The 144,179-nt window shown below is 39.0% G+C and overlaps 1 pseudogene; it reads right to left on the bottom strand.

The window, feature by feature from the left end:
* Positions 1–83,810: 83,810 nt before the first annotated feature.
* On the bottom strand, positions 83,811–83,991 carry LOC122240598 (annotated as a pseudogene).
* Positions 83,992–144,179: the final 60,188 nt, after the last annotated feature.

Genomic DNA, 144,179 nt, shown 5'->3' on the forward strand with positions numbered 1-144,179 from the left:
AAATAGAGGGTTTTTTTGGGTCTTATCTAAGAGATCTTTGCTTCTTAACATAAGTCACAAACATTTTCTCCTAGAGGTTTTTAGTTTTTGGTTTTAAATTGAGATCTATGATCCATTTTGAGTTAATTTTCATAGATGGTTCAAGATACGGATTCAAGTGTTTTTGTTTATTTTATTTTGCACAAGGATATTCAATCATTCCAAAACATTTATTAAGAGACTATTCTTTCTTCACTGAATTGCTTTTTCCGTCGTTGTCAAAAATCACTTTCTCCTCTACGTATGGGTCTATTTCTGGGCTCTCTGCCATACTTCATACTCTGTTCCCTGATCTAGCAGTCTGTCTTAACACCAGCAGCACAGTATCTTGATTTCAGTAGCTTTTAAATAAGTTTTAAAATTAAGTAATGCTATTCCTCCAACTTTGTTCATCTACAAACTTGTTGTTTTGGCTATTCTAAGTTACTAAAATCATCTTATAAATTTTAAAATTTGCTTGTCAGTTTCTTTTACAAGAAACCCTTCTGGTTTTTTTTTTTTTTAATTAGAATTGCATTGGATTTCTGGATCCATTTGTTGAGAAGTGAAATCTAAACAACATTGCATCTTCTGGCATATGAATATGATGTATCTCTTCTAATATTTCAATGTTCTTTAATTTTATATAGCAACATTTTATTGTTTTTAGTATATAGTTTGTCAATACTTGTCAAATTTACCCCAATTATTTCATATTTTTTATTTTATAAATTTTATTAACTTATTTTTATATTTTAGTTTCTAAATGTTTAATGGGATTATTTATTTTTGAGAGACAGAGAGCACAAGTGCGGGAGGGGCAGAGACAGAGAGGGAGACACACAATCAGAAGCAGGCTCCGGGCTCTGAGCTGTCATCACAGAGCCCAACACAGGGCTCAAATTCACTAACCATGAGATCATGACAGGAGCCGAAGTGGAAATCGGACACCCAACCGACTGAGCCACCCAGGTGCCCCTATACATTTTATTTTCAATGTTTATTTCTGACTTAATGTTTTTAGCTCCGATAATTAGAAAGTTTGGGAGCGTCACTCCCATACTTAACACAAGAAAAAGCTGAGTAAACTGCAAATCAAGGACTTTTCTTAGAGCCATCAGAGAATTGAGCCATCAGATTTCCAAACTGCCACTTGGAAATCTGGAGTGTCAGGCGAACCCAGGGCATCACAGTGGGGATCTGTGTACTGGTAGCAGAAGCCACTGCAGCCATATAATGGTAGGAACAATTGAATGACAATTTTGACAAATTCCTCGATGGCAAATGATAATTTGCCATATAACGTAGCCACATAATGGTAGGAACAATAAAATGATAATTTTGACAAACTTCTAGATGGCAAATGAAAATCTGACAAACTACTAGCTTGAGAGTGAGAAAGATTTTCAGGATGTGATCTTATAAGGTGCAGGGGACCCTCACTTTTGTGAGTTTCACCTCTAGAAACCCAGGAACCACACTAGGCTTTCATGATGATAATCTATGCCTGTGGCTCTAGCAAGAGGAAGGGAAAAGTAATTGTTGTGAAATATGCCCTAAACATTCTCTGTAACTCAAGGAGACAACCAGGCTACTCCTGGGTTTCTGCTCATCTAGGGAACTATCAAGGCAGTGAGCTGGAGCAGCCATTATGATTACTTTGCTTGTTTCTAGTCACTCGGACTGCCTGAGTTCCAGTGCTTTGAAAACTATTATTCATATACCCCTTCCATTTTTAAGCTGTTTTCTATTGAGGGTAAATCCAGTCTTAATTATTTCATCTTGACCATGTGCAGAAGCCCTAAGTTTATATTTAAAGGAAGGAATTCAGGAATTTCCTTCATTTGCTATTTCATACCTAAATGCGCCTAGCAATTTAAAACAGACTTTGTACTAACACAAGAGAAAACAATTTGTGAAGTTTGTTGTCTATTCCTAGTTAAAATATCTCTGTACTTAGCCTTTGGATGCATTTCATTGATCGCTTTTTGTTATTTACTCATAACTCTTGTCAACAATCTTTGTTTCATAAAGCCTGGAAGTAAGGGAACCCTTGAAATGTTAAGGAGGTATATTTGATCCAGGTGAGCCAATCTAACATTTAGAATCACTGTTGCCCCACCTTTGGTATGTCCTCTGAACTCTGACATCACTTAGTGTATGTAATATAACTGATATTTATAATAACATATTGGGGTTATCTGATTATCTTTCAGATTTCCTAACTAGACTCTAAAATTCTTAAGGGAAATGATCATATTTGATTAATCTTTAACCCCTGGTGTCTAGCCCAAAGCGTGGCACGCAATAATCCTTAATGCATGTTGACTGAACTACACTGAATTATTCTGGACCCTGAGTGAGTACATTAGGTTAGTGTACTCCTTCCAAATGTGAAGGTTTTACCTTTTACATAAAGAATAAAAACCTGTTTCAAAGATCGTCGGCTCTGTTATGTAAAAAAAGAAAAAAAGTGGAATTTTTCCAAATTATAAATCTTTAGTTACATCCTTTGACATTAAAACCCTACTTTGCTGTGGGTTTTCTCTTCTATTTGGGCTTCTAATTGGTATTCACTTGATTTATAAATCCCGTTGGCATTATTCTTCTTAAATAAAGGCATTTTGTCTATCTAAATTAAATCTCATTCATTTGATTTTCTTTTACATCTTAAACTCTCAAGATCCATCTGCATTTTTCTGTTTTTAACTTTCCAGTCTTGAGTATGTAATCTCCTCATTTGCAATCATCTCTTGGGTTTACTCGAGATTTTTTTTTCTCCTTCTAGTTAACATATTAGAAAGATATTGACCATAGGATTAGTTACCTTTTGAAATCTCCTTTTAATTTTTGGGTTATTCTTGACTGTTATCACCAGTGTTCACTGTTTTCAATACTAAAGCATCATTAATATGCTTCATGGCTATAACAAAGTAAAAATCTCCTTGCTTGTTTGTATTTCAGAAAGATGATGAATTCAGCCTAAGTTTGGCTGGATCTAGGATACCACCAGAGATGACTGTCATCCAAAGAAGCACAATCTTCAACCTTCCAGAAACTTTGAACTTACAATGACACCTAATTTACTAGATTAAAAACAACAACAACAACAACAACAACAACAAATCATGGTGTCTTTTAGTACCAATTGCACATTTTGAAGAAGACAGAATTTTCTTGAGGAACTTAAAAGGTAATTATTATCTCTAGGTCACGGTCATTATTTAGAAATTGCTACAAAATATATTTTAATACTAGCTTTGTAGGCACTTATTTATATCATGGATTATTAAATTTGTTCATGGATGAGGCTTTTTACTCCGCAGAGAACCAAGAGACGGGTAAGCCCTGCAAGGGAATATCAAATCCCATGCAACATTCTCATGCAACAGATAACAATTTTTTAATCAAAAATTTTGTAATTCAATTATAAATTTTAATTTAAATATTTTAAAATGATAGCAGTAATTATCCATATCATTTCTAATGTTTGGAGGGAGAATTTATGTGGGGCTAATTCCCCGCCCCCCCCATTATAACAAGAATTCCCTAGTTCCCTGAAATCAGGAGACTTCTGCATTTTTTTTCCCATGTGGCAATAAAGGCTGAAACTTATAGAGGAAAAGAAGTAGATCATCTAATAAAAAATACAAATGAGAGAGAGAAAAAGCAAATGGCTTCTATGGGACCTTAATGGGATAATGTGTGTGAAACCATTCACAAAATTACAAATAATAGGCAAATGTCAAGAATTACTACTAGTCATGCTTACTCTTAGTTTCCAGTCCAACCCTCCAACTGGACAAATACCACAAGCTCTTCTTTTCCATGAGGGCCATTCAGCAAGTTAAAATGATACTAATGATCTATTAATGCAATAATTATGATGCACAAAGTGATAATTAAAAGTATATGCTATTAAGAAGCTTGTTTGTATATATAAATTTATTAATATTCCTATGCAGGAATAATTCAGTTCAACTGATATTTACTGAGTTGTGTCAGACATTGTGCTTGACACTGTGATTTAGATACACAAATTATGGTCTTACTTTGTGGAAATTAGAGTCTGTTGGAGGTGGAGAGATAATAATTGTAACTAGATAACAACATCATGTGGTGACACATTTTTCTCACTTAAGTTCTTTAGGCAAAGTTCTTTAGGCAAAAGGAAATAATTTGGGTAAGAAACTTAGATCCGTGTAAGTAAAAGAAGAGCATAGAGAAAGGATAAAGAAAGGCAAAATAAAGCATCATCCTTTTTTATTCTTAACTGAACTAAATGACAATTCCTTAAAGTTACACTAGGGACAACGTATTGTGTGATTGATTATAGCACGTGGATAAGTGAAATGGCCATTGAAAGGGATGGGAATGGCCAACTTGGAAGAGTCTGTGGTAAGTTATTGACTCTACACATGAAACGGTGTAGTGCTCGGGGCGCCTGGGTGGCTCAGTCGGTTAAGCGTCCGACTTTGGCTCAGGTCACGATCTCGCGGTCTGTGAGTTTGAGCCCCACGTCGGGCTCTGGGCTGATGGCTCAGAGCCTGGAGCCTGTTTCCGATTCTGTGTCTCCCTCTCTCTCTGCCCCTCCCCCGTTCATGCTCTGTCTCTCTCTGTCTCAAAAATAAATAAACGTTAAAAAAAAAAATTAAAAAAAAAAAAAAAAGAAACGGTGTAGTGCTATCCGAAGGTGGACTTTGATTTCAATAAAATGCTGAATTGTAAACTCTAGAGCAATCACTAAATTCATTCAAAAATATATTTGATTCCATAAGAAAGGAGGTAAGATAGAGTCATATAAATGCTCAATTAAACCAAGGAAGACTGAGAAAGAGGGGGAAAAAAAAACAAAGAACAAATACAACATGTAGAAAACAGACACAAACATGACAGGTTATTAATCCAACTGTAATAATAATGACTTTAAATATGGATGGTCTAAATATACCAATTGCAAGACAAAGATTATTCGAGTGAGTTAAAAAATTAAGACCCACTGACTTGAGATTAAAAAAGACTTAGGTTACACGTAAAGAGAAGGAGAAAGATAAATCAGGCCAACACCGGTGTAACCAAAAGGAAGCTGGAGTGGCTATGTCACTTGCCAACAAAGCTGACTTCATACGATGAGGGATAGAGGAGGAGATTACTTAGTTAACTGAGGTGTCAATTTTTCAAGCCAACATACCATCTTAAGTCTGCACACACCTAACAAGAACTACCAGAAGAAACAGGCAAAGCCATTCTTACAGTTGGAGACTTCAACTCATCTCTTTCAAAAACTGACGGATCAAAAAGGCAGAAAATCAGGAAGGTTGTAGATGATCCATCCCTTGATCTAATTGACATGGGTATGACTCCATCCCCAAACATCAGAAACACGTTCTTCTCAAGCTCACATGGCACATTCACCCAGAGAGACCATATTCTGGGACACAGCGCTCCTTAATAACATTAATAAAATACAAGATTACATAAAGTATGTTCTCATACTACAATGGAGTTAAGCTAGTCATCAATAACAGAAAGATAGACAGGCACTCCTAAATATCTAAAAATTTTAAAAGCACACTTCTGAATAACCCATGGATCAAAGAAATAGTCTCAAGAGAGGTTTTAAAATATTTTGAACTAAATAAAAATGAACACAAAACAGCAAACTTTGTGAATGCAGTGACAGCACTGCTTAAGGGGAGATTATGGTATTAAATATTCATAGAAGAAAAGAAGGAAGATTTAAAAAATCAATAGCCCTATCTCTCACCTGGGGAAACTAGAGGAAGAAGGCCTAAAGTGAGGAGAAGAAAAGATATAATAAAATTAGAGCACAAATAAATGAAATTGAAAACAGAAAAAAAAATAAAGAAAACCGAAGAACCCAGAAATTGATTCTTTGAAAAGATCTTTAAAACATGACTTTTAAAAAATTGCTGTTAAACCCGATATACCTTCAGCCAAACTAACCAAGAAAATAGACTAATATCTCTCATGAATATAGATGCAAATCCTTAATAAAATATTAGCAAGTTAAATCCAGTAATGTAAAAATATATATGTATATGTATACATATACGTATACATGTATGTATATATATGTATATATGCGATCAAATAGAATTTATTCCAGATGTACAAGATTGGTTAAATATTTGAACATCAATCAATGTAATCTAGCATATCAACAGGTTACGGAACAAAAATCATATGATTACATCAATTGCTGTTAAAAAGACCATTTGACGAAATCCAACACATATTAATGATTAAAAAGTCTCAGAAAACTAAAAATAAAGTGAAACTTTGTTTCTCAGCTTGAAAAAGACATCTACAAAAATCCTGTAGCTAACGTCCTACTTCATAGTGAGATGATTTCCCTTTATGATAAAGAAAAAGGCAAGGATGTTCTCTCTCACCATTCCTGAACAACATTATACTAGAAGCCCAAGCTAGTGCAATAAAAATAAAGCAAAAGAAATGTATACAAAACGTAAAGGAAGAAATAAAATGTCTTCATTCAGAGATGACGGGATTGTCTATGCGAAAGAAATCCCCAAGAATCTACAAAAGATTGTTGGACTTAAGTGAATACAGAAAGGCTGCAGGGTAAAGTTATGATACATAAGCAATTGATTTCCTATATACCAGCAGTAAACAATTATAATTTTAAATTATACTATTTAGCACTAAAAAAAAAAAATGGAGTACCGTGGTATAAATCTAACAAAATACACACAAGATCTGTATGAAGAAATTGCAAAACACTCATGACAGAAGTAAAAAAGTCCAGATACGTGGAAAGATGCCATGTTCAAGAATTGGAAGATTCAATATTGTTAAGACATTAATTCTTCCCAATGTGATCTGTGTATTTAATGTAATTCTAATAAAAATACTAGCAACCTATTGAGATATCAGCAAGTTGACTCTAAAGTTTACATTAAAAGGCAAAAATGCCAGAATAGCCAAAACAATATGAAGACAATTAAAGTGGGAGGACTCACACTATCCAACTTCAAGACTTACTATTAACCCACATTAATCAAGATAGTGTAGTATTGGGGAAAGAATAGACACACGGATCAATGGAGAGCCCATGAACATGCTTACACAAACATTGTCAAATGATCTTTGACAAAGGAGTAAATGCAATTCACTAGAGAAAGGATAATATTTTCAGGAAATGGTGCTAGAACACTTAGGTATCCATATATAAATAAAGGAACCTAGATATAGACCTTGTACTTTTGAAAGTTTAAATAAAAATATATCAAAGGCTTAAATGTAAAATGCCAAACTATAAAACCTCTAGAAGAAATCGTAGAAGAAAATCTATGTGATCTTGGGCTGGGAAATGCGTTTTTTAACATATGATACAAGAGGCACAACCCGTGAAAGGAAAAAAAAAAACAACGGTAAATTGGACTTTTAAAATTAGAAACTTCAGTAAAACTCCTATCTGATGAAGGACTTGTATCCAAAATAAACAAAGAACTTATAAAATTCAACAATTAGAAAACAAACCAAAAAGATCGAAACAGATAATACCTCGCCAAAGACTGTATCATCTGTACCGATGGCAAATCAGCATATGAAATGATACTTAACATCATTTGCCATTTGAGAAATGCATGTTACAAGAACGACATGCCATTACACCTCTATTAGAAGAGCCAACTCTTAACCCCTCCGGCCACAATGTCCATACCAACTGCCGGCAGGGACGCAGGGGGACAGGAAGTTTCATTCACTGCTTACAGGAATGCAAAGGGGTAAAACCACATTGAAAGAGAGTTTGACAACTTTTGACAAAGCTAAACATGGTCTTATCATAGGATCCAGCAATCCTGCTCCTAAGTATTTAACCAACTGATTTGAAAACTTACGTCCACGCAAAAACATGCCTGCAAATGTTTATAGCGGCTTCATTCACAACTGCCCCAAACTGGAAGCAACCAAAACAGCTCTTAATATACGGTTGTATAAACAAACTGAGGCATACTGGATGCATTGCAAATGCATGCTGCTAAATGAAAGAAACCAGTCTGCAAAGGCTATGTGTTTCTCTTGATATGATATTCTGGAAAAGGCAAAACTATAAAGATGATACAGATGAACAGTTTTCAGGGGTTCTTGGGTAGGTGGATTGAGAGGTGAGGCCCAGGAGATATTTGAAAGTGGTGAAACCATTTTGCGTGATATTGTAATGGCCAATACATGACCATATATTTGTCGAAACTCCTAGAACTTTACCACAAAAAGAGAGAGCCTTAATGCACACTAATTTAAAAAACTGTTCAAAAGGTCAGGAGATGGCAGGATAACATGCAGAACGTTACAAATGACTCTAGCCATGTTGGAAATGTATGGAACAGATAGAGCACTGGTCTTGTAGAAATGTATGAAACAAACAAAGAAATGCACGAAACAATGTCGCTGAAGAGGTAGAGGGGAAGGTAGTGACCTAAGTAACTGTGGGAATGAGTGGAGTCTGTACAGTAAGGTCAAAGGAACTGTAGGTAACTACTGCACTCTAGTTGATAAATTTCCTTCCCAATGGATCAACGCTTCTGAAACAGTATACTGTATGTGTATACTACAGTTGAATAATCAAGTAAAGGGAGGGTAATGTGGTAGAAGCTAAGTTTCTTACTGTTGGAGTGAGAGATTACAGATTAGCAAGGGGAGAAGTCTAGAATAATCCATGCGGTGATGGATCAGTAGGCACATGCATTTAGCTTAGTGTAGATACAGACGACCACATATAGAAAAAAAATTGTGTGTGTTAATGAGATATATGTGTATACACAGATTACCATAGATGCATATATTTCCTTGCTCTGAGAGCTCAGAGGGCCTAAAGGCAATGACACTGTAGTCGCAACAAGCAGACCTACCGCCTGGATGGGGGTTTCTAATTCCATTCTCCAGTAAAAAGAACGAGGGCTTGCTGGAGAAATGACGGAAGCCAGGACTGGGGCATGAAATACACAAGGTGAGCCTGGAACATCCCATAGTCTCAGAATATAAAAAAGGCTGAAAATAAAACTCCCACAACGAGGAGAAAGCTAGAGAGAGTGCCACAACCAGATGAGGTTATGGAGAAATAATAACCAAATGGTATCTTGGATGGGACTGTGGAACACAAAAACAATATTAGTAAAAAAACAACACCTAAGGAAACCTGAATCAACTATGGATTTCAATTAATGACAGTGTATCAGTATTGCTTCATTATGTGTGACAAATGTACTGTACTAAAATAAGATATTCATGGGGTGCCTGGGTGGCTCAGTCAGTTAAGCATCCGACTTCGGCTCACGTCTTGATCTCTTGGTCCGTGGGTTCGAGCCCCGCGTCGGTCTCTGTGCTGACAGCTCGGAGCCTGGAGCCTGCCTCGGGTTCTGTGTCTCCCTCTGTCTCTGCCCCTCCTCCACTCATGCTCTGTCTCTGTCTCAGAAATAAATAAACATAAAAAAAAAAAGATCTGTGTTTTTAAAAACAAAACAAAAACAAAAACACCCAGAAGTAAAAAGGTAGCAGCCATTGCCTGACTCTGCTACTCGTTGTTTTTTCATTCCTTGTCTGGGTGCAGTTTTTTCCCCCTCTGTTTCAGATTTCAGATAGATAAAATACCACTGGTTTTAGGGATATTGGGAGAATCAGTCCTATGATTTGTGTAATGCATTTTTAACTCCATGTTCCTGGGATACCCCTTCCTTGAAGCATCATCCTATGGCACTTGCCTCATTCTGGGTCTCCTCCTCACTGATTTGGTGCCCTTTGAACGAAATCAGTGCTGCTCTAAGCCTGTTTTCTTATCGTTAAAGCAAGGATAATAGTAACACCTTCTTCACTGGATTGGGTTGAGGATTGCATGAGACAATGCTACAAAGTCTTGGCTCTTTGCCTGGCACATGGAAAGCACTGAAGAATATGAGCTGTGCTGACAATGGCAGTGGTGGTGATGATCAAGATGATAGTTTTGTTGCTACAGCCTTCAAATTTCCTGCCTTCAAAGAGATTTATAACCAGTGGGAAGGAGCTTTCTATCCTAACAGTCTATGTGCATTCACTTCCTCTTTAAATAAAGTCTAAAATCTTCATCCCAGGCAAGGATTAATGTTTATTTTTGAGAGCGAGAGTGAGAGAGAGAGAGAGAGAGCGCGCAAACAGGGGAGGGGCAGAAAGAGAGGGAGACACAGAATCCGAAGCAGGCTCCACGCTCCGAGCTGTCAGCACAGAGCCCCATGCGGGGCTCAAACTCCCAAACCACGATATCATGAACTGAGCCGAAGTTGGACACCTAAACGACTGAGCCACCCAGGCCCCCACCAGGATTTCTCTAATGGTTCATCTTTCTCCTCTGCTTACCCAGTCGGCTCCCCATGTCCCAGGCAACTTTTTAATTCTTGTCTGCTTTTAGACTGCTGCCTGAGACCTGTTTACGTTAATAATTTGTATTCGTTCACCTTCTTCGGGGCCCTGCTTTTCCTAGGAATTATGTTATGGGCTTAATTTTTCCAGAGCCCATGCACAGCTAGCATTTATGGGTCTATTTTGTAAACGGGAAGGCTGAAGCTCTCAAAACAATGTGTCAAAGTAACACAGATGGCTAGTATGCAAAGAGCTAAGATTTGAAATCAAACCCTGTGCTTTACCTACAAGGTTATGTTGTCACTCCCATAGATGATGAGAAATGCTTTTCCCTACTAACATACTAATGCTGGTTACGTTAATTAATGTCTCTCCGTTTTAAAATTCTTCAAATAGCTTTAAATTAAATCTTGTCTCCCCAGAAGATTTAATCTCTTTCTGGAAAGATTTGTTTTCCTCCAATGATTCTACTATTCCATTAGTTTTTTTGCCAACATCGTCGACATCCTCGTTGTTGCTGAGACCAATGAACGGTCTTCAGCGTTTATCAAGCTGTAGTTCTCAAATGACATTTCTTCTTGAAATACGTTTCTTTCTTATTTTGCTTTACACCACAGTCTCCTAATCCCACTGTTACTGCCTGGCTTCTTTGATGAAACAGCTTCGTTCCCTGTTTCTATGTTCGTATTTTATGCGTAAATATTTCCCGATTATATCCCAGGCCGTTTTTTCCCCTCGCACTCCCCCAGGAGATCACGTTCACCTTTATGGCTTCAATTGTTTTCCTTAAGTAGGTGACTACCAACTATAACCCTTTTACACCCATATAGCCAGCTGCACGTTGAATGTCTCCACACAGATGTTCCACAGGTATGGAGGTTAACATATGCAAAACTGAACTCATCAACTCTCCTCCCTGCTAACTGCACTTCTCATTTTTTTCCCATTTCAATGACCACTAGTGCTATGGTTTCCTCAATTAGAAATGTAGGTGTCATCTTGCACTTTTATTCCCTTACTTAGATCCTTATTGAAGCCTGTTTATTCTACCTTCTGAATGTAAAGAGAAGCCAGTCATTCCTATCACGCTCAAATAGCTCTGTGATTAGTTTTCTTGCCTCATTCTTGCCCAAATTCCCCTCAGTGATAGACCACTGGTTAGACATTAGAAGTAGAGCGATTCCATAGTTTGGGTAAACATTTTCACTTCTCTTTATAGCTCTCGGCTGTATTTGGAAGGTGTAATCATTTTTCTTTACGATCTTTTGACATATAAACTCCATGATGAAACACACTGTGTGTCTTATTTACAATTTTAGTTCTATGCAGCTTAGTGCTGAACGGTCGACAGACAATGGGTTAGATAAATACATGAATGTATTCGACAACTGCACAGAAATTAACATGAGGCAACCCTTCCTAATTCTACTTCTTAAGGATGATGAAGCATTTCTCCTTCAAGAAGCTTTCAATGAGGGTAGCAGGTCAAAAATCAAAGCCACTCCCTGCTATAAGATTTGTAGATGTGTATTTACCAAAGGGGACATGGAATGCCATCTGAGAAGAACGGATGTATGAATGTACTAGACACAGGGGTAGGGTGGGGTGCAGGGAGAATGGGCTCATCTTCTCTATCACTGCTGGTAATACTAGTGATGCTACATCTAATGAAATATGTGATTACATTTCATTCATTGAACGTTTTGGCATTCTACATTCTGGGTGCTGGGCTAGGTGGGTGTCCTTCGAGGGTTCCACAATGTGGAAGAGGCATATTTCAGTCCAACAATTTCATTTCCATTTATCACGGAGTTTACGATGCTACTTTAGACTAATTTAAAATTTGGCTTTCTGCCATCATTCATTAATTCACTCAAAAAGATTTAAATGAGCCCCATCGGTACCTTAGGAGTTCACAGTGAAACCAATAAGTAATTACCACATGTTGCGATTGGTGCTGTGACAGAATTATGGCAGGTGATAAACTTCTATGCTGTCTGCTCAAAGGTTTCCCCGAGAAGACGTTCTGGGGAAATTTTCAAGGACTAATAGGAATTAGCAAAATGAAGGAAAAGAAAGGGTGCTCTAGGTAAGCAGAGGTAATAGCAGGAACAAAGGCACAGAAGAGAAAGCAGAGAAAGCAAGGCCTATCCGGAAAGCACAATATGACACCTGGAGAATGGGGGCTACAGAAGGGATCTCAGGAGGAAGGAAAAGACACAGCTGGAGAAGCAGGCAGGGATCCAATCAGGCTGATGTTTGAATGGAATAGCAGCTCTCAGACCTTACAGACGGTATTTAATCATGGAAATTCAAGGCGTTTGGTGCCATTTGGTAGCAGAGAGCTAATTATCGACCTTCATCGTGACATATTAGAGTCAGAGCTGGTCACAAGTTCCGGGGAGAAGCATAGAAGTCATCAAAAGCGGTCAGCTGAATCTGGTAAAAATGAAAGCGATTGTTGTAACGTTTTTGGATTCAGCTCAGTGTTTGAATCTTGTACATCTGTGCTTCCAACCGATTCATTTTAGAATTGGTTCTGAGAACAAACTGACCAGCTTATAGAATTTCCTTGGCTCAAGGACTTGTTGCTAATGTGGAAACGAGTCAATTTTGAAGAGTGACCTATTGCATTTAGTGTGTGGAGAACTTGCTCTAACTGGAAAGGATGCAGGGAAAAAAGCAACTGTATGTTTCCAATCCATAAATAAGTATCTGGAAGCAAAGCATTCATCATTTTCTTTGAATATCAATACTTTTGCATTTGTACCATTGTTCTTCCAAGTAAACTGAAAACCTGATATTGATAAGTTCATCAATCCCACATTATCATTTGTTGGAGTGTTCTCCATTCATTTTCTAGAATGGGGAAGGAAATAAATTTAAATTCTAAAGCCCTGGATTTAGAATGTAAGATCAAAGAATTCTAACACACATTCCTAAGGAAATTCGTTTATCATTTTTTTGCTTTCAATACAAATTATGTGCAATATTGTTAACAGCATTAATTGATACATTAGAGTCTCAATTCAGTACTGTGCTATCCAAATGCGGGGCTTATTTGATCTGGTTTATTTTCATATGTTTACCACTGCCAGCACTGTGCTTGTAGGACCATTTGGAGGTAATTTTTAAAAGAGGAATTCACCTTCACTCTTAGCAACTCTCTCTTCTGTCAGCGCGTTCCTTGAGCATCCTTCCTTCTGAGATCTTATCTTCTTTGTACCATGAAGGGGAACAGAATACGCCACTCCAGAATATAAGGTATAAGGATTCTTTTAGACTGATTATTTTTAGGAGACGACAGACATAAGAAAAACTCTGAACACTGAGTCGAAGTTACATTTTTATGAGACACTTACATTCATAAAGGAAATATTCATTTGGAAGGGTATCTACCTCTCTGTACCAGGAAGTGAAAAATGACTAAATCTCTAAGAAACTCTTATCAATGGGGAAGGCAAAGACCGAAACCTGCACGCCAACCTTACTCTTGTTTACCGTGCTTTGCCTGATAGCCTCCCATAACTGGCTGTCCCACGCCCTGTCTTCTTTGGTCTTTAGCTGGAGATGGTATTTAAGGTTGGTGGTTTGGGCCATTTCAGGCAGTTACTGTTTTCCTGGTATCTCCCATGCACACAGGAGGTACAAATGTTATTACATTTCTGTTTGTCTCTTGCTAATCTGTTTTTTATTAAAGGGGGTCCAGCCAACAACCTAGAAGGGTAAAGGGAAAATTATTTTTCCTCCCCTACAACCTGATGCCTCTTGGATAGAGAGAACCATCGGCACTGCCCATTAAACTCTGCCACACCCGGAATGTCCCGTGGTGTTAATCCCCCACCACGGAAGCTTTATTATCCCTGGAGGTCACAGATGTCAGCAGCTCAGTATTAATTTGTGAATAAAAATAGTGTTGTTTTCTATTTCAGGGGGTACACATTGAGGCAGCTTTGGGAGAGTCCTCCTTAGTCATCTCTTTAACTCAAGAAGTATATATTCGGTGCCTCCAAAGTACGGGGAAGAAAATGCAAGAACGGTTTTGTTGAGATATTTATCTCCTTCTCTTACAGTCTCAACATGGGAAGTTAAAGGTCTGCTGGGTAGGAATTGAGGTGGTATTTACAGACTGGAAGTACTTCCGGCATCTTCAGATCATTGTGTTGTTGCTGCCCGTTGCCTGTCCTGTCCATGTGAACACTGGTGAGAGACAACCTAAGGCAGTGCTCCTTCGTCTCCCTTCTCAAATTCATCAAAGGAGCCAGGTCTTGTTTGCTCAAATAGCTGGTTCACCACATGCCTCTGAGGAATGACCAAGGGAAATAGTTCCCTTCTAAGTTTGTGGAGGGTCACAGCTAGCTGTCACTTCTTGTTCATGTCTAGACTATTGAACAGCTAGCTCTTTATTCAGTATTTCAGGATCCAGGCTCCTTCTCCTCGTGGTTTTCAAAGTGGCCATATTCATGTGCATCAGTTGGCCGAAGGAAAAACAACATGGAGACTCAGGAAAGCTTCTGTGGGGCTAGAGGGCCCCAACTACTTCATGAGTTAAAAATAGGTCAGCACACATTTGTGTAGCCACATTTAGCTGTGAGAGAGGCTGGGCAATATAGTGTAGCTAGTGCCTAGGAAAAGCGACAAACAGCATGGATGAACAGTTAGCCCATCTCTGCCCAACTCCACTGATTTGCTATCAGCAGCTGGGTGGCAACGGGCGGAAAAGCAGGTCCCCAGTAATCTGGTGAGAAGGCACCAGTTGGCAACATTTCAGGCTGTGCTTGGCATCACCTCCATTCAGGCAGTGCAAGTGTACCTCATACAGGATGAATTTTCTCTGCCCTTCACGGCCCTTCTAGCTGGACTAAGAATCAAATTGACGTGACACAGATAAACAGGAGAAAATAAAATTTTTATTGTTACTTAATTATTTTCTGAGAGAGAGAGTGCATACAAGTAGGGGAGAAGGGTAGAAGGAGAGGGAGAGAGAGAAAGAGAGAGAGAGAGAGAGAATGAATCTCATACAGGCTTCAAGTTCAGTGCAGAGTCCAACACAGGGCTTGATCCCACAACCCTGGGATCCTGACTTGAGCCAAAATCAACAGTCAGATGCTCAACTGACTGAACCACCCAGGCACCCCATGAAAATCAAATTTAATAGCATTTGTAAGGGGAATCCACAAGGAGATGGAAATTCCAAAGACAGTCCACTGACATGATGCTCACATGAGCTAAGGAGAGGGGAATGGGTCTGAAAATACAAAAGACAGAAAGAAAGACCATTAGCAAGAAGGTGAAAGGAGATGTTTGGAAAACAAAGGACACCCTATTATGTAAATAAGTTTCTGACCTAAAGAGGAATCTCTGTTAATAGCTCTCTTCCTGGTAAAATCAGGCAGGTGAGGGGGAGGTAAAGAGATTTTTTCTGAATCTGCTGGGTTTTGATTGCTTTTAACTCAAAATGATGTTCATACAAAGTAACCCCCCTTGGGGGCAGCCTGCCCTTGGCCCCTACACCTCCATACTGTTTTCCACAGTGGTTGTTCCTACCTACATTCCCATCAAAAGTGCAGGAGAGTTCACTTTTCTCCACATCCTCACCAACAAACACTTCTCTGTTGTCTTTTTTTAAAAAAGCCATCACACTAACAGGTGTGAGGTGGTATCTCATTGTGGTTTTGATTTGCATCTTCCTGATGATGAGTGAGGCTGAGTATCTTGTCATATGTGTGTTGGCCATTTGCATGTCTTCTCTGGAAAAATATCTGTTCAGGTCCTTTGCCCATTTTTATTAATGTTGTTTTATGTTGTTGTCGCTGCTATCACTTAAATTTAATTATCGTCCAGGTAACTTCAGACGAGGAAAATGACGGAAGGGGAGTAGTAAATACTCACCACACATGAGGCATTTTTCTAGCTGCTTCCTGTGCTTTATTCCGTTTAGCTCCCGCAACAATCTTACACTTAAGTACCATCCTCAGTTTTTAGATGTTAAACTGATCTGTAGAAGCTTTAAATAAGTAGCTTAAGGTTATGTAGATAGTAAACAGAAAGGGCAAGATTTTAATCCAGATTGTTCTGATTTCTGTGTTTGTGGTTTATCAAACCATCTTATTACTGCTTCTATCATCCCACCTCATTCATTGAGGCTTCACAAAGGATGTCATTTGACATCTGTCTCTCACAAAGTAGACACTTGAGGCATATTTATCGAGAAATGTCTAAGGTGGGTGACTTCTTTTGGTATACATTTGCGCTGAGTAATTCTGGGACAGATTTTATCCACAAATAACCTTCTTTTTTATTTCTCTTGTTGTCTTCTTTTTTCCTCTCATCAGTCTTCATCATTTGCAGAAATTTTCATTTTTTCAAATAATTATCTGTGTTGAATTACTCTTGGCCATGTGACCACTTCCTTAGGTATTTAACAAGTTGTTTTTTTTTTTTTTAAAGAATCTACTGTACGTAGGCATTCTGGGACAAATAAGACAGGGCTAGAGTATATAAAGATGATTGTGACCTGATTAATTATTCATGAAAAAAATCTGTTTTCTTGGGAAAAAGATGCTCTAGTACTTAAAAGATAAAGGATTATATGCCCTTAAAATAGAACTAGAGTTCACACAAAGTGCTGATTTTGCATCTTCTGTACACAGCAAAAGAGCCACCTGCTTAGAAATGCATATTAACAGTCTGAAGATTTTTGGTGTTTGCATGAAACTCTGATTTATTTCATGCCCAAGGCATGTTGAGTGCTTTTCTGGTTGTTTTGTTGTTGTTGTTGTTATTGTTGTTGTTGTTTGGTTGGTTGGTTGGTTGGTTTTTTCACCGCCCGCTTTTTTGGGGATTTACTATGGGTTCACATTCAACAACTATAACTGCATAGCTGGAATCTGAACAAGACTCTTTCGCTATTTTAGGGAACATGTCTGCTCATGGCTACCCACCCACTCACAAGAGTTCCCTACCTGTGAACCGCAGCCATGGTTTCCTATGACTGGAACCTGGTGCCACCAATCCCCCATCTCTATATAAACACATTGTTCTCTGCCTATTTTGCATCTAAAGAGGCCACATGGCTGAGGTGATTAAGCAGAAGTTTACGGTGCCAGTTTCAACTTTTCCATTGACTGACTAGCTGTATGAAATTGACCTCTTCGGACCCTCATTTCCTGAGCAATTAATACAAATTGGAAATTCCATTCTTCGCTCTGGATTGTTCTACCTAGGAATCTTCACTAGTTTCTGTCTGAGTTTCATAAAAGTTTAAGTACGTGGATGTTTCGAAAATCACCAAAGCCTAAAAAATCTTAAGTATATTTACCATTTTCAATAGGGCAGAATGCTGTGAAGAAATGCTTGCTGGGTAGGGAATTAGGAAACCACATCAAGAGTTGCTCCAGTGGAAGTCTTTGGGTGCATCGCTCAACCTCCCTGGCTCAGTTTTCATCTGTTTAAGTAAAGAGAATAAACTGGAGGCTCTCCAAATCTTCAGAATTCAGATGCTTTGAGATACAACATCAATTTAAGTTGTTGAAATTGGTATGACAGGATATCAACTCCCACCTGAACTGGTCACTTCTTTCTGTGTAAAAGAAATACCAGTAAACTATCATAATTTTTTAAAATTAGAGACGATTCGGTGAGAATTTGGCTATCATATGGAATAAAAAGTAAACATATTTGCTGTTCTTTTCTCAATTCTCATGATTTGCCTGAACTGAATCTAAATAGATAAGGTACACTGATATTAGTAAATATAAGCAAATCTGAACTTTGTAAGTCTAAATGGAAAAAAAACAGATGATTATGAAAATATTTGTCCTCAATAAAAAGAATATCCTTTAATTCAGTTACACGTAAAGGGGTTTCTTGTTTTGTCAGAGAGTTTTGGGAGAAACCAACTTTTAAATTAAGGATGGAAACATAATTTTCTTTCAAAACCATGCTAAGCCCTCTTCAGGGCCTTGTAGATGTTCTATCATTGATTTCAACCTAAGCAAGTCTAAATTTCTTTCAAAAGAAAGCATTTTTTACAAACTCAAAGGTGGCCAAAGGGTGTGCTCGTAACTACTTTTGCATGAACAATCTATGCAGTTTACATAAGAGCTGTCTTCAACGGTTTAGTGATATGATGTGAATGACCAGCTCCACCTGGAGGGAAGGAGTGATGCTGTTTTAGAGGGTGGTTAAGGGAAACCTGGGACATTTCTGTGTATAATACACCTGATGAGAAATGTATAATATTTACCAAGAAAAGTTCTAGATCCGCATAGCTATGTTTAAAAGAGAAACACTGGAAATCAGTAACATAAGGGGGCGGGTTGGGTCAGGGTGATTTCCATGTGCTACAACCCAAACTGGTGAAGAGATAGCACAATCCATCATCCTTATGAGGTTAGAAGAGTGTCCCCCCCTACCCTAGCTGCACATTTGCTACCGATACGGAGTTCTCCAACACCTGGATACAGAGGCTATAAAATAGTAAAGTGCGTTCTCCAGTAGCAACATCAACTCTCAGCTCCAGAAAAGGTAGTAAGGTCTTTTTATGTGCTCCCTGTTGCATTTTGCATTCTTCTCCTCTTTGCATTCCCTTTTCTCACCCCTCCCCGGCCCCTATCCATTAAGGTTTTACTGTTCCACCTGTTTCCAGGGTCCAGTGGCCTCATACTCTCTCCTTGTCCAAATCTGTTTTAAAGAAAGTCTCTGAAAATCATTTTTCCCCCTGGGATACAGCAGCAACTTACAATACTGCCATGCCCAGGAGATTTGCATTTTAACAGGAATCAAATGCTTGGGGCTAAGAAATGAAACTCTTACTGTGTAATTTCAGGCATCAGTAAGCAGATGGGACATTTATTTGGGTGGCCTGAGGGATTTTCCTGAGCTTCTGGAATAACGCACGTCTCCTCTAATTTAACCCACGTAGAAAGTTATTCCAGACATTGCTAATCTCATCAGCATCTGAATCATGGTTTTGATTGTAACATGTCACTAAATTCTGCAAACTCACTTTCCATTATCATCTATGAAGACCTGGGGAGTATCAGTCAAGTTCCCATATTCCTTATTCTTACATTTCTCCTCCCCAGAGCTATTCAGATGTTTCAGTGCTGACTGACTGATCTCATCTACCTCCTCTACCCTCGGAAGAATCAAGTTTGGGCAGAGACAAACATAAACCTGAGAGGGAGATGAGGAGGAACAGCACTGTAGAGAATGGAGAACATTATCTCGACCCCTCAGGCTGATTCACAGGTACCATTTGGTGAGTTTAGGCTACCTCACTACGCTAGTGGATTCTTTGAATCGGATAATGGTTTCAATATGCCCTCTTCCTGTTCCTTGTATAGATAATAACTGTAAGAGTCATAGCCCCTAGAGCAGAGTTAAACTGATAACACTGAGGTTGCTTTTAGGAGATCTTCTATGGCAGACCAAGATACAGAGCACCTCAGGCCACACCGCTGAAATACAAAAAAAAGAAAAGAAAAGAAAGCAAACAAGCAAGCCAGCCAGCATGGTAACATCAAGGCAGCCAACTCAGAAGCAAATCTGATGGCACGACTCTGCTGTTGCTAATCTGATCACCGGGGCTACCTTCATGATTTGGTAACCGTCATCAGTTCTACTGGGTATGGATCAGAATCAACGCCACCATAATTGCTGAAATAACGTATCCTTAATCCACTTAATTTTACACACACTCTTTGCGTGACCATAGTTTATTCACTGTTACCACTGCCTAAGTTAAACATCTTAATTGTGGGTTTTATTTTACATCACCCCTCATGTCTTCTGAGTCCCCCACTGTGATAGGTTCTACACAACAGTTGCCGGTTTAATTGAAGAGCTACATGCCTTGTGTTATCTTGTTCCCCCAAATCTCGTATTACTCCTGAAAGGTAGAGACAAAATTCTTCAGTCTATCCCTGAGCACAATGCAGTCTACCTCCATCTTTCTCATTCCCAGCCTCCTTTCTCATGAATCTTGTGTATTCATCCTCCACTCTGCCCTAGGTTTTTGCCCATCCTTCTCCAAATTACCCTAGAATTTTCTCACTTCACTCTCTTTGTTCACTCAATCACTATTCCAGAGATTTCTTCCTACCCATGTCTTTTAATGATTCAGTATGTAACTCAAGCCACGGCTCTCCTGAGAAAACTTCTCAGACCGACTCTCAAATATTTCTTCTTTGGAAACTCATATCTATTGTTTTCTTCATCACTCAAATGGTAATTAATCGAGTGCTATCTTGTGATAGCATATTTATTTTTGCCTAACACCATTTGCCTTTCCTTAAAAATACGTCTTATAATTTATGCATCTTATCCCCGTAGGTCACGGAGCAGGGATTCACATACAGGATCTCCTATATGTTCAATAAATATTTTTTGATAAAGAGACGATTCATTAAATACCACCAGATTAAATCCATTTATTGTTGAAGAGTAGAGATACATTATTGATTAGAATGTGCTGAGTGTCTTATGCTATGTTCTTTTCCCATTTAATGCAAGGGATCTCTACTGACCACACAGCTGTGTTTTCAAAATTTTTTAGTTATAGAGAAAATTGGTAGGAAACTTTGCACCTGCATACAAGCATGACTTGAACTTTTTACTTAGTCCCGTTAGCATATACACATTTGATTGGTGTTATGAAATAATTGAGTACCAATGTTGTTAAGTTGAATTTTTTAGGTTTTTAAAAATTTTTTTTTAATTTATTTTTGAGAGAGAGAGAGAGAGAGAGAGAGAGAGAGAGAGAACGAACCAGCAGGAGAGGAACAGAGAAAGAGGGACACACAGAGTCCGAAGCAGGCTCCAGGTTCTGAGCTGTCCGCACAGAGCCCGATGCTGGGTTTGAACCCACAGACCATGAGATCATGACCTGAGCCAAAGTCGGATGTTCAACTCACTGAGCCACCCAGGTGCCCCTCTAGTTTTTTTGTTTTTAAATCTATAAAATGGAAGGTAATTAGAGTATCTTCCTTAGAAGCTTATGCAATTTAACACAGATCAGTGGCCCTCAAACAGGATGAGAGTTTTACCCCTGATGAGATATTTGGCAATGTCTGGAGACATTTTTATCGGTCACAACTGGAAGAAGAGAGATGGCTACTTGGCATCTAGTGGGTAGAAGACATGCACGGCCCTACACATCTCACAAACCACAGGGCAGTCCCACCCCAAACAGACAATTATCCCCCTGAAAACGTCAACAGTGCTGAGGATGAGAAAGTCCTACATAGATAATGGATTTGGAGTGCTTTTACAATGTTTATCACACATTTAGGTGCTCGATAAATGTTAAAATAGTCTTATCACTTCATATTATTTCAGGATGGTGTATTGATCTCTCCAATAAAACTATAAGATACTGAAGATAAGAAATTGCATTTTTAATTATTATTATATTCAAGTCTCTGTCTATCCCCAGTACAGACATTCTGTACATTACCAACCACGTGAAATTTGCTATTGAATGGCAAATAAATGTATTTGATCAAGGAAAAAATACATAAGGGTGACTAGCATTTACTTAAACCCTAAAAACATTTTTGTTAATTTTATTAAAATTTTTTAAATGTTTATTTATTTTTGAGAGAGAGAGAGAGAGAGAGAGAGAGAGAGCGAGCGTGAGTGGGAGAGGGGCAGAGAGAGAAGGAGACACAGAATCCGAAGCAGAATCCAGGCTCTGAGCTGTCCGCACAGAGCCCTATGTGGGGCTGGAACTCATGAACCCGTGAGATCACGACCCAAGCCAAAGTCAGACGCTTAACTGACTGAGCCACCCGGGCGCTCCAAACCCTAAAAACATTTTAATCAGCAGAAAAATTTAGAGGAGTATTAAAGGAACAATATTAAGTGGTTACACATACTATATGTCAGGTTTACTCAGGCATATTTTGAAATCCAGCCTCTGGTCTACTATCCAAGTTTCTGCCGGGTGCCTGCAGGTTCTACTTGATAATACAGCTACTTACAACGTCTCTACTGATTCACGCTCTTATTTCTCCCATTAAAAGAAAAATGCTCTTTGGTCCCTCCTTTGCCCTACCAGTCACTACCTTATTTCTTTGCTTCCTGTCGCAGCGAAAATGTCTAGAAATGCAGTTTACGCTGGTGGTCTGCAACTCTTATCTCTTGAAGTTGGCTTTCCCCTATACCTCTCCACGGAACTGTTCAAGTCAAGGTCACCAGTCACTGCCAGGTTTCTAAGCGAAGCATCATCTTCAGCTCCCACCTTTCCTGTCAATTCAGTAGCATGTTACCCAGCTGATCATTCCTTCTTCCTCAATGAACTTTTTATTTTATTAAAAAAATTTTTTTTACTGTTTATTTTTTATTTCTGAGGCAGAGACAGAGCATGAACAGGGGAGGGGCACAGAGAAAGGGAGACACAGAATCTGAAGCAGGCTCCAGGCTCTGAGCTGTCAGCACAGAGCCCGACGTGGGGCTCGAACCCACAAACTCTGAGATCATGACCTGAGCCAAAGTCGGACGCTTAACTGACTGAGCCACCACGCACCTCCGTATCCCCTTTTTCTAACCTGGCACCCCATTCACTATTATTCCTCTCTATTTTCTTCCACAGAACTTACTGGTTTCCAACATACTACACAATTTTATTGTTTATTTCTTTTGCCAGCTAACTTTCCACTCACTCATTAGAATAGAAGGTAAAAGAAGGTAGGGTTGAATAAAGCATGTAGTGCTTGTGCATAAAGTATGCTTTGTACTTGTACTCTCTTGAGATTTAAAATTTCCTGCCATCCAGTTGTGGTTGCTCTCCTTGGTCTACCTCTCATTCCTGTGGTAAGAAACAGAGTTCACGGGGCCAAGCTGGAGAGATTTGACTTGATAAACAATTCATTGTTTTGTATATGATAGATAAGATGATTACTTAACCATTAACAAACAATGTATGAGGCGCATAACCCACTATTATGGTGGTAGGAATTTCACTGGATGTACACCCTAATAATCTACAAGTATTTACGATATATTTTTTTTTCCTTAAGGTAGTTGGTCTGATTGTTATGAGAGTGTCAAAAGTAGATTGAGAGCCAACTGAGATAACAGAGAGGTGGCATCATTGAGGCAGAAAGAATACACTGTCGGCGCGCCTGGGTGGCTCAGTTGGTTAAGCGTCCGACTTCACTTCAGGTCATGATCTCACAGTTCGTGACTTTGTGCCCTGCGCTGGGCTCTGTGCTTACAGCTCAGAGCCTGGAATGCGCTTCTGATTCTCTCTCTCTCTCTGCCCCTCCCCTGCTTGTGCTCTGTCTCTCTCTCTCTCCCTGCCCCCCAAAAGAATAAATCGTCAATATTATTTACTCAACTAATATTACCGATAGTACGTATTCAACAAATACTATTCAAAAATAAGCATTCCACAAATATTAACTTACATATACAGTATGAATGGAATTTTGAATTAATTTGTTGAGTAACTAGAAGCCAAGCTGCATCTCCCCACCCTTGATCTTGGCGAACTCCTACTCATTTTCAAATCTTCACACAGAATTTACCCCTGTGTAAAGTCTTCCCAGATCTCTCTCTCCCCTTCCTCGTTTTTGCCATAATTAAGAACTTTCTCCCCTAATTCAACAGACCCTTGGGATGCCCCCGGGCTTTTCACTCATAATTTGTGGTCCGGTAACTTGTTTCTTCTCCTGTGTCTTCCTGCTCTCTAATTCCTCCATCTCTGCCCCCAGCAAACCCATAACCCTTGTCCAGGCAGGGTCTCAGACTTCTTTATAATTCTAGCTTTAGCATCGTTCAAAAGTAAGTGCAATATTGATTACAAGACTGAATAAATAAATACATACATATGATGTACCGAATTCCTATTTCTAGGATACAGCACTGAATTCCAAAACAGATTAGCTTCAGCCAGTATGTTGAAGAGATATATTTATTCTTCCAGAACTCAGTAAAGGTTTGGCATCGAGATATTACTCAAATGTCTTTTGTGCACTAGACTTTCCTGATTTATCTCTAAAATAAAGCCTGTCACAGACCCTAATTTTTCTGGAAAATTCCCCTCATTGCTTTCCTCATTCACTTCACCGGCAGTGAAGAGCCAGTTGAAAGAGCTAGGTCTGTCTAGAATACCTCAGTGATTCCCGCGTGATGACAGCTAGAGGCAAAGGGGGATGGTTTAAGTTAAGTGGACTTCTGGCATCTTCTTTTTGATCAAACTTGATTAAAACAGACTTGTTGAAATCTAAGTTAGAATGAAAATTGCCATCGGGCACCTGGGAGGCTCAGTCAGTTAAGTTGTCTGACTTCGGCTCAGGTCACGATCTCACGTTCGTGGGTTCGAGCCCCGCGACGGGCTCTGTGCTGACAGCTCAGAGCCTGGAGCCTGCTTCAGATTCTGCGTCTCCCCCTCTCTCTGCCCCTCCCCTGCTCTTGCTCTGTCTCTCAAAAATAAATAAACAGTAAAAAAAGAATAAAAAAGAATAAAAAAGAATAAATCATCAATATTATTTACTCAACTAATATTACCGATAGTATGTATTCAACAAATACTATTCCAAAATAAGCATTCCACAAATATTAACTTACATATACAGTAAAATAAATTATAAGACTGAAAAATTAATAAATAATTAATAAATAAACAAACAAAAATAAATAAACAGTAAAAAGTTTTTTTTTTTTAAAAAAGAATGAGAACTTTTTAAAAAAAGAATGAAAATGGGAACAAAAGCAGTGAAGCCCCGTGACGCACTCAGTGAGTAGTCATCATGGCATACGATGTGTGATTATGACGCATGCAGTTGGGAATGTGTGTTTAGGAAGGTGCACGCTCACAGATTTCAGAATCAGACCGCTAGGATTCCAGTTTCTAATCTCCCACGTACTAGCTGTACCTTGGGCACATCATTTCATCTCTCTGCCTCAGGTTTCTCTTTTGTAAGAGGAGAGTAATACGGTACCTACCCCATACCGTTAGGTGACGATTCAATGCGATAGTAAGACATAAAGTGCTGCTTCACAATCATCATTACCAAATTGAGGCAAATGTTTTCTTGTTATTGTCACAGTCTAGCCCAAAGTACCAACAGCTTTGCAGAGTCAAACAACTCAACTTATTTTCTCAACACTGACACATATCGGTATCCCATCTTACCTGAATGGTTACCATTTCTTTATTTTTTTTCCTGAATAATATCTCTGTGTAGAGAAAATTTAGTTGTTTATGTGTCTTCCCTCTCTTACCTATGGAAATAGAGAACCTGATGGTGCAATTATTAGAAATTTGTTCTCGACCTTCCATTTAATTCCCTTGGGTCATTCATGTTCTCTTCAGCTTTTCCTAAGTGTTTTGATGTCTGCGTAATGTTTTGGAAATAGAAAACCAAATGATGGACCTCACGAATTAGGGGAGAGCCTGAGAGATGAAGATAAGAAAAGGAAGGAAGGGATGCTTTCTCCAAACTACACTATCTACTTCTTTGATAAACTTACTGTCTTTGTAGCACATTTTTCTCCTCCTTTTCCCACTGTCGGGCTAACATAACGGACTTGTGGCCAAGTTGTCACACCTTTTACTTTTGCTCTACTCTTTAGATTTTGTCCCCTGAAACACTCCTTCCCCCCTTTGGAATTCACAGCTGGATCAAATTCTTTCTGGAATTCAGGATTAAAGGCCATTGCTTTTATAAAACCTGTCTGATGATCAATTCTGCAGGTTTTTCTCAGTCTGTTAAAAAAACAGGGAGAAAGACAAGCAAAATGTAAAAGGTGCAAGGAGGGATAGAGGAAAGGAAGGAGGGAGAGGGAGAGGGAGAGAGAGAGAGAACTATCTGTGATGAGAATCTGAAACAGGAATCAAGTAAGATTGATTGCCTGACTCAGTGGTGAGTCAAGGTGAGTAAAATTCTACTGGTAGCTCAGTGTTTCTTCACAGAAGGCAGTTAACTCTTTCAGGTTAGCAGGAAGATGGTTATATTACCACTTTCTGGGAACAATTCAAAAATTAAGGATTCAAGAATGAAGAATCTTTTATGATCCAGAACCCAGAGTTCCATCAGTCCGCAAGTATTTGTGCAATGTAGACTAAACTCGGCATGAATTCTAATGCTATGCTAAGCATTTAGGAGGTAAAAAGATGCATAAGACAACCAATCCAGTTAAGGCAAACTGGTCACGTAACATTGCCATCGAAGTATTTAAAGAATAAGATGCTCTAATAAAGGATGCTGTATGATGCGGCATATACAGTAAGTCCTTTAGAAGGTCAGAACGAGAAGAGTGAGGTTAACGTGTGCCAGCATCGCTCTGAAATTTTCAAACGCCGTTTGTATCCATCCATGAAGCAACTGTTTTTCAGCCTCTACTTTGTGCAAGGCACTGAGTCACGTGCTTCATTCACACCACGGCTCATTCCCTTGAACCACTGTCTCTGGTGGTTTGTTTAAAACAATGAAAAAGACTGACCAAGGTTCCAGCTCCAGATCTGCTATGTACTGTGGGTTCCAGTTCCAGGAACTCTGGGTTCCTGGATTCATTACTTAGGCTTTCAGCGATAACAGTCTTCACATTTGTAAACCTGCTTCATAAACGTCCTGGGAGTGTTAATGAGCTAAAGGTGTATGAAGTGCTCAGCACAGTGCGTAGAAACTGGCTTTTAGTAAACGCTAATGATGACAATGACGGGGTGATCGTCAGCATCACCTTCATCGTCATCAAAGGCAGCATCGTGTGGTGATTCGAGAATGAAATCTGGACTTGGGCTGCCTGGTTCGAATTCCGATTCTGCTATTTTCTAGCCTATATGACCTTGGAGAAGTTATTAGTCTCCCTTTACCTCACTCTATTCATCTGTAAAATGAAAGTGGCATGCCTCCTAGAATTTTTTTGAAGATGACAAATTTGAACGCGATAAAGATTTAGAATAGTACCTTGTTCATATTAATCGCTTTAAGAATATTTGTTGTATAAAAAAAATACACAGCAAATGGTTTCACTGAATTCTGCCCGTGAGAGTGGTAGACCTTAAATGTCTTGTGGTATGCCCTGCCTCTAGGAAAGTCTATGTCATTTACGGGACACTCGATGAGTATTTGCTGAATGATGACACTAATTATTATGCATATCATTGCTGACACTAATTATAAACCTTTTGACAGAGGGATATGCCAATGGTGCAAGTATGGCCGGAACGCTCCTCTACCTACATCGTCTACATTTACAGTCATTGCTTGGAATGTCTTGTATGAGAGATCAGTTTAGAAATCACATGGTTTCTCATATTATACACTGAACGCAACTTGCTACTTTACTGGCGTTTGGTAAAAACCATGACACATATACATACACACCTGTATGTGTTTAGACAATTTGAAAATAATTACAGAATACTGGGGCGCCTGGGTGGCTCAGTCAGTTGAGCAGCCGACTTTGGCTCAGGTCATGATCTCGTGGTCCGTGAGTTCAAGCCCCGCGTTGGGCTCTGTGCTGACCGCTCAGAGCCTGGAGCCTGTTTCAGATTCTGTGTCTTCCTCTCTCTCTCTGACCCTCCCCCATTCATGCTCTGTCTCTCTCTGTCTCAAAAATAAATAAACGTTAAAAAAAATAAAAAAAAAGAAAATAATTACAGAATACTAAACAGTATTTTAGTTATAAAATGATGATATCAAGTTCACATACTTGATATATCAAGTTCACTTGAACATATCAAGTTCACTCATTATCTAAACTTTTATCTTCTTGTCTTATAACAAATGATCATTGATCTCACGAGGCAGTTTCAAAGTTAGATCTTAAATAAAGGCCATTTATGACCGGTGAGTGTATGAACTTGACAGAAAATCATGTCTACAATCTTTTATTTGTGGTAAGAAATTATTTTTTCAATTCTTTTTTGAACGATCCAGAAATCACCACTTCTCTAAATTACTTCAGGTTATATATAAATTTATACGGTCCTTCCCTCTGCTTGAGTACAACATAGCCTCAAGATTGAGGACATGATAGGAGCCATGGCCAAACAGCACTTACAAACTTTAACAATCAAACTAATCCTTCTTAGTGAGGGGAGAAAATATAAAACACGAACTGTTACTTGACACAGAGAACCTGGGCCAAGAGATGAACGGCCATAAAGTAAAGACATCCGTGTGTTCTATTGATTCGGCTACTTGCTTACTTTTGGCATTTGAGAAATAAGGGCACTGCCTTCAAGAAAAAGAGCTCTGCTCTCTGCCCTACGTTATAGTTCACTTTAAATGGAGACCTCCATATTAAGAATCTCCTTTGGAAAACAGGTAAGTAAACATTTTCAAACCCTGAGTGGCTCTTTTGTTTGTTCAATGATATGTCTCCTGTGCCCGGAAGTTTCTGACATACAATAGGGAGTGGGGAATTACTGGACAGTGTTTCAAGTCTTTCTCATACAGATTTCCTCAACTTGAGACATTCACCAAATAAATACCTAGACTGACTGATTATTTACACTTAGTGCCCATTGGCCTCCGCATCCCCTCACCATCTCTTCTTTATTTTTATGAACCATTTAAGAGAAAGAGGAAGGTGACATCATGCCCTTTTATCCCCAACTACTTTAGCACGTATTTCCTAAAAACTAGAATGCTCTCTAATATAACCACTGTATGATTATTCAAATCAAGAAATTTCATATTAATACAATTTATTATCTAACCCACAGTCTGCATTCAAATTCTTCAATCGTCCCAGTGAAACCTGATATAGGATTCATTCCAGGATCAAATATTGCACTTAGGTTCATGAGACTTCACAATCTCATGAATCAGCCCTATGTCTTTCACAGCTCTGATATTTCTGAAGAATGAAAATCAGTTATTTTGTAGAATTTTCCTCGACTTGGGTTTATGTGATGTTTCCTCATCACTGGGTTTATCTAAGTTTCAAAGCACGCTTTTGTGTTTTGGTTTGTTTCGGCAGGAACACCACCGATGTGCTATGATGTCCCTCTCAGCGCACCGTACCAAGAACTTGATGTTGCTTTATACCATTACTGATGCTTTTATTTTTCGTCATTTAATTAAGATGGTATCCACAAGGTTCCTCAACTTTATCATCACTAGTTCCCCCTTTGTAGCTAATAAGTAATTGTGAGAAGATACCTTGAGGTTATGTAAACATCTTCTCTCTCACCAAATTTTAACCTACTGGTTTTGGCATCCATTGATGAGTTTCTAGCGCCATCGTGTTTTAAATCAAAGCACTGGTTGATTACAAGTGGATTTTAAAAAGATATTTTCAAGTGGAGAGCTAGAGCTACGCATAATGTTTTAATAGGAAATGACATTAAAGACAAATGGATGCACAGATTACAGCCACAAAGGTTAGGAAGTGGGGCACCATTTTGCCTCTGGGACACTTGTTCTTTTTCAGACTTGGGGTCCTTCCTCCTGATCCATAGCACCAAACTATCAACCAGCAAGTCCCGATCCCTTGTGCCAGTGTGAGTAAATTATTAAATGACTTGGGTTTTTATTTCTCTCTCTTTTTTAAACCAGTGTAATTTTAGTGGACCTTCCTGTACTTCAAAAGGATGTTGTGAGTAAAAAAGAAAAGATCATTATTATGATAGATATTCGAGCTCTTTGCTGAAAGGTAATATAAAACCCAGATCAAATTATGAATCCTTATTAAGTCTATAAATATTCTTCCTGTTTCTAAGGGCGCTGTATCCCCCAAACCCCATTCCATATTAGACACTACCACCAACTCCCATGACCTGATTTCGGAACATGTAACAGTTCTTGCCAAAAGGGTTGGACACAAATGAGGCATCCTCCAGCCTCAAGTGTTCCTTATTCACACTTTCTCTAAAAACATTTCTGATTGATGCTCAAGGCATCTCTTTCACAATCTAAATTTCAATTTGCCTCACCCGTAGGTGGGACTCCCTCCTGCTGATTTTGCAAAAGTCCAACTTTTCCTATTTGCAACTAGATTGGAAAGGGTATTGAGACCGCCACAGTAAAACTGGCTAAGTGACTTCCCACTGCGGCTAACTCTGCTCAGCCTCTAACTACTGTCGAGGAAAAGCTCACTATCAACTCAGGCAGCAGAAGCACGGTCTGTGGTCTGCACACGGGGATTTTCTCAGCTGATTTCTCTCCAGAGAAGATACACAGAGCATAGGTGCGGAATACTATAGATAGAGCTGTTCTGGAGTGCCATTTGGATTCAATGGGAGAAGTAACCACACCGCAACATCTTTTGGAAAACCGTTCCTTAGCCCTGCAGAGCTAACTTGTGAAATCAGCTTGTTTCCGATCATCCTTCGTAGAGCATGCAAAGGGAATGAGAGATTGTAGTTTTCTCACCTAAATTTAGACTCACAACCCTTAGTCAAACTTGATTAATCCTCTTAACACCTCCACGAGGGGGATGCCTGGCACTCAATTGCGGGACAGTTCCTGCAATTGGTTTTTGTCTCAGCGGGAAGCATATAAGAAGCTTCATGGCTAGGCCAGAAATTTTGATATGCTCTAGCAGCCCATCTGGCACGTAACTGAATCATCCAGTTTTATTACTCTTTGCCTGTGTTTACCTGGACTCCCTGATGCCCTCCTGGCTCTTCACCTAATGAGCTCTGCCGTAACTGTTTCAATGAACTTTTTCAGTCTCACCTTTCCCTTAATAATCTGTGCTCTGGTTTCTCATATCTATTGTGACCCATAGTCCCAATGCAGCAGAAGTAGGAAGCTGTGTGTGAAAAGAAACGGAAGCATTTACAAATACTCTGATCGGTCTTGGCTGATTGCTTTCAGCTCCTTCCACCAAAGAGTCCTTTGGGCATCTCCGGGATACGTAGCCACTTCTGAAAAGTAGGCATGCCTCTCTTGGTTGGGCATTTTGTCAGCATTATGCACATAATGAACAAATTCTACATATTTTCTATTTTGGCACAGCTAATACTATTGGTCTGCAGAAGAGCCAATGACTTAAATGATCAAGTCCCTTCAGTTTCTAAGTAAATTGTGGGGAAAACCCAAACTGACGTGATGATACCATATCTGAGCCTGAGGAGTGATTTTTCTCCATTAGGAAAAAAAGGGTTGGATGATTCAAACACAAATGAGACAGACCATCCCGATGTACACTTTATTCTCATCCCAACTCCCCAGTTTTATTTTTCCAATGACCTCAAATACTGAGGAAGAAGAAAAAAAGTTCTTGAAAAAAACGTAGTTGGCTTTCGTGTCGTTACTTTCAGCATTTCCACTGCAACTTACTAGTGGCGCTGTGCTGAGTGATATGGGTGAGTGTATCACTCAACCTGGTCTGCGCTTAAATAAGTTGGAGAGCAGAGCGAAATGCCTTTATTTTTTTTTCAAAATGAATTTACATTTTTAAAAAAAAATTGGGGGGTATTTAAGTTTTTCTGTTGCATTGTTGAATTTCACCATGCGCATGGAGATGACTTGAGTGCATGTAAGCTTTCAGTGCATACAGGCTATTTATGGATCATAAAATTAGGAGTGGCAAAATAACACTTTAAGTTATTGGCCCAAGGGCTTCAGCCAGAAAAGGACACCAATACCGACTAAGGATAAATGTCTCCTTAGTGCATTTAATATACTTAATATACTTTCTTAAATTACAATCACTGCGTAAATTCGGATACTCTCGGCGGAGAAAGACAGATACCATATGTTTTCACTCATATCTGGATTCTGAGAAACTCAACAGAAGACCAGGCGGGAGGAGAAGGGGAGAGAAAAGTTACAGAGAGGGAATGAGGCAAACCACAAAAGACTCTTAAATACTGAGAATAAACTGAGGGTTGATGGGGGGTTAGAGGGAAGGGAAAGTGGGTGATGGGCATTGAGGAGGGTACCTGTTGGGATGAGCCCTGGGTGTTGTATGGAAACCAATCTGACAATAAATTTCATATTAAAAATAATAAATAAATAAATAAATAAATAAGTTCTGTGATACTCTCAATTAGTTGTTTTTAATTACAAGAAGACCCATTTGGAGCAGCTAGGTGGCTCAGGAGGTTGAGCATCTGACTCTTGATTTGGGTTCAGGTCATGATCTCATGGTCGTGGGATTGAGTCCCGCATTGGGCTCTGCACTGAAAGAGTGGAGCCTGCTTGGGATTCTCTCCCCCTCTCTCTGCTCTTTCCCCATCTGTGTGCTCACATGTACACTCTCTCTCTCTCAAAATAAATAAACATTAAAAGAAGAAGCCATATTTAATCCTTTTTTTTATTAGATGAAAAGTCTCAGAGTATTCCTCATCACTACTATAGCTTTTAAAAAGATTTCTAAAAGTAAAGGTCAATGGCATTTTTCATGTCAATAAATGCCCTTTTACCACCAAAACTGAAGTTCAAGAGTATGATATAAAGTTTTTCCCAATTTCAGGAAGATTCAAGACATTCTTATGAGTTGACGACAAACTGCCCAATTTGAATGACATTTTATTCTAAATGGTTTTGCAATGTGAGCCACTTGAGGAAGAGATAAATTTTGGACCTTTACTAAAAATCTCCTTCCTGCTTTCCCATTCATCAGACAACACACACACATACACACGTACACGCACACACACGTAAACACACACCCTAACAAGAATCCAAGAAGAGACTGTTTTTCTAAAATGTGATCATTATTTTTACATTTGGAAAAATTTCCAAACCAAACAATGCTGTCGAAAGCTTGTTCAGAGAGGTCTGAAGAAATATAGTCCGGTTATTCCCACACAGGTTAATGAGTGAGGTGAGAGATCACCTAACGATTATTTCCAAGCCAAGAACAGAAGAGATAAAAAAGAAAAGCAAAAATCAAACAAAAACCTTAGGCCTTTTAAAGGCTAGATCTTTTGCATAGCAATGATTTAGCAGAGTGCATGGTTGCTTATAAAAGAAAGGGTAGGATATTTACTTGGGTCTATGTATCTACGTACACGCACACACGTATACATGTGTTTGTTCTTTTTCCATTCACAAAACACCTTGAATAGGCTTTTCCAGGAATAATATGCTTTGCTTTTCTCTAGTCAATATTTAAGATATATACATTTTGTATTTTGCTACAAGCCCTGTGTTGAGGTATGAAGGGAAAGGGGCGTAAACAAATAAGCCTGACTGCTGAATAAAGATGATTTGCCCGTTCTAGCTGAAAATGCAATCATTTCATACTAATTGGGGATCTCGTTGCACAATCTCTCCACATTTAATTTGCTTTGAAAAATATATACTGTGTTCACTTTCCAGAAGGCAATTGCTTCTCCCCAAAACATGTTCTACTTCTTTTAAAGCCTCTGGTAAAATTTTTATCTAAGCCATCAGATTTAGCAATTTGTAACCGATCTAATCTCTCCACAAAATCCTTGCTTGCTGAAATTGCATCCAGAAACTCCTTACTACAAACCTTTCCGTTCACGTAAAACTGGATGACAACCTATGTCTCTCCTTTCTCTGTCCCTCTCTTGCTGCTTTAATTTTACCCCAAAAGAAACAAACATTAGGTCCACTTAATCAGAATCATTTCCTGAATCAGGATCACGAATCATTTCATCAATTTCCAGTTATTACATTATGAAGGACAGAATCATGAAGAGTTAACAGCAGAAATCAATAAAGAACTACAGTATCAGCCATCATCCGATCGGATTTAAGTAAGGACAGTGTTCTGTTTTACATATTCCCAGCATATTCTTACAGTTTTGAAAGGTTTATAGGGAGAGGCCATTGTCTGAAGGAGACTACTTTTATTCTTTCGTTTCTTTAATTCATTCACTCTTTTTCCAAATATGTATTGAGTGTTTTCTATGCATTGAAGAGTATTATAGGTGTGGAGGATGAAGCAATGAACAAAAATTGGCACCTACTGCATAATTATTTCATTTCAATGACATTGGGTCTACAATTAACTCTCAAGTAGAGTGAAGCAAACACGAGTTACATAAGTCTCTTCTGAATAGGCAGTTCTGGCGGGGAAAATACTCTTTCTTGTCTTCTGTCATAATTACTGGTTGTCTAGCACTGTATCTGAAAGAGATTAGATGCTCAACCAATACATGTTTAATGATGAAATCTCTGCCGGTGTCAAGATGAAATCCTTGATCTCTTAGATTTCTAAATTGCACTTGTTCTGGTTTCTTGAGTCCTGTGTTGAGCTTATGCCAAAGTCTTTGTTCAGTTATAAGCCCCAATTCTGCCCAGTACCTAAACGACTTCCTGACAATACATGTGTTTGGGAGGTTTGCCATTTCTTGGGGGACTTGAATTCTGTGAAATTTATGGCTGTGTCTAGATTCTCCATCAGCCCCCACAAATATCTAACCTAATGTATAGAAACCATGGTAGTTGTGAGATCGGGGCCCCTATTATTAAGTAAGGTGGATCTCACTCAACTGAGAAAGCTGCAATACCTCTCGGTAGTAAGGGGAGGAGATCTGTATGTACTCGATCTATAAGTTGTAAGTCTTGCCATTTCTTGAACAATTGGGCTTAAATGCTGGAAAGTCAGCAGTCATCTGGAGAGTAAGAAGAGGGACTTCCTTGCTTTGTGTACTACAGGTATATCATAGCCATCTGTAGAGCAAGTGGTTGACTGATTGATTGAAGGGTTGAAGACACTATTTTTCCTAGAACAGTAAGTAGGTGTACTGAAAGGTGTGAACTTGGAGACTTCCAAACATGATTCACCATGAGTAACGTTAGTGCACATGATGCTAAACGGTGAGTCTCCTTTATACAGAATAGGTGGCTGTTCCCCTCACCACCTTCACCTTTTTCTCCTACTCTGCTCAGCTCAAGAAAACCTGTAGGTGTCCGACTATGAACAGCGTGGCATACTTCTGCCCGATATTTTTTTTTTTCGTGACATCGCAGCTTTTTTCAAGATCCAGTGTAATGAAGGGGTGGATGCCTTCTATTAAACTATGAATACTGTGTACTGTGTGGTTGTAGAGATTTCCTTCTCTTCCTCTTGCCTTCCTCTTGCCTTCAAGGTCCAGCTTTCTCAAATGAACACATACCTCAGTACTCTACTTACCCCTCTGGGTTACTGATTGTTCTCAAATTCGAGGCCTGGTGAGTTGTTAGTGTTCTGATCACTTTCTAATACTTCTAAAGAAAAACTTTAAAAATATATTTTATCCAGCATCCTGTCTGTTTTCAGTAGGAGGACGGCTATGAATATCCTAACCTGCCTAATCTCAGACACAGAGGTTGGAACCATCAATAGCTTTGTCTTGGGGCACCTGGGTGGCACAGTTGGTTGGGCGTCTGACTTCAGCTCAGGTCATGATCTCACAGCTCGTGAGTTCGAGCCCCACGTCGGGCTCTGTGCTGACGGCTCAAAGCCTGGAGCCTGTTTCAGATTCTAAGTCTCCCTCTCTCTCTGCCCCTCCCCTGCCTGTGCCCTCTCTCTCTCAAGAATAAACATTAAAAAAATGAAAAAAATAGCTTTGTCTTAATGGTTTACTTCTGGGTTCCTCTTCCCATCACAGCCAGTGTGATAATAACTGCAGGATGTTCTAACAGGAGAAACTCCACCCCAGCGTGGGCTTATGCCTGTATCCTGGCCTCTTGAAAAGTATATGAAAAGCACAAGTATGCTCATATTTATATATGCTACACTTTCTTGTTAATACGCTAATATTTATAGTTAATAGTAAAATTAGCTAACACAGTTATTAGCATATACAGAATATACTAAAATATTCTGCTGTAACACTAACACAGTTTTGATTCCTGTATTAATAGTATCTTCCTTCTCTGCAACATCTCAAAGAGCTTTTGAACAAATTAATCCCCCAAACATGAACCAAAATTTCAGTGTTTAGAGTAAACTCTTCTTTAAATGGCTCTTTCCTCATTCTTCCCATAACACTTTACTGCACTATCTTCCATCCTGAATTAGCAGCATTGAGTTATTTGTATTTTCCCAGTGTCACTGTGTTACGATGAGACCATTTTCCAGATAAAGTACAACGTCACTTAATGAATTCCTCTCCTCCTGGGTAAGTGTCATTTGGGTGCATTCATTTATTTAGCATACATGTGTTCAATGCTTAACATACGCTTTGTGCAATGGCAGGCATTGAGAAATAGACTAGATACAGAAAAAAATTTGTGGCACAGCTATCCTCCTTCAACAGTCTCCATAAGAGAGTCTCTATGTTTTCGAGGACACTCTCCAGTGGAATAGCTCATGTGTTACCTGCAATGTGATTTTCCTCTAATATGACAACCCTACTCATTTCTCAATAATAATAAAATGAGGACAGATGAGCCAATTGTCTTTGAACTCATGCAACTACAATAAATAAATAATCATGGAAATAATTATCTAGATAGGAAAATATAAAATAGTTTGTATTATCATTTCTTCATATTAAAGGTTTTTTGAGAATAACTCTATCTAAATGGAAAGCCACTGATGTTAAGGTTTTTTGAAATGGATTTAACCCAGCACTAGTTGAGTTGACTTATGTCTCCCTTCCACAAACCTTAATGTTCTTCTATGTTCTTTAGCCTGAAAATTATTGTGATGTAATGTGTTTCAGGTATCCACTGAGATGCAAGTAAAGATATTATACACAATATGTAGAACGTGAAGATTAAAAGCCATTTTTTCTGCATATTGAAGAGCCTGAGTTGGAACCCAAGAGGTCGGGTTGAATAAACCAGGATGTAGCAGAGACTCGACTACGATTGCACTACTCTATCTCATCCTATCCTACAGCTGAACTCACATATCACTGAAGTGTGTCAGAACACTATATTATGCACTGAGCGTTTATATGCATGTTCCTTAATCAAGTGCGTTCTTCCAAATCTACTCTGGAATTTCTTTCTACGTGGACATTTCACACTAAACGAGTGCATACAAAGCGCTTGAAACATTATGCTTGCGTCTACCAGCAGGTTCTCTTCACATTTTTCAAATAATGAATAAATTATTTTATACTATTATAGAAATGAGCTGAACAAAATTTCGTATGTGATCATCATTCTTGAGACTTTCTACATAAACCCAAATTTAGAACTAAGAATTTGTAAACTTTTATAAATTATCCCCCCAGGAAATCCCTCCGCACATTACAGCTTGGATCTCGTTTGATCGTAATATTAACTTCGAAACTTAACCATTCTACATCATTTCTCATATTTGAAACACCTTGCAAAAAAAAGTGTTTACTAATTCATCAAATTAGATAACAATTCTCTTATGAACCAACATTATATTGAATCATTTACTGCATAATATCAAGATGGTATATGTATATATGTCATTTTTGAGGTAATAATTATAGCTACGTGCAGTAAAGTATTTATTACCTTATCTAATTAATACACATTTTGGCATGTCAGGGTTTGTGGGTAATTATAGTTTTCTATTGCGGTAATAATTTGTATGATTTATGAAGCCTATGAAACAACACTGGGAGCCAAAAAGCTGTCTGGAATAATTGCAGTTAAGCAGTGTGATCAACAGGTACGTCCAGCCAAGAGAACGCAGCCCTGAGGATAAAAGCCTCAAACAAACAGAAGCAATGTGAGGTGTTCATTTCTCAGCCTGCTTTTTCTCACCTGAAAAAAAAAAAAGGGCCCACCCACTGTTTTCAGCTGTATTAACAAAGAACTGATTGCTTAAGTAGAGGCGGTTATTTTCCAGAAATTCAAGTGCTGATGTGTACAACTTCATAAAACATAAATATAACTATCATAGGCCATATAAATTTGTAACTATTTCAGGAAAAAAAAAACACTAAATGTAGACACATTTAATGCGTCTTAAGAATGCCAGTGTCTTCTGTGGCTATTGAACTTTTAACTGGAGTGTGAACTCCGGGTCCAGTCAGAACACTTCACCGCTCCACTCCTGTCAATCCACTGGCTCTGTGTCTCATTGCCTTCGAGAACCAGGAGACCTGGATCGACTGTCCCAGTAGGAAGAGAGCGAGTGGCTGATTTCCTAAGTCACTTCGCTCATTTTCAGAAGTTGACTATCACAGAAACTCGAGAGCTGGATAAGAGCTCAGCTAACAGCATCCCTATTTATACGGTAATTTTCTCCAAGTTGGTGGGTTGTTGCAGAAGATAATGCAGGTTATTCTTTATCAGGCACTACTTTTCTTTCTCTGAGTTTGTTTCGACCTTCCCATCAGTCATTCTCTTTTGCTCCATATTAATGCCCTCAAGGTACGCAGTGTTTTAATTGGCATTCTGCACATACGCTGAACCCCTAGATCCTATCTTACATAAAGAAGCAGCTGGTAAGTTTCTGTGAACTGTTCTCAATATGTGGGAAGTTCTTAAATTAGTTTCATCTTTCTCAGGGAGATTAATACATGTATATCGTGTAGGAGTATATGGAATTTTTAGTTATTAACTCCAGGTAGAGCCAAGTTCTTCCTATATGTTTTAAATCTCAAAGACCAAACTAAACTTCGAATAATACAGACTTCTGAAAGCCATGTCAAGGGGTATGTCAATTTAAAATTATTGCTAATCATAGAGCCAGTAACCCAGAGCACAAGAGACACTTCTGCATAAGTCGGAAGGTTATATTGCAAGAGAAATAAATAGCGAGAGCTCTAGGAATGGTCTGGAATGGAAATCGGAGATTTCCAACACAATCCACCAAGCAGCCACTTTCGCTGACTTCAGCTTTATCAAACACTTGTCTTATGGTGAGCCAATGCAAAGAGAGGAAACAGATGAGACAGATCAAGGTTGCAAACTGGATCCTGAGAAATGCCTCCGCATAGCACTCGAACCCTTAGTCCTGAACTGTTTCTGAGCTGGCCAGCCTCCTCTCCCGGTGGGATAAAGGTCATCTGGAAGGAACGCTCCTCCTTTTGACTTTCCAAATATATATTTAGGGGGATAAAATGGAATCAACAGAAGAAAAAGCACAACAAAGAAAATGTCTTCATGCCACACGGGCTCTTTTTAGTAGAAAATGTATAGTAGTTGAGTTCTGAAGCCACAGTTAGGCTCCTGTGATTGCAACAGACGAAACAGAGAGTTCGGGTCAAAAGAGAAAACTTGCGTCCTTTCACGCATTTTTAAGCAGCATTCCCTAGGCCGATGGTGTCCAATGTATCACAGGGGCTGGCACGCAGGTAGCGTCTAAAATTATTAGCTCCCCCTCCCTTCCGCCCCGGCACCCCTGCGCTCCCCCCACCTCCCACCTCCACACACACCTCTACGCACACTTCAGGTAGAAGCCAAGAAGGTAAAACAAAGTTCAGAGACCCAGAGATTTATCAGGTGGAAGATCACAGTGAAACCAAGACTCATGTGAGGGTATAAGGGGAGGGAAATACCGAATAAAAGCACATCCTTAATCTCCACGATTATGACACTACCTGTAGGCTCCTCGTGGATTAGGACAAATAGTGTGACAAAACTGGAGTAGAAATTAAATAAGCGTAGCCCAGACAGATATAGGCATGCATAAAAACAAACACAGTGATATATATTTAATGTATGGGAGCTATTATAAATGGTTCTTATCAAAATATATACCTTGAAAATAGTTTCATGCAGGGGCGCCTGGGTGGCTTGGTCGATTAGGTGTTCGACTCCTGATTTCGGCTCGGGTCATGATCTCACAGTCGTGAGGTGGGGCCCCGCATCAGGCTCCGTGCTGGGCGTTGAGCCTGCTTAGGATTCTCTCTCCCTCTCTCTCTGCCCCTCCCCTGAACACACTCTCTCTTTCAAAAAAAAAAAATTATGTATTCAAAGGCTTTTTGTTGTCATTTCCTGATATCTCTCATCCCCCCCCCCTTTTTTTTTGCAACCATTTCTTATTCTATAAATGATTTCTTATTCTATAAATACTTCAACTAAGAGTATGGACCATGTTTTCTTTTTAAAGTTCTGGGTGTGTTGGGAAAATTGACTTATCAGCCATAGCACTGAAAACATAAAAATGACTACTATTGAAAACATTGACGCTGTTGACGTTATCTTCCAGAATATTTTAAATGTGGACAAGTCTCATTCGCCTTGTCCACATTTCCCGCCATTAGTTCCTTTCCAATTGCATTGGCCCGTAATGTCATTATTATCTGCATTTGTTTTTGTCAAGTGGGAAAAAACAGAGCTGAGTACGAGCACAGTCTACATCTCGTATCTAGCTAACGAGGTTCTGTTGTTCTGCCTGAAGTGGTGGTCCACACCGAGTGCTGCTGGGAATTTGACTTTCTGTTCTTTCCAGGAGCTGTCTTCTTTCACTTCAAGAATCTAAAGCTCTATTTCATTTTGCTTTGCCCTCATTTATTTAACTTCTTTCACAGGGAGGTGAAACCCATACAAAATTCGTGGTATATATTTTGGTGTTTTTCTTCGCTTTGCTAGGGAAGTACTCTTTCAGGTGTAGCTTCTTTGCTTTGAAGATGCAACATCTTTTGACATTAATTGTTATCACTGCTCACTTTCTTGCAGTGACCCCCAACCCCCCCCCCCAAAAAAAAAACAGAAAAAGATGAAGATGAACAACTTGAGCTGGACTCCTGCCCAGTCAACAAGCCTGTTTTGCAAGTGAAATGAATCATCACCAGTGTTCAAGGCCAAGTCACCTTGGAGCTTCTTAATTTTATATTTTCTATCAGTTGACTGGAGGTTGGGGCCTCGGATGGGGTCTGAGTTGGGTCTTTCTAAATTTTAGTGCGACTATTATGAACTACGACTATTATCACAGTGTGTGTTAGGGGTTTGCTTTGAAACTCTTCCTGAGATATGTTCTCTACCCCCTGATGATAGAGGTGAAGCATCTACATTACAAGACTAAATATCACCGATAACTGTAGTTCTTTCAAACGCTTAGTTCACCTCAGCGTGCTGCACCTTAAACTCATCTGATAGTCTTCATGTATTATCAGTTTACCACATTAAATCATTCAATTCTTATGTGCTGCCTTTCTGTGTTGCCAAAATTTATTCAGAGTCCTTCTACGTCATTTCATAATGGAGGGAGCCTACGATACACAGAATAGAGCGGATTATCATGGTGATTGGACAACTCAAAGAAGTTCAAACACCCATTTCCCAACAATGTGAATGTGCTCCATGAAACTTTTGTTTGGGAATTTAATAAAAAAATTAATTATATGGTTCATTAAAATGCATTTTTGTCTTCCTCTTGTGCCTGACAGATAGACTAAGTAACATTAGAAATTGAACACAGAAAACCTTGGGAAAAGAGTTTTTAAAGTAATATATTATGTGATTTTAAATGTGCAATTAAAATTCTATGTATTTATTTTAGTTTTATGATCTGAAAACACTTTTATATTCCGGTGCTTCTGAAAGAACCCAGTAGTATCTAAGAAATGGTACAATACCCTTGGAAAAACACTTTGGTGGTTTCTTAAAATATAAACATGGACTTATGATGTAGCCCAGTCCTTAGTATTTACCCAAAGGAAATGAAAGTCTGTGTCCAACCAGGCTCATACATGAATACGTTCACAGCAGCTTTACTTGCAATGGCCCAAATCAGAATACACTCAAATGTTCACCAACAGATAAATGTACATATTGTTGTATGTCTATACAGTTAAATTCTACTTAGTAGTAAAAAGGAATGAAATGAACACTTGATGCATAAAATAACATGGAAGCAGCTCAAAAAAAATACAACTGCATGAAAGAAAATTCAAAATAATTGATAATGACAGAAAGCAAGCCAGTGGTTGCCTGGGGATGATGGGAGGGGGCAGGAGGAAACTTTTCGAGTAATGGCTATATTCGTTATCTTGATTTTGATGACAGTTTCATGGGTGTGTACCTACATCAGGACTTCGGATTGTATGCTTTAAACATGGGCGGTTTAGTGTATGTTAATTTATATTTCAATAACACTTTTTAAGGTAAGCAGAAAAGAGAATACATACCATGTACACTATTTCATCAATAAGTAATTTTTTTTTTTAAGTTGAGGTTAGAAGAACCATCATTCCTAGACCTGGGAGTTTTATGCCTTCCTCAATGCCAGAATTATTTGGAGATCTTCCACTCTTGCCTCTTTCTCCGTTGCTTCGTGCTCCTAAGATTAGCAGTTCAAGTCGATAATATAATTGTTCAACAATATTGTCATCTTACCCATGGAAAGAGGTATTTCTTAGGGGACATTTATAAGAGCAATCTGATATCCAGGCTAGCATGAATGACCTAGAATATGTCCTTAGCCCATACATTTATGAATAAAAGGAACTAATTATAGTATGGGTACAATGGCAGAAGATAAGAAATTTACTTAAAAAAATTGTCTTTAACGTTTATTCATTTTTGAGAGACAGAACAGAGCATGAGCAGGGCAGGGGCAGAGACAGAGGCAGACACAGAATCCAAGCAGGCTCCAGGCTCTGAGCTGTCAGCCCAGAGTCTGACAGGGGGCTCCAATTTGCAAATGACGAGATCATGACCTGAGCTGAAGTCGGACACTCAACCGACTGAGCCACCCAGGGGCCCCAAGAAATTTACCTTTTATCTCAGGTATGATGCATTATTTCTTACTCATAGCCTGGGATTAAATTTTCTAATATTGACAGTATTTTCATATGTCTCATGCTCATTCATTTATTCACTCGTTCACCAAGTATTGTAACTACCTACTATGCACAGGTCCTATTCTAGAAGCTGAGATACATGGAGATACATGGAGCTCATCTTCTAGTGAGATGCTGCATAATTAGTAGCCACACCTATGTTCCCAGGAAGGCTTTGGAAACTGGTCAATCATTCAATGTCAATTTTTACATTAAAATTTATTCAACCCCTACTCTCATCCATGAATTACAGTCAGGATGCAGACACGAACTAGACAGTATTTTCCCCAGCTTCACAGTGATGCTTCAGCAAGAAAGATCTATGTTAGATGAGTAATTACAAGTGTGATGAATGTCACAGAATTGCAAGTACAAGACGCTGGGGGAACACACCGCAAATTCACTAATTAACAGAATTTACTCCGAGAGATGGCCTGAAGGAAGAAGCCAATACTGGAGCGATGGTTAGTTCTATAACTGACCTACATTTAACTCTTAACCAATTTTGTTCACCTTGCTTCAGTTGCTTGTCGTACTTGTGAACACTTCTACAGAAAAGGGATCCCATGTTCCTTTTAATTGTGAGCGCAACATGGTTTTTTCTTTTCTTTACAGTGTCTAGTTCCATATAAATTTGCTCCTGTTATTGTTCAGTGATGATGATAATAGTAACATATGGAATAACTGGCACACGGGACTCTCGATCAAGATCCTCAACTAACGAGGGAGAAAGGCTGTATTCAATTGGAACTGTTCCTTCAGGTAATTTTGAGTGTATTAAACTATCTTTGACACAGAGCTTATTGTATACATTTAAAAAAATATGTTAATATAGTATGATCTATGCCAATTCTACATTCACAAGAGCGGTCAATCAGAATATTCTATCAGCTGACCATGATAAATAATATTTGTTTAATTACTATTCTTGTTTCCTTGGTGCCTGTGAGAATATAGTGTTTTTGCAGAACTAAAACACTTGCAAATCAAGCAAGAGTGGTACTTATCCCAGAAATACCTTGGAATCACATCACTCCTCTTTACTGGAGAAGATTTCACTTTGAAATCTTTAATAGTCATTTATTTGGCATGAGATGACTTTTTTTTTTGCTTTGTGTAGCTTATAGCAGGAATTAATATTTCTCTAAAGAAAAGACAGCTCAGACCTTTTAACAGAAAATGATTTTTAACCAATTCTTCGTGTATTATAGTTCTAGAGGGAACATGTAAGACCAAGTACTATAGGAAATCCAAAATCGAGTTTACATACAGATTAAAATATATTAATATAAAATATTAATAAAAGTAACTTGCATTTATGAAGTCTTTCCTATCTTCTAGGTACCATTCCAGACTTTCCATTTATTAATGCATGTAATTCTCACAGCAATCTTGTAAGTGGTTACTCATTTTACAGATGAGGAATCGGAGGCGCTGACTGATTAAGAAACTTACCCCCGGTAATACAGCTAGTAAGAAGGAGCCAAGATTTGAACCTGTTCCACCTGGCTCCAGAGCCCATGCTCCTAACCTGCGTGCAAAAAGATTACCTTACAGCTTTCTTGTCTACAAATGGTAGGAGCTACTTCTGTGGTGGGTGAAATTCAGGGAATTTACTTGTAAGCAGGGCAACAGGAATAGGGGGCCTCCTTCACCAACAGGAGATGACAGCTCCTTTAAACATGATCTACTAATATCTCAGAAGTATTTTCAGATGGCACCCAGTGGGTTCACACCGATGGGTTAGATTTTTTAAATTACAATGCATTTTGTTTAGAAGAGGGATTAAAGTATTTGCCAAAATGATTTGTGTTGACAAAATGGCTTAGTACATTTGGCAGATTTATTTTGGAGAATGGAATAAATTAAGGTGTCTAGCAAAAGATGTGCTATAGCCACTGAAACAATTTCAAGTATTTCAGAAACTCTATTTTTATTCACTTTGCAAAATGTGCTTAGTTGAACTGCCAGTCCCTGTTACATTTCCATTTCTAAGCAATTAATTAAAATCCCAAATCAGTTTTTTCTTGATCATGCCAGCAGGAGTCGGTTACCATGGAAATAGGAAGATCAGTAGTATTTGGAAGAGAGAGAGAAAAAATGGCTTGCATCGGTCTTTTATTTTGGAAGCTAAGTGATGGTCTCCAGTAGCTTGTTGGCTCAGCAGTGGGAAGCCCTGCGCGGCCCCCCCCCCCCATTCCCCCAGTAGCGGGAGTGTGGCAGCAACAACTGGAAATTACTGACAGTCTGAGGATTACATTTCGCCCCCAGGGATATCATTTGGCCAGTTGAAAAAGTCATTAACTCGGGTTTTTCATGTCTTCTATCTATAGGTTAGACCCCCCAATGTAATTGATGACAGAGTATTCTGTTGTGGCTAAGCAGGATTTCAGATCAATAATTGGTTATGGTTTTGCAAAGACCCATCAAAACCTATTTATGATTTTTTTTTTTGGTATGTCAAGCCTGTGTACTTTATTTATTTATTTATTTTTTAATGTTTATTTATTTTTGAGAGAGACAGAGACAGAATGAGAGTGGGTTAGGGGCAGAGAGAGAGGGAGACACAGAAGCAGAAGCAGGCTCCAGGCCCTGAGCTGTCAGTGCAGAGCCCGACACGGGGCTCGAACTCACTAGCTATGAGATCATGACCTGAGCCAAAGTCAGATGCTCAACCGACTGAACGACCCAGGTGCCCCAAGCCCGAGTACTTTAGATAGAAAGCTTATTTCCAGGCAATAGTGCAAACTAAGAATGACCATGATGGAAATGCTCCTTCTTTACATTTTGGAGAATGGAAACTTAGGATAGATATCTGCAGGTATGTAATTAAAATGTAATTCACCAGCGCTAACTTAAAGACAGTCCTTAAGGAAGAAAATATAATGAATAATACTAATATGTCTATATTAAAACAAACAGTTGTACAGAAAATCATCTAAGCCTCTTTAAAGACATGACTTTAATGATGTAGATGGTAATAATCACAATAATTTCCAACATTTATTAAGAATTAATCATGTGCCACACACTGTTCTTAGTGTTTTAGAAGTGAAAATGCAGTGATCTCAGTCATGCCATAAGAGAGATGTAATATTCATAGATAAGGTGATTACCTTAAATCGTTGGAATTTATCTGTGTGAAGAGATTCCATACTCCCCAGTAAAACTAGATGAGTAACAACACTGCACCATACGAGGTCCTGCACAAAAATGTATCTTGGTCTGTTAGCTAATCTTTTTCTCAAAATCATTATGAAAAGTTCCGATTGTCTTAAAAAGAAAGACATGTCTTTCTCCATGTCTTGCTCCAGCATTACACACCAGTGTGGAAATGTGTCTAACAAGATCTGGGAGAAGCCCCAGTCAGTACAGAGTGATAATAATTAGGGAAACGGGAATTTTTCAGTCAAGTTTTTCCTTATTGCTGTAGGCAATCGATACAAAGTTGCCATTTGTGTCTATTAAACACTATTGTGTTTTCTTCATAATGAAGTCTTCAAAGGATCTACATGTCTTCTGCCTATAAATATTTTATAGTGATAATGATTTAACATGGGTGTAGTTTTTGTTAAACACTGGAAGAAGATAACATAGCCCCAATTCCCTCTAGTTCACTGTCAGATGAATAGAAGGTTTCTGGCCAACTGTAGCACCTTTGGCAGGACAAATTGTACGGGTGTTTAGAATTCAAGTGCCAAAGCACATGCCACATACCATGTATGCTTTACATCTCAAGCTGCTGGCTGGGTAGCCAGAATATATTTCAAAACATATTTGCACAGTAGGACAGGTAACTTAGTATGTTGATATCTGTTGCTATTAAACACCATCGACATCAAGCTAAACTCTGCCACCACAATAGCCTGGAAGTCTGTACCCATACTTCCCAGGCTTCCTTGACTGTAGGATTCTGTTAGACTTCTTTTATATCTTTCAAAATTCTACATATTTATCAAGCACACACTAAATACATACTCCTCTACTCAGTAAAGAGCAATCCAAGAAGACTAAGACCCGAGTATTGATTTCAAGCAGCATAAAAACTTAACAATGTTAGGGATGCCTGGGTGGCTCAGTCAGTTAAGCATCCAGCTCTCGACTTGGGCTCAGGCCATGATCGCATGGTTCGTGAGTTCGAGCCCTGCATCAGGCTCTGTGCTTGCAGCATGGAACCTGCTTGGGATTCTCTCTCTCCTTCTCTCCTTTTCCCCTGCACTCTCTCTCTCTCTCTCAAAATAAATAAATAAACTTAAAAAAAAGCTTATAATGTTCCCTGAAGTACACTATTATGTGATTTGAAGGTCTTGAGGACTTAGGTATTTTTGTTGCACTGTTCTCACAATGAAAATCTCATACACTGTAGACAAAGATAAACAGATTGTACAAACCAGCATCTAGTCCTTTAGTTTGCAAGCATCATGGAGCACATGTTATGTTCTAGGCACAATATTAGGTATTGTGGTCTATCCATGCAATTGGCTATTTTTCAGGAAAAAAAGAAAACTTTTTAAAAACACTAGGTGTTGGGGAATGCAAAAATATGTAAGATATTAGGATGAAAAGCAACATACCACAGTTATTAAGTATATGGTTTATTTTTAAAAAAATTTAATGTTTATCATTATTTTTTTTTTTGAGATACAGATAGACAGAGCATGAGCAGGGGAGGGGAAGAGAGAGAGGGAGACACAGAACCTGAAGCAGGCTCCAGGCTCAGAGCCCGACGCGGGGCTCGAACTCACAAATAGGAAGGTCATGACCTGAGCCCAAGTCAGATGCTTAACCGACTGAGCCACCCAGGCGCCCCTTAAATAGATGGTTTCTGACACTGGTTTAAATTCTTACTCTACTACTTACTATAGAAATGCATCTCCAAAGACAGATTGTCCATAAACCATTCTACCAGGCTCCCAGGGTACATGTCCCCTCCCGCTGAATCTGCGCTAGCCCGGAGACTCAACTTTTTGAGCAACAAAATGTGACAGAAGTGACTTCTGAGACTAAATCCTAAGAAATCTTGCAGCCTCCACGCAGAACCCTTGGGATATTTTCTCTGGGGAAACCAGGCACTCTCTAACAACTCAGTCACCATGAGACTTCCATGCTATATGGAAGCCTAAACAAGCCCAACAGAAAGCCACATGGAGGGAGAGAGAGCGAAATCTGTCAAGAACCCAGCTTTTGTAGCCATCCCAGCCGAGGCACCGCACATGTGACTGAAGCAGCTAACATCCTTCTCCATCCAGCTGGGCCCTTACATGACTCCAGCCCCAGCTGTAATTTTACAGGCACGGCAAGGGACCTCTCAGCTGAGCCAGGTCAACCCATAAGACAGGATGAAATAATAAATCATTGTCTTAAGCAACCAAGTTTTGGGGTGGTTTGCTGTGTAGAAATAGACCACTGAAGCACTTGAATGCTGTGTGACCTTAGACAAGTTAAATTCTTGTTGCTCAACTACCTTATTGATAAAATGGGGATCGTCACAGTACTATATCTTGTAAGGCTGTTGATTCTGGCCCTCAATAAAACATTATCTCTTTTTGGTCTACAGAACTCATATGCCTAGTATGATAGCCATCAGCCATTTGTGGCTGGTGGGCATTTGAAATATGGCTAGTCTAAATCGAAGGTACCCCAAGTATAAATTACATGATGGGTTTTAAGTAGTTAGTGTGAAAAGATATAAAGTATCTCACTAATATTTTAAAATTTTATTTACATGTTGAAATGATAATATTTTAAATAAACTGCATTAAAGGAAATCTTTTGTTAAAATTAATTTCTTACAACTTTTTAAAATCTCTTTCTAAAAAAATCTACCAGTACAGATGTAGCTTGAGTTTGTGGCTCTCACTGTATTTCTATGGGACCGTGATACCCTAAATATCAGTAGCAAGGGGGTTTAGCCCTGTAATTTCAGTGCCTCAGTGTCTGGCATATAGAAGGTATGGAAAAAATATTTACTAAATAAATGAATGATGTCTGCCTGCAACAGATATATCCTACTTTACTTACTTACTAATATTTTTACTTTAAATAATTTTAAATAATTACTTACTTTAAATAATTTTGTGGTAGTGAACCCATCTACTCATAGGTAATATGTAAGTGTTTGAGAATTCCCAAGGTATGAATCTATTTTCTTTTTTTTGTTCGTTCAAATTTATTTTTTTATTCTGAGAGAGAGCATTCATGAGTGGGGGAGGGGCAGAGAAAGAGGGAGAGAGAATCCCAAGCAGGTTCCCCACTGTTAGCACTGAGAGCCCGACATGGGGCTCGATCCCACGAACCATGAGATCAAGACCCGAGCTGAAACCAAGAGTCAGACGCTTAACTGACTGAGCCACCCAGATGCCCCTGCCGGATATTAATCTATTTTCAAATGCTAGACAGTTGTGTTGTTGTTGCAAATCTTAGGGTCACCCAATAACCCTTTCACCGGAATATGTTCAGATAAACTCTGTTTTCTCATGTGAACGGACACGCAAACATCATAAGAATTCATCAAAAGTCTTGGTCTGATCTGCTTAAACTTAGGAAAACTGCTGAATAAAGACATTATATTTACATTCTTTTAGAAGGCCTTTGATGTTAACTCAAATAGGGCTAGAAGGGGTGACTGTTCTGTGAAATAAAATTGAGTGGTGGTTTTCCATGAAATTCTGCAGCACAATGATCATACAGCTTCTCTCTTGAGCCAGCATGCCGTTTATGTTGAAAAATAGAAGTGAATTTATTGTTACCTATTTATATAGCTCCTGTGTGCTTTGTAGGTGACACAGACCTTTTTACTGCAACTGACAACATGCATGAACTTAAACAGAGACAGGGTGTGTGAGTGTGTAGAGCTACTGGGGACAGTTAGCAGGATTATGGGAATAACTAAACCACCAAATCTGGGAAGGTAGAAATGAATTCTGGAGACTCTAGGGACTGGGATCCCACCTTCAATTCCCATCCTGGCTGTCTCCCGGGATGTTTTCTCAGCTCATCCTTTGTGTCTGCATCATCCTCTGAGACCGACTGCTGCATGAACCTCGAATATGTACCAGCAGGTACCTGGGGCCACAGCTTCCCAAATTCCCTATCAGAGAATAAAAGGTCACTCTCCTGATACACGCATTTTGAAATATCCTGGTAAATAACCTAGTGTGGATTCTACATCCACTGCTGGATTGTCACTGTGGGCAGGGACACAGTTTCCACCAGAATCACGATATTGGAAGGACCAGGCGGGAGGCAGTTCCTTCAAAAGTGGGATGCAACTTGGAGAAGAAGGGAAGGGGACAGGTGCTCAGTAGATGAAACATGACAAGTGCACTGTAGTATTAGCAGTAGTCATTATATTACTTGGTTTCCTATTTTAGTGCTGATACACGAATTCATCCCCATGGCGAACAGCTTACCAGTGGGAAAGTAGCTACACCTCTCTTACAGAGAAACATTTTTCATTTGAAATGTGTGCATTTTAATATCCTATTTAGTTTTGGATATTTACCAATGAGGAAGGGAAGCAAGGATGTTTTCTGTTCCTGACATCGGGTTTAGCAGGGCAGGAATAATGTTATCTATTAATGAGCAGAGATGTTAGCTGAAGAGGTTCTGGCCATGTTCCAGTTTGGTTAATTAAATCCTACCTGCTTAAATTCTGTCTTTATTTTCAAATGAATATTCACTGTTATTCCTCATTTGAAAAATTATTTGATGTTAGGAGTCTTGGACCACTAGCTTATTTGTGAGGTAAAGAATTTCCGTTTACTCTGAGTTCAAAATGTCCTAGCTCCTGTTCAATATTACCTTCCTTTTGTGGTGACTTTGAGACATTTCTCTCAGGGCTATAAAGGCGGAACTATGTATTTTCCCAACGATAGCACACCTTTTCAAATCATTTCTCTACTTCTCATACTGATGGCAAACACTGAAACACCATGCTTTTGCAAACCAAACTTGATCTGCCCCATTAGATGCAGTAAATGTATACGGTAATACTTAGAGTAACCGGCGATGTCTGAAATAAGCATGTCGCCAGGTGACAAAGCATCAGATCAAAATGACATTGCCTCTAATTAGTATTACTGTGTGAGGACCTGTTTCACGGAATCTATCGTACAGCGTGCCAAGCCAATACAAATTGCAGTGTAAATAAAAGATACGAGTCGTGAGTTATTTTTCTCTTTTGTCGTTGTGATAAGAACGTTCAACGTGAGATCCGCTGTGCCAAAATTTTAAGTGTGCCATGTTGTCAACCATAGGTTCAGTGTTGTACAGGAGATCTCGAGAACTTACTTAGCTTGCTTAACTGACATTTACGCCTGTTGATTTAGCAAACCATCCCCTCCGCCCCAGCTTTTGGCATCCACCATTCTACGCTGTTTCTCTGAGGGTGGCTATTCACATTCTTCATGTAAGTGGAATCGTACACTATTTGTCTTTCTGTGACTGGCTCGTTGCACTCAGCGTAATGTCCTCCAGGGTCATCCATATTGTCATGTATGGCAGAATTTGTTTTTTAAAGCTGAATAATATCCCATGGTATGGCTCTATAAATATATGTATGTGTTGTATATATACTCATATCTATATATACACACTGTATAGGTAAACACATGTATACACATATATACATTATATGCTCATACTTATAAATGTCTTAATTTGGATGAGCCACATTTCAAGAGCTTAATAGCAGAGTATCAGACAGCAGAACTATAGATATTTACCTTTAACAGCTAGGAATATGGCAGTGTTACTGAAAGGAAAAAAAACTAGAAGAACAGAATTGTAGGGGCTTGAGTGAAAAATTCTCTTTTAATCCTGTAGGTTTATGATGCGTATTAGATATCCTTGAAGAGCTGGAAATTTACAGTTCAGTAGTCTTAACAGTTGGTCGGTATTCATTTATACAGATATAATATAATTCATGTAAATAGTTCCTTACCAACAGAAAGTTTAGAAAATTATGCGGATGTAAACTACAGCATGATGAAAACTCATGGACGTGTTAGCTTTGCTAACTTTCCAAAATATTCCTTGAGATATTATTCCTAGATGTGGAATTCATGGGTCTTAGCATTTCCTAACTAATTGCTTTTGACAGGTTTACCAAGTTTCCTCCACAAATGGTAAACACATTTATTTTCCCATTTGCAGTATAGAGCAAAGCTATATTCTACACTTTCTCCTTACCCGTATTATCAGATTTTAAGCCTGCATAATATCTTGCAAAGCCCGATTACTCTGATAAAGAATCTTTGGGCCGGTGTTAGCAACACATAATGAGTAGGAAAGTGTCATTCCATAAGAGGCTCTGGTTCTAGCAGGGCAAGTCCCATAAGAGGTATTTTCAGTGAAACATACGAAGTTTTGCTTGTTTTAATCCTTTAATCTTTTCTTGAAAGCCCACGTTAGCTATCAATGATACAAAAATTTCACAGGAAATTAGCTCTTTTTGTGTAGATAGACGTGGGTCTATAAAAAATACTTTTTAAATAGTTATTTATGTGATATTTGCCTCTGAAAATGATTTTTCTTCATATACAGGGCACTGAGTTAAAACAAAAACAGATCTAGAAATTACTGTTTCCAACAAACTATATGACCAACTTTTGTAAACCCAGAGGTCTACTTTTATTATACTTGTGTATATCCCTGAGTTTTCACCTTTTGAATCCTTTGCAATTACACTTTCCCTCAATTCATTAAGGGCTTTCTGTTGAATACTCAGAAATCAAATAAGCTAGGATTATCAAAAGCACCAAATTTTGATATTTGGGAATATAAGAAAGACCAAAAATATTCTATCTACTTGGAGAGACTGCTGAAGCCAGCCAACACAAAAACAAAAACAAACAAACAAACAAACAAAAAAACAACCACCACCAAAGATTGAATTAGTGAATAAATGAAACTTAGGCTATAACAAATCAAGAAAAGCTTTTCTATGCTCGGACTATCATGGATAAAACTCACAATAATCTAAACATTGCAAGTATTTTGACGGAAAGAATCTATGACACTTCTAAATATTCCCATAGTAAAGGGAACTTGGAGATCCAGCTACCTTTGCTGGTCAAGTATCTCAGCTAAAACAAAACAAAACAAATAACGCTATTGAAACACAAATGGTCGTTGTAGTGTCAATGATGCAGACAGAGACAGGATATACATAACTGTTGTACTAGGATTACTAAGGCACCAGTCCCCCATTCAGTAACACAACAGACACATGTAATTCCAAAGTCCAAGGGGATTTTAATCTACGTACTGGGGGCGTATAGGGGCTGACAGATGCCAAACGGGCTATATTCTAACCACAGAGATTATTCTTACCCCATGATTGTTGATTCATCTCTTCTCTTTTACCTGAGTATATTTTAAAAACAATGACATTGAGAACTTTATTTTGTAATTATGTCAAATATACGTCAGCAGACTGCAGCAAAATAAAGTCCTACTTCCATTATTCGTAAAATAGCCAGCACATCTTACTGGTCTTGGATAAGAATCATGTTAGGATAGTGAGTATTAGACATGTTGTTTATTTTTAAAACTTAGAAATATTATTTGAATATTATTGAAACTTTCCATCAATGTCTACATATCAATCGCTTCTTCGCTCCTGGGTTACATTTGATGCTTACTGCTAAAGAAGAAACATGCAGAACGAAACTAATTTCTGCAGAAGTGTAGTCATGTATTTTGACAAGTTGTAATAAAGAAAGTTTCCAAAAGTTGGTGTAAGCCATCTGAGGACAGATTCAAATTCACCCATGATATGAAAGTAGGCACTCTAGAAACTAAAACTATTTTTGCACCCTGTCATATCCAGATACACATGCTATGGGGAAAGGGGGAGCATGAGTACATCTCCAAGCTGAGAAAAGAACCAACTCTCCTAGAGTTAGCTGAGTTAGAAATGTCCTGTTCTAGTGGCATCAACACGACGGAGGTGAAGGGACCAAGAAAACAGTGGAAAATGCACAGTGTGGAGCGATCACGGTGACATCTGGTGCCAGGAGTCACAGGAGTGACGAAACAGAGCCTCAGAGGAGAAAGGTCACTTGCTCGAATCCATTTACCGGACTGAACTGAGCTGGCGTAGGGACCCAGTTCCCTTGATACACAGAATATACTCTCCACTATTTCCTGATGAAGTTCAAATGGCTTTGATTTGTAGGAGTAACTTGATCATTTTCTTGGACCAAAGCACAGAAAATTGTGGCATACAACACTACCATTATATGCAAAGTAATTGGCCATATTTACACATACAGTGTTCAGCTTAACCGAATAGTCGTTCCAAGACTAGAAAGATCAGGTGCTGATGCCCAATATGAATGAGGAGGTGTAGATAGTTAGTGTGATCTACATCTTAGGATATATTTTAATAATGAGAAGCATATCTTCAGGGAACCGAAGGGTCTGAATATGTATACATGCCGAAGAAGGAAATTTAAGCTTAGTCTAGGAAAGAATAGGCAGGGGATGGCTCATAATAATGATTTCCAACTATTTGCTGGGCTGAAATGAAAGAAAAAAAAAGTGAATTAAACATTTCCTGTGTATCTGCAGAGAACAGAAGTAGGGAAAATAGGTGAGGCAGAATTTAACTCATTAAAATTTTTTGGCAATTAATAGCTGTTCAGAAACGAAATCAACCATGGTGCCTGGACTCATTTAAATTCATGATTTTGAACCCCAAGAGAGTCATTTATACTGTCTTGATAATTTTCTTCTGAGTCTCTAGTTAATTATTCTCTCATTCTCCAAATGTCTTTTTCATTCTTCTCTCCAAACACCTAACACCTCTTCTCCCCTCTTTACTCTCGGCCAGTGTCCCTGCTTTTCACTTTTCTGAGATAATTAAAACATAAGAAGACAGCTTCCAGACACCCCCATTAACACATATATCTACCTACCACCGTCTATACTCAAACACTTTGCATTTTTTGTCTGTTATCATAGCTAGCTGTACTTTTGGTCAAATCCAATAGCTCTCTTTCGGCACTACAAAACATCTCCTTTTTCCTAGTGAGGGACATCACTCAGCAACTTCCCCTTTATCTCCTACATGTCATTTTGCCTCTGCTCTATCATTTACATAACAGTACAAAAATACTGTCTCATCTCTTTTATCAAACACACACACACACACACACGATTATCTTTCCTGTAGTAGCAACTACTTATTTCTTCTCCTCTCCTTTGCTCCCCTAGAAAGCACTGCCTATACTTATTGAATCCAATTCATCTTTGCCCTTTCCCTCATAAACATATTTAAATCACTCTCCTACCCCGGCACCGGTGCAACCAAACTGCTATTGTCAAGGTTGGATGATCTCCATGATGCTAAATTCAATGACCGATTCTTCCTTCTCACTTTCCTGGAGCCACCAGCAGCACTGACCACAGTGTATCACTTCCTCCTCACGGTTGTGCCTTCTTTACCTGGCTTCTGGTTGGCTTCCACTCCTTTACTTGGCTTGCCACACTGACGTGGGCTTTCCTCCTACCTCTCTAGTCTCATCTTTTCCATTTCTTCCCTTACTTTGTAGATTCAGCACACCCCAGGGCCCAGCCCACAGACCCTCAAATTCCAGTCTCCCTTCTCCGGCAGCCTGGCAGTGTCTTCATTTGCATGTCTCGTGGTCACCTGAAATGCAACACATTTGAAATGGAACCCCTGATTTCCAGACACAAACCCCTTGCCGCCAGCTTGTCAATTGACAGCATCTCCATTCTTCTAGATGGTTCCAACCCAAACTCTTGGAGTCATCCTTGATAACTCTCTTTCCCTCACATTGCATATATAATTGGTCTGAAAGTCCTGTTTGGTCTAATTTCAAGATATATCCCAAACCTAATGACCACTGCTCATCACTTTCATTGATACTACTCTGGTTTCAGTTACCATAATATCTCACCTGGATTTCTGCAACAGCCTCCCTAACTGGTCTGTCAGAATAGTCTATTCTCAACAGTCTAGCCAGAACGAGCCTGTGGAAAACATAGAGAGGGGGCTCTCAGTCTTGTGTTCAAGACACTGTCCTGGCTTCCATTTTCAGTGTAGAGGGCAAAGCTGTTTCTTCTGCTATAATGTTCTTTCTTCAATCTCCCTTTGCTAACTCTCATTCCTTCCTCCAGCTCTTAGTCAAATCTTACATTCTCAACAAATCCCAATGTGACTCCACTATTTAAAATTGCAATCTATCCAGGCACCTGGGTGGCTCAGTCGGTTGAGGCACCGACTCAGGTAGACTCAGGTCACAATCTCACGGTTCATGAATTCAAGCCCCACATCAGACTCACTGCTGTCAGCATAGAGCCCACTTTGGATCCTCTGTACCCCCCTCTTTCTGCCCCTCTCCTACTCACGTGCTTTCTCTCTCTCAAAAATAAACAAACATTTAAAAATAAAATAAAATCAGGGTGCCTGGGTGGCTCAGTTCGTTGGGCATCCGACTTCAGCTCAGGTCATGACCTCACCACTCATGAGTTCAAGCCCCACGTTGGGCTCTGGGCTGACAGCTCAGAGCCTGGAGCCTGCTTTTGATTCTGGGTCTCCCTCTCTCTCTGCCCCTCTCCCACTCATGCTCTGTTTCTCTCAAAAATAAATAAATGTTAAAAAAATTTTGTTTAAATAAAATAAAATAGGGACACCTAGGTGGATCAGTAAGTGCCCGAGTCTTGATTTTGGCTCAGGTCATGATCTTGCAATTTAGGAGCTGGAGCCCCAGGCAGGCTCTGTGCTGGCAGTGTGGAGCCTGCTTGGGAATCTGTCTCTCCTTCCCCCTCTGTCCCTCCCCCACTTGTGTATGCATTCTCTCTTAAAATAAATTAACATAAAATAAAATAAAATTAAAATAAAATAAAATTGCAATCTATCCCTGTACTTCAGATTCTCCCTACGTTGCATACTCTTTTTAACAAATTCCATAGTATATTACCTACAAAAATAGGTGAAACACATCTCTTTATTGGCTTTACTTTTTATTGTCTGTCCTATCCAACCCCTCCACACACATAAGCTCCTCAGTGTAGGAATTATTATTTCATTGATATATTCCAGGTACCAATAATAGTAATAACTAAATAAATTGAACAAATAAATGAATAAATGAATGTAGAAAATGATATCGCTGCTATTAGAGAAGCAAAAAAAAATTCAAAGTGATAAAATTAGACTACATAAATCCGCAAGTTTTCTCAGTTGAAGTATTCTATGATGAGGTTTAGAATCATTATGAAATAGGAATCAACAAAATATACCTTATTTAAAAAAATACTTACTATCATAATACTGTCACCAGGTAAATGTATTCATAGTTTTAAAGACATATGCCCTTCAAGAAATGTATGCTCTCCTAGCTCCAGAAATATGGACTGAATATACTTTTTTCTATTCCTGCCACTAAGTATAACTGAAAACTCTGGACACAATACATGAAACAAACGGAAGAATATTCTGAAGGGCAGAGGAATGAAGGAAGCTTAAAATCTTGAGACACAAGGAAGAACACAGTAACGAGTTCCCTGGGTTTTCTTTTCCCTCAAAACAGCTGCAGCCAGAAACCCAGAAACACCAACAGATACAGGTGCAAAGCTCCAACAAAAATTACTCCTTATCCAAAGGGCCAGGAAAGAGGCAGCCTAGCAAGTGAGATAATTGCTGAGAGCAACTGTCCTACTCAAGGCAAACGCCATAGAGAGCACCTGTGGCCCCTCCCCACCTCACTAGGAAAGGCTGAATGGGAAGCCCAGAAGTTCACCCTATCCACGTAGTTGCCTCAAGTCCCCTGCTGGGGTACAGTCAGAGAAGGGTAAGTAGGGAGCTGAATCTTTGATTCCTACCGGGTAGTAACGACCCTCCTACCTTGAGTCAGGGGAGACTATGCAGGAAGCAGTAACAAGACACTTCTACCGGACAGAGAGTGGAGGCTTACTGGGGAGCTGGGACCTCTGTTGTGCCCAGCAGTGACGTAGCATTAACTCAGGAGGAGTGAGGACCTGTACTTACACCCACAGCTGGCAGGAACGAGGCAGTACCCCTCCCTTGCACAAATGGAGCGATGTCAAAGGAAGCCAGCAGAAACAGAAGGCTTAAATGAAATACAGCTTCTCAACACGTAATACGTAAAATTCTCAGATATCAAAAAGCAATCACTCATTGTACCAAGAACCAAAAAGGTTTCAAATGGAGACAAAGAAGACAACCAATGGATGTCAACGTCAGGATGACAGGGATGTTAGAATTATCTGCAAAAGATGCTAGGGCAGCAATCATAAGATTGCTTCAATGAGTCACTACAAACACATTTGAAACAAAGAAAAAGAGAGATCGTCTCAGCAAAGAAATAGAAAATCTGAGCAATGAATTGGAAGTGTTAAGAACTAAAGATAATTTCTGTAAAATAAAATAACTAGAATAAAAACTGGAAGGGCTCAGCAGCAGACTGGAAGAGACAGAGGAAAGAAGGATTGAACTAGAAGATAGAATGAGAGAACTTAATAGGAATAACAAAGAGAAAATAGACTGGAAAAAAACAAAACTGAGAAAGCCTTAGGGACCCGGGGACCTATAACAAAATATCTACCACCCATTTCAATGGACTCCTGGAAGGAGATAAAGGGCAAATATAGAAATGTACGTGAAGAAAAATGGTTGAAAATGTCTTGATTTTTGGCAAGATATATAAGATCACAGATTCAAGAAAAACTCACACAAACCCCAAACAAGATAAACCTAAAGAAATCCACCACAAGAAACATCAGAGTTGAAAAATTTTAAACTACAAAGAAGAAATCTTGAAAGCAACCAGAGAGAAACAAAACCTTATCTATACAGGAAAAACAATTCAAATGACAGAGGATTTCTGATAAGGAAATCATAAAGACCAGAGAAAAGTGACAGCATTTTTCAAATATTGAAAGAAAAGAAGAGTCAAGTCAGAATCCTATATCCAGTAATGAAACCAGTAATTCCTTCAGGAATAAATGGAAAAATCAAGACTTCCTCACATAAAGGAAAAGAAGAGACTATGTCACCAGAAACTTACCCTAGAATGGCTGAAGGAAGTTCTCCAAAAAAATAATATAAATAAGTAAGTAAGTAAGTAAGTAAAAGAAGGTAATTTGGGACATCAGAAAGGAAGAAAGAACACAGTAAGCAAAAATACAGGTAAATATACCATCTTTTCTTCTTCTCTTGAGTTTTACAAATATATTTGGCAACTGAAGCAAAAATTATCACACTGATATGGTTCTAAATTAATGTGGAGAAGATATTTAAGACACTTATATAAAAATAGTGTAAGGTAAAGAGACATGAAGGGAGATGAATTTTGTACACTTCACTCAAATTAGGTAAAATTATGCCACTATAAATAAAAACACTATAAATAAGTCAAATGGAATCTTCCCTTCCTTCCTTTTTATCTTCTTTGTTTTCTTTCTCTTTTTCTTTCTTTCTGGCTTGCTTGCTTCCTTGCTTGCTTTCTGCCTTCCTGCCTCCTCTCCTTTCCTCTCCTCTCCTCTCCTCTTCTCTTCTATATACTGGTATTACTTCTCTTTTAAAAAATTGCAACTCTAATATTCTCATTAACTTCTAAATTTATTATTGTACTCAAATTAGATACGGTTGATACAAATGTTCTTATTAGAATTACAAGTGACTTTCTCTCTTAGTATGCAGCTAATTTTTACATATGCTCTATGGATCAGTTATTGCTATAATGATTTAAAAATGGTGATTTTTCTCATTTTATTCCTTCTACACTTATTAACTGGCATTCTACTGTAGAAAAGAGCTTTCCTGTCTCCCTTATCTGGTCTATGTACCAATACATGTATAGGTTTACGTTTGTTTACTCATTGTCAGCTTAGGATCATGTGTTCTTATTTTAATTAACAGGTTACAACTCCTTATTGTCATTGTTATACTCAAACTTCCTACATTTGGCCAACAGCAGCCCTTTCAGACAGACGTTTTTGTCCCTTTCCTAGGTCTTCATTGTTTGAGCCATTCATTAGGTTTTGGCACAAAAAAAAAAATACTTTAGAATCATCTTGTAATTTTCTTCTCACGGTCGTAGAATTTCCATTTCTTCAAGTTTCTGTTTGTGAGAAATGGTACATGATGATTCCATAGTGTCAAATGAAGTCTTTCAATGAAAGATGAATATATTAGTTCTCTCTCATTTCTTTTCCATCTGTAGAAATATTATTCCAGTGTCTCCATCACAACTCTACTCATGTCTATATCTATCTACCATATGCACATCTAGCTTATCAAGATGATAGCACTGATACTCTGTTCTCTGAAACAATTTCAATGGACATCTAGATAGATTTAGTGGTAATCACCAAAGTTTTAACACAGTGTCTGTATTTTCCTCTTTATCGGCTGCATTTGTTAACAAGTAGGCCTCTTGTTCTTTCATTTTAACACGGGGGCAATATGATTTTTCTATGTATCAAGAAGTGTGCCTTTGCTGACAGGTGAAGAATACACGGTAAGAAAAGGACAGGAACATTAGGCAGACCGGCCAGGAGGCTATTGTACCAGTCCAAGAGAGAAGTAAGAGACAAAAGAAGAAATCACAACTATCTCCCAGGTTTTGCTTGGGCAACCAGATGGACAGTGTTCCTCTGTGAATGATACGGAAACTCCCACTTCAGCATGTGAGATCTGTGAAGTTCAGTAGGCATGAAGGTAGTAAGAAACAAACACTGTTGGTCAGGGTAGAATTCAGGGCACTCTAACTCCAGGCGTCAACAATAGGGTGATGTGATTTAAAGCCACGAGACTTGGTGAGCTTCCCTAGACAGAAGTGTTGACAACGAAGAGGATCCAGAGGCTAGATATATTTCACATAAGCAAACTAGAGTTATAAACAGTACATAAGACCAATTAAGTAAGGGGTGAGTATTTGTTTTCCAAGCATATTCACTTGATGAGCCTTTAAAGCACTGATTTTGCTGAGAAGATTAAGTCATTTTTCTAAAAATCCAATTTACAGATCATTTTTCACGAGCACATCCAGATTAAAAAGAGGTTCAATGTCACTTAGGACTTAATGTGGGATGATAAAGACATCTTTCAGAATCCTCCCATTTCATTACCTGTTTTCTGAAATGCACAGCCATAATTTTGCATTTCCCCCCTCCTTTTCAAGCACAGGTACCTACCTAGGATTTCAAATAGAGGAACCTGACGAGTTCGCGTATTCTTGATTTCAGGCAATGTGCAAATCACTAAATTACATGGAATACAACAAAAGTTTTAAGGGATTTTGTATTTTGCTTAAAAAACAGTGATGGTGAGAAAAAGCGATTTTCCATTAAAGGCCACGTCTGGACACGTGAAACCATGAATGTCTTCAAAAGTCCACTAAAACCTGTGCAGACAGAAAATAAAGCAAGGGGAGTGGCTGTCTCATTCTAAAGATGGAGATGATGTGCAGCACCCTGAGGATATGTTCTACTATTCCACAAACTGCAGTTGACCTTGATCTGAATGGTGCCAACCAGTTCAGTCGAAAATTGGGATGGAGGGAAACATGATGTGATTACTGTATTTTAAGTGCTATTTTGATTTTCTAATAATTAACATAAGCCTGAAAATTGAATTCAGAACAATAACTGGGGAAAAACGACCTCACATTCACCCCAATCTATGAGAGCGAAAAGCCAACAGCAGTCAGGGGCACATATCATACCTGACCAGAAGAAAACAAATTGTTCCACCTACTCTATCGTGCTTCATTCAGATTTTCCAAATCCAGCACATCAACTGGGATAGATTTATGTCTAGTGCAAACACATGACCATTCATACATTCTGCCTCTCTCGGGTTCCTTTATTTAGGCATATAACTTTGCGGTTTTTATCTCTGCCAAAGATCCATCTGATCTGATGTATCAGAACTTCGTATTTCACAACTGTAGCGGGGTGTGGGGGAAAGCTTTCATGGAGAGAGAGAAAATTTGAAACAAAGGTTTTTGTTATCAGAAAGATGCATACAAGAGGATTAAAGTTTTTCCTTCTAGATCCAATCTAGATGCAATATGCATCATGCAGCCTCAGGCAAACCACATTTCCATTGGAACAACCAGCAGGAATGGTGATGAGCTTATGATGGATGGAGGCCTGCTTGGGAAGCAAATGAAAGACCATGTTTTTACCAGTCAAATAAAGTATCTGAGAGTAGACTGCCTTATTTCCTTTACGTGGGTAACAGCAGTAAAATTCAAAAGGTTGGTAACGCTCTCAGCTTATGGTAAACTTGGTTCTCAGCCACTTATTCCCCAGTTATGAGGAAACACGCTACTATTAATTCAGATTAAGCCAGTCTTTGGCATCTGTCAAAGACATGAGTCAAGTTACAGGTAGCAATAGACTGCCGGAGTCCCCCAGAACTCAGTAGGTCTACTATTAGATCTCGCTTCAGATCTTGAGAAACGTGTGCATTCTATTCTATTCTATTCTATTCTATTCTATTCTATTCTATTCTATTCTATTCTATTCTAATTTTATTCTATTCTATTCTATGCATCCCAGTACAAGTGCTTCGACCTGTCTTTCAACTGGAGACCTCCATGAGTTGACAAAAACAAAGTATGAGTAAGGAGGTACATCAGGAAGATGAGTTAGGGTCAGATGGACAGTAAGGCAAATACTTGGGATACTCATATAAACCCAATCTGTTCCTACTTAAATTTTCTCTGAGCTCCCCACGTATCTTTATTTAGGATGTGAATTTATACTGAGTGCCACAGCCCTTGTTCGCTGACTAGGACTTTGTGACTCTGGTATTTACTACCTGTGTATTAAAGTAGGCTGATGATAAGTCCCAAGGTGCCTGACAGAGTCCTGGCTTTGTCCAGGTATAAGCATCACTAACATCCCATTCATTCTCCAAAGTCCTCCCATTTGGATAATACATTTTATGGTCACCTTATTTACGGGGAAGTCTGTGGTAGGGGTGTTCTGCAGGGAACCGGATCATAAGATATCAAGGGAAATATTGAAACAACTTCCTCTTATCGTCGTAGTACAAGTGATGAAGAAGTTAAGCTTTCCTGAAGAGTAACGTTAGCTTGAAATTTTTTTTCTTTTTCTACAACAAACCAATATGCTCAGGGCAAATGCAACAGGTTGGGAGGGCACTGGTCAGAACTGAAGGCCTGCCTTCCTGGAGCCTGATGCTAACGAGTGGAGCAGCAGTGACGGGAGCAAAAGCAAAGCCAGGGCACAGCAATCTGAAATCACAGTGGGTGGTAACTGAAGGGCCAGGTAATGACATCATTTCTTCTTGCCTGGGTGTACATTTTTTAATGAGGCTTAAAACGGTCTCAGAAATTGCAGGGTAAATGCCAGGAAATAATCTAAATCTAGAATAAGGGTATTTGTAACATAAGCTGAAAGATCGTTAGAAACAAGTTCTGGGAAACACTCGGTCTCTTCTTAGAATGGCCCACCCAACGGCATCATTTAAAATTCAGCTTAGAAGAGCTTATTTAAAAAAACAAAATAAAATTACATTTGAGGTGGCTGGCTGGCTCAGTCGGTAGAGCATGCAACTCCTGATCTCAAGGTCGTGAGTTTAAGCCCCACGTTGCGTGTAGCGCTTACTTAAAAATAAATAAATAAATAATTAAATGAGAAATTTAATTTCTATCTACGGCCAGCGTCCATTAGAATTGAAGCTTTAAAAGTGTCGGAAGCAGCGGAGGAGAATATTTTGCACGACCTATGCCAAGCCAGGCTGTATTTATCTTAAGAGATAGCATTTCCTTTTAAAATATATTGGATTCTATAACTCTTTAATGAAAAAATCAGTTTCCCAGTAACAATGGCTTTAGAAAAGCTCCAATCTCATTTTAGCTTCATTAGAGAGAAGGGATTGACCACATCTTCCAAAATGGCTGTATGTGTCCATAGTAGGTCCTGGCTGGGGTAGTTTGCTAAGGAATGCTGGGTAGCGCCTGACCTGAATCCTCAGCAAAGAAATATGCATCCTGGTCAGGTGAGCAGTAACGTGAATAACGAAACTCAGAGGAGGCCATCCAAGATTCCATTACATGTAAACCTTATTACAGAAAATTCTGACTCCACTGAAATAAGCAAACAAGGAAACAAATCAACAGAAGGCTCTTTTCTCTTTCTGTGAAGACCTAAATATGATCATCAAAACAGGTCAGGAGAATCCGTGAACTGAACCACCAGTATGAGAAATTAGAAGGCGCCTATTGAGCAGATGCAGACAGAGGGCGCTGCTTATGAAAGACTCGGACATCTTTAGGTCTCGCCTGTATGATCGATCGGTACTCAAAACACATCGTGCTTACAGCTTGGGCATCCTGAGTGGAAAGCTTTACATAAATTAGGAATTCATTTTGTGGCATGTTTTTGTTTTTGAAGATTTTATTTTTAAGTAATCTCTACATCCAGCGTGGGGCTCAAACCTACAATCCTGAGATCAGCAGTTGTATGCTTTACCGACTGAGCCAGCCAGGCACCCCGTTATTTTTTGTCATTATATTCTACGTTAGTTCACACGAATAAAATAAAATAACAGACTTGGGGAAGAGTCACACTTCCTCTTAGCCTGTTGACTAAGCCTATTGACTCCAACGAGTCCTGATTGAAAAGCATACTAATTTTAAGGAAACTGTCAACGTTTGACTATGTAAAACTTTTCAAATAAAATCTTACTAATAAAAAAATACTCCTATGTAGAAAGAAAAAGTATAAGAAAAAAGATCCTTCCAGAAACACTGACCTAAGATATGGTAGACGACAGAATAAACAAACTCAGATCACAAAAAGTAACCAAAGAAAACAATGATGAACTACGTTTGGGTCATTTCAACAAGTACATATTTGTGTTTTCATTTTAGAAATCAAGGGTATGTCTCCTATAACATAGGCAGCACATTATAATTTGTACATTAATTTCCTCTGAAATTGAATTAGAAATTAGAAATTTATGCATTAACTACTACTCAAACATTTTTGTAATTTATAAAATGTCTTTTTCTTCCCCAAATTGATTATTTTAAGAGAATCAAATTGAGTCTTTTTGAAAAGAAGGGGTCAATTGTAAGGTCGATGGATGGTAAGTAGACTTTTGGGGGGTAATCATTTGGTAGTATATAAACTACACTTCACATGTCAAATTATAATGCTGTATGCTTACAACATATATAAAACAAAATAGTCTTTTTTATATATTTAGGTATTACGTATTACCCATGTACTCAGAGGCCCTATAGTTTTACTGTCTTATTGATTATTGGCTATTCTTTCTGGCAAAAGAATATTGCATCTGGACTTGTTCCATGAATTCAAAAGACCTAACATTGAATTTGATATTTAGACCGCATTTGGTGACATTATAAAATACATCTGGCTATTGGATTTTTATAATATTTAATCTCCAAGGGAAGCATGAGAACGAAAATGTCAATCTGTAAGACATTTTGAAAGAGCTGTTCATTTTCTTTAAGCTTCATCATGATACAAAAGGCAGTAATCCTTAGAGAACCTATTTTTCTTCCACAATAAAAAGAATAACAATGATGTTACACTTATTTCTTTAACTCAAGTTGAAGCTGTCTAAAGAGAATTGCAGTGTGGAGAAGATACTATTAACTCTTTGATCTAGAGAATGGTTAGCCATAAATGTAATGGCATCATAAACTTGACCCAATTATCATTTTGTAGGCTGCGCAATTCTAGCACTGATAAATCCTAATTGTTGTTCTCAGCTTCACTGTCAACAGTTTCCTCTGTACGTCCAGCTTGGTCTTTGCCACATCAATATCTTCACCTTTGAAAATATACATATACACTATGTCATTCTCACCCCACGCTGAACTAGATCAATTCTCTCAATATCTTCCGGGTACTTCCTCATTTAGCTTTTTACTCAAGGTATGTCACCCACAGGTTACTACATTTTTCGTCCCCAACATAACAGGATGTTTCAGAATTTCCATATTGCTAAGTAAGCCTTCTCTGTGTCACGGAACAGTTAGGGTTTCCACTGATACGTGGGTCTAGAAATTGTTTCTCTGCTCTTCAAAAGCATTTGGTCTTTTGTTAAATGCGACGGCAATATTTAATTTCTTGACTATTTACTTTGATATGTTAATAAGTCAATCTGAATCAATGTTTTCACGGAGTTTACGTGGTCAGAAGATGAAGGCTATTTTAGTTTAACTGATTTTATAAAAAGACTGATGTAATACCATATCTTATTAGGTGTTTTATAAAAACATTTTAGGATTATATGTACTTACCATCAGATATCGGTGAGATGCTTCAAATAGTGGTAACTACTGTTATATATGCAAATAATGCAAGATTGGAAAAACACCAACATATTCAAGTTCGGATTCCACCAATTAAGATTTTTTGATTGTATAATATTTATAGACTCCTAGCTTAAGATGTTATCTTTATAGTCAGAAAGGTTGCATAGTAACATGGAAACTATTTCTGATATAATAGAAATAGCCACTCTTTTCTGAGCACCTACTATGTAACAGGAACTTTATACCCACCATTTCTTAGTTTTACCACAAAGCCTTCACGTATGTACTTCTGTCAGCCTCACATTACAGATGAGGAAATAGACAACCACACAACTTGGAGAACCTTTCCAGTGTCACACAACCAGTACATGGTACGAAACGCTGAAACTAGGGCTTGTGAGTTTTCAACTCTGAGAGTTTTCACTGCACCGTCCACTTTTAACGCCCCTGAAAAAAATTCGAAGGCAAAGCGTACGTGGGAAATGATGCATGCACATCGACACGGTTTAGAAAACAATGCAAAACTTAGCAAGTAAAGATGTGATGTCATAGCAAGTATGATTACCAAACATTTCCTTTCTTTTAAAAATTTTCTGAAAAAAATTTTTTTGCAATAGCTAACACTGGGGAAAACAAGTAAAAGCAAAAAAGCACTAGGGCAAGTTCAGTATTGAGGCATTCATTCCTTTTACACGATGGACTTGGATTAATTAGGTGAAGTTGGTTATCATTTAATTTTTCTTAGGCGAAGCATATAAAACCCTGCTCGGGACTAAGTAGGCATGGTTGTTCAAGGAAGCGGACTTCTCGATGACAACCTAAAAAAGGACCTGATAGGAAATGAGATGAGCCTCAAAAGACTGGTAATATTATGTTTTTAATAATGAAAGCATTAGCACCACAATTGGTAGAATTTTATCTGTTCTATCGTGAAATAAGGATCTAGATAGTATGCAGTAATTAAAGATTGACTTTGATTTAGATAATCCATTTTAATTGCATTTTTAATTGTAGGGAAAATTTTATGAAGTACCATCTGAAAATGCTGATGTAGAAAGCTCAACTAATCAAGATCATGCCGTTATATTTGAATTACCAGAAAGGGACCATGAGAAGTAAGAGTAAAATACATCCCTCAACTGCACACAAGTCCTTGTAATCTCATCTCACCTCCCGGAACAATGCAAAACAAATTAAAGCTGGTTCACAAAATGTCATACAATCTGGCAGCAAGATTTTAATTGATGAAGAAACGGCTTTTTAATGATTCTTTAACAACTACAGAAAATTTCTATTACTGGGAGTCATGAAAAAAACCACCTTAAGGGGACAAAATTATTTCTACCAGTTTTTTAATCTTTTTTTTTTTTTTTTAAATCAATTCAGAGGTCCCCTGGACACCTTCTGACCTATTCAAACTCTACTCTGTTTAATGTGGTTGAAAGGATGGGCACCCGACTTGTTACTGGGAATGTTTCCCCCACCTTTCCCAGACCCCCACTGCAAAAGTCTTTTAAAAAATATGTCTGAAATTAGGAAAACACAACTTGCAGTTACCAGGTTTACTTGACCTGTATCACCACTTCCCACTGGCACTGTCTTACCTAGTGTGGCTATTCTCATGAATCCAGTGATCAATGTTAGTCTTGAAATGAGTTTGGATATATGAAATTTGGTTTTACTGGTACCCTTTCCATCTGGTCTTCTTTTGTTTTCCAGTCTCCAATGTGGCACTTGCCACACTGTATTTTTAAAATATAAATTTATTTTCAGTCTTTCCCACTAAAGCAGGGGAACACAGTATGTGTTCTATACATATTCGGATGTTGAATAGATTATGATTTTCTTCTAACTGGATTCAAATTGGATTGATTTTCTTCTATTTGGATAGAATTAATATGAATTTGGATTCATATTAATAGCTCTCTATGCTTCCCACAAATACACACACACACGTGCGCACATACACACACATAAGCACACTAATTAAAGGCAATACAAAAATATTATCTTTGCTTTGGATATTCCACATATATTAGAGTATATCTGGAATCTGACTATGATCCTGGCTCTATGACTAATCTATGTAAGAGAAATTCATTAATAATCTTTTAAACCTTTATATTTACAGTTTCCTTTCTTCAGAATTATGACAGCAGTAAAAATCAGGCTATTGTTAAAATAAAAGTTGCTATCAAATAAGTTTTGAAGGTTGCTAGAAAGAAAAACTAAAGGAAATGGAAAGAAGATATAATTCAACTGAAAATGAAAATGAAGTAATTCAGATAATGTTTAATAATGGTTATTGGATTGTCCTAAATTCTACATTTTCCATGGTTTGACTGGAGTTAAAATCATATTCTCAATCTATTTCCCATCTCACAGTTCCATCCAAAATAGGTATTAAACTTAAAAAAAAAAAAGCATACATTCACCTGGAAAATTTAGATTACAGGAAAGCAAACTCATAATAATCAAGAAATATTTAAGAAATTATTTCTCTAATCTCCTAATGTGTTTTTAATCACATATTCACTACTATAAATGAAAACTAAGAAGCAAGAGTGTCCAGATTGTTTTTTTTTACTTAAGTATTTACTTAGCAAATATTATAGTTTCAGCTTAGGGTTTTATGCAATGAGTGTTGGGCAATGATATTCTCACGTTAGTATAAGTGAGACCCACAGGCCACTGTTGAAGGTTCGTGTCTTTTTGTCCCACCCTTGGAAGGTCTGCAGCGAGGCTCAGCCATCTGGACAATAATAACATTATCTAACAATTATATAACAATAGAGAGGAAGTAGGTACCACTTGGTGTCACAGAAAACTCTAATTACAATTGTTTCACCTATCACCAAATTGACAATTAAAATTTCATCAAAACACATGGGTTAAGCTGATTTTCTACCTAAAATCATCGCAGCAGCAGCAATGTTCTTCCGTCTACTGCTCAGTGAGATGAAACACTGGGTATTCAGAGAGTTTCCACTTGATGCTACTTTTGGAGGATGGTGTGGGGGAGGTGGTGTTTCTGAGCCCAAATTAGCCCTTAATGAAGTTGCATTCTGGAGGGCATTAGAGAAACATCTCTGGTACTATAATAAATCTTACGTGGAATTTAAGAAACAAACCAGATGAACGTAGGGGAAGGGGAAAAAAAAAGAGGGAAGCAAACCACAAGAGACTCTCTTTTTTAAGTGTATTTATTTATTTATCTTGAGAGAGAGGGCGAGACAGCAAGCAAGTGCACGTGCATGAGTGGGGGGAGGGGAAGAAACAGAGGGAGAGAGAATCCCAAGCAGGCTACATGCTGTCAGCAGAGCCCCATGTGGGCCTCGAACCCGCGAACTGTGAGACCATGACCGCAGCTGAGACCAAGAGATGGACGCTTAACGGAATGAACCACCCCAGTGCCCCCAGAGACCCTTAACTATAAAGAACAAACTGAAGGCTGTTGGAGGGAGATGGGCAGGGGGTGGGCTAAATGGGTGGCGGGTATGAAGGAGGGCCCTTGTGATGAGCACTGGGTGTCGTATGTAAGTGATGAATCACTAACTTCTACTCATGGCACCAATGTTACACTACACGCTCAGTTAGAATCTAAATAAAAATTTGAAACAAAAAATTAAGTAAAACGTGGATTTAACTCTAAAAAATAACTTTAAGAAGAAGTTCTATAACTTGAGAAGGCCGTTTGTGTTTGGGAAGTGTCAAGGCAAGAAACGCTACTTATGTTAATGTAGGAAACACATCAAAGCTCAAATAAAGTAAAACAGGATGCGTATTACACTTTCAGATTCAGGTATATCATTCTTAAGGAGTTCGATATAGTAAAGATGAGAGATTTTGATGAAAGGTGATGACGTGTTTTTTCCGTCACAAAAACTGAAAGAAATGTCAGAAAGAAAAAAAAAAAGGTAAAATCTCCATTAACATTGAAACTGAGGTATCGACATACCACAGATCTTTAAGCATTATCTTTTATAGCTTGTGTAGATGAGAATACTTTCTTCTTTATTTATTTCAATAAATATTTATTGAGTACTTATTGTGGGCATGCAGAGTAAACCCATCCATGTGCCAGAGATTTTTAAGGAATGTCTGCTACATTTTGCATACTTTGAGCCATATTACTTTCTTCAATAAATATTTATTGAGCATTTATTATGTGCAAGCAGAAATTCAGCACCCTCAGAAAGTGGTTATTGTCAGGGGAAACGAACGGAGATCAATATCCTTCATTATGGAAGAATGAAAGCTGCTATCTGCTTTGGGCCCAGAAAAGAGAGGGATGTTTCTACCTAAAGCTGCTTTTCCGGCCACAGGTGGCATCCTTCAGGATCCCTTTGTCTGGATGGAAAGGTAAAAGAGCAAAACAAACCTTGCCACTAGAGAGCCTTTTCCCTCTCCCTGACATGGGGGATCCGTACAACCCGAGGTTTCCTGGGTTGGGAACTGGAGAGTCTTGAGAATCACGTAGTGGGGCTGGGAAATCCGGTCATGATCTCCTGGTTCGTGGGTTCCACCCCCACTCGGGCTCTGTGCTGACACCTCAGAGCCTGGAGCCTGCTTCGGATTCTGGGTCTCCCTCTTCGCCTCTCTCTCTCTCTCTCTCTCTCTCTCTGTTGCTCTCAAAGATAAATAAACATTAAAATGTTTTCAAATAAAATAATTCAAAAATAAATCAAATATAGATGGAAGACCAAAGAACAAAAAATAACTACGATACCTGAAGAACAAGGGAGAGCTGTGCTATGAAATGTCAAGGTTCATATCAAACTTTATTATTTTACACACTGTGCTTTCAAGAGAGAGTGAGAAAATTAGACTCCTGAAACAATGTAAAACACAGATAGACGATAGATACATAGGTAGATAGACAGATTAATAGATAGGTCAGATATATGTCAGGGATGGCATTAAAAAGTAGCGGCAAAGGGGTGACTTTGGCTCAGTCATCCAACTCTTGATCACGGCTCAGGTCGTGATCCCAGGATGGTGGGATCAAACCCTGCGTCGGGCTCCGTGCTCCACACTGAGCGTGGAGCCTGCTACGATTCTCTGTCTCACTCCCTCTGCCTCTGTCCCCTGCTCACTCTCTCTGTCTCTCTCTAAAACAAAAATAAATAAATAAATAAAATCAAAATGAATTTAAAAAGTACTAGGAAAAATATAAGGTTCTGGGAAAACCAATTTTCCATCTGTAAGTGGCAGATACCACAAAATATTTCTATACCTTCCCAGTAGGGAATATTTTAAAAATATCAAACAAAATTGGAAAGTACAAAAGATATATTGATAGATGTGCCTGCATAAAATTTCAAAGCTTTTGTTTATTTATTTATTTACTTTTTCTTTCTTTCTTTCTTTTTTTTAATCAAAGCTTTTGTTTAGAGACAGCATATAGAGAGTAAAAAGGGAAGCCACAAACCAGGGGAAGATCTTTTGATCACATAATCCCAGCAGATAAAAAATGTAGCAAATCACGGTAGTCAATAAGTAATAAGCAAAAAACTTGTAGAAAAATAGCAAAATATGTATGCAGGTATTTCCAGAAAAAGCAGTGCAAGGCAACCCATAAACCAGTGTAAAAATTCAGTCTCTCAGTAGCCTGAAAAGTGCAAATAAATATGGCAATGAGACACCATGTCAGTCCAACTAGACCGCGAAGACCAAAATTTAACACTACCAAGTGCTGGTAAAGATGGGGGGGGCGGTTAATGGGAACACTTATAAAATGTTTAAAATAGCAGAAAACTGCAACTTTTCTACATGCATCAACATAAAGATGGAAAAATAGATTGTGAATAGTCAATTAACAGAATTCTACAGACATCAGCACGGAGCCATAGCTATAGTCAACACGCATGGCATTGGAGCCATAGTGTTGAGTGAAGAAACAAGCTACAAATAACACTAAAAAGTCACGTCATTTGTCTTAGTCTATAAAGGCTCCCATAACAAAATACCATAGACTGGGTGGCTTAAACACAGAAATTTATTTTCTCCCAATACTGGAGGCTGGAAAGTCCAAGGTCAAGGTGCCAGCTACTGAATTCGTTCCTGGGAAGAACACTCCTACTGGCTTGTAGTTTGTTGTTTTCATGCTGTGCTCTCACAGGGCAGAGAGAAAGAGAGAGAGAGAGAGAGAGAGAGAGAGAGAGAGAGAGAGAGAAGGAAAAGGAGATAGAGACAGAGAGATAGAGAGAGAGATTCCCCTCTCTTCTATATGGCTACAGTCCAATTGGATTAAGGCCCTAATTTTGTGAACTCAAAAATTCAACCTCTGGTCACACTGTGGTAGGGCTTCAACATATGATTTTGGAGAGACACAATTCATTCCACAGCATCATCTTTATGAAGTTTAAATACAAGCAAAAGCAGACCAATATATTATGTAGATACTCAAATATCTTTAGTAAAACAGAGGAAATAATACAACAAAGGAAAAAGAAATGCCAAATTCCTTGACGATGCAGGGGCCGGGGCTGGGAAAAGGCATTCATGTTGATTCATCATTACCGACGATGTTCTACATTTGAATGAGGCAATTTGTGTTTATTTGGCTATTATAATCTATAGTTCTTTTTATTTCTTAATAAAAATGGGAAAATATTTATAGACTATTCCCATTTGGTGAACAAATTGCATATTTGTGAAATGCATTTGGAATGATACACACAGAACCATGTTATTACAGCCCATACTAAATTGATAACTTTACTTTCCTCTGCATGGTGGGATTATGAGTCATTTTTCTTGCTAATTAGTTTTTTTTTTCTATTTTTCCTAAAATCCGTGTCTTGTGTTAAGCGCTGTTTAAAGAAAATCAAGGTAAAATGAGTTCACGTGGAAAGACCAGACAGCACGCAAAAGGAACGTTTCAGTACCACATTTTCCAGGGAAACTCTACCTGTGGTGCACCAAGGTAGAGGGAGGGTGAGTGGTACAGACAATGCCGAGGGCTGCAGGGGCTTAGGGCTGTAGTCCTCTCTGCCAAGGCTCTTCCCACGCATTTAAATAAAACTGGATTTTACTGCTAAATAGCTCAGTTATTAGATGGGAAATTTAGGCAGTTTTCGCTGCAGGTATTTCTTCATTTTGAGGCGTGACTGCTTTTCGAGTACCTGTCAGATTAAAGGAACCAGTTTCCTAGGTTGGGTTTTATTTACTGTCATTATTAACGATCCAACGGATGGAGTAAACACAGAGCCATTTAAGCCGGGAGGGATTGCTAACACCTGGGAAAACAAAAGAAGTCAGAAATTTCAGTCCTGTTGCCCGACTTCTGAGCAACAGCTCAATTTAAAATCAGTCATTAAAATTCGACAACTCTCAAATTCATTATTATTTTTTTTTTAGGGCGCACAACACTTTTCACCACTGTTGTTTTGCTTTTAAAAGATTACAGAAAAAAAACAATCTCTTTATTTATAACTTTTCTCTAAGGAAAGGGCTTCACCGTACCTTACAAGATATATATTGAGGGTGATGATGTATTGCTTAGTAGGGGGAACTTTTTGACCTCAACGAAATGCATTCTAAGTAATTACATTGCCTGAAGGCTGCCTCTAGCTTTGAAGTCCCAGCAACCTGGAAGGAAACGTCAGGGACACAGACATGAGCCTGCATATGAAAGGACCTGTGGGTTTTCAAGAGCTATGCTTTTATCCCCATGGAGGATGGAGATCTTCTACAGAAGTTCCCAGCCATGAAGAATCACAGATGGCAATGCTGACCTACACAGGAATGGGGAACACTGAATATACAGCATGCATAAAAAACAACAACAACAACAAACCTGCTGGGAGTACAGATGGTGTGACAAACGATATGTGCATGTTGTGTATTTACAGCTAACGGTCATATGATTTATAGTCAAGGGACAGCATATCCTGTCAGGACCAGGAAGGACTTTTGGAGAGGCTAAAGAAAAACAAAGTATTTGCTACAGGAGACTAGACTGTGAACACAAGGAAACAATAGTTTGAAACGTGGAAGTGAGCTTGACCTTAAGAATATCTCTGTAGTAGCACTAATAAAGCACAAAGATGAAAATAAATGGACAGGAACGCTTGCGACTGCACAGAGAACCCAGTCTTCAAGAACACGTATGGAAGACACACACCCTTTGGTACAAAGGCAAAACCCTGTAAGAACTGTATCAGAAAGGGCCATCACCAGAATACACTGAAACTCAGAAACGTGAAAATGTGAACCCAAGGACTTATTTCAAAATATTTTGATTGAGGGAAGAATCATTGCAGGTTTGTGCAAGTATGACTATTCAATTCCCATACTTACTTCCTTCTTCATCAGAAGATGGTATTTTGTTCGAAGAGATACAACGGCTTTAACAAGGAAGAGATTCACGACGGAGGCCTTGCTAAGTGTGCATGACCATTTCACGTTGGCTCCTGGCATAAAGGAAGGTGGCATTTGCCAGCCACACATCTGGCTCTAGGCGATTCAAGGTGGGACATGTGCTGCTCACAGATGTTTCTGCGTGGGCTCCCAAAATCTCTTACGCCATCCTAGGTTTTCTTTCTCTTCATTCTTTCGACAACAAACCAGAGGCAAGAAATCCAGCAGAATCTTTGAGGTCTCAAGGACACAAAAGAGCCACTGGATGGAAGGAGCTGGACCCTCCAGTCACCTTTTGAGGGAAAGGCTTCGGGAGAACCACCTGCCTATAAACATTTACATTGGAATCTACATAAATGTTGACTACGTTAAGCCATTGTAATTTGGGGGGTTGTTCATCATAGCTGTTAGCCTACCCTGTATTGATACCAGATTAAAAGCTCAAATAATAAAAATGCCCTCCCTTTGATAAAATTTAATGTATTTAAAAAACTTGCAAATATATTTGCAGAACAATCTTTTTGAGAGAGAGAGCGAGAGAAAGAGCACATGAGCCAGGGAGGGAGGCAGACGGAGAGAGAAAGAGAGAATCTTAAGCAGGCTCCACGCTCAGCACAGAGCCCGACGTGGGGCTCGATCCCACAATCCTGGGATCATGACCGGAGCCAAAATCAAGAGTCAGGCATTCGACTGACTGAGGCAACCAGGCTCTCCCAGAATAATCTTTAATAATTTTTAGGAAATAATGGGCAATGCAAAAAGTACCAGAAAGCTATAAGTTGACTAACACAAAGTTTTACGAGAAGAAAAGACAGATTGGTAAGCTTTACGTGAATTTCAGGCAAACAATGCGAAATGATAATTGAAAAGATAACTTGCGAGTAGATTAAAGGGGAGTACTCATTAGGTATCAGGAGTGAACAAGAACAAAATGTTCTACCTTGTTTTCCTGTTTGAAAATAGATTGTAATATAGGGTCTTTTCGTGGATGACATGAGCAAGTGTGCAAAAATATGTCATCTAGTATACTATAACTAATGTTTGAAAACATAGTTTTTAAAAACTATGGGGCTTTTAAGACAACTTGCAATAAAATGGATTCAGTTCTGCCTAGCCTTTATATCAGGATTTATAGTTTATGAAGCATTATTGTGCACACCTTCCCTTTTGTATTGTATGACAAAGAATTGATGAGAACACTGATCCCCAGAAAGGAAAGGTAACTCCTTGAGACCACACAGTAAGTTGTAGCTGGGATCAACCAAGATTTTTTGGACTCTTAGCACAGCTCTCTGGCTACTACATCATTGTGCCTCTCGTCTAGAGTCAATACTAAAATTGCTTCGTATTTACTTCAGTGTTGGGTAGTGATAAAATAAACATGCCAGTCAAGATTTCTATTGCACAGTATCAGAAGAAGTTACTCTCTGATGTGATGCTTTATGAACTGAATGTTTGCTTCCCCCAAAACTCACAGGTTGAAACCCAGATCCCCACCATATGATGGTATTAGAAGGTAGAGCTTTCATAAGAAAACTTAGGAGTCAGTGAGGTCACGAGGGTCATAATCCTTCATGAATGGGATCAGTGCCCTTATAAGGGTCACCAAAGAGCTCGTATCCTCTGTCTGCTCTCCATCATATGATGATACAATGAGAAATCCACAGTCTGCAGCCTGGAAGAGGGTATTCATCAGGACTCAACTATGCTGGCACTGTGATCTTGGACTTTTAGCCTACAGAACCGTGAGAAACCAATTTCTGTTTTTCATCAGCCACCCAGTCTGTGTTACTTTTGTTATAGCAGCAGACATGTTCTACTAAAGGAGCCCATAGAAAATGGGAGCTGGAAGGACTTGTTTTATTCTATCATCTGTGGGCTCCATCCACAAAAACGGGTCCATGACATGTATGGCTGGGTGACCCCCAAGAGCTGTGCCAATGGTAATATGCATAATGGAAAAGAGCAATCCTGGAAGGCCCTACCGTCAGGGCTCTTCCGACCTTGGAGGCACTGACCAGCTCTAATCTACCTCTGCTGTTGGCTACTATAGAGAAGGAAGTGTGTTCTATGGAAGTGCTTGTTATATAGTGTGTGAACAAATGTGTTTTGTTTGAATGCTGGGAAAGGTGGATGCTGTCATCGGATCTTTGCAACTAATACCAGAATATTCTACCTTTAGAATAAAATATTATAAAAGCATTAAAATTTTGCCCCATTTTGAACATCTAAATAATCGCTGAAATTGTGAGTGAAGGGGTGAGGGGTGGAGGGGTGGTCCGAGAAGCAAGGGCAGGGTCACTTCATGTGGGGCCTCACAGGTCCTGCAAATGACTGGCTTTTCTACTGAGAGCGATGGGAAGTCATGGAGGTGTTTCAAACAGAGGTATGGGGCCACCTGGGTGGCTCAGTCGGTTAAGCATCCAACTCTTGATTGAGGCTCAGGTCATGATCTCGTGGTACATGATTTTGAGCCCCACAGCGAGCTCTGTCCTGGCAGCACGGAGCCTGCTTGGGATACTCTCTCTCCTCCCTCTCTCTGCCCCTCCCCTGCTCGCACTCTCTCTCTCTCTCCTTCAAAATAAAATAGATTAACTTAAAAAATTTACAACACAGGATGGTGAAGTGGTGTGACTTACATTTTAATTAGTTTACTTTGGCTGCTCTGTTGAAACTGAACTAAAGAGGACAAGACTAGAAACAGAGAGACTAGTTAAAGACCGCTACAACAATCCAGGCATGAAATGGTAAGAGTCTGAAATGGGCTCTTTGTGATGGAGGTGGTGAGGAAAGGTCAGATTTTAGCTGTATTCTGAACATCCAATGAAATGATTTGTTGCTGGGTTGAATCTGGATGAGAGAGAGAATCATCAATGCAAAGTGTTTGGGCCAGAACAGGGAGAAGAACTGAATTACATATATTGAGACAAATGGGACTAAGTTTGAGGTGCTTGCCAGACATCCAAGAGATACTGTCAATAGTCAATGGGGTCTTAATTCTGCAGTTCAGGGTGGAGGTCTGGGCTGGAAGTCTAATTTTCTGGTCAGCCTCACACAGAAGGTACTTAAAACCATGAGTATGGAGGAGATATGTAGAGATAAACTACAGACAGAAAGGAGAAATGCCTAAGGACTGAACTCTGATATACTTTGAAGTTTAACGGTTAGAGAGGTGATGTGAAACCATCAAAAGAGACTGACAAGGAGTATTTAGAAAGTTGGAACCAGGGGCACCTGGGTGGCTTAGTTGGTTAAGCATCTGACCCATGGTTTTGGCTCAGGTCATCATGTCATGGTTATGAGATCGAGCCCCATAGCAGGCTTTGCACTGAGTGTGGAGCCTGCTTGAGATTCTCTGTCTCCCTCTCCCCCTGCCCCTCCCCACTCATGCTCTGTCTTTCACTAAGAAAGAAAGAAAGAAAGAAAGAAAGAAAGAAAGAAAGGAAGGAAGGAAGGAAGAACCATACCCAGGTAGCAAATTTAAGAGCAGTTATTCCCAATTGGGAAATTTCAAATCAAAGTAAGCTTGAAGAATTGTTAAAAGAATACAGTTCATAAAAAACAAAGAGAGAGGATTTTCAGGAATGCCTGACAGCACAGCTACAATGGAAAAATAAACCTCCATGTCCGGCTGTTCTTGTGACAGTGGGGCAGCTGGGAGTGTAATGGGAGTGCGGAACCTGGGGATGGGGAGCCAAGGGCTGGAGGGCAGGCAAATGCACAAATCAGTGACCTTGACCTGTTTCTTTGGCAACAGAGAGCCATGATATGGGGGCGGGCTCCAGCCAAAACAAGGGTAGAGGTGTACAAGTGTTTCCTATAAAAACAACTACAGGTTATAGATCTTTCTGCAGATCTCATTAAAATTATGGATGCTTCACCCCGGAACAGTAAAGATATATACACATTCACAAACCATGGCATTTGTAAGTACAGAGGGCCCATAGAACTCTTAAACAATGGTTCCCAAACTGGTGACGCTTGGATTATACAGTTTGCTCATCAACGCCACCTTCTTCAAGAGAGGAGATTCATCAGGGATTTAAGAGAGCTCCTTGCTTTGGGTTCAGAGCTATTCCGACCCAGCTACTTGGTTATAGTGTGGGATTCTCACTGGTAGAGCTTAGTATCCATCTGCTAATAGAGAGAGACAATAATCATTCTGGGGGCCTGTGCCAAAGGAACACTTTACTAAAAACAATTAAATCAAATTTTAGTTGGGAATTGTTAAAGTCGCTTGAGGCAGTGTCACTTACATGGCCTCAAATAATGTCTCCAGTGTTGCAGAAACAACGATTTTCTCTCTGCACTGGAAGAAGAAGGGCTGGGTTTATTTTTTTCCCCTTCTCTTCCCTGAGCAAATCCCCATAACAAATAAAGTTACACTTCAAGACCGGATTACTCAGACTATTGGCTTTGCATGCCAATGTTTACTTTAAGTAAAAATGATACTTCTGAGAATTCAAATAATATGTTTAAGTATTTCCAGGCTACAGTTCTGCTTGCATTTGTCTTGGCACCACCTCACCACGAATGTGTCAGCTTTAAGAAAGATGACTCTTCAATCATAGTTGAATGTCTTCATCCAGTGTCTCACATGTGCCGGCTCCTTGACTATTGTCATTTGATGAAAAGTTTACCAACCCATTGGCTACACAACTCAATTGTCATCTCTTCTAGAAATGATCTCATTTTTTAACAAAAAAAGGGAGAGAGGGAAAGGATAATAAAAAATCTACTAAAATAAATGAGGTGCTACAAAATTTATGATGATGGAAATAATCGATCAACAGTCAGCTAACTCTCCCAGAAGACTTCAGTCCCGTCCTTGTCCTCATTTTAAATAAATTCACGGTACAAATGTCAGTAGTTGACCACAATCTTACAGATTATGCTAACTTTATTTTAAAGAAAGAACTTTTTTCCCCTTTGTGTTATGTTCTCTAAAGCATATTATCAGATGACGAGAGCAGTTCGTATGTCCTGTGGATATCTACTGTTTGTACTGATGCAATGATTATCCACCTGAAGGAATATAGTATAGGCCATACATCTATCATCTAAGAAAGTATAATTTTTTAAGAGGAGACATTAGTAACCTAACTTTATACTATGTGAAGCTCAAAGATTTTTTTTTTGTTCTAAAGAACTATATTCAGGCTGTGTGGTCAGAATAGTGTGGGAGATATTTTAGGGTAATGAAAGGTGAACATCTTTAATTTCATTCACTTCGATTTTCAGCTATAAAACTTGCATGATCGTGGATATTATACAACGAATATAAAAAATTTAAGGGCACTCTGATTTCCGATACAATTATTTTGTAGCCTTTCCTGAAATATAACTGAGTTTTTTTTTCCATATGAGTTTCTTAGTTACCTTACGTAATGCTTAAAAAATATTTCCCTAGGTTAAGAAGCTCTTTCCATGTTTAAGTAAGATTCCACCTGGGTAGACCAATTTCTCCGTATTTTGCCTTCAGTTGCTGTTGAGGACAACTATGTCCTGTTCCTTTGAGATATATGTTTATAAATATTAGGGATCCATCTTTCTGTTGATAGGCATAGGGAATGCCAAGAATTCTAACTTCCTAGAGAAAGTAATATTATAGAAACAGAGAGTAGATCCGTGACTGCCTAGGGCTCAGGGTAGGAGCAGAGAATGACTAGAAGGTCATGTGAAACTTTGTAAGGTTATAGAAGTGTTCTAACGCTGGACTGTGCTGGTGGTTGCCCAAATGCGCAAATTTACTAAAAATCATCAAACTGTATACTTAAAATGGGTAGATTTTATGGTTATATATTCCTTTGGCTTCATATAAATATATGAAATATATTTACACATATGCATATACATAGCATGAAATATATGAAAAATATGTATATATAAGCATGAAATCTATCAAAGATTGTGATACCATGTAATTACCACATAATTACAAAATCTTAAATTAACTATAAGTTCTGAAAAATAAGATGGCTTGTTTTTCATATTTTTAGCTGCATTTATGTAACACTACACATTTTTAAAGATTATTCTGCTTTATGCCTATTTATAAACTATGCCTTGAAAAGATAAAGCATTTCTGGGACAAAAAAAACCACTTCACTATAGATTAATTTATTGGACAAAGTTTAAAACCACTTAGAGATTACTTGTTTGTGGTCAAAGAAAATTCATCTTTCCTTTCCTGCCTGTATATTAGGAACTTTTTATTCTCATGCTAGTCACTTAATATTTATGGCTCTCTGCCTTCCAGGCATTGTAAGGATGGTTCATCCTGGCCTCAGTGTGGGTGGACAGTGTCATATGACCAGTTCTGGCTAGTGATTTGTGAGCAGAAGCCATGCCTGTCACTACTCTGCTAGAGAATTTAATCTAGGTTGTGAAAGCCACTAGAGATCTCTCTCTATATTCTTACTTGGAGATCTACATATATTGTGGGATCTATAAATTATGTATATTTATATATACTTAATATATATATTTCATACATCATATATATATATACATATATATGTATATACATATATATATACACATACATATACATATACATGTTATATATGTATATGTATGTGTATATGTGTGTGTGTGTGTGTGTGTATATGTATATATATGTATATATATATACATATGTATAGGGAGAGAGAGAACACCAAACATTTGGCAATGTTTGGATTTGGCAATGTTTGGTGATGTAATATAACAGAGCTTATCCTGAATGATCGAGGAGGCAAGCATGTAGAAAGGGAGTTCAGTTTAGAGATGAACTGAAATGATCTACATACGAGATGATGTGGTCTTAGCCAGGGCAGTAGAAGCAGAGGTGGTAAGAACTGAACAGATCTAGAATGTAATGTGAACACAGATGAGTTGATAAGCCTGCTGAGTTGGACTAACTGAATGAGAGAAGAGAGGAGTCAAGGGTGAAGACAAGGTTTTTGTCATAGCAGCTGAGACTTGGAGTTACCAGTTACTGCAAAGAGAGGGTCGGTAAAGGAATGGGTTTAGAGTGGAACAGCAGGCGTTAGGTTTCGACAACATTAATTTCACGATGCCTGGCAGGTGTTCAAGCGGAAGTGCTCGCTGGCAGTGGTACATTTACGTCTGGAGTTAAAGAGTGAAGCCAGGGTTGGATACATGAACTTGTGAGTTGTCCGATCAAAGATGCCATTGAGAACCACAGAACTACATGAGACCACCCAGGAATGAAAGAGCTCAGAACTCAGACTCGGGCAAACCAACGTTTAGAGTGGCAGTTCTCAACTCTTTTTTTCTTCTCCCCCCCGCCCCCCAAGACCCCCTCTACACACTTAAAATTATTAAACTTATATGTATGTGGTTTATATCATTACATATGACGTATATAATGCGTTCATAAAACGTGAATTCTGATACTTACTTCTATGTTCAGTCTACTGGGATATATGTCGTTTTGATTGAAATATATGAAGAAAACCCAGCTGCACAGAGATATGTAATCGAAAAAGGGAGAAACAGTTGAATAGATAACCTTCAGATAATTGTACATATTCTTCTTTGAATGAACATCCAAACTAGACAAATGGCAGTTTCTTAAACATTAGTAACAATGTGGATTACGAAATCATATCTGTCACATTAAAATGTTTTGGTCTATCTTACCCTTTGAATGGAACTTTGACCATGTGAGTTTATAACATCAAACATTGGGTCATTTGGAAAATATTGTTTCACTGAATTATGCAGATCTGCCAAGTGCCTACCACACTGACAAAATCACATTAATTATCATTATTACATGAGAGAATTATAAGCTTGATTGGAACTCTGTGAGGCTTATGGTGGCCAATGCAAGTTTTTCAAAATTCTAAGTTTTACTGGAAAGCTCAGATTTTATCATTGGCAAAAGATACCGTCAGAGTTTTCTTGAGGTGCGGAATCCCTTTATTGATTTTTTGGGAAAATTTCTATGGACAATCTTAAAGGAATGCGATGTCTCCTAGTACAATTTAACACAGGACGAGGCATAGCAGTTACCACCACTGCTTTTCTTCATTACTGCAAATGTCGAAAGAGTCCAAAGGCAAGTAATATCTCGCTATTATGAGTTTTTGTTTGAGTTTGTATGAGTTTGAGTTTGAGTTTGTTTTGTTTGAGTTTTGTTTGAGTTGTTTGAGTTTTGTTTGAGTTTGCAAGCGTCTCAGAGATCCCCAGATGTCAGAGGACCATACTTTTAGAACCATCAGCTTAGAGATTAGCTTCAGAAAGTCTTCCGGGTATCATGAGTATAAATGGCATATCCGAAAAAAAATCTTAACAATCATGCAGTCTATTGTTGTGGACTTCAACTTTTTTTTTAATGCAAATGTGACTATGTTCCTTTGAAAAAGTGGAGAGATTCTGAATGTAGTAAATACGTTCATGGGATAGAAAAATGATCATGCTCATGTAAATGAACTGTCTACATAATGAAGTATATGAATTAAACACTTCGTGCGGTTCTTATTCTGTCCTAAATGATGAATAAAAGGAAAAGTTGGTCAAGTTAATTAACACTTTGTTAAAGAACAAAAATGGCATAACAGTAGATTTAGGAATGACTGGACACTAAGATAAAGCATTAAGTCATTAATTTGGTTATCTTGTGAGGACTTTGGGGAGAGTCCTAACAAGGTCGCCATGACTTTGGCAATGACCACAACTATACTGCGCTCAGTAACTTTAAGGGAAGAAAAAAACATATAAAGGAAGAGGGAGATAAGAAAATTGGATAGGTAATTATGCAAAGGTCTTAAGTAAGGGTCAGGTGATTTTCAGAAGGTCAGAAGGCAAAGTGTGTAATCAAAATGGCTGAAATAATAGTTAACCCTAAATGTATTGTCACTTTTCAAACTGACATCAGAGAAAATTTAAAAGGCTGATAATGGTTGTAAGAAGATAATTAGAAGGATAGCCATAGACCATATTAAAGGTAGCCAGATAGCAATGCTAATTAAAAATGTATACAATCTAGGAATACAAATGCACAAAATAAGAACACTAAAACAAATGCAACAAGTTAAGAAAATCTAGAATTAGTCACGATGACATAATTTAAGCGTCCTGTGTGATATCAATTTGAATCTTTTTGTGGGTAGGTTACTTACACTGGTGACCTTTATTATTTGAAGAAAAATTTCTTAACCTTCTGAGATGATTATTCTTTCTCTATTAGTTGACTTTTATAATTTTTTTTAGTGGGTGCCCATTTCTGTGCTATGACTATGTAGAACGTTGGAAAGCATTTTTCAAGTTGTCACGGCAGGGTATTGGGAAAAGTTTTTAATTAGCAAGTAATCACTTCTCGGATAAACCTCATTGGCTACGACACTGCCACTGCGCAAAGCTTGGAAAGCATTTTTGCAATAAGTAATACCAGCTTACACTTGGACCTGAAAACTAGGTTTTACTGTTTGAAGTTCTCAAATGATGAAAAGCACGGTCACTGTCATTGTGTCTCTTAAAGGACAGTAAAGGACAGTGCTACTCTTTTGAAAACCAATCATGGAAAAGCAAACATGCTTGGGGCACTTTAGTAATTAAAATCCCTTGGGAAAGGGTCCAAAAAGGATGGAACACACTGAAATCTGCTTCATAGTGAATCCAGGCGTCCTTCAGAGCCCTTTTTTAAACTGCAAGAGGTAGAGGTTGTAGGAAATATGTACAACTGTTGAGGGTTTAGGGATGGGCTTACCGTAGAGCAGAGGAATTGACTAGTCCTTTTCGACAATTACAAAACGTTATCACAGAAATAGAGATTTGGGAGGTTTTAAGTCAGGGGACATTCAATTCTCTAAGGTTACTAGAAGCCTTAAGTTATGGTCCTCTGTGCGTAGAAGGTAATAAAGATGTCTTGTCTTGTTTGTGTAATCTTACATTTATGTATGCCTCTATATTGAAAGTTTCACACCCAGTCCTGTTTATTGATAAGCTGATACATTTCTAGTCTTCTCTTTAATTCCATCTTATGATAAAATAATTTATACCCTGATTTCATGCCATGATGAAGTCATCTGCATGGCTCTTCTCTTTTTTTTTTAATTTTTTTTTTTAACATTTATTTATTTTTGCGACAGAGAGAGACAGAGCATGAACGGGGGAGGGGCAGAGAGAGAGGGAGACACAGAATCGGAAGCAGGTTCCAGGCTCTGAGCCGTCAGCCCAGAGCCCGACGCAGGGCTCAAACTCACGGACCGCGAGATCGTGACCTGAGCCGAAGTCGGACGCTCAACCGACTGAGCCACCCAGGCGCCCCTTTTTTTTAAAAAAAAATTTTTTTTAACATTTATTTATTGAGACAGAGAGAGACAGAGCATTGCATGGCTCTTCTCTTAAACATCATTACGCTAAGCTGCAAAGAATTTAGAGAAAGGATGACTGGAAAAGAGTGTTCCTTGAAAAACATTACTTTCATATTGTTAATGATATTTTTGATCCCTGCAATAAACCTTTTGAAAGTATTCACATCTAGCCACCAACCCCCTTCATTTTAGGAACCGACTGGATTATGATAAATCCATCATGTTTTTTTGTGTGTGTTGACAGCATGCACACAAGAAATTATTTTTCAACATATTAAGTATTTTCATAATAAGGTGTACCGAAAGTATAATTCCTAGTAATCCTGAGATACTTTGTCAGGCACTGCTTTCTACAGAAGATAATATCATTTACTTTAAAACTTTTTAAAGATTTCTCCAAGTTAGGTTAAAAGAAAATACTGCTCTCATATAGTTTAAAGACCCAATAGTGAATAGAAATATACAATTTGGGGTTAAAATATGATGCAATGGTGTTCTTCCCTTAATTTTTGAATTACAATCCAATTTGAACTGCTGAGAAAACCCAGATACCCAGAAAGAAAAAACAGACTAATAACACCAGCTTTTCCAATTGCCGATCTCCATCCCTTCTCCCCGTGTTTACCCAAAGATTCAAGACCATTGTGAAAGTAATCTAATCTATATATTCCAATACTGCGATGCCCACTTCTGGGGCTGAGGAAAACACAAGCACGTATCGCTCTGTAATCTGTGAAAAGACAGCGCTCCTTGGTTTTAGACATTGTGAAGACAGATAAAAAAGTTTGCTAAATCGTTCAGGTAAAGATGTTGCAGTTCCTTCAAATGCATAGGATTAAAAGGAGAACTTTCTGAAAGTGAAATTTAAAAAAAAAAAAAAGGAGGTAAAAGAAACAGTGTTTCAAACTGAGGATAGTTCTTCCCTCCGTAACATTTACAAATTCCTCTTCGCTGCCCTTTTGGATTAAGTAAAGCTGGTTCCCATAGAAACCGACTGTCTCTGATTTCACAGTCTGTAACACACAAATACCTCAACTTCCAGGAAACAAGGGTGATAGCTCCTCAGAGCTCAAGGACAAGCAGGAGGCTTTGGAAGCACACCTGCCTGGACAGGGGAAAACCACTGAGCTCTCATGTTAAATAAATGGTGCTTGAAAAGACTCACTTTGCATCAGAGAAATAATGTGAGCACTTATCAAACGACTTTCCAAAGCCCATCAAGTTATCACAGGCAAGGATGAGAACCTGTGATCCATAGAACTTTTTAAGAACTAAAATTCTTCAATCTGCGTGCCACCTTCTTGACTGAGGCGGTACTATGCCAGTGTTGATTGAGTTCCGGAGTCAGCAACCTTGGGCCCAAACCCTGGATCTGCCACTCCGGAACTGTGTGATCATCTGCAAGGTGCCAACGCTTTCTAGGTTTCTGTTTCATTATTTGCATAATGGGGTGAGGGGAATATGTTCCTTGTAAATTTGTTGAGAGGATCAAATGTGTTTATTCATGTCAGATGATTACAAACACGGCCAAATCACGTTATGGACTCCACACATTTAACCTATTAAGAATTTGTCCCAAATCTATTTAAATAATAAAATACTACATACTCTTAATTTTTTTTTTTAACATGTATTTATTATTGAGAGACAGAGCATGAGCAGGGGAGGGGCCGAGAGAGGAGGAGACACAGAATCTGAAGCAGGCTCCAGGCTCTGGGCTGTTACAGCTCGAACTCACAAACTGCGAGATCATGACCTGAGCCGAAGTCAGACGCTTACCCGACTGACCCAGGCGCCCCAAAATAGTACATACTCTTAGGCTAATTTTGGAAAGTAGAAGAAAACAAACTGCCTCGCCCTTAATGACATTAATAATATTAAAAATGATTCATATATTTGAAATATTTTCTTTTCATGTCGCATATTTGTTTTTATACATACGTGGGTATACTTTAATGATATAATTTGGTTTCTTGCTTTTTCTGACTCTATAAAATATAAGGATTCGCTGTTATAAATATCCATAGTTCATAATATTCCATCAAATTGGTAAGGTGCCCCTTACCGTTTTATGCTAATACACTTTATCACTTTGATATTTAAGCATAAGTTAGCTATTCCCTTTTTAAACTGCAGGTGATTCCAAAACAAAATTATGTAAGGTCACAAACAAAATTTCAAATAAAAAACAATACCATTATTGGAATTTTACTACAGAGTTTTATTAACATGCATTCATTTGTGAAGAAAAATGTATTAATTATATGGAGTATCGCCATCCAGAAACAACAGATGTAGTAGCCTTTATTAAAAGTTGTTTTCATTCCTCCCATAAAGATGTGGGTAGTGTTTTCATCTCCACTTTTATCCACTTCATTTTTTTATAAGTGAAAAAAATTAATAAATGCAATACAGGGAGGAGTTTGATTATGTTTATCTTGTAACCGATCTTTTAAAATTTATGCATGGTTTTAAAGGCACCGGGGTGGCTCAGTTGGTTAAGCCTCTGACTCTTGATTTCAGCTCAGGTCATGATCTCACGTTTCGTGAGATGGATCCCTGGGTCCAGTTCTGACGGTGCAGAGCCTGCTTGGGATTCTCTCTCCCCCTTACTCTGACCCTCCTCCCTGCACATGCTCTCTCTGTCTCTCTCAAAATAAATAAATAAAATTAAAAAAAAATAAAGGGGTGCCTGGTGGCTCAGTTGGTTGGGCGTCCAAATTCGGCCCAGGTCATGATGGCATGGTTCGTGAGTTCAAGCCCCACATTAGGCTCCGTGCTGACAGCTCAGAGCCTGGAGCCAGCTTCAGATTCTGTGTCTCCCTCTCTCTCTGCCCCTCCCTTGCTCGTGCTCTCTCTCTCTCTCTCTCTCAAAAATAAATAAACATTTTAAAAGATTAAAAATAAAATAAAATTTATGTATGGTTATTTTGGGTATAAGGAACTGCGATGCTTTTACACCTCTGTCTTGTTTTCAGACACTAGCCTCCCCAGGTAATTTTGTGTGGTTTTATTTTTATATGTCATATTTTTCATTTTCAAATTCATATTTTCATCATTCTTTAAGTCAAATTTCATTCCTTTTTAAAAATATATATATATTTTTTTTTTTTCAACGTTTTTAATTTATTTTTGGGACAGAGAGAGACAGAGCATGAACGGGGGAGGGGCAGAGAGAGAGGGAGACACAGAATCGGAAACAGGCTCCAGGCTCCGAGCCATCAGCCCAGAGCCTGACGCGGGGCTCGAACTCACGGACCGCGAGATCGTGACCTGGCTGAAGTCGGACGCTTAACCGACTGCGCCACCCAGGCGCCCCTAAAAATATATATTTTTAAGGTGATGTCAGTCGCTTTTCCCAGCTGTCTGTAGATGTCTCTATTCAACGAGAAGGAGTCTTTTCTCTTAACTTCTCTGGGGCAGCGCTGGGCTGTTTGGTCTCACATCCATGACTCAACCTTTCCTCAGCTCTTCTGTGTAGACCCCTCTCAGGCTGGATTCTCACGCTTCTACTGACTTCCAACCGGGAGTATCTGGTGGGATACTGGCGCTGGGGTCGACAGAGAATGCTGGGCTTACAGCTCTCTTCATCTCCGCTTCCAGTGACGATGTGACTGTGGCAATGTTTCATCTGTGACTCTAGCTTTGGCCTGCCAGTTCTGCCATGGCTCCAGTTCCCCAGGGGAGCCATGGACTTCCCGGGCTCCACTAACATAACCTTCTTCTATCCTTCCAGCCTGGAGGCAACAGTCATTACTCACTTTGATAAGCAAAGGGCTGGCTCACTTTTCCTGTTCGTTCTTAGCTTTCCCACCACCCACTCCCCCACGGCCTATGCTTGTCGCTATTTTAAACTCCCAAGTGGATTCTGCTTCCTGATTAGTCCATGACTGATCTATTACTCCTCTCCCAATCTGCATTTGTGTTTTCTCTTAAATTGTTGCAGAAAATAATGTTTCCTTCCCAACCTCTACCTAAAAACAGGAGATTTCTTATAATGACCTAAAAGGACTTCTACAACAGCCCTCCAGTGAGCAATAGTGAGGACACTTGTGGGGGACCTTGGTGGGAGGGTTCCAGTGGGACTTTTTCTTGCAACATCAGCATCTTTCTCCAAAAGCACTGCCATAGTGCGATGATATAAGAATGTACAGAGCTTGATCTCAGGTAGTTTGATAGAACAATTTTACATTTTTACGGAACCGAAAGGCTGTCACTTAAAAATAGGAGTGACCGTGTATTCACTGGTAAATTCACTTCTGCCAATGCCAATGCCATATTGACTGTCTTCACGAGAGACTATAAAATGGAAGGCACCGTTCACTGGAGCATTTCTTTAACACTGCTTGGAACTGAAGACCTAGTATATTAACTTTGTTGTAAAACCAATGTATTAAAAGTAAGTGTGCAAAGGATATGCCATTGCACATATTCAGAAGGAGACTTGCTTCTGGGCATATGAATCGTTCCACTGGCAAGATGCCATCTTACATACTGGACCATCAACTCCCTAAGAGCAGAGACATGCCTATGATATTGGCTGCTCCTAGAATACTGCCTTCCACATGACAGATACTCAACAAGTATCTGTTGTATAAAAGCGAATGAATAAATGAGTTGGTCTGAAAAACCAACTACGAAAATTACTTCATGACTGGGTGCTGGGGGAGCTATCTGGTTCACGATCTGGATACTGTCTTTCTTCACCTTCTCATATTTATAAGGAGTGTTCAACTTAGATGAATGGTAACTCGACTTTTGGGGGTGATCACTTTGTAATGTATACACATGTCAAAGTAAAATGTTGCACACCTCCAACTTATGTAATAAAATAATGAAGAATAACAAATAAATAAAAGGAGTGATCAACTTAGGGCTACACTGTGACTCTCTCTGCACCCCACACACCCATAATATAATCACAAACTGTGTATTTCCAACGGAAGTTTCAGAGAGGATGCCATTCTGTAAGTGAAACACACCCACAGCAAAACAAAACAAACTGACAACAACAAAAACACTAATCTCCTCCCCGCACAGCGGGGTCTTATTTAATGGCTGGCCCAAAGCAAAGCATTGGTTGAATGGACGAAGACTGCAGATTCCCTGAGAGTGAGGGGAAAAAAGCTAGTTGGCAGGTTTTCTGCCTTTCTGTTTCTTTTGAACTTATCTCATTCCTTTACCACTTTCTTAAGAAACTTCAGGGCCAGTTGAAGAATTAACTCCTAATAAACTGAATGACTAGTTTTCAACAAGTGTGTACCACCTTTCTGATGACTAAACACTCAAAGTTTTATAAAAATACATTAGAGCCATTCCATGGTGATTTGGGTACGGCAAAGCTTGGGTGGATCTAAAACAACCCAGTTACTGACATCTTGGTTCTTTGTTTTGTGTGTTGGAGAGAGAGAGCATGAGTAGGGAAGAGGGTCAGAGGCAGAAGGATAGAACCTGAAGCAGGCTTCACGCCCGACACAGGGCTCAATCCCATGACCTTGGGATCATGACCTGAGCTGAAATCAAGAGTTGGACGCTTCATGGACTGAGCCACCCAGGTGCCCCATTTGTTTGTTTGTTATTTTTGTTTTTTAACAGCATAGTCTTCGGGATTGGGACTTTTACACTGGAATATTGCCTTGGAAATTCAGCAGAAGACAGGCTGGTACCGCAATGCACAACTGAGGTCACTGTAATCGCCCCCTTGGTTCGCCCGTCACCGCCCCCTTTTCCCGTCTCTTTGGTGATCGGTTGAGACCTACTGTTGCCTTACCAGGGCCTAACCAGGCAACAGAAAAGGACAGCGAATGGGGCCCATTGTAATATTTACCTATCAATCCAGGATACTGTGAGTTTCCTCATCCATAAAACAGAGTTAATTAGACCTGTGCCCTTCCTAATCATAGGGGTGCATTTTGAATGAACAGAATCCTGTTTTAAAAACCCACTGGGCTTCAGAAAGAAAGGGCCTGCATACACACAAGCCATTATCATTGTTAGTGGGTTGACTTACTACTGAAACCACCCCTGCATCGCCTGCTTTCTTTGCGCAGTGCTGGCTCTCACACTGTGCTCCGCACTGCTGACTTTTGGCCTCGCAGGCGTGGAGGATGCCACACAGTGCCGCAGGCACGCTCACGGAAAAACGAGAAAGAGCGGTTTTTACACTGGATGTGTTTCGGCCGTCCAATCCAAAAGAAATTATGCTCTTGTGCGTTCTTTCTTCGCTTCTGACCCAGGCTGCTTTCACTCTCTACACCAACGAGCTATTTTTGAAAAGACATTTGTTTCACGGTCCCGAGAATCCTGTCCGACCCTCTGTGGTCTGTTTTTCTCCTTTTAAAAGTCTTTGTTGCCACTTTTTAGATGCTTGGTTTAATACCATCGGAATGTATCGGAATGGAGCTGAATATGGACTCACTTTTGTGAATTAGTAAAAGCGGGGTAATTAATAATAATGCTTCCACGAAGATATGCATTGTGCAGATGAAGGCTGTTTTGGCATCCCCACAACTGGCTAGCAAATTTCTTCCATAAATGGAATTCATTATCAAAAACACTTAGCGAACCAGCCTTTAAAACTCTCATTAAATTTTTTTTGAACCACTTTAATTAAAATCTTCTGAATTCTTAGTGTGTTTCTCTTTCAATTTATGGAGAAAATACTTTAGACTAAACCCGCAGGATTACAAGCCTGTAACAACCACTTTTAATCACAGGACTTGAGATCTCTGTCACAGTTAAAGTCATCTCTCATCATCTTTAATACAATGTTTTGAACTGACAAAAAATGGAAATGGTTCCAATCAGCAAAATAATATTTCACAGGAACTATGACTTATTCTTCTTCCCAATAGCGTTAATCAGATTTCATTTATTTTTATAGCACGCCAGGCATTAGCATTACCCTCAAGACACAGCCCCCTTTCTATTTGTCCTTGGATAAGTTATCTGCTGCATTAGGATAACTTTCTTCCTCAAGATAAATGTTCCCTGATAAAACAATATTATTAACCTGTGGCAATTGCGAGGTGAAATAAATGTAGTTGTCAAGTCAAATTTGAAGTGGGGGAAGAAATGCGACAGATTTAAAAACTGCAGTATTGTTCTGTGCTTCTTTGGAGTTCATTTATCTTCCCAGCTATCGTGTCCGACCGAATGGTAGAGAAGGGGTCTGCAAGTAAGAGGCAGTGAGGAAAGATGGATTAGCAGCACGCACGTGTGGATTCTGATGCTTCGAGGGTACCGATAATATTGCACCCTGAGTAATCCCGGCCACTTCACCTCGACTCAGTTTAATGCAAAGGGCCATTGGCTTCTTTCTCAACAAAAGGAGGTAAAAGTGTTTCAGTGTGGTTCTCATGCTCCTTCCCATATTGGATAATACTCTACGACCAGCCCTTCCCGAGCAGCCAGCAGAGGTAATCTCTAAATGCCTTTAAGGGAGCGGGACCCCTATCTTGCTCCGTGGCGATCCACCCATCCCGGTGCCCATCCCGTCCCAGCACTGCGCGACTGCCGAGAGCCAATTATGTGTTGTTTGCTGTGCTAACTCGCCAAATTCTCCCAAGACACACTGAGACAGGTCTTGATGTCACCTGCATTTTGCAAATGAAGAAACTGACGTGTAGAGAGACAAAATAGCTTGCCCATGGTCACAGAGCTGACAAGCAGGGTTCAAACTTGAGACAGTCTAATTCTAATCAGGACTAACTCTTTAACTATTAGCCTTGGTGCCACCAGCTGGTCTGTGTGTCTGTCTTCACGAGGCTGGTTTGTTGTTTTTTTTTTTCACCTTCAATCTAGAAAGGCGAGACGGCAAAGGCACAGAACAGCACCCAGTGTCCACTTCTGGCGAAGCCGGGCTCTTTATGGAAGGAGGCAGCTTTAACATGAAACACGTGCAAACTCCAGGGGGTGGTGGTGCATGGGCAGGACCTAAACCATGATGCAGGGACACTCTCTGGGCTTAGGGAGTACGTTCTGTTATTCAGAGCATACCAGAAGTATCGAAAACAGCCTGGTGTGAGCAGCAATGCCCTACTTATGTAAGTATTCTTACTTTGCTCGATTAAGGAGGCAATGATTTCAAAGAGGAAAATGGGTGGAGCCGAAAAAGAACAAAAAGGGAGAAAAAGCCAAGTTCATGCATGCGTAAGCAATATAACATTGTAATCTACTCACACATTGCATAACCTGAAAACAAGTCGGTATTTTATTCATGGGATGCAGCATGGACTATGTGAAGTAGAATAACGGTGTTACTGGGACCACTAGACCTAACAACGCTTTTTTGGACGCTTCAGTATTAACAAACGAAATATAAATAATTCCAGAGGTCACAAAAATATTCCCGTGTACCACCACATAAAATTTCTCCAGAAATAGAGACAGCACTAAAGACAAACCACAACACTATCTACACAGAAAAAAATGTTTATGTGACCTAGGATACAGATTGCAGACTGGTGTCAATGCGTTGTAGAAAAGAATAATACTATTACTTCTGACCTTGCTGCTGGTGCTCATTCATTAGCTACTTCAGAGTTCCAATGTGTCAACATTCTACTGTATGATCCACCTAAAGAACACTGACCAAGAAGGAATTTTGGTCAGTGTCATTGGACTCATCTTGCAGAACGTGATGGTTACATATTTCTCTCTTCGAAACCCTCTCCGGGATCCCTTTTTCCCTTTGGAAGACAGAAGTCCTGGGCTGGAAACATTAACATTGAGAGCAGTGGTACCTAAAAGCGGAGGTCTCGGTCTCAGTCCTGAAATTGTACGCACAGTTCCGATAATGCATTGTATCTTATTATTGTATATTCGCATCTGACATGATCAGATCTATATCTCCATTTTATCTCCAGTCGTTATGTATACTTCCAGGTGGAGGGTTCCAGGAGATGTTTCCAGCTCTCACAGTATACTATTTGATTAATTTTCTTTTCTTTTCCTGGAGAGTCCCGAATATAAATACTTTCGGCGTGATAGGAAGTACAATTCGCGTCGACATTAGTGCGCACTGTAAAATTAAGGAAATGCTGCATTCGGCTCTGGGTCTTCACATCTGTGATCCGGCATTTCATATCATGATCCTGTCTTACTTAACACTGTTTTCTGGTTTCCTTTCCTTTCATTTAACACGTTTGCTCAATTTAATTCCTTTGCATATTCTTCACCTCCAAAGAGAAACATTAACTGACCAGAAAAATCCCAACGAATCCTGGTGTTCAAAAGTCCACTTCCATTTTGGTGCTGTGGCTTGGAATACGCACAAAGTGGTCGGGGATCCGTGTGGCAATGATCTGAATTCTCAGAGCCTTGGATGACCATTACTAAACTAAGTGTGTGACCTGTCTCAGGGATTTCGGAAACCCCCTATACAGGGAACTCAAGCTCTTAAATGCACAGAAGGACGTTGACTCCAAGCATCAACCTAGGGGTAGGTAATTCATTTGAAGAATTAATGGATTATCTTGCAAGTCAGAGTTGAGCCTTCTCGCGGACCTACAGGGTAGGCACACAGAAACTGCAAGCCTCTTCTAAATTACAGATGGGAGGTGCAGCTATGGCCGAGAGTCTGAGTAGGCAGGTCCTGCATGACTTGGGGGAAAGGTAACTATTTCCTTTGGAACAGAAGTTGAGAGAATCACCACAGCTCTGCAAAAAACAGCTGAAGACACTCCAGCAAGAGCCTTGCTTGACTCCTAATGAGAGGAGGAGTCACCGTAATTGCTTTCTACTTCCTGTCCTCTGACATCTCCCTCTGCTTCCTGTGCCTCTTAACATGGTCATTAACAGGTACACCCTTCCTGTACCTTAATTCCATCCGCTCTTGCGACGATCATACTGGCCCCTTACGTGTTCCATAGGAGCACTTTATTCACTTCAGACTTTCCGATTTTAAAACACTATGAGTTTTATTAGATAGCATTACCTATTTACATTTTAATATTATTAAATATTAGCTCGGCACTTTCCTACACTGACAACGTGTCTTTCTAAGTGGGGAGCCAAGTAAGAGTATAGTTTCCTCCTGTGTAGTGTGATCCAGACTGGAAGATGGGTGGGACCCGAGAGTCACAACAGCATTTACACAAAAAGCGTGTTAAAAGTTTCAAACATCTGCGCAGGTACTCAGTGTCCCCAGTATTCCCATAACTTTCCACATTGTATCTCACCTTACGCATCAAACGTGTTGTATTTACTTGCTTCCTGTGTTCATCTCATGTTTGTGGAGATTTCTATTCTTTGCATAAATTTTTCCAGTGAACTCAGGATAAGGGTGAGTGGTTTTGCTATTACTTTTTAAACTTCATATAAACACTCCGTAGTTTTCATGACATAACATTGGAACGTTTTTGTAATTTTGTACACTCTACGAAATGGCAGCATTTTTCTCTTAGTCCCTTATATTTTGTCTGGTCCACAGTAAGTGCCTAATCATGCCTAAGAGTCACCTCCTAAAATATTTGTGCAACAGCAGATTTTTAAACCATCCTGTCAGCAGATGCCACAAAGGACAAGGGGATGTATCTCCCACATACCGTCCTTTCTGTGCGTGTGTGTGTGCGTGTGTGTGTGTGTGTGTGTTCGGACCAGAATGACCTGACTCAGGAAAGAATGGCCATGTCTCACAACTGCTGGGTTTTCACTTCATTGAGTCTCCTTTTGCTTCCTATACATTTGTGACGAAATTTGCTTCTATCTATAGACTGTCGCTTTCAACACATCAAGCTCTAACGGAACTCTCATCATTCTAGCGGGTTTGGAATTGAACTGAAAATTATTACAACGTATTTTTCCCCACCTTATTTTGAAAACAGAACCGCATTAAGATGTCAACTGGGGACAAAATGCTGTAACATTATTACTCCTAAGTTATGTGATTTTATGTTCTTTTGAGCTAAGTGCTAGTGTGTGTGTGTGTGTGTGTGTGTGTATCACTTCATTCAAATGTATTCATAAGAACACCAAAATTTAGAGAGCTATATTTCAGATCAAAAAATTATGATAATGACAGATACACCAAATGATGAAAATAAACTGGCTTAAACTTATGGCTCTTGGCTCAGAGAAACAGGTAGTATGAAAAATAAAAGTGGTTGTAAGAAATTGCAAATCAACTAAAAGAATTATCTACTAGAGCTTTTGCTTTCGTTCAGTTTGCTTTAATTAATGACTACTTGGCACAAACTCTTCTTTAGGCAAATTTTCTCTGATATGCTCCCGAAATAACTTTGAATCTGGTCCAACACTCTACTAAAAATAAACCAAAGTAAGAAGGAGTATGTAGGATCTAAGTTCTCAAATGGATTTTGCCCTCTTGAAAATAAGAAGCCCATAAACTCGCTTAGAATACACTTGATATATCTAGGAATAGTTTACTTTTAAGTTAATCCTTGGAATTGGATAGCTCAGCCAACATTCAATTTTTTATTTCCAAATTAATAGGAGGCTGAATTGGTTGACTTGGTGACTGGTGATTTATACCTCTTGGATTTTTTTTTTAAGTATGGTACAAATTGATACTTCTTTCTTTGCTTGTCCTTACTCTGCTTCATTGTACCTTCAATTAATTTTAGAGTTTGCTCACAAATACAGAATATGTCGTATATCCATATATACCTTGATCCATTATATTAATAGACAATCCACTTTGCCACTGCCCTCAATGCATTCTCTCATTTTAGCAGGTGAAAGGATGGTTTAGTTCGTCACAGAGGAGCAAACTTTGGAACGATTCTCCCTTTTATATGTAAGAGGATTGTGCAGGAGTTTAAGGAATCGTACAAGTGATATCAGGACAGTGCAGCCAACTTTTGCCCCAGTAAAGGGGATCTTTCAGAGGATTCCTTCCCTATCCCTGTCGCTCTTCCCAGTTGTGGTATCCTGGTGGTGCTGAGGATGTACAGCAGCTTGTGAACAGTTTGTTTTCAGCCAAACAACGAAAGAGATGAGCTATGAGGAAAGGGGGATAAAGTGAATATGTCTCTCAGCCTATCAGGGCAAATTTATATACTCTCTTCCCTCTTTTTTTCCTAACATATTTTTATTGCATAATTTTTGAAAATGCAGAAAAATTTTCCCACCCAGAGGTAGTCACTCAAGAGTAGAAACCCTATCTTTCTGACGAACATTCTGTAGGAACTTCATTATGTGCTGTTGGCAAGCTTGTGTTTCTCCCACTTCTGCTATAAACCCGGGAAAAGACCGCCTTCTGGTGGCTTTCGGCTTTGCTCCCTCAGTGACATGTCAGCTGCTTGTGAACTGGGCTTCTGGCTTTAATTGGACAGACATTACGTACTAATCTGCTGGCTTTCAAATTAACCGCATTCATGAGTCACAGTAAACATTTTGGTTACTTAACTAAGTAAATGAGCTAAATGAATGAGCTTCTATAACCAGAGTGTTTCTCGGCTTTTATTTTCTCTTCTCCTCTCTCTCTCTCATTCCCTTTTTCTGTTTGACCAATGGCAGGAGAGTGCCATATGATATACACAGGATTTAATTACTCTGGGCTATTTTTCAGAGTATTTGAGTAAGGATTTCAATGTATACTCGCCGAGTAGTTTATCTAAAGCAACCAATCTCTCTGATACAAAAAACTATGCAGAAAGTCTTCTGAGATTAGCTTTTCTCACAACCACCACTATCAAGAATGTTATTTAGCATGGGCTTTTTATGAGAAGTCAGAATCTAAGGGCTTTTTCTTTAGGTCACATCACCACAAAAAACAGACTTTAGTGTGGTATTTCCCTTTTGTAGTTCTCATTATAACCTTGACTTCCTCTCATTAACCTTATAGGATAACAAAATGTACAATTGTCAAAAACAAATGAAATAAGCTGTTTTGAACTTCAGATAAGATTGAATTGGGTCACTAATTCTGAATCAAACGAAGTCTAGTGTGGTTCCGTTTAAACAGAAGCCTGTTTGAGTTCGTTGTTCCTGAGAATCCTTCCTAAATCCCCGATCCCACACCCATCATGTCTCCACAGCCATATATTACCAAAGTTCAGACTTGCATGATGAATGGGTGGTTGGCAGACCTTGACAAAGCAATGGTGGTTTTTTTTGTTTCGTTTTGTTTTATCTCGTGTTTTTCCCTTACCAACAAAAAGGCAGAGAGTGCCCGCTTTGGAAACAACTAGGGCTTTTAGAGATCATACTACATGTCCTGGAGGATGTGGAATGAAAAAAAAAACACAACATAACGATAGGGTTGGAGAGAGCCTAATCTCCCCCTTTGCACTCACAATTTCTGGATGAGGCCACCCTTTCATTCTACTGAGGATTACGCATGTGAACTTACTCCCGATATTATTAACTATATCCTGAAGACATATTTCACTACTACTGCTTGTAAACGCATGTGCTTTGAGATTGGGGAATTAGGAATATTCCCGCTGAAATACGTAAGTGAGCTGGTTTTGATTTTCTGTGTATGGCGGATGCAATTGTCTATTTCACCTGGTTAAAGGTTTCTCTTGAGTATTGGTGCAGTGACACTCCCAGGTGCCATTTTGCAAGAGACCCTTGTCTGTAGTGAAATGCGAAGTGACTCAATTTGACAGGGTATATGCCCTGTCAGATCACATGACAGCAGAGCCAGCATAACAATTTCCCCAGAAAAAGTGCTCTTTATTAATGCCACCAGGCAGTAGACAAGCTGTCACCAACAGAGTCATTAGAATGCCCCAGACAGAGTATCCTGATAACTCTGTTTTATTCCACCGGAGTCACTGTGCCACTTCATGATTGAGTGTCTCCCTCGAGTTTAGAAAAGAACTTAGTTCATATTACCGCTGTAAACCCAATACCTGGACATATCACCTCACACCAACAGTAGAAAATGCAAATGACAACACTTTGCACTTTATACAGAATGTCCCGGGAAAGACTGTCAAAGTGGTTTATAAACTAGCACTATCTATTCTGAGGTAAACAAAGGCACCAGAGTATCTAGATAATGGGGTCTTTTACTCAACAGGCCAACTTACAGGAAGAGGTGGGCAAGGAAAATAAAAGCATCTGAGCGTGGTAGTATGACAAATTGGTGTCAACTTTACAAAAGCATTCTGAGACAGATCCACAAACAAAACATGTGAAAACCCGATTTCTAATATAGCAGAGAGGGTATCATTTTCTCTCAAATGACTGAGCGATTTACTTACTAAAAGTGTGACAATGCCAAACATCAGAATCTTTGGGTGGTACCTGAGGCCAGTAACCAATTCTATCCAATCTATGCTCAAGCAGGAATTCTCACTTAACACAGTTAAATTCTGGGACAGTGCTCTGGACTCTCTTGTACCGTTTGTCGAATCAGGGCTCCTCTGTTCAGGAACTTCCATTGTCAGTAAAACGGTGGCTCATAAACTGACCCATCCGCCCACAATTGTGTGGCAGCATTCGCCAAGAAATTATTCTTCATCTGGTACGCACAGATGGAACGAAGTAGATGGATGGCAATATTTAAAGATTAGTCACAGCAATGATAAATTTGCTTAGGAATAATTTCCCCACGTTTCTGCTGTCCTAGGAACTGGGGATTTGTTCATTTAAATGAGCGTACTGAATTTTTTAGAAAGAAACAAAACATTCCCATGGAGCTGGACGGGTATGTTAGAAGAAGCCTCTGCAGAGTTTTCCACCTGAGAAAAGTGGTTAAGAACTATTCAGCTGGCCTCAAAATGGAATCGTTGTGAACTCCACTCTCAAGGACCAGCAGTCGATCTGTAGTCTGTGTCATATTATTTAGCACCCTTGCATAATGATGAGATTTTGTTCTTGCTTTTCTTTGTTATCGTCAGCATAATTTTTTCTCTAACGGGATTTTTTTCCCTTTGGTCTCAGGTTTTAATTCTGAAGTTTTTCCTTACACCTTTTTCAGTTCATACGTTTTTTGAATTACATGGTTTTGCTATAAAATAAAATGTCTGTTGGCTTTCTCAGGGAAGTTTTTTTTTTGCATGTTTATTTAGTTTTGAGAGAGAGAGAGAGAGAGAGAGAGAGAGAGAGAGAGAGAGATAAGCAGGGGAGGGGCAGAGGGAGGGAGACACAGAATCCAAAGCAGGCTCCAGGCTCTGAGCTGCCAGCACAGAGCCCGAGGTGGGGCTTGGCCCCACGAACCGTAAGATCATGACCTGAGCTAAAGTTGAATGCTTATCTGACTGAACCACCCAGGTGCCCTGGCTTTCTCAGGACGGTTATAAAATGGGAAAGCAGAATCCTGTATCAAAATGCTTCCCTTTCCATTCAGTGTCTTTCCCCAAAGGGAAATACATTTAATATTTTGACCCATATTCCTTTTGCTATGGGAGGACAGGGATTCAGGTAATTCTCTGCATCCTAGCAGAAAGAATGCAAAACAAGTGACAGCTTTAAGTGAACGATAATCTTAGTGTCTCAAAGTCTTGGATGCCAGGCCAATATCCCAAAAAGGAATGTGGTAGGGATTATTTACAAATGTAGCACTTTTCTTTGGAAGTGATGGGCTCACACATCTCCATACTGTGAAGTGTGAAAGACAAAATTTGAGTGAGTGAGTGATTGAGAGAGAGAGAGAGAGAGAGAGACAGAGAGAGAGAGAGACAGAGATGTAAGCTCCTTGAGTTGAAAAATTAGATCTACAGTGTCTGCACACATTGGGGTCAGCAGAGAAGACTTACCTAGGTTCAGTCTTAACAAAATCATCAGAGAGAAGATACAAGATACCTTTTATAAATAATAATGGAGAATGATTCTTTCTACTCTAGATCCAACGGAGAAGGGAAAGCCCAGATTAGACATTTTTGACTAAAAGAGATGTAGTCCCCTCAGGGTAGGTATTTTGAAGGTAAGCCTGGTCTCTATACAGCAAACAAACATGCTAATTGGTGCATTTTCTTATTAACTTTTCTAAATGCTTCAGAGAGAAGATTCACTGGGGGGATATTAAACCAAAAATGACAATGCAAAAGACAAAGGATTTTTCACCTCTAATTCCTTAGTAAAAAAGTAGCTGGAGAGGTTTATAAATGAAAACTGCATGCACATTTAATTAAATCTATTGAATATTTGGACTCTCTAGCTTCGTACGTGAAGTGGCTAGGAAGAAAAAAGTTCGCCCTCAGTGAGAGCCATGGTCAAAGCAGTGCTTAGATTTGACAAACCATTTTCTGCCATAAGGGATTTTCTCTCATCTGAAGAGAACCAGGAAAACTGTTACTGTTGCTTTGCCTTTTTGTAACTTTTAACCTATGATTTGTGACTTTCATCAGAGCCATAGTGGTGTCATTAACAGTAATAATCACATGTTTACAGAATCATGGTAATATTATATACAAACAGGAAACAAAGGCTCGGGGAAGTTAAGCAATATTTGTAACTTCAAATACAGGTCTGTCTCATGCTAAACTGTCAAATGGTCTCCTTTCATTTCTTTTTTTATTTTGCTTTCATCTAGAAGTGTATGAAATAACTCTTAATTTGTAAGTTTGTCAACTGGCACCTGCCTACAATGAACATGAACGGCAGTGGGGTGGGGATGTGACCTTACATCAGTTAGTAGATGGGAGAGGAGGAGAGAGTCAAAGGTACAAGGAGACAGGTTGGGAATGAGCCATTGCCAGGCTACGGCCATAGCCCTGGTATAGAATGTCTCAAATTTATCTGTGGGATTTTCAGGAAAATACTTGACTTGAGTCAATAGTCCCAGAACCTCATCTGTGAGGAGTGGAGAGTTAGATGTCGATGGACTATTCAGAAACTATGAAGACTCAAAACCAAATAATTCTAGCTGTGTGACAGCTTTGTCACTGACATTTGGGAGTTGCCTACTCCCAACATCTAAAACACATAATTCTCTTAGGAGGCTGTTTTTAACATTTTACATACATATCCATACAACTTAAACGTCACTTTACCTCCCTGATAATATACAGTATCTTCCATTTATATTTGAAAGCTATTGTTTCGAAAGCTATTTTTGGATTAAAAATGGAAACTAATGTCTTTTACTTACTCATATTTTGGTAGAATGGTAACGTGTAACCCTGCGTCTTGACATTGAAAAGCGCTGCATTTGGATTTACCTGGCTTTAGGCTTCATGTTCATCACCACATCCTCTTTACATCTAAAAATAGCTCATGTCTTTCCAAATGGGTACCAAACTCTCTGATTTCTTAGAATTTGTTTTTCCCCCTACGTACATTTGAAGCCACCCACCCATTTTTGGTCTTTTCATGGCTAAACAGTAGTATTCTGCAGAAATGTTCATCCATCCTTCCTAAGCACCAAAGTTCCATCACCACCACTGCGGAATGGCTTTGATGTGCACATCAGTGAGAGAGCAAAAGAACCCAAGTCAGAAGAGGTTTGAATGTGTGGGGTATGACATTAATCTGCACTCTGAATAATCTTCTCAGGATATGTATACAGGATGTCAGCATATCTGCTTCAAAAGTTGGGGAAAAAACCCTGCAGTCAATCAACTTACTGGTCTACACAGTTTTACACAAGTGACAGGTAGTTTAGCTCAATTTATTATTGTTCTGGGCAATAAAAAGACCAGTCAGCTTGAGTGCGGGCCTATAACCCTCCCATAAATCTTAACATGTACACAATGAAAAAGTGTGCTCAGGAGGGGCAGTAGTGACCATTAACAAACACTCTCATATTTGTTTTTTATTTCTGAATATAGTTGGCTTCCCTAAAATAAATAGTTTGGGGGCAGTTCTAATGATATTCCCATTTCAATAACTTTCGATTTGAATTACAGCGTTTGTTTCAGGCTTATTTCAGTCAAACGATCTATTAATTTTGGAGAAGTAAATCTACCTGCACTTAAAGAGTTGGAAACATGTACGTTGGCACTTTTAAACCATTTAGAGAGGAAGTAACTTTTAGAAAACGTTTGATTTTCTTCTATTATTAATGCACATGAGTTACAATGGATCGCAAGCATTTTGCAAATATAGCATATTCAGAGTTTTGACTTAAAATGACTAGGTTTAGATAAAATGAGGCCAAAAAATATGCCTATTAAAATGACTGCTTTTTTTTTTTAGCACAATTGTCTACCTTTACCACTTGGACATAGTTCATGTGATAACCTGATGACAGCTTTGTCCATCACATCCACTGGGTAAGAATGGGCCAGAGACTCTGTTACGCGTTGAATTGTGCCCTGCCCTCCCAACTCATAGGTTGTAGTCTTAACCTCCACTACCCCAGAATGTGACCTTATTTAAAAATAGGACTGCCGCAGATGTCACGAGGTCAGAGACTTCATGGAACAGGGTGGACCCCTAGCCCAATATTAACGGCGTACTTGTAAGAAGGAGAAATTTGGACACTGACATGCTCATGGGAGGACACCATAAGAAGACGGAGGCAGAGATCAGGGTGATGCTTCTACAAGCTAAGAGTTGCCAATAATCTTATTGCCAGAAAGTGAGCAGCAAGTAGGGGGGAGAGAAATGGAAAAGATTCTCCCTCACAGCTCGCAGAAGGAAGAGATTCCTAGTCTCAGACCTCCAGTCTCCAAAACCATGAGATAATAAACCTCTGCTCGTTAAGCCATCGAGTGTGTGGTACTTTGTCATGGCAGCTTTAGAAAACATACAGGACCCGACCTGAGGAGACACATTCTCTTCCTTTTCAGAAGAAAATCCTACTTTATGTATCTCTACCTAGTTATTGTCAGCCCCTTCCTTATATACTGCAAAATCATGTGTGTGTGTGTGTGTGTGTGTGTGTGTGTGTGTGTGTGTGTATTGAGAGAATAAAATACACTAGTATGTTATATGTCTATTAAGACTTTGTTCAGGGGCGCCTGGGTGGCTCACTTGGTTAAGCGTCTGACTTCAGCTTAGGTCATGATCTCAACGTTTGTGAATTCGAGCCCCGTGTCAGGCTCTTTGCTGTCAGCACAGAGCCCGTAAAAATAAATAAACAGTAAATTAAAAAAAAAAAAAGACTTTGTTCATGCCTCAGGCATTCTGATTTGCACAGGAAGTAGACCAGCAATAATAACACATCATCCTTTTGCACATCTGCTCTTGTCTTTTTGGTCCCAAAGTGCCATCAATAGTCAACGTAGTCCAAATCAATCCTGCAGTGTTAGCAATGTCATCCATACTTCTTCATACGAGTTAAGCCTCAGTTTCCTCAATTGCAAAGGGCCAGTTGCAATAATAGTATCCACTTTATTGTATATGTTTTATTTCGTATAAAAACTTCTTTGAAGTGAAAGTTAGGTGAGTAAGTACTTGATAGTATGGTGACTAAATGCTTGATAGATCTTCAATATTTTCCCTATTGAAGTTTTATTACTTTCAATACATTGTGTGCAGTGTATATTTTCAATAAGTTACCTTTTAAAATGTTGTATCGTATGAACTCACACCTAATTAATCTCTCTTTCGTCTCTTTAAAGGATACGTACGAGCTTGTGAAATGGCTTGAGGAACAGGAATCAGTTCAGAGAATCAACTGATAACGTGGAAAGAAAAAGTCATCTTTTTGTTCCTTTGCTTTATTATTTTTCATTAAGCTTCTTACTTTGAGGCAATTATAAATTCACATAATTAAAAGAAACGCTATAGAGAGTTCCCATGTACCCTTTATCTATTTTCTGCCCAATGGTAACATCTCCCCAAACTATAGTACAATATCACAACCCGGATATCGCCATTGATACAGTCAAGGGACAGAATGTTTCCATCAGGGCAAGGATTCCTCACCATGCCCTTTTGTGGCACACCCACTTGCCTCCTGTTCCTACCACCCCCTTAAAAGGCAACTAACCTGTTCTCCATTTCTATAATTTTCTCATTTCAAAAATGACATACCAAATGGAATCATGTAGTATGTAACCTTTGGAAGTTGGCTTTGTTCACTCAGCATAACTTTCTAGAGACTCATTCAGGCTGTTGAGCATATCAATAGTTGTTCCTTTTTATTGCTCAGTAGTGGGTAGTAGTGGTAGGTCATAGCACGTTTTATTCACGTATTTGTTTTCACCATTCACGCATTGCGGGACCAGTTTGGGGCAATTATAAATAATACCCATACATCCATGAACCAAAGTTTTCATTTCCCTGCAATAAATGCTGAAGGGTGCAGTCACTGGGTCACATGGTAGTTGTATGTTTCAGTGTTCAAAATAGCTACTGCTATGCTATTACTATAACTATTACATTATCTGACTGTCCAATAGCCATTAGGGAAATGCAAATTAAAATCACAGTGAGATATCATTACACATCTATCAGAATGACTAAAAGAGGGACGGTACCAGTGTAGAGGAGGACGCTGAGGACACATATCACTCATACATTGCTGGTGGGAAAACAGTTTGAAAAGTCATCTTTTATCTACATTTCCTGCACTCATTTGCTCTTCATTTAAATCCACCTCTTGAATACCACTTGGAATCTACTGGGGTAACCCAGCTGTGAATAAAGATGCGTATCAGAATTAAGGACAACAACCTACAGTCAATCCTCATTACTCATGGATTCCAGATTTGCAAATGTGCCTACTCACCACAAATCATTTGTAACCCCAAATCAGTACTCATAGGGCTTTCATGGTCATTCAAGGACACGTGCAGAGCAGCAAAAATTTTGACTTCCTGGATGTGCATGCTCCCACCTGAGGTTGAATGAGGGGACGCTCTGCCTTCTTATTTCAGCTCTTAGACTGTAAACAAATGCCCTTTGTGGGGTCTGCTTGGGCCACAGTTTTTCTTATTTTTGCACCTTTTGTTTGTAGAGCTGAAGTGCTATCCAGTGTTCCAAAGTACATGGAGGGCTGTGATGAGCCTTATAGAGAAAACACATGTTAGATAAACTTCATTCAGGCATGAATTTCAGTGTTGTTGGCTGTGAGTTATGTTAATGAATCCATAATATATACCATGATGTCTTTAAACAGAAACACACGTAAAACAGGTTATGTGTTGATTAGTTGAAGAAGATGTGTGACCAGAGGCGCACAGGAAACTCATCCTGCATTTCCTCTAGAAGCAATGGTTTGATATTCTCTAAATCAGTGTTGCTGGAGACTTTAAGGAACCTAACTACCACAAATGATGAGAAATGACTGTCTTTTACTGTATGAAGGAGTTACAGTTAAATACCAACAACAAACACCTTCCACTGAACCAAAAACTTTCCTTTCTCCCCAAATACTCTTTTTTAGGTACCTGCTCTGTCCAAAGTATGTTGGCAGTACTAGAATAAGTGTGGGCACTGGGCTGGGGGCACCACAATGGCTTACCTAAAACTCAGATGAGCTGCTCCCTCTGTTCTCAAGGAAACAAGAAGGCTGGGTGCCGGGGGAGGGGAGTAGTATTTGCCAATTGGCCACCCTGTGTCTGAGCTTCATTTACAGACAATAGGTCATGGCTGTGGCAACCCTGGTAAATTTCAGGGCAGTTTCATAGATATGCAACCCAAGGCTCAGACTGATCCACTTTCCCAAGATCAAGTAGCCAGGACAGGGCAGAGCTGAGTTGTGCATCGCCTTCTTCCTGACAATGAAGCTTAAACGCTTTCCTCTACAAAGTAGTGTTTCAGGGGTGGTGGTTCTTCAGCTTTATGGCATAAGAGTCACTGGAGATATTTGTTTAAAACAGGAAATACTTGGGCCCCGCTTTCAGAGATTCAGGTTTACAGGTGTTAAGCTAGAGATATGGAATCTACCTTCCAAAAGTTCCTTACCATGCTTCAAAACAAAACAAAACAAAACAAAACAAAACAAAACAAAACAAAGCAACAACAGTATTCAAGTTACTTACAACGAAGCAGTAAAGGATAAAGATCTAAAAATAAGTAGGTGAAAGAGAGAAACTAGTAGAAACAAATGCAATTGTATCGAAAATACTATTTTTTCCCCTGAATATAACAAAACCACTATCTCCCATGAGATCGTTTTCTTAACACATTTTATAGGCCAGTATGATTCTATTCTTAAGGCACACATACTGGATCGCAAACAGAAGGTTTAGTTTTCCTCTAGCTACTCCTCCCCGCAAAGACTCCATTCTCTTTTCTCCATCAGGTAGAATTAGAGGAACCATACATTCCAATTGGGGGGAGGGGAAGTCCTGGTTTATATCCATTTTCCTACACAATTATTATTAGCCCTTCGTTTCATTCTCAAAATACCATGACTTGAATGATGTTACATGATCGTTTTAATTAGAAGTGAGACAGCAGCTACACTTGTGGTGAGCATAGCCTAATAGGTAGGGAAGTTGAATCACTCTGTTGTATACATGACACTAATGTAACATTGTGTGGCAATTATACTCTAATAAAAAAACTTGAAAAAGAAGTGAGATGAGTGGCATCTGAAGCACGTATTTTTCTTAAGCTCTATAATGAAGGTGAAATTTTCACGTAGGGGAATATCAGTTTACTCTATAAATTTTCATGTATTCTTTCTAAAGTTTATTTATGATTTTTCAGAGGCAGAGAGAGACACAGCGTGAGCAGGGGAGGGGCAGAGAGAGAGAGGAGACACAGAATCCAAAGCAGGCTCCAGGCTCTGAGCTGTCAGCACAGAGCCCATCGCGGAGCTCCAACCCATGAACCGTGAGATCATCACCTGAGCCGAAGTCAGACACTCAACCGACTGAGCCACCCAGGCGTCCCAATTTTCATGTATTCTTAAATCAACTAATCCTAGAGACTAATTTACTTGCTTGTAAGATATAGGTTAAATTTACTCCCTTCATAACTAAAATACGCATATTATTAGGATCAGGGTCCCTGAGCTGTTAGCCTCCCAGTGTGCTTTCTGTTTCCTGGAGGTTGTGTCTAGGGATCTTTCTCCAGTACTCATTGTTCTCCAAAACTCTGGAGGGAACCAGATGTGTGAGTGGAGGCTGCATCACCTATAAGATTTGATGAGTGAAACCGATTTAAAATAGCAGAGTCCAATGTCTTTGAGTCTCCTTGGATCCAGGAAGATAGAACTTGAAGTGAAGTGCTAACTAGGTCAAGACAAAGCTTGAATATCAGAATAACCAACCCTTCTTCATACTCCTCTTAGTGAGAGCTCCTTGGGATATTCCCGTGTGACTCAAGGGGCTGCCCTAAACCTCTTGGGTGAAGATGCCATCAGGGGTTCCCCCAGAGAGTCCCCAGGGACTGGTCCTGGGGATATCCAGGACAGAAGGATATAAAACGGGGACAGTGATGTCTGTGGCCAGCGTAAGTTTCTGAACCTGTGGTTCCTGAAGGTCAGAGCTCTGATTCCCAATTTCCAGCTATGAGACACAAAGACAGCTTTTAAAAAGCTTCACTGTGGTTTGTTTCAGCAGCATGAAGCATCGAGTCCATAGTCCACTGTTCCAAATAGAATTCTATGATTAAAATGGTTTATGCCACTGAAAAAAAGAAGAAATTTTGCCTGCCACATGATTCCAGGACTGGATTATGATACTGGGAGAAGACTTCTCTTCCCATTGATGTTGCAGAGGTAAACAAAGAAACAAAACCAGATTTTTCTGGATGGTACTAAAAAGTGTATTACAAAAACGACACAAAGACATGATAACAGGTGTGAGAATCAAATAACCTTGTAGTTTTAAATGCGGACAACACAGAGAATGACTTTAACTGCCGTTACTTTTTTAAAGATAAGCCTATATTTTCATCTGTTTTTGCTCTGAAAAGGAATTCCTAAAAAGTAGAGAAAATAAAACTTGGGTTTTGTTTCATTTTGTTTTGTTTTTACTAACTCCAATCCCTAAATTGGTACCTTATTTTGATGGTAAAGGTAGGAAACGGGTAACAATGACTGAAAATGCAAGAGTTCATTCATCACTTTTCGAATCATTTTTGTCTATTTTTACAAAGGCCAGAGGTTAGTGAGAAATAATCAGTTTCCTGGGAAACTTCATTAATGTATCTGCATACCAAAAAAGGCTACACGTTCAACTAAGTGCGTATTTTCCAAAACTCCAGTTAATACCTTCATGAGTATGAAGGAAAGACTGATGTTATATGAAGACATTCTGTGCAACAGACAAGTTCTGAAATTGCTCTTATCTTTCTCATCTTCCAAAGCGGAGTGAGGCCCATTAATGTGGGCATTGAAATCCCTGTGTCCGTCCATGTTACACTCATCTGTAATCACTGATTCTCAGGAGGAATCCCAGGTAGGATTGTGAATTATTATGTTTAAACAGTCTCTGGAAATGATATGCATTGCCACTGGGGAGTTGATTCATTGTGAAATGGCCAGAGCGAATTTTAAAATTCTGATTAGGCAGTTGGGTCTCAAAGTCTTAAGATCAATTGACTAGTGGATTTTTTTTTTTTTTTTCTGGTCAAACTTTCTTGCCCCTTTTCAGTGTCCTCTTTTCTTCTTGGTGTTTCACAATGTCAGGAGACTCCACGTTTCTCATCATGGGAGGTGAGGGAAGGAAAAAAAAAAAGGACTGATTCATAATGCCTTCGAGTCTCAAATGCTATCACTTGTGGGGTACTCTACATCTTTTAAAGAGGGTGGCTAAGACAACAATAACTCCCCCAAAAGGGATATGCTCAAGGTCATCTTAAGTGGCCACAACCAAACGGTGCCTTAGGTCTCTTCAGCTGGCTGCGCAATTTGGTCTGTTGGAAATTACTCACAATTCTAATGTCTAGGTCATACTGAAGCAAGGTCCTAAAACACAACCTGGTTAGAACTGTCAATCACAGTGTTCCTTTCTGACAAAGTTGATGAAGTAACAATATTTTCTCATGTATGGCTAGGAAAGGATGGGAGAAGAGGAAATTAGTGCTAGCCCTAGGTAACTTTGTTCTTCCAGAAAATAACACTGTTCATCCAGAATCTACCTAATGTACCTTCTAGTTTATGATTATATGAGTGCTGACACTCTAAGGGTTGGGAAGATACTTACTGGTTCTCTTTAATCTGATACCTGTGTTGAATTCTAGGAATTCATGGCATTTCATGGCATGATTCCTGTGTTGAATTCAGGAATTTCATGGCATTTCAGCCATGAAAGTTTGAATTTGAGTTGAGGGGTAAAGCAAATTGGGTGGGTTGTAGAAGGATTTAGGAGTTGGGAATCCTAAGATTTTGCCGTGTGGGTAATGTCCAGAATACAATGTAAACATTCTCCTCCACCATCTCATAATTCTGCCAGGTTTTCAGGTGGACAACTGGGTGGCCAGCTAATAGCATTGACAGGGTTAGAAACCTGGAAAGGAAGAAAAGGGATGTTTTGGGGGTGGTGCGGGAGTGTGGGTGGGTAACAGAGATGTTGGAAGTAAAAGATATCTCAGTCTGGGCTTACTGAATTTGGGCACCCACGGGGAGAAGTGAAGTAGGCAGTTGGATATTTTTGCCCTAAATTTCAGAGAAAAAGATAAGGAGAGGAATGGGCTTTGCAGTGTTCTTGTAGGGAAGCTGATGTACAACTAAAATCTCTTCTAGACCTTCAACACTTTTTTTTGGTGGGGGGGGGGTCTGTGGTTAGCCATATGAGCCATAGGAGTCTCTGAAACAGTAATTTAAAACATTTAAACCTTAATGCGTTTTTTGAACAAAGAGTTCAGATAGGAATGATTTTTAGCTGAGTACAGTATGTAGCCAAATGTAATACAAAGGTTAAAACCACACCCTGAGTATAGGCATGTGACTTTTTTTTTTTTTAATCCTGGACAAAACACAATGATTTATTTTCAAATGATGTGTACGTGTGCATGTATGTATATGGGGAGGGATTGGTTTTATAAGCATATTTTAAAGGCTCAAAGGGCTTATAGACATCAAATGGTTCTTCAAAAACAACAACGTAGTGATTGAAGTGTAAATGAATCATGAAATATATGGATTAAATATGCCTGGATTTATTACACATAATTAGAAATTTAAGACTTGCTTTGGGCAAAGTATGACTGAGGTTTTTTTTTTACTGAACCCCAAACACCCGGAAACATTGAAACATTAAAATATCAAATCTTTCCAAGTTTGTAAGACCTGAGATTTCTATAGATCACATTACTTTCTTTCCTTCAGAAATATATTAACCCTTCAACTTAAAATTTCTAAAATACAATGGCTAGGAAAAATAACATTTTCCTTAAAAATTCAAATAAAAGTGGGTTTGCTTACATATAGATATTAAAATACGAATGTGAGAAGAATTTGACTTGCTTGACAGGATCTGAGTATAAAATGAACTAAACAGCTGTAAGAATGGACATCTGATTGAATAACTGTCAGCCTCTCACTGAAAAGATAAAAATTAATGGCACATGTAACAAACAAAACACAATGTAGGGATTTGGGTTGAGCATGGGCTCAAACAAGTCTATGACATCATAGTACTGTGATTTGTTAGTTATCTTTACCTTGGATTGACTAAAGAATTAAAGTGTGTGGACACTCTACTCCATTCCAGTCAAATCAGGTGTTAGTAGTGTGTTCACCACATATTCTAGGACTTTGTCTGGGGAAGATCAACCTCAGTCATGGGTAGACGCCAAGTGATTCCTTATGTAGGAAAAACTGAACAAGGTCAAGAAGACAGCAAACTCCAGGAAGTCATAAGAACTACCAGAAACATAACTGGAGGGGAATAACCAAGGAAGAGGCAAGATTTTGATTCATAACAAAGAACTCTTCCTTGACTGGAATTACCAAAATTGGGATAAGACTATTATCTACCATCCGGGCAATGGTAATCACCCTGATCACAGGTCTTCAAGTCAATATTTGGATTGTTGTAAATACGATTTACTAGCACCTAGAAATAAAAGCCCCCTGTCCAGTGGTGTGTATGTGCACCCCGTGATTTCCAAGGAGAGTAGAAGAGTTTCAGCTTCCACAAATGACCTCACCCTCTCCTGACCTCCCACATTTTATTCACAAGTTTTAATAAGTGAGGGCCCCTTGTCAAGGAAACTGGCAAGATGTGACTGAAGACATTTCAGGACAATATCTGAGAAATTCTGTTACACTGGACCCGAGAATCAAGTTGCATCCTTTAATATATAGGTATTTTAAAATCTCTCCCTTCTTTCCACAATCCCACTCATACGCCACAAAATCTGTCCGACTTAAATTGTGAAACATACATTGAGTAACCAATTGATTGGTCCTCAGGTAGCCCCCAGATGTCAGACCCATTAGGTTCTTTTTTTTAAATTACTTTTTAAATTTATTATTCATTTATTTGAGAGAGAGAGAGAGAGAGAGAGAGAGAGAGACAGAGAATCTTAAGTATATTCCACACTCAACATAGAGCCCGATGCAGGGCTCAATCTCATGACTCTGGGATCATGACCTGAGCCAAAATCAAGAGTCAGACACTTAACTGACTGAGCCACCCAGGTGTCCAGAAGCTCTTAGATTCTTGTGGAGAATTTTTTTCCACAGGCAACAACCCATGTGCTCATGGCTACAACAGCACTTTGAGCTCACGGCAGTTGTGAAAGAGAAAGAAGGTGTGTGGCTAATAAATTATTTGAGATTGTCATTAATCACAATACATGCCATGCCATACCTGGAATCAGTTTTCATTTTGTTGGAAATCTCTTTTGCTGAGATTTTGCTAAAAGGAGCTGCTTTGTCTTGAACCATTCACATTTTTTTTTTTCAGATAAAACTCCATTTTCTGGCCAAGCGCTTGAAATAAGGTAGTCAACCGGTCACCGTTGGATGAAACATCGTATGTTTGGGGCTCCTGAGTGGCTCAGTTGGTTGAGCATTCGACTCTTGATTTTGGCTCAGGTCATGATCCCGGGGGAGTGGGATGGAGTCCTGAGCCCATCCCTCTGCATGAAGTGTGGAGTCTGCTTGGGATTCTCTGTCTCTCTCTCTCTCTCTCTCTCTCTGCCCCTCCCCAACTCGGTCGCTCACCCTCACGCTCTCTCTCCTTCTCCAAATAAATAAACAAACAAACAAACAAACAAACAAACAAACAAATAAATAAAAACACATGTGCAAGGCAGTGGTGGGGAGGGTGACAGAGAAAAATGAACATTTATTGAACACCTACTCTACATGTTAGATACTTGCTCTAATTTGATCCAGATTTAACTTGGAGAGATAGGAGTCGTAATCTCTATTTTTGCAGATAAGGGAACTCGTCTGGAGAGAAGTCTAGACTGCATCATGTCCCAGTTGCTAAGTCCACGTGGGCTCTACAGGCCACACTGTAATGCAAAGATAGCGCACTTTGTGGTCTTCTGGCGCTTACTACATATTTAACGTATTACTGCCTTTATTTATAATGATTCATTTCAAAATCTTCTAAAGGGAAAATGAATAGGGATTTATGTAGTTCAATTTTGTACTTAAAAGACTTTGTATAATTCTCAGTAGAGCCTAGAGGTCCTAAATGCATGCAAGAATTAGTGAGCAAATGAATACATGAATGAGAAAAGCATCTCACATGTATATTTAAATGCTCGAACCAGAATACAGTTCTGGAAGAACTGTAACTACAACTACAGTTGCATGGAAGAAAACATTGCGGGTGAAATTTCCTTTTTTTTGAGAGATAGATGGGGTTGGGGCTGGTGCAGAGAGAGAGGAGGACAGAGAATCTGAAGCGGGCTCTGTGCTGACAGCAGGAAGCCCGATGTGGGGCTCAAATCATGAGATCATGACCTAAGTCAGATGCCTAACCAACTGAGCCACCCAGGCACCCCTGAAAAATCCTACTGTAAGACCTCTGACGATAATGTAATATCTCTAATGGCTATTATTCCATTAAAAACTGTGAAAACCTGAAAACAAATGTATGTGTATGACTGAATGAGTGTTTGAGAGAGAGAGAGAGAGAGAGAGAGAGAGAGAGTGAGTGTGTCGGGGAAGGTTAGGAGATTCCTTTGCTTTGTACTCCTTCCCGATGAATCACAAATACATAGTCCCAGTCACAAAGTCTTGCTTTAAATTTCAAATATTACTTTTCTGTTCAAATAAAGAACGGATTCATATTTCAAATTAATATTCAAATGGTATTTGGGGGTGACTGGGTACAATCAACCTCTCAAGAATACATCTAAGAAACACTTTCCGTCCTGGAACAGGTATCTAAGGAGCAGATAAAGAGGAGAGACAATTATAGCACGGATGCATCTAACAAAGCAGTCTCCCTTCCTTCCCTTCTTGCTTCCCTTTTTCTCTAGGGATGTAAAAAGAAAAGAAATCATTAAAATTTTTATTTTGAATATAATGCAATGAGCATCATTTTTTAACCACCTAAGTACCTCAAAGGAATTCAAAGAAAGGAGGGCTACAACACAAAGAGAAACCTTGGCCAGTGGAAAGTGGGGAGGAGAGAGGCTTCTAGCAAATCAGAAAGTGAAAAAGTGTTCTCAAATCAACTGCTACCCAGATTACAGGGCAATACACTCCGTTCCCACAAACATGTTTTCCTTTACAAAATATTTACCATTTGAAATCTTTTCTAACTGAACAGCCATATGTCCTGTTTTCTGACACATCTGTGTCTATATCTGAAGTTATTTTCAGCTTGTATCTAATATTGGAGGGGAAAACTTCAGTATCTCTAGATTTTATGTAATGGACACAAGTTTTATATAGTGATTAATCTTGTGTTTTCTTCATTCCCCTACACCTCTGTGCTCAAATGGAACCTGTGATTTTACTGCCAAATCATTTGTAAAAAGATGTATAACAGCATGAAAAATAAGAGGCTCTATGTTACATGATATCACAAATGATTTGAAATCAATTAAAGAATTTTAGTATTTTTGTTCTACTTAAAAATAAAGGTAGATATACGTTAGGAACAATGCTATGGTCTTATTTTAAGCAGCAACTAAGTTGTAGCTACGTTGTACTGTAGTTCTTACCAGTTGGAAGGGGAATGTTCTAGACCCACACAGACTAATTTCCACTGAAAAAGCTACCAAACTAAGTAATTTAAAATAATTCATTCAGATTACTTTTGCTAATGCAAGTTTATAAACACATTTAATTTGTATTCCATGGGACTATCTTTACATGTGGTAACATTGCTAGCTAACCTGATTCTGCGTTTTCATATATGAATGATATATGTTTTCTTCTTTTGTTTTTCTATCTAGCATATTTTATCTGCCGCCCTATGTACTGATCTACCTATCCATTTTGGTCTTCACTCCTAAACTCATTTGATGTGCCTTCAGAAAATAAAATTAAACTTCTATTGCAGTCACATTGTTGGAAAAATACAGATTAGCAGGAACACATATTCCCAGAAAGGAAGTTATTACAAGTAAATGTGTGTCATGAAGTCTGTACTATAGCTGAAGGTCACGGTCATTTACTAAAGTCACACCTTTAGTAGGATAATATGATATTGGTTGTTCAATAGGAATAAAGATTTTACTCCTACGGAGCACTAACAAAATTTTCCCTCATGAATTCTTTTGTCATTTGGTGATGTAATGATGTGTGGGCACTTTAAACAAAATCCCTCTAACTTCTGATGACATTTACACAGCTATTGAAGATGCACCAAAAACACATTATATGAGAATGTGAAATGCTCTTGTCACAGTGCTATGTTCTTGATATTATTAAATTAAATACATGACTTCTACAAATGTTCTTCATATTGGTTAGTTCCATCTAGTAAGAGATTATATAGAACACATAAATATTTTGCATTTCAGCTTTTAAATAGGACACAGGTTTTATTACATGGTATACCAGACCTTGCCATTTCTTGGTGCTTCTAATAGGACAAGTTGGTGAAAAAGTCATGATAACCTGGATGAAACTTGGCATATCTCAGGGGCACCTGGGTGGCTCAGGTAGTTAAGTGTCTGACTCTTGATTTCGGCTCAGGTCATGATCTCAGGGTTGTGAGATTGAGCCCCCCCCCCATCAGGATCAATGCTAGGGATGGAGCTGGCTTCAGATTCTCTCTCTCAATCTCCTTCCCTCCCCCCCCACCCACTCTCTCTCTCTCTCAAAAACAAACAAACAAAAAATAACAACAACAAAAACAACTTGGAATATCTCATTTCACAGGTGTACGCAATCACATCCCTTGGAAACTATATTCCTTATTCCTGTAAACTGTGCCTAGTAGCTCCCCTCACCACGTAGTGATGGTGTTTGACCTTGCTGGGCTACAGCAAGCAAGCTTAGGTGGTATGATGGAAAGACCTGGAAAGAGAGTGTCTTGCTATAAACTCCCGTGTGGTCTCTAATGGGAGACGTTCTTCACAAACCTTTAAATCTATAGTTAAAACCAAGGGTGAAAATGCAAACTGGCTCAGAGGAAGCAACAGGTCATTTCATTTCACGTAAGATGCAAACAGCCATTGTTAGCAGGGAGCTTTTCTGAGAGGGAGCCGGTTCAGGAGGAAAGAGTGAAGCATCTAGAGTCAAAGACATGAGGCCAACTCTCTCCCTGGCCTCTTCATTACAGTCCCTTCTGTCCGAATTTCAGCTTCCTCATCTTAAAACAGGGGTAATAACAGTAGGGCATTTCAAAAGCTCAAGGAGATGAAAGCACCTATAAACTCTAAAGAGTTAGCTGGCTTTTATTTAGTTTATTGGCTTCTAATAGGGATTTGAAAGAGTTCGTCTCAAAGAAGTGGGCCGAGTAAGCACAGAGAATTCAACGGAGGCCAGAGGGGAAAAAGGACCAAGAAAGGAAGCACAGATCTCTTCCTGGATGCTTTCATTTCCTTCATGATCTTCTTAAAGTTCTTGAACCACTAACCTCCTACGGGAAATCCCGTGGAAGCATAAGCAAATGGAAACTGTTCAAAAGTTGGCACCAGAATGCAACACCAACTCTTCCGTGATAGGCAAGGAACCTGAACAAGCCTGAATGGCAACAGACACTAGCTGCTATGGCAAAATGCAGAAGTAACGAACACTCCATCGCAGGTTATCCATAAAGCCTCATTCCACTGGTTGATAGCTTCGGGAGTGCGGAACACGTAGTATGCTGTGTATGGAGAATCAGGCTCCAGTTCAACCCAAATTCCGGCAAGGCCCCACCAGCATCCAAATTTCCCGCGTTGTGACCCTCAGTTCTGTCTGTGATCTGCTCTATGAGCTCCACGGGTGATTTGTTCTTAACGCTAAGGGCAATGGAACTGTGGAGTGTGCTTACACGCAGGTAGGATATGTCTATGCTAATATGGCTCCCCTGGGCAAAGTACTGGCAAAAGACAGACAGCGGTGACAGAGACGATGATTATTAACATGGGATATGCAGAACAATCGGCTTGAGGTTATTGTTCAAACACGGATTCTGTGCCAGAAGGCTTGTGGGGGGCGTGAGGTCCTGCTTCTATGAGGCCTCCAGGTAATGCTGATGCTGCTGATCTAGGGGCCCACAGATAACACACTCCTACACGGACAGAAGAAGGGCAACACAGGAAGGAGGGTAAGAGCGGTGCGGGCATAACTGTGAGTTGATGGTGAGTTGATAACAATGAACTGGCATGCGATGTGGATACGGAGTGGCTTCTCTGAGCAAAGTGTACAAGGTTGCCAACCAATAAGTCATATAAAAGTTGAATATAACCACACCTCTATCCACATACATGGATAACAACACTTGTTTCTGAAATCATAATCCGAGGACACATTTATACAAACATAAATATAAACAAGATATTAAAGTGAGTTGGAAAAGGTTGTTAGAATATGTAGATGGGGATGGGAACGTGTGTGTGTGGGTATGTGTGTGCGTGTGTAACAAACATTCAACCCCTTTGTGGAGCTAGCCTACGCCCAAATCCACTGAGAAAGAACATGTTGAACCAGGCACCTTCATCATGTAATCGGATATATATACACACTGGGGATTTTATTTAAGATGCACATTTTCATGGGAAGATAAACACAAACATAACTAGTTAAAATGAAAAAAAATAATTAAAATCAGCAGTACATTCAACAAATTTGTTATATAAACGCTCGCTCATTATACGTAACTAACACAGAGTCTTGATTAAATAGACATCAATGCAATTCAGTTACTCACTTTTTATGAAGACTATAATGAAGTAATTTTCATTATCGGCATGACAATTTCTTGCCTAAAATTTTCTTATTTCAGTAATTTTATTCAAGTATATATGAAAAATGAACCATGTACACCTTTTTTCTGTTGCATAAAATTAAATTATTGTGGATATCCAATGCAATAAATATCTCTTTGTTGGCCGGATGTATGCATAATTGGATAATTTAATAAATTATTTACATTTACTGAATTTCTGAAAGAATCAGAAACAAACTGTGGCTCTTCATTAAATGGTAACTAAATTCTGATATTCTTTTTGCTATTTTAGCCTTTTAAAATAGAGCTTAGTTTTAATTATATTATTCAGTGTAATTCAGTGCAATCCAGTCTTATAAAAAATATTTAATATGTTCAGGGAACAGTGCTCAGAGTTTAGGCAGAAGTTAAGCGATGCACCATAAAAAGATACATCCTAGGACCAAAATATTTTAGTAACATGGAACATTAAAAGTGAAAAATGTGGCAGCATTAAATGATGCATAGATGTGGTTTAAAATGAGTTTCCTTTTAATCTTGACTAGGTATGAGCATAAACACTTGTACTCTAAAAGCCACAGGCAGGCAGTCAGTAGAAACTTTAGGATAATCTTTAAATTTGTTATCATTGCCACAATTTATTTTCAGTTGGAAAGCACCCCCTGCTAGTGAAAAAAAGTTGCAAACAAAAACAAACACAAACATACTCTTCAGTTTTATTGCCAGGCACTGGATTGGTACACTGTATAATTTTCTGCTACTCCCTTTGGCCAGAGAAAACAAATTTCTTAAAAGTTAAACCCTTCTGAGAGTGGTTAGAAGGGAGACACCTATTATTAAAAAGCTTTCATTTAGTGGAATTGCTTATTGTCAGTCGCGCTCCCTGGAGATTCAACTCCATGTGTACAAACATGTGTTCCCAGCTGCATTTCTGCCTTTGAGAACATTAGCTAACAAAGTACTGAATTCTCACTGAATGAATCAACGTGAGGGATTCCATGTACAGCCAGACATTCGAAGAGGTTTTTAAACCATGCGGAATTTTGTTTTATGATTTAATGCTAAATAAAAAAGCAGTAAATGTTACATATTTGCCATGATCATAAATTAATTAATGGTAAAAGCCTTTTAGGGACCCATTCCAAAATATTAACAATTAACGCTGTAAGGGACGGAGGGACACAATGCTGTGGCCCACTCCTAGTCAACGACACCTTTACACTTTCCGAATTTCACTCAATGAGTACAGATTATATTATTTTAAGACGGGTTCTAAAACTATCCTTTCAGGGGTGCCTCGGTGGTTCAGTCGATTAAGCACCAGACTCTTGATTTTGGCTCAGGCCCCGATCTCACAGTTCTTGGGATTGAGCCCCACGTTGGGCTCTGTGCCTCTTGGGATTCGCTCTCTCCCCTTCTCTCTGCCCCTCGTCCGCTCTCACTCTCTCTCAAAATTAAATAAACACTTGAAATAAAAATTAAAAATTAAAACGAAATTTAAAACATTAAAAAAAATAAAAATTAAAAATAAAAAACCACAAAAACATCCTTTCACTTTGCAAAATAACTAGAAACATAAATGACTGTGGCTACTGATTTGCAAAAAAAAAAAGGGGGGGGGGTGATTCAGAGATGTAGAAATTTGGGGAAAAGTCTTCTTGTGTTTTACTGAAAAGACTAAGACACGACCAGTATAAACTGGGAATGTCATGGGCTCATAGCTGTCTGTGAGCTGTGCCCATTTGAAAGATGGTAAATTGGGAAGACACTCGGAAGCACCGAACTAGATTTGAAGCAGGTTCCTGCCTCTTGCTGGCTGCGCAAGGCTGGGAATCCACAGGCTCATTCTGTCCCTTAGTTACTTGAACTGAAGTTACTTGCACTTTATTTCAGTTTCTTCATCTGTGAAATAGGAGTAGTAATAGTCCTCACTTCCCATCGTGAGCATGAGCAAAGTTCCTACTCGCTGAAGCACTTAGAAGGGTGCCTGGCTCATTGTAAAAGCGACGGAAGTATACGTTCTTATTAGTAACTATTATTCACTCCATCGAAGGGAAACACAGACATATTTGTCTCCACCCTGGTCTTTCAACATTACCTACCCTTTCCTGTCTAGAGCAACCCTACCCTTCCCCTTCTTCTGTTTTGCTTGGGGCTGTAACAGGTCTGGGGCACCAAATATCCCTTTGAATATATGGCCACCAAGTTTGTATTCTCCCAGCAATATATTTATGAATCAACGAGGCCCTACACAGGCTGAAGCCACCCAAAAATTTCCATACACAATAATCCATGAAGGTGCTGTGATAAGACCTGTAGATTCATTACCATATATAGATTTTGCTGTATGTGAGATTTCTACACAGTACTCAGATATTTTTGGCACACTAGTTAAAAAAAAATAGACTATTGTCTGAGTGCGTTTCCCACAAAATAATCTTTTTGAAAGGTATGTATCCTGCCTAACCAACAATATCCCTTTTTGGGGGAGAGCAAGTGGGTTTCTAGGCTCAAGGAGGTATTGAATATAATCTCTACTATGTAGACCAACATCAAATCCATCAAAATCTGAGCTACTGTGATTTCCCCAGGTTCAGACAATTCAATATGGTAGCTGTTTACTAACCCCAGAGAGACAGAGTATTAGTTCCCAACCACTTATTAAATCTTTTATATGTTAATATGCAAAGAAAGCATGCTACGCTCATTAAAGTAACACCCAAAAATTGTTATTAAGATGTTACAGCATTCGTAGTCAGTGCAAAGTCAGAGCAGAAGGGAAACACAGGCTTTCACGTACATTTTACCGAAGGCTAATTCTCTAGTGGAAATTCTTGCTCTTTTAGTATTAAAAAGAACCTATCTGGAGAAGTGCTGAAGGAAAGAGAAACCTACCCAACACAGTGAAATTATCTAATTGTAGCGATCAATGAAAATGGTGGGTGATAATCCAGCACTGAGAAAGGGATCCATGATTTGCTTCAATGAATATCGGCTCAATACTAATGCTTTAGTAGGGACAAAAATAACAAAGAGCTAATTCTGACCTTGTGATTCTTTAATGTCTGTTGATGACCATTCCAGGGGACATCCCCTCCTCTCTCATTTTAGGATGAAGAAACAGATTAAGATAGAAAGTATGCTCAGGTCCTCTAACCAAGACATCATGCTTCAAGAATAGAAAATAATGTAATCGGAGTAACCACAATCTCAATTCTCTAGGAATTGATGTAACATTCTAAAAAGCATGTCTGTGAATGAGGACAGAGGGAAAATAAAGTGATCTCCACAATTAGATTTGGTGAAAACTCCACCTTCATAAATATTGGGGAGGCTGATAGTAGACTATTTGATAAACCAGCCACTTGTGTGAGATAATCTGTAGCTTATCTTTTTTAAAAAGTTTATTTTTGAGAGACAGAGAGAGACAGAATGCAAGCAGGGGAGTAGCAGATAGAGAATCCAAACACAGAATCCAAAGCAGGTTCCATGCTCTGAGCTGCCAGCACAGAGCCTGATGTGGGGCTCGAACCCATGAACTGTGAGATCATGACCTGAGCCAAAGTCAGACACCCAACGGACTGAGCCACCCAGGCGCCCCTCTCTGTAGCTTATCTTGAACGTAGCTCGTTATCTAAGATTTTTTGATGTTTATAACAGTTGCTTGGGTTCCTTCACACAGTTGACTCTATGTTGAGCATGACCTCAAATGAGTCAATGAAGGAAAAAAAGCTAAGAGTAATTCAAGAAGAAAAAGCAGTATATTCCAGAACACCTTTCTTTTTGTCAAATCCTTCCTTCTCTCTCAGACCACTTCCTCAAATAGCAGCAGCATTTTTTTTAAATCAAGGAAGCAGCAATTCAACTTGCCTCTTCAAGTTTTCTGTTGCCAACTGTATTTTGAAGGCTGTTATTTGCTTATGTTATATCGGAATTTTTGAAAGAAACATTTAAGAATGTAGTTCCTCAGTGATCAGAATTTGAAAAAATGTATCTCATTTCTTTCCTTTTAAATGACTTATTCTAGAAGTGTGTGTGTGTGTGTGTGTGTGTGTGTGTGTGTGTGCACGTGTTGGTGTTTCTTATTCGTTCAGGCCAGGTTAAAGAGTATTGTTTTTGGCAAGATCAGTAATTTTATTTATCTGATTCTTTCTTTATACAACGCTGTGCACAGGAACCCCTACCTAGCTGCCAGGTTGTTTTTTTGTTTTTTTGTTTTTTTGTTTTTTTTTTTTTTCAGTCAATTGCCTTGGAAGGGAAGTTTTCTAAAAGTTGTGGCATTTCACCACTCAGGCCTCAAAGTGAGAGGTGAAAGACACACACAGCTTTGCTTTATAACAATCTCAACCCTGTTTCCACTTCCTGCCTTGCAGCGGGATGATCAAGTGCATCTGCCTTCATTCTCAGCTTTATTTTGCTTTAAGTGACGCACAGAGCGTGGCTATTCAATAACTCTTGCTTTCCTCTTTGAAAGCAATGCTGTTCTGATGTTGAAGTGCATATGGTTTCTTTATTGCTCTCGTTACCTCTTTGAATTAACCTGGCTTGCTCTACATTTTTTTGCATAGGCATCTATCAGGCACCATGAAGAAAATTAACAAATGCCTATTGATAATTATAATTACCATAATGCCTCTGGTGACTGTCTTCATACTTAGCCTACTCGGCTAGACCTAAATCCCAGAGCTACAAGGAGAACTTCATATTTACTTCAGACATAGGAACAGTTACACTGCCAAGAATCAGTCTCAAAGTTTTTAGCCTAAAAAAGAACAACAACACGCTATGATTATATTTTCCTAAAATAAAATCTGCAACAAGTTTTAACATTCTATTATTTGAATTATTGTCAGGAAAAGAATCAAGCACAGGCGATCCGATCCACTGGAGCTCTGACATTCCATGAATCTTTGCAATGTTTGTATTGTTGCTAAATGCAGTATTATTTGAATAAATATAACAGTATGTTTATTCAATCAAAAGAAATATTACTTCGGAAGAATATATTAAATGGAAATCACTTAAGACCTTAAAAGATAATAAGGCAGTTTTAATTCACGAGTCACATGATATATTGTGGGAATAGGGATACGTCAAGTCGGCAGCCACAATCCAAAGTATACTATAAATGACCACAGGGGAGGTGCTATCAAATACTCTGATGCACTGAATGAGTGAGAAATCTTGCATCATAAGTGAAGTTTTCTCACTAGTTTACAGCATGTTTATGAGTTACAAGGCTGTAATTAAAACTTTTTACTGTCTTTTTAAATTTAGTTTTGAGAGAGAAGAGACAGCGAGAGCGAGCTCAACCTGGGGAGGGGCAGAGAAGAAGGGAGACCCAGAATCCGAAGCAGGCTCCAGGCTCCGAGCTGTCAGCACGGAGCCGGACGTGGGGCTTGAACTCACGAACCATGAGATCATGACCTGAACCGAAGTCAGACGCTTAACCGACAGAGCCACCCGGGCGCCCCTACAGGGCTGTAATTTCAAAATAGCTTTGAAATAATTTGAAAATATCCTCAGGGAATCTGAATATGTTAAAATAATCTTAAATTCAAATAACTGAATTATTACAAAAAGCTTCCAGAGTACCAATTTTTGGTTTTGTAAAATAATACATTATGTTACTACTCTCCTAGTTTGCAGATAAAGAAAAAATCTCAAGCCACTATTTCCCCTGGGTATAACTTAGTATGACAAAAGAGAAACACAGAGAAACTGGTAATGAAGACGAATTGTTCTAAAATATATTTCAGTATCTGACAGACAAGATGACAAACTTTCAGCCAAAATCCTGTATATTTTATTTATGTTCTATTCTACCGTCTCCTTCACTGTTTCAAAAATTAGTTGGTTAAATAGTATGTTTGACCATGTTTCTTCAAATGCCATGTGACTGTAATTTACTTGATGTTTTCATAACCATATCGGTATTTAAAAGGAAATTTCCCTTCAAAGGTCAATAGTAGTCCCTATTATCTGATCTCCTTTTAACAACTACAATTTCATTTTTTTTAATTTTTTTTAACGTTTATTTATTTTTGAGACAGAGAGAGACAGAGCATGAATGGGGGAGGGTCAGAGAGAGAGAGTGAGACACAGAATCGGAAACAGGCTCCAGCCATCAGCACAGAGCCTGACGCGGGGCTTGAACTCACGAACCGCGAGATCATGACCTGAGCCGAAGTCGGACGCTTAACCGACTGAGCCACCCAGGCGCCCCTACAATTTCATTTTTAAGTACGTTTCAGTGCATTATATTTTTAGGGGAGAAGAGGTTCTGGCACTAGAATGCCATTTGTAACCTACCTCCCTGATTAAAAGAGAAGGCGGTCATTTTAAGAGAGCTCATCTGTTTTGAAATCAAACAATGTAAAGTAAAAATTATATTTAAAAGTATCAGCCAATCCAGAGAATCATCTAGCCATTAGCTTTTGAGACCACTGCCAAGAAACATAAATATGTTTTATTCTTCAAAGGTTTGGAAGCAGTTCCTTTTCCTCCGAAAAGGAAGGTGGGAAGAAAGGAGGAAATGTATGCCTAAAAGAAATCACTTGTATGTCTCTATTTTTCTTCCAAACTTTTGAAACATATTTTTATTTCTTAACCATCTTCAGATAAGTGACCTTGCAAGTCACTAGATATTTTTAGCAGCCTGTTGTTCACCTCTAAATATAGCAATTGCAGGTGGTATCTTTAATCTCCTCCAAGCACAGCAGTCCGGCCCTGCGTGATTCTTTATCAAGTGAAAGCTACATTGATTACTAGCAAGTGACTTTGGAACCGGAGGGATTTGTATCAAGAGGAGCCTGAGGAACTACATGATCCAAACTCTATGGTTGTGGAGCATCCACAAATTTCTGATAAGAATTTTATGCTCTATTCAGATATTTGGAGAATTTGGTGCCCCATAAAGAATGTTTCAAAATATTTAACGAAGAAATACATCTCATGTGTGGTGAAGATTTTACTGTCTTGGCAACAGGACATTTTACAAAATCCTGCATGATTCAGATCCACAAATGACAGAAAGAAAGAAAGAAAGAAAGAAAGAAAAGAAAGAAAGAAAGAAAGAAGAGAAAGAAAAGAAAAAGAAAGGGAGGGAGGGAGGGAGGAAGGAAGGAAGGGAGAGAGCAAGGGAGGGAGTGAGGAAAGAAGGAAGGAAGGAAGGAGGGAAGGGAGGAAGGTAGGAAGAAGGAAGGGAGAGAGGGAGGGAGGGAGGAAGGAAGGGAGGGAGGGAGGAAGGAAGGAAGGAAGGAAGGAAGGGAGAGAGAGGGAGGGAGGGAGCGAGGGAGGAAAGAAGGAAGGAAGGAAGGAAGGAAGGAAGGAAGGAAGGAAGGAAGGAAGGGAGAGAGGGAGGGAGGAAGGAAGGAAGAAGGAATGAAGGAAGGAAGGAAGGAAGGAAGGGAGAGAGCAAGGGAGGGAGGGAGGAAAGAAGGAAGGAAGGAAGGAAGGAAGGAAGGAAGGAAGGAAGGAAGGAAGGAAGGAAGCGAGGAAGGAAGGAAGGAAGGAAGGAAGGAAGGAAGAGAGTGAGGGAGGGAGAAAAGAAGGAAGGAAGGAAGGGAGGGAGGGAGAGAGCAAGGGAGGGAGGGAGGAAAGAAGGAAAGAAGGAAGGAAGGAAGGAAGGAAGGAAGGAAGGAAGGAAGGAAGGAAGGAAAGGAAGGAAGGAAAGGAAGGAAGGAAGAGAGCGAGGGAGGGAGGAAAGAAGGAAGGAAGGAAGGAAGGAAGGAAGCAAGGGAGGGAGGGAGGAAGGAAGGAAGGAAGGAGGGAAGGGAGGAAGGAAGGAAGAAGGAAGGGAGAGAGGGAGGGAGAGAGGGAGGGAGAGAGGGAGGGAGAGAGGGAGGGAGGAAGGAAGGAAGGAAGGAAGGAAGGAAGGGAGGAAAGAAGGAAGGAAGGAAGGGAGGAACGAAGGGAGAGAGAGAGGGAGAGAGGGAGGGAGAGAGGGAGGGAGGAAGGCAGGAAGGGAGGGAGGGAGGAAAGAAGGAAGGAAGGAAGGAAGGAAGGAAGGAAGGAAGGAAGAGAGAGAGGGAGGAAGGAAGGAAGGAAGAGAGAGAGGGAGGAAGGAAGGAAGGAAGGAAGGAAGGAAAGAAGGAAGGAAGGAAGGAAGGAAGGAAGGAAGAAAGGAAGGAAGGGAGGGAGAGAGGGAGGGAGGAAGGAAGGAAAGAAGGAGGAAGGGAGAGAGGGAGGGAGGGAGGGAGGGAGGAAGGAAGGAAGGAAGGAAGGAAGGAAGGAAGGAAGGAAGGGAGGGAGGGAGAGAGGGAGGGAGGAAGGAAGGAAAGAAGGAGGAAGGGAGAGAGGGAGGGAGGGAGGAAGGAAGGAAGGAAGGAAGGGAGGGAGGGAGGGAGGAAGGGAGGGAGGAAGGGAAGATGAAAAAAAAAGTCTTATTATGAGTCTAGATTCTAACTTACTTTGAAATTATTGGACGGTTGCATTTCAAATTATTTTAGATCATAGCCTAAAATCTCAGTGACCTTGTCACATGTTTCCAAGAATGCAGGAACTGGGCATTACATAGATAAAATTCAGAAGGTTCACAATTAAAAAATTTTCCAAGTCAGTATTCTAAATGCTTTTAGCAGTCACCCACTGAAGCTTGGCCAACAAACTAATATGAGAGTCAGCCTTAGTGTTTCATTCTTACACAGTTTCTTTTTCTCAGCCATTAAAGCCAATTGGAATTTCAGTATTTTCAAATTAGTAATCATACAGGAAAGATTCCAACCTCTGTGGCAAGGATATCCGCTTAAGCATGTTATAGATTATCTAGAACCTTATCTTCCTGGATTTTTTTTTTCCACAGGGGCGCCTGCACAGGAAGATGCCAATGTATTTCTAAAATACAAACACAAGAGTTTACTGGAGATTTACAGCAAACTTAGGAGAAGTAGGTTCTTACTGTGTTTTCCAATGCCGTCCGTACCTTTTCAATATTTACTTTCCTAGTCTTGGTTGTTGATAGGCCTCCTCAGGCTTCCACAGTTACTACTGAAATGTAGGCCGGTCTTTTGAGTTATATATTTATTAATCTTTTCACACTAAAGCAGGGTTGATGGAGGTTTTGCCTTGTGGTGGGGTGGTTTTTAGCCCCAGACGGTAGTCTCTGGCTATATGATTATTTGGGGTCAAGCAGACAGAGAAATCTCACTTCATTCTACATAAAAAATCCACATAAACCACCAAGAATTGATTTAACAGACTTCATAAGCATGATACATCCTATCAAAAAATGATTCTGTAATATATACTAGATTCAAAATTACTATGTTATCTCCCTGTTTTCACATCTCAAAAGGGCAACATGTGAATCTGAGATCTAGAACATAATTTATAATATTGAAATATAATTGTTATATATGATGACATCTTTTTATATTTATATATGAATATAACTAATTTATCATTCATAACTGTGTCAGAGAAATGTAGTGGATCATTTTTGTTTTCTTATTTTACATGTGGTACAAATCTTAGCTCTAAAGATTTTAAGTATTTGCACTCAGATGCTTCACTTTTTCTACTATTGTTTTAAACCAATCTTTTTTCCCCCCAGATTAAGCTTTTTATTTCTTCCTTTAGGTAAACAAGTATCTATTTGAAAACTGCAGTCATTCTTACTATACCTAAGTGTAAAATAAATGAGGAGAGAAACACAGACACACACACACACACACACACACACACACACACACCTTATTACTCCTCCTTTGTGTAACTCAAAATAGCTGAACTGATTTACCTCTCAAGGTCTACACAGAGCTTAACTTTGACTAGACTCAAAACATACGCAAGGATTTCAGAAACTAGTAAGTGACCAAGAACGGGAAAGGGTAATGAAAGTCATCTTGAGACCTTCAAGACACTGTCTTTTACCACAAACATTTGAATTGACTAGCTGCTGATACAAATGTCTGAAACCGGCCTCTCAGTTAAAATGCATTCCTGCACATGCGTACCTCTGTCTTACATCTCTCTCTTTTTTTTTTAAATCACAAGAAATCTAGTTACCATGAAGTAGATTTTGTACCTGGTACGTTTGGCCATTCACCAAAGTATTTAAATGATCTTTTTAAAATAAAAAAAAACCCCAGTAGCACATTGTAGTTTGAAATAATTATGTTGAAAGATGAAGCAATCTTCCTTTAAAACTGAAGGGCTATCCCAGTCTATTCTGGGGTGTTCTCATTTAATGGGTGCAACAGCAGGGCCATGCAGGGCGTAAGGGGAGCTCCCTTCCCCTAGTAACTGACCTGGGTTCAAACCTTGGTGGGCTTTGTGACCATGGGGTGGGTAAATGACTCCCATACCCAGTTCAGGCTGAATAGTGTCCATACAGCCTCTTTTTAAGCTAAATAGTGAAGATTTTTGCCCAGACTCAATGGAAGCTTAGCAAATACGTTTAAGGGGTTAAATTTTCTGTTTCTTCCCTTCACTTAGGTAGTAATCTCTAACCCTTGAATTGCTGGCTTTCGTAAGGAAGAATGTTCTTCCTACTTAAGGTTATACCCTTGGCCTTAACGTTTTTATGCAAGTGAAACTATTATAACTCACAGCCCTAAAGTCTGTCTTCACATTTATTTATTTGAACTGTTTCCACCAGAAAAGTGTTTCCATTCTTTTCTGTTATCAGTCGAAGATGAATCTATTTTGGAGACTTGTTCCCATAACAAAAATGAGGTGATTTAACCTTGGCCAAGAACTCAAGCATTTTGAAGAGGAAGATGTAGAAATCAAACAATTCAATGGAACCGCTCTCTGGGGACACAGCCTTTTTTTGAGACACTAAAGGGGCTCATCAGTTCTTCTGAATTTCTATGGGAGATCTGTGGGCAGAACTAAACCAGGAAATGGTCCTCGCTAAACTCTGAAAATAGCAGGGGACAGCAGCTGACGCTTTCCACTATGTCATTATTCTGACCCTTCGGGCCTGCTTTTATCTTCCCTAAATGAATCACTCCACTGCGGCTTTAATGAAGAAAAATTATGTTGTGGGGAGTGCAAAGATCTGGGAAGGATCAACCCAAAATTTACATAAAATTGGCTATCATATAAACACAAAGGATTTTTTTTTTCTGGATAATTCACTGTCCAGATTTTTTCCCCCAGAAATTATCCTAAGGAGAGTAGACAACTGTTTTTATAGAAATGTGTAGAAATCCTAAAATGTTCATTTATTAATTTTATCAGAAGTATTACTCAATGTACTCTCAGTAAGGATTGCCCCTGATTGTCAAACACTGCCTAACGTCCCCTTATTTATTTATTTTATTCTTTTAAAAAATTTTTTATACCTTTTTAAATATGAAACTTATTGTCAAATTGGTTTGTATACAACACCCAGCGCTCATCCCAACAGGTGCCCTCCTCAATGTCCTTAATCATTTAAAAATTAGTTTCACTTCTTTTGAAAGCCCCATTTTTCCTTTCCTTGGTACTGTGATGGAAATCAAACAGGGCTGATATTTTCTTAGAATAATAAGCAGTTTTTAAAACTTTAAGTGGTTTTGTAAGTATAGTGTCTTACTGGACTATTACAGTTTGAAATGATGCTTCCGGAAACTGAATTTGTTACTTGTTTTAAAGGCTTGTACCTCTATTGGACTAAATGGTTATTCTTAGGGAGTCTGTTGACACAAAAATGTGTTAAATAGAGTCATAAATGGTCACAGAGGAACTTGGTTCAACTCGACACACTTTAACAACTTCGTAGGGAGAACTCAGTGAATGTGGCAGCCTAGGAAAGTTGAAACGACTTTGTCCAGCAGCAGAAAGGGACACGGAGGGAGGGCAGAAGCTCACTCTGACACTTGCATGCAGACATGTGATGTGTGATTTAAATGAGTTTAAGTGATTCTAGGACATAGCCTCTGGGTCTACATCTTAACCACTCCTGTAACAAGTTAGATACTGTTTCACGGTCTGTGGCGGGGTAACCGATGAACAGAAACAAAGTAAAGACATTTGCTTGGAGAGCCTGCCATGCTCAGAGAAGGTTTTCACCCTTTAACCAAGTTATTTTGCGAGACTTAAAATGGTTTGCATGTTTTTTTTAAAAATATTTTTTGTAAGTTAAGAATATCAGCTGCAGAGAGTATAAACCACAACCAAAAAAATAAAATTCTCTATGTACAACCTATTTTTTTTCTCTCTCTCTTCTCTAAATTTGTACCTGAGTCAGTGGAAATTCACCTCTGGTTCACGAATTCAGATTGAGATACTGTAAAGACGTGATAATAAGGTGGTTTTTTAAATCCCTATTCTACAACAACGAAGACTGGATCAGTCTGAAATGCTTATTACGGGATCATTAATTAATTATGTAATTAATTAATTAATTATATAAATCAATCAATTCATATTTCCATCAATAGCTTTCTACACAGTGCAATGTTAGAGGCTGGGGACAGAAGTAAGAGAACATTAGCATTCTGGGTTGGTGGGGCAAAGAGTCTAATATAATGCAGTGACTTTTCCATTCCTAAATCTGATTGGCACAGGACATACTATTTTTGGTCAGGAGTGATGAAAATCTGAGCTGGGCAGACTGACGGGGATCACCTGCTCCAAATCCTCATTTTATGGTCAAGGCAAGGGGCCAAAAAGGGGCACATGTCCAAGCATACAGAGTTGGCTGGTTCTCCAAGCCCAGTCCCCTTATGCATAAATTACGTTCAAGTGTACCCAAATGAGGGAATCTAGAACAGTCAGACTCTAACCCACACTACCTTTTTTTAAGTCTTTTAATAAGTGCGTCGTCTCATCAAATATTTCCACATCAAAAGATTTTTTAAATTGCAAGTAATAAGTCATGATTTCATGGCATTATTCCCGGTTTTAGACAGCCAACTGCTTAGTGTCACAGCAGTGGTCATGTGAATTTGGTAAATTGCAGATTTCGATGTTTGAAGCCAGATAACGGCCCAAACTCCAAAGAAATGAAATAGCTCATCAGCCCGTACGTGAGCAGGGGAACATGTGCAGCAGAGCTGAACCCTGACCTGTAGCAACCAAGTCCAGGAATCTGTCCAGGAAGGAGGGCAGCACCGTGTCTGAACTTCCTAGATGTGAGCAAGGAGAGCTGGACCAGTCCATCTGAAGAGCGGATACACCAAGTCTAAAACCCAATGGAGGCACGACCACTGCAGTCTATTTAGGGGAGTCAATCATCTCTTTGTATCTGCACTGCATTCTCTAATGTACAAAGAGCTTCATATGACCTCACACTAGGATTCTCATAGCATTTTTTTTCTGTCTCTAACAATCGAAACAAAACCAAACGTGCTAATTTAAGAAGAAATCAACTTAACTTTCTCTGTCAGCAGTAGCCGATTCGAACCATGACTGTCTTTTCCACCACTTCTCTAAGAACAGGAAGGAGTTAAGCCTATACATTTAGACGTAGAGCTCATCTAACCTTGGTGGAGATCATAAGTAGAAAACAGACAATGCCTCACTGGGGTGCCCGGATTTTCAGACAATCCAATCAGGATCCTGGGACCACGAACTCATTTTCCTCCTATGAATGCTTGTTTCTGTAAATGGACGTATCGAGACCCTCCTACTAAATCCTAATCCTACCGCGAGGTCCTCAGAGTCAACTGAATGCATTTTAACACTGTGGGGTTTGTTGTTTCATGATTTCTCTCCGAGGGCATATTTCAAATTTGGGGAAGAATTCCACAAAAATAAGGGAGAAAGGAAATTCAACTGCCATTTTAGTTTTGCAAAAACGGTATTCTGGATTGAACAGCAGATTGGAAATCAGAATTTTCAAAGTGATAACCCAGCGGGGAAAATACCTGCTAGAGTGTAAAAGGACCGGGTGCCGTACTTACACTGCACTGCCTGGAGACTTGGTCCTGAGTCCTCTTGATGAGCAATGAAGGTTGCTTCGTGAAGTCTACAGACACCATTCTTAATCTGAAAACTGTGGGCAGAAACAGAAGCACAGGGCTCCTTTTTCCAGCGCTAATTCTAGAGTCTTGGCCATCGAAGACTAAAGCTGTGCCCTTTCAGACAGCACATTATTTTTTACTCATGGCTAAAACTTTAAAACATCTTAGCTGATCAGTGAAGTGAGATTAAAAGGTTTCTTTTTTGAATCATCAGATCGAGGTGTATAAGGCAGAGAGCATGCAGGGCTTGTTCAGAAGAGCTTGCTAAGGAACTCGCCTCCCCGAATTAAAAAAAAAAAAAAAAAAAAAAGAAAGAAAGGAAGAAAATGAGGTTGATATACTGTCTGGACTTAAACCACTGCTTTGCAAACCCTAGTCAAGAAATAAGAGTAGAATACAGCAGCCATAATCACTAAAGCTGATTCGTTATGATTTTCTCCACTGAAACTGGGACAAAATTTGCTGCATGCCACTTTGGAACTGATTACCTTCTCAGTTCTGTCGATAGCAGAGAACTTAGTGTCACCAGCTCAGTGTGGTTTAGGTCCTGGCCCCTCCTGCCCATGTGACAGAGAAGCCTCTTCTGGGGAAAGGCTAGGGAAGCAGTTGTTTTTCCAAGATCTTCCTTCTCCTAATGCATGAACGGGTAAGCACAACAAATTCTCTGTTCCTTTATACGAACAGAACGGGGTGGGGTGGTTATACACAGAACCCCCTTTTTTGGTTTCCGGTAGCTTATTCTCATTCACCCAGGATAAGGGAGAGAACTGGCTGTGAATGGTAAATGTACACAGTGTTTATCTTTAGAGAGTAGAAAGAGATCTTCCTATAATAAGATTTACCTAAAGTGATAGAGTAGAAAATAATTTCTGACTTGCCGAAATACTCTTCACAGATAAACACGATGAAGGTACTCATGTTTTTTTCCTATTCGTATCACTGTCTTCTCTCACTTTTCCATGTTAAAACAAACAAACAAACAAACAAACAACTCCTTATGTTTTCCTGATTAGCTCATTGGAAATATAGTAATTTTTTTTTTCTGTAGAGAAACATATATATATGGGATTTACTATAATGATTTCCCAAGGGGAAAAAAAAAACTTTTTTAAAAGTACATGGGGCACCTGGGTGGCTCAGTCAGTTGAGCGTCCCACTTCGGCTCAGGTCGTGATCTCCCAGTTCACAAGTTTGAGCCCCGCGTCGGGCTCTGTGCTGACAGCTCAGAGCCTGGAGCCTGCTTCAGGTTCCGTGTCTCCCTCTCTCTCTGCCCCTCCCCTGCTCATGCTCTGTCTCTCTCTGTCTCTCAAAAATAAACAAATGTAAAAAAAAAAAAGTACAGAGGATGGAGGATATATTTTTTTAAAAAATACAGTCATGGGGCGCTTGGGTGGCTCAGTTGGTTCAGCATCCAACTTCGGCTCACATCATGATCTCATGGCTCATGGGATTGAGCCCTGAGTCGGGCTCTGTGTTGACAGCTCAGAGCCTGGAGCCTGCTTCAGATTCTGTGTCTCCCTCTTTCTCTGCCCCTCCCCTGCTCGTGCTCTGTTTCTCTCTCTCTCTCTCAAAAATAAACATTAATTTTTTTTTAAACAGTCATTCTTCTTACTACAACAATGAGAGATAAGCAGGGAAGGTCTATCATCCTTAATTAAATTAAAGACTATTAAACTGAGATATACAGAAAGATGGCAGGATGTGTTGTTTATCAGGCAGAAATTGCAGAACCACGTAGAATCTGTATCTAACTCCAGCAACACTCTCTATCCTGATAACGACACCCTTGTGCAATTTAGAGCCCCTTTAAAAGTGTAGCATGGGCCTGAAGAAACAGAAAATGAACCTCAGACTCTTTAATAATTAGGACTTGTATACTGTGGTTCAGGTTTGTTACCTTAATGCCAGGAATTTGGCATCAGAGGAGTCGTAAGGGGCCTCTAAATTTTAAAAACTTCTCTCCTGGCCTCATATAGATGCAAATTGCTTGCTCATTACATTCTATCAGCCTTTTTAAACAAGTTTACTAAGGCAAAAACATTTTCTGGCAGAAAGACAGCTTACCTGCCAAGCTTGACATTTCTTTAACCAAATCAATATTTCAATAGCCTCTAACTATAAATCTGATGTTGATTTGAATTCCAGAAAGTAATGAACGATCCCATTAGAAAATAAACAAAAAAGTTTAAAAAAAAGTAATTAGAGTGTTTATTCTTCCTGGATGATAAGGAGTCCTTGACAAGACAGAATGCTGTTGCCAGCAAGGCTTGCTCTGTAGGTGTAATTGATCTTGGAAGTTAAAGGTTTGTTTGCATTTTTAGCATGAGGAGTTAAATATATTGCTTTGATAGAGCCGTGAAGTGGCAGGTTACCCAGCCCACCGTTTATTACTCTTTTGTGTCTCAAGTATGCAAAAGTGTGCTGCTAGGCAAGATATACTTGTAAATGAGAATGGACATGATAACAGAATATTCAGCAGAGTCCCTATCATGTGGTAGAAGCCGTTAACTGCTGAGTGAACAATAAATGCCACCGCGTTTCTTTTTATGTGTCTTTCTTTTCTTTGGGGAGTCAAGCCCTGGTAAACATTTAGACCCACTGAATGCTCTATTCCAGTAAAAACTTATTCATTCAGTTCTATCTATCCACCCGTCGATTCACTCAGTTATTTCTCCACTCAGCGTTTATTGTAACTAATATGATCAACATTCTGTGGAACATACAAAAACGAGACCGAAACTGAGCATGATTCCAAGGGGCTTTGTCTAATATATAAATTTATATACACACATGACATATATATTATATACACTAATATATATTCATACTAAAATACTAAAATCATTAAAGATGAAGTTCTATTCAGGAGAGGTGCAGTATACATTGTGGACGTTCATTCATTTCTGTTGGAGAAACCAGGCATTCTTACAGAAAAGCTGAGCCCTGATGATTCAGTAAAATTTTATCATGCTGAGGAAGCAAGGCTCTGATTCACAGATATGGAGGAAAACGTCAGACAAAAATGGATCCTGAGTTTAGAAGCCATAATCTTGGGTCCTAGCTCACCTGGGATATTGGGAAAATCAAATGATATTATTTTTAGAGCCCATAAATGCTGGGTGAAAGATTTTTATTCTGCAGGTACTGGAATTTTGAGCCGATATTAACAACTTTGTACCTTGAAAGTTCGCTCAAGGAGAAATGTGTTGTGACCAACACCGGGGGGTGGTTACAACTAGAAGAACAGTGAAGACCCTTGGAAAAACCAAGGTCAAGGTGTTGAAAGGTCTGAAATTTGGAAGTTACAGGGAATGTATGAAAGAGATCGATGTAGGAAATCCATTATGAGATAGAATTTAAATGCCTTTTATTTACTCAACAAACACATTTGATTTTCAACCTACTTCTCAGGACTATACAAGGTGCTAGGAGCATTTATATAAATAAAGAACATCATATATGTCACATATGGTATACATGATATGCCACAGATTATTCTTACGGGGCTCAAAATTTGTATTTTTCGTTTGTCTGTAGATTGGCAAGATAAATAATTGCATGAGTTAAAGGAGACAAAAACATTAAAGACACGTCTCAGCCTTCAAATCTGGGCAAAGAAGGTGATTTCCAACAGCCTACTAGCGGACCACAGGCTTTGGACTCAAAACACGTGGAGTCCAAAAGATGGAGCCCCAGCTCTGTCTCCCATTAGCGGAGTCACTTTGGAGTGGCTTGACCTTAACCTTCCTTAAGTTTCAGTTTCCATCTCTGTACATCAAGAGCCATAATGTATCTTTTACTGCTTGTGGTTAGAATTAAGTGAGAGAATGCAGGAAAAGTGCTGAGAATAGTTGCTGGTTAATGAGTAATTACCATTAAGACTGGTTCTGAAAAGTAACATTAGTGCCATAATTTGTAGTGCGGATTATGAGTTCAATTTTAATCCATATCCAGTAAACATTCAGAAATGTGGATCCAAAGAGCAAAGGTGCAGAGGTGCAAAATTTCATAGAGCCTTCCAAGGGGCAAATGCAAACAGGGGAGCCACGGACAGATGCTTGAGAAATGCCTGAATTCAAAAGGGAGAAGAAAAAGGCGGAAAATGAGTGAAGGACCTGGTAAATAGGACAGACATATATTTTTAATTTTCTTCTTTCATTAAGTTAAAATCATTTGCTCTATTTAAGAAGAAAAATACAAATTTCAATTTCAAGACACTTCATATTTTATTTAGCTTCATCATGAATCAGATTGGCTTTCTTAAGAATCTTATTCGATGTGAGTACTTTATATTTTACTAAGCTAAGGAATTTCCACTTGATAATGGCTGTTGTGGGGTGGTACATGAGATGACTACATCCTCACTGAAGTCTTGTTACAGAACCTAACTGTTAACTTCACTAACGTGGTAACTCAAGAAAATGCCTCTCAAAGAGTTCAAGATTGTGATGTGGGACACCTGCCTTTACCACACTGCTTGTTTTCATTTGTGAAAATTTCCATCTATGAACAATAACTCGTTAAGATGTGACCAGATGTCAAGAGAAGTGTCGGGACGATCTAATAATTTATTTGTTTTCCCATTATTACAGCTAAATCAGTGTTAGAAATCTCAGTATGAGAATTTGGGGCCCTAAGTGTCATCAAAGACAGAGTATTCAAACCCTCAAGATGAAGTTCTCAGTACACGAACTCCAGAAAGCAAGCCGGGTTTAAGTCAGCCTCTTACTATGGAGCCAGGCATGCATTTTAAGAACACGATCCGCTCAGGTCACAGGGCTGCAATTAATTTCAGATGTTTTATGCTAAACTTATTTACTTTTTTTCTTTCCAAGCAGGAACTCAGATTCTATAGTGTTTGGAGCAATAAAAAAAAATAGAAGGGATCTACTTGAGCTTGAGGAGCTTATTAAAGATAGGAAGCGCCTAAAGAACCCACACCCAATTTCCTCTCTCGAATGCAGTCACTTATGAAAGACAACACGACAGGGACAGGAAGAACATTCGTAAACTAAGATGACAGAGTGGAGCATCTCCTGGGACAACAGAAAGGTTTAAGTTTTTCCCTGTGTAGTTCCAATGCGGCATTACTTATGTTGGGGATACATTTTTCTTTTGCCAGGACTTCCAGGTTACAAAATTTAAAGAAAATAATAGCATGACTTCTAAATAAATGCTATGAAACAAGAAATGTAACTCATGGCTAAGAGACTGGATGTCATCTTCAATTCCTCCCAATGTGTATGAGTTCCTGCTGCTTTTAAAGAGACGCAGAGACGTAAGTAGTAGAAACAGCTTCGTTATCTTGAAGTTTCTGCAGCACCCTTTTGTTCTAAACAAGACTATTCTTTTAACACAGAGTGAAAATCGTTGGGAGATGGAATAAAGTAGCCAGCTCAAAAGAATCCTCAAAGGAAAGGTGAAGCGAATAAAAATGACCTCTTAAGGACTTAAGCTCCTGATATATTTTGAGCTGTGGAAGCAAGCTGACCTCTCTTCATGGGCAAGTAAAAGTTAATTCATTTAAAGCGATCCTTCCAGAGAAGAATGATTTTAAGAGAATACCTCCGAACCGAGAATAGTTGCTTATTCACGTGTCGATTACTATTACAGGTGCTGAAAATCCAGAGGGCTGACTTTATTTCTGCTGCCTTCGAACTTACGTGGGAGAACAATAAAACCACTGGTTAAAATAATACTTGAGAATCACCGATGAATACGATTCCTTTCTCAATACCAGTGCTTCCTGCTTATTACTGAGCGACAGAGCATTTACTTCACTTATTAAAGTCCCCTAGTCTCCAAAACTATGGGACTGGCTAATAAATGAATAGAGACTGAACTGAAATAAGTAAGGATAGCATGGTAATTTGCTCATTTTGGTGAAATTTGGAACCCTATGGATTGGGATTCAAATTCTAGTCTTTTGGCCTCTGTAGCTACTTGACCTTTGGGCTGAGGTTGATCTTATAGGAAGTTGTGGGGTTTAAATGCAGTAATGTCTGCGGCAACCAACAGCATGTATAACACTCAACATTGTGTGGTTACGGCAGTCGCTTGATTTTATAATCTCTTCCTTTGTGCAGGGTTCTGTTTGGTAGAATTATAGCAAGGGGCAACTGTACTTAGTTTTATTTCTACAAAAACATTCATGCATGAACGAAAGTCTGTTATTGACTCAAGTGTCATCATAATAGGACCATGAAGTAGATTTTCTATGGTTAAAAACACTGCTTTTAAAACTATGGAAAGTCATAAATGAGTCATGGCAACCTTTTGACAAAAGCACAGATTATACAGAAATGTATGATTCATCTGTGTTTTCCTTTAACTTTTACCCGGGTGAGGGAGGAGGTCGCATTGACTTGCAGGTCTCCTTCTAGGATTATTGGAGCATATACTTTACTTATAAAATTTTTTGTTCAAACTAGGGAAGGACATCTGACGCACGTCCTCTACTAAAACTGAAATGAGCTTATGACAGTTTTCCTGTTTTACACAATGTCTATAAAAAGGATGGATTTTAGGATCTGAAAAAGTGCAAAATAAACAATAAAAATTATTACTTACAAGACCGAAATTCCCTACAATACATAAATGACCTGTAATAAGAAAGAGCTATAGGACATTTGAAAAAGAATTTGTATGTACGTGACATTTAGCAAAAATGCTGCTCTCATTCCATAATCCTATCCCTTCAACACATATAAGGGGAAATGGGTTCCATTTGTGAGCTTTTCTTAAGAATTCAAAAAATTGGGAAAAATGTTTGCTTCTAGTTTTCTCCCTTCATTTTATGAAATGCTACTATACATAAACTGACACTTGCATCATCTGTGTTTTGCGTGAACAGACTTATAGAATAAGTACATAGAGGTATCATTGCTGAGTCACTGGATTAAAAACTTTACATACTAAAAGAAAGGCGAATTTCTCTTAAATGTTGCACTAATTTATGCTGCCACCAAAGGCAAATGAGCGTAAACATTTCACCACATCCTTACCAGCACTAGATACTATCAACCATTTTAATCTGTGCCAATCTGATAAGCAAAAATGGCATTTTGTTGCTTTAATTTGTATTCTTTAATCATGAGTTAGGTTTAAACCTTTCTCACTTAATTATTAACCATTTGTGTATCTTCTTTTCTGATTTTTACCAGCTCAAGAAATCTGACCTTGTTTGTGATCTAATTTCACTCTCCTAATGATCCCAGGATATAGGAACTATTATTTTGCACATTTTACCAAAAAGAATTTGGGGGATGCCTCACTGGGTCACACGGTAGAATATGTGATTCTTGATCTCAGGGTCATATGTTCGAGTCCCACATTGGGCATAGAGATTACTTAAAAAAGACAAAAGAAATATTTTTTTTTAAAAAAGAAAGAAATATATGGCTAGTATACATTTGGTATCATGCCCAGTATGACCAGACTGACAGATGGCAGAGGTGAAGTTTATAGAGCAGTTTTCCTAACACCAAAGGAAGTGTCTAAACCACATGGCCATTTTGAGTCTATCTCCTGTTTATAGAGAATCACGTGGCTTTTGCATTTTTATTTATTCCATACCATTGCAATCATTCAGACATTTGCTCAGAAAGTAAAAGCACCTACTATGTGCCTGGCACTGTGATAGTTTCCATGCCTACAGCAATAAACAACAATTCATGATTAATAAATTAAGTATATTAATGAATATGTTTTTTCTCTCAGCATATAATTGAAAATAATTTTACAAGTATTTACATTTTTTTAAATTTTTATTTATTTTTGAGAAAGAGAGAGAGAGAGAGAGAGAGAGAGAGAGAGAGAGAGAGAGAGAGAATGTGAGCAGGGGAGGGGCAGAGAGAGAGAGGGAGACACAGAATCCAATGCAGGCTCCAGGCTCTGAGCTGTGAGCACAGGGCCCCATGTGGGGCTCGAACTCACAATCTGCGAGATCATGACCTGAGCCAAAGTTGGACACTTAACCGATTAAGGCACCCAGGCACCCCCAAGTAAGTATTTAATTCCAAATGTGACGGGTACAGCAAAGGCAAATTACAGGGTACTGTGTGCATGAATAATAGAGGTCTGACTGACATCATATTTAGGGAGTTTTGCATAACATAATCAAGGTGCATAATTTGTAGAAAATACTTTGAGACATAAAAGATAAATGCTACAATGAAAATGTCTTAAGAATTTCATTTATCCTTACAAAAATAACTTCATCCAAAATTTTTAATTTGGTTTAAAAATAAATCTCTTAAAAATGTATACGGTTGGGCACCTGGGTGGCTCAATCGGTTGAGTGTCCTCCTCTTGATTTCAGCTCAGGTCATGATCTCACGGTTGGTACACTGGCCTCAGTGTGGAGTGAGGATCCTGCTTGGGATTCTCTCTCTTCCTCTCTCTCTGCCCCCGCCCGCCCCCCCCCCCCCACCACTGTGTGCATGCACACTCTCTCAGAATACATGAATAAACTTAAAAACAATGTACAAAGTTATGGATCACTTGACAACCCTTCTTTACTCTGAACTTTCCTTCTCTAATAGACAATAAAGAGCGGATGGAGGGGCTGAGATTGCAGCAAATGGAGGGAGGTGAAGTATATTTTGGAAATACTAGGAAGGTGACAGATCAAAAGGCTGTTACAAGAGAAATAAGCCCTGGGTGGACAAGGGAAGATCCAGACCTCTTTTCTCATTCCCACTCGTAATTAATACCCTACCTTTGCAGATATTTTTTGGAGAAATGAACTGGGTCGGTAGTATCATGCCTTAACTGATCAAGTCAACCAAACCAGAAAATAGAACACTAATCAGCTTTAGAATTCTGAACAGTTCTGCATATACTGAATATAGTTTCATTACCCATAAAAAAGAAAAATTGTTTTAGGGGCGCCTGGGTGGCTCAGGTGGTTGAGCGTCTGACTTCAACATAGGTCATGATCTCGCGGTTCATGGGTTTGAGCTCCGCGTCGGGCTCTGTGCTGGCAGCTCAGAGCCTGAAGCCTGCTTCAGATTCTGCGTCTCCCTCTCTCTCTCTGCCCCTCCCCTGATCGCATCCTGCCTCTGTCTCAAAAATAAACATTTAAAAAATTTAAAAGAAAAAGAGGAAATGTTTTAATGCCATAGAACGTCAGTGGAAAGAAATGTGTGATATATTAGTTGAATCGCATGAACTTGTCAGTATTTGACCATTTTAATTCACAAAGAGTGCAATTTTACATGGTCTAAGTATGAATGCAACACATGACTGACAAACGTGTTTTTCCTATGTATTTACTCACAGGTGAGTGAGCATATCTGTAGGTGATGCAATACCTTCCATGTACTTATTTCTGTCATTCACACATGTGAAAAAAGAGAGATGTAAGAAAAAAAAAGAGATGCAGGAAAGAGATAAAAACGTAAGTACTTTAGAAACTCTTGTCGTTGGATATTCGATAGTCAAGTCACAAAATGCATGCATTTCTTTCCCACAGAGCATCTCCTGTAAGTAGTTAAGATATAAGAAAACATAAATGAGCCAAGGAGAAAGCATATATTAGTTGTTGCCTGAACTGTAGCATCTTGTAGTTTTGCTGAGTTTTGCGCTTTAATTTTTTTTTTTTATTTTTACTTTTTGGGTTTTATTTCTCAAAAATAGTTCACTAAAAGAAAAAAATAAATAAATGCAAAAAGAGGAAAAAATAAAATTTTCATAAGTTTACTGCATCTATATTACTAAATACAGTACATATATGTGTATATACGTGAAACATAGATGTATGTAAATATATGTGTATATATATATATATATGTACATCTAGATATTTTTACCTTAGTCTTAAAAGTGCTACATAGCTTAGATTATCATTACTTTAGATACCACCTTTTTCCTTTTATGGTACCAGAGATTGCTTAGAATGTTCCCTGGTAATGGAAATTAAACAATAATTTAATAATGTTACTTATTTATGACGTTTTTTTATTGGAGTAGGGGTAAAAGTTGTTGAAGTCCACCAACCAGAAAATGTTCCAAAGAAAAATAATACTTTTGCAAGATTAGATATAGAAGAATCCTTTGAACCACGCGAACACAGATCTCCAGAAAGCATAATTTATATACTTTAAGAACAGCCCAATATGAACCAGCTATCGAGCTGGTTTGTGCCAAGGACCATTCCAGGTGCTAGGATCCAAGACCAAGGCTTTGCTTTAATGAAGCTTAATTAGTTTCCGGTGTATTTTCCCACTTCGGGAAACTTACGGAGAGATTTCCTCTCTCTTGCTTCGGTGTATTCCAAAGCAGCATGGCTTTGCCTCTCCACCACACAAATGAAACAAGGAAATATTCATAAAAATTTACTCTCATGGCATGAAAGGCCAGACATAAAGCGGAAATACAGAAAATGATCTAAATAATAAAGGGCAGGGCCAGGAAAAAAGCTATTGGAAGTTTTTGAGTTTGCTGACAGACATTTAAAAATGTATTGAATTTGATTGTATTATAACACATTTCAACATCCTAGTTTTCCAGTAAACAAATGTTTCGAATTTCACAAATCTCCAGTTAATTTATTACACGACTAATTATAAACATCAATTACTTTAATATAAAATTAACTTATTGTAAAACAAATTTGCCTGGAGTGCTTAGATTAAAAAATTCTTTTTATTTTATTTATTCACTTTTTGAGTGTTAGTAACTGAAGTACTGACTACTACAAAATCTGTCCAGAGAATGCCTAGTAAGGAGACAAAAATGTTTGAGGGTGGGATAAAGTGATTTTATCAGACAGAGTACTTTTTTCCCAGGGTACTTGACAGAGGCCTCATAAAAACTTTATTCACCAATGTTCCATCCTGGTTCCCCAAACCCGTGAGTCACACATCCTACATCTCAGAGAAGTTTTAGAAATATCACAAATGCAAGCAACATACCTATAGAAAGAAATTTTACCTCTTAAGCCTTCTAATTCCGCGTAAATTAGCGCTTTTGATATCGGACTACAGCTATGGAGTATGTATTTAAAGATATTCATAACAAAGCTACCTTACTTTGGAAGAAGGAAATGTGACATGAGCATCGAGGGGTACTTGGGATTTAGTTAGATCTCAGTATTAAGGTAAGATACTACACTTCACAAGTATACTGAAAGTCTCTGAGTCCTTCATCTGTAAAGTGGAAATAATATCACCTACCTTACTAGGTTGCTCTGAGAATTAAACACAAGTGTGGCAAATGCTTAGCAATGAATAAAAGTTACACGGGATTATCTCTTGTATTTTTTCCCCCTCATGAACTACAGTTTGTCTCTTTTCCTAACACGTTTTTTTTTTTTCCTTGAAAGTTCATGGGGAGATCTAGTCAAAGTTTTTCCATGTAAGAATTAGCTTCTCAGATAGAATTGTATTTCAGGACGTATCTTTGCAATCTGCGGACATTGTGGACATATTTTTTCCTCTTTAGCACGTGAACATCTCCGACAAAATGCTATCCCAGTCCATGGCAGGTCAGCCGCTCATGCCCTCAATTTGAAGTACTTACTTCCTTTATGTGTGATATATACAAGAAATGCTCAATATGGGGCGCCTGGGTGGCTCAGTCGGTTCGGCGTCTGACTTCGGCTCATCATGATCTCGCAGTTTGTGAGTTTGAGCTCCGCATCAGGCTCTGTGCTGACAGCTCGGAGCCTGGAGCCTGCTTCGGATTCTGTGTCTCCCTCTCTCTCTGCCCCTCCCCTGCTCACGGTCTGTCTCTTTCCTCTCTCTCTCTCAAAAAATAAATAAACATTAAAAAAAATTTTTTAGGGGCGCCTGGGTTGCTCAGTCGGTTGAGCGTCCAACTTTGGCTCAGGTCATGATCTCACAGCTCCTGAGTTCGAGCCCTGCATTGGGCTCTGTGCTGACAGCTTGGAGCCTGGAGCCTGCTTCGGATTCTGTGTCTCCTTCTCTCTCTGCCCCTCCTCAACTTGTGCTCTCTCTATGTCTCTCAAAAAATAAATAAATGTAAAAACAAATTAAAAAAAGAAAAAAGAAATGTTCAATAGAATGTGGCTGAAGTGAAGGACCCCTTCTTAATAAGTGCCAATCTCTTCTTTCAAGATAATTTTTTCAAAGGGGCAAAAGATATCAAAATTTCCTAGTAACTATCCATGACTCATTTACAAGAAACTATATAATTGAAAGACTCGTCTTAATATAGAATAAACCTGAATCTTTTCTTTTCCAATTCATCACTTACAATGATGTGCTGTCCCTATTTCTACAGGACTTAACTATATTACTGTAAAACCATAAGTTATAAAATGAGAAAAACAAACATAAAGTCAGTGACTGCATAGGGGAGATATTGGGAGCTAA

Source organism: Panthera tigris, chromosome B4, assembly GCF_018350195.1.
Source record: "Panthera tigris isolate Pti1 chromosome B4, P.tigris_Pti1_mat1.1, whole genome shotgun sequence".
Classification (NCBI taxonomy): Eukaryota; Metazoa; Chordata; class Mammalia; order Carnivora; family Felidae; genus Panthera; species Panthera tigris.